The sequence below is a fragment of the Furipterus horrens genome, unplaced genomic scaffold (genome assembly GCF_987537825.1).
Source record: "Furipterus horrens unplaced genomic scaffold, mFurHor1.1.pri manual_scaffold_2, whole genome shotgun sequence".
NCBI lineage: Eukaryota > Metazoa > Chordata > Mammalia > Chiroptera > Furipteridae > Furipterus > Furipterus horrens.
In genome coordinates, this window is record NW_028327172.1 from 99,247,766 (window position 1) to 99,369,248 (window position 121,483).

The 121,483-nt window shown below is 38.2% G+C and overlaps 1 protein-coding gene and 1 pseudogene across 20 annotated transcripts; one reads left to right on the forward strand and one right to left on the reverse strand.

The window, feature by feature from the left end:
• Positions 1-16,306: 16,306 nt before the first annotated feature.
• SEC31A (SEC31 homolog A, COPII component) lies at positions 16,307-112,876 on the reverse strand. 20 transcript variants are annotated; one of them, XM_090266212.1, is made up of 30 exons: positions 112,744-112,876; positions 100,525-100,579; positions 97,540-97,619; positions 96,759-96,882; positions 94,764-94,962; positions 93,193-93,288; positions 91,033-91,173; positions 89,317-89,459; positions 75,224-75,323; positions 72,693-72,854; positions 72,337-72,489; positions 66,360-66,593; positions 64,858-64,932; positions 63,103-63,141; positions 60,574-60,651; positions 57,491-57,566; positions 56,885-57,063; positions 55,097-55,223; positions 51,713-51,858; positions 50,270-50,443; positions 47,727-47,900; positions 45,341-45,433; positions 44,520-44,646; positions 42,458-42,796; positions 35,301-35,339; positions 33,554-33,612; positions 32,260-32,526; positions 20,671-20,790; positions 18,210-18,281; positions 16,307-16,879 (listed from the first exon to the last, which is right to left on the reverse strand). In XM_090266212.1, exons 3-30 carry the CDS (start codon positions 97,616-97,618, stop codon positions 16,700-16,702), a joined length of 3,795 nt encoding a protein of 1,264 aa, XP_090122338.1. In that variant the 5' UTR covers position 97,619; positions 100,525-100,579; positions 112,744-112,876; the 3' UTR covers positions 16,307-16,699. The 20 variants fall into 20 exon arrangements, with proteins under 20 accessions (XP_090122338.1, XP_090122351.1, XP_090122341.1 ...); XM_090266225.1 differs by having other exon boundaries at positions 42,458-42,502; positions 97,540-97,622; XM_090266215.1 differs by having other exon boundaries at positions 42,503-42,796; positions 97,540-97,622.
• On the forward strand, positions 97,929-107,009 carry LOC150019166 (keratin, type I cytoskeletal 18 pseudogene; annotated as a pseudogene).
• Positions 112,877-121,483: the final 8,607 nt, after the last annotated feature.

Sequence of the window (121,483 nt, forward strand, 5' to 3'; positions counted from 1 at the left end):
TAAACAAAATGAAAGACAAAAATCACATGATCATATCAATAGATGCAGAAAAAGCATTTGATAAAGTAAAACACCCATTTATGATGTAAACACTCAGGAAAATGGGAATAGAGGGAGCATACCTTAACATAATTAAGGGTATAGATGAGAAACCTGAAGCCAACATCATACTCAATGGACAAAAACTGAAAGCATTTCCCCTGAAATCAGGAACAAGACAAGGCTGCCCACACTCTCCACTCCTGTTCCATAGTGTTGGAACTCCTAGCCACAGCAATCAGACAAGAAAAAGAAATAAAAGGCATCCAAATTGGGAAAGAAGAAGTAAAACTATCATTATATGAAGATGACATGATAGTATACATAGAAAACTCTATAAACTCCACTAAAAGATTATTCAATATAATAGGTGAATTTGGCAAAATAGCAGGGTACAAAATAAATATACAGAAATCTAAGGCATTTCTGTACACCAACAATAAAATGTCAGAGACAGAGTCAAAAAGAAAATACCATTTACTATAGCAACAAGAAGAATAAAGTACCTAGGAATAAACTTAACCAAAGAGATAAAAGACCTGTGCTCTGAAAATTACATACCATTGAAGAAAGAAATTAAGGAAGATACAAATAAATGGAAGCAAATACCATGTTCTTGGATGGGAAAAATCAACATCATCAAAATGACCATACTACGCAAAGCAATTTACAGATTCAATGCAATCCCTATTAAAACACCAATGACATATTTCACAGACCTAGAACAAATACTCCAAAAATTCCTATGGAACCAAAAAAGACCCCGAATAGCCAAAGCAATCTTGAAACAGAAGAACAGCAGGATGAATCACAATACCAGACATCAAACAATACTACAAAGCCACTGTGATCAAAACAGTCTGTACTGGCATAAGAACAGACATATAGATCAATGGAACAGAACAGAGAGCCTGGAAATAAACCCAGGAATCTATGGTCAACTAATATTTGATAAAGGAGAAAGGAACATAAAATGGAGTGAGAAGAGCCTCTTTAACAAATGGTGCTGGGAGAACTGGACAGGGACGTGCAAAAAAAAAATGAAACTAGACCACCAACTTACACCACACACGAGAATAAACTCAAGGTGGATCAAAGACTTAAATGTAAGCCGTTACACTGTAAAAGTCCTAGAGGAAAACACAGGCAGGAAAATTTCATATATCCCATGTAACAATATTTTCACTGATACATCTCCTAAGGCAAGAGAAATAAAGGAAAAAATAAACAAATGGGACTACATCAAACTAAAGAGTTTCTGCTCAGCAAAAGAAAACATCAGCAAGATGAAAAGGAAACCAACCATATGGGAAAACATATTTGTCAATGATATTTCAGACAGGGGACTGATCTCCAAAATATACAAAGAGCTTATATGACTCAACTTCAAGGAAACAAACAACCCAATTAAAAAATGGGCAAAGGACCTGAACAAACACTTCTCCGGAGGACATACAGAAGGTCCATAGACACATGAAAAAATGCTCCACATCACTAGCCATCAGAGAGATGCAAATAAAAACCACAATGAGATACCACTTTACACCAGTCAGAATGCCTTCATCAACAAATCAACAAACAACAAATGCTGGCAAGGATGTGCAGAAATGGGAACCCTACTGCATTGTTGGTGGGAATGCAGATTGGTGCAGCCACTATGGAAAACAGTATGGAATTACCTCAGAAAACTAAAAATGGAACTGCCTTTTGAACCAGCGATTCCACTGCTAGGATTATACCCGAAAAATCCTAAAACCCGAATTTAAAAGAACTTATGCACCCCTATGTTCATAGCAGCAATGTTTACAATAGCTAAGTGCTGGAAACAGCCTAAGTGCCCACCTGTAGATGAGTGGATCAAAAAACTGTGGTACATTTACACAATGGAATACTATGTAGCAGAGAGAAAGAAGGAACTCCTTCCATTTGCGACAACATGGATGGAACTAGAGAGAATTATGCTGAGTGAAATAAGCCAGGCAAAGAAAGAAAAATACCATATGATATCACCTAATACATGAAACTAATTAATGACATAAACAAACGAGCTAAAAAGGACAAGGAGCAGAATAGCAGTCAATAGGGGGGAGGGGGGAGGGAGAGAAGGGCGATAAGTAAGGGAAGGTTTTAGTCAAGGAACGTGTATAAATGACTCATGTACATGGACAACGGGGATGGATATGATTGTGGGAGAAGGGGTGGGCTTGGTAGGGGAGAGCAATGGGGGAAAAATAGGACAACTGTAATTGAAAAACAAAAAAATAAAATTAAATAATAATAATAATATAAAATAAAGCAGCCACGAGAAGCCAAAAGAAAATAAATAAATAAGAAAAGAAAAAGATTTATTCATGTTATAGCATATATCAGAATTTCCTTCCTTTTCAAGGTCAAATAATGTTCCACTGTATGTATATACCTCATTTTCTTTATCCATTCATCTGACAATGGACACTGGGTTACTACCACCTTTTGGCTATTATGAATAATGCTGCTATGAACATAGGTACACAACTATCTCTTTGAGGCTCTGCTTTCAATTCTTTAGGATATGTATCCCAAAGTGGTATTGCTGGAGTCTATAGTAATTCTAGTCTTAATTTTTTTCAAACTTCCATATTGCTGCCCATTGCAGCTGCACCATTTACATCCCCACCAATAGTGTACAAGGATTCTAACTTCTCCACATCCTCACTAACACGTGTCATTTTTTTGTCTTTTTTTAAATTTTTTATTGTAGCCATCCTAATGGATATAAGATGATATGTCATTGTGGTTTTGACTTACACTTCCCTAATGGTTAGTGATATTGAGCACTTTTTCATATGTTTGTCGACCATTTGTATGTCATCTTTGGAAAAATGACTATTGTAGTCCTCTGTCCATTTTTAAATGTTTGTTTGTTTTGTTGTTGTTGTTGAGTTACAGGAGTTCTTTATATACTCTGGAAATTAGTGCTCTATTTGATAAGTGATTTGCAAATATTTTCTCTAATTCCATACATTGCCTTTTCATTGTTGTGTCTTAATACATAGCTTTTAATTTTGATATTGCCCAATTTATTTTTATTTATTTATTTATTTTTAGAGAGAGGGGGAGGGAGAAAGAGGGATAGAAACCTGGGACATGGCCCACACCTGGGCATGCACCTTGATCAGGAATCAAACAAGCAACCTTTTGCTTTGCGAAATGATGTCCAACCCACTGAGCCACACCATTCAGGGAGATGTAGTCTATTTTATCTATTTTTACTTTTGTTACCTTTCTTTTGGTGTCTTATCCAAGAAATCATTGCCAAATCCAATGTCCTGAAGCTTTTCCCTTCTGTGTTCTTCTAACAGTTTTATAGTTTCAGCAATTACGTTTAGGTCTTTGATCCATTTTGAGTTAACGTTTGTATACCATGTAAGGTAAGGGTCGAACTTTATCCTTTTGCAAACACCATTTTTAAATAAAACTCTCCCTTCCCCATTGAATGGTCTTGAACTCCTTGATGAAGAGCGTTTGACCATATATTTGCATGGGTTTATTTCTAAACTCTCTTCCATTCTTCGGTATCTCTATCTTTATGCTAGTGTCACATGTTTGAGTACTGTAGCTTTATAATAAGTTTTGAAATCAAGAAGATCTCCAATTTTGTTTTTCAAGATTGCTTTGGCCATTTGGACCCATTGAGACTCCATAAGAATTCTAGAATGGATTTTTTCTATTTCTGCAAAAAATGCCCCTGGGGTTTTGATAGAGATTCCATTAAATATCTGGTTATTACTTTGGTTAGTATTGACATATTAACAATATTAAGTCTCCAATTCATGCACATTATTTTTTTATTTCTTTGTGTCTTCTTCAATTTCTCTCAGCAACACTTTGTAATTTTCAGTGTGCAAGTCTTTTGCCTCCTTGGTTAATTTTACCAAGTAAGGCTTGGTATGAGATATACTAACAGAAAATCATGTTAGCTAGAATTCCTAGATTCTGGCCAGCAGTATATGCCTTAGAGAAGAAGCTGCTTCCCTTAGAGAGGACAGAACAAAAACAGAAGACAGAAAGTGTTCGATGGTAACATCACTATTGTGTGTGTGAGAGATGCTTGGTGAGGCATGTGGTCTGGCATGGTCAGGAGGGCTTTATGGAGGAGGTGGCAGCAAACAAGTCCCTGAAAGAATGATTTGGCAGAGACTCCTGGGTGATAATTGTGTAAGTAAAGGCTCAAAGATGTGAGTGAGTCTGACAAAGTATCTGGCTAAGGTTGTACTCCTTCAAAGGCTGAATACCAAGATTTTAAAAAATTGTTCAAAATATTTGTGGAGAAAAATACAGACTTTAGGTAGAAAGAAAAGATCTATTCTTGAAGTTAGAGACTTACAAGCATTCTCATATCTGTGCTTAAGGAAATTTAGATTTTGGCATCAAGAGCCAAATGACCCATATTTGGCATCCAAAAACCTGGATTTGAATGTGGTCCCCTTCCTCTGATTTAAAGTCTCTGCGATTTGGAGATATTAACAGTCTCTTAGATATTCAGTTTTATACTATGTAATCTAAGAATTAAGACAGACTTATGCTTAGAATTCCTATCTGTGCAATTTACCTAATAATCTAAGTTTAGTTTCTTCATGTGCAAAATGCAGATGATATTGCCTGTTTCACAGGAATAGAGCTTAGTACAGTATTTGGTACCTAGTAACTACTGAATAATGTGGGTACTTCAGTTTTTTAAATTATCCTAGGGAGGACTCAATGCAGTTATGAAACCTGTCTGGCCAGGAAGTTAGGGTACATCTGGAGGTCCCAGATTGGAAAACCAAGCATAACTGGGTGGGCTGGAGGGATTCAGACCTTGAAAGAATGAATTCTAGCAGCACCAGGGAACTGGGAAATAAAATCACGTGCTCTGCTTTATGAGAGGCAACTCCTTTGGCAAAGGAAGGGATGTGCTCTGTGGCTCTTAGGTATTTTAGTGGGGAGAGGGGAGATTGCCTCAATGGATGATGTGCACAGATACGATTTCAAATGTAAACAATCTGGAAGGGAGGCGGTATATAAGGGGATTAAGTGGTAATAGAAAAAAATACAATAAAAACATTTTAAAAATGTAAACAATCTTTGTACCCCTAGGGTGAGAAAACCGCTCATAGGCTTTAGATTAGAATGATTGCAGGGGAGCGTATAGTTGGGAAGTTAACCTCTACAATTACGAGAAAATTGGGTTTGAGATACAACACCATGAGTTAGTAGAAAATTAGTCTTCTCACCTTCCTCCAGTTACAGGAGGGTTGGCCTCCCCTTTCCTGTACTAAACAGATTGGAAAATTTTCCCATTGAGATTTTATAACAGTGGATGAGGAGTGACCTGTTCCTCTAAAATGGATGCTTCTATTGCTTTGGATGTGAAGAGAGGGGTTTTCTTTTAACACAAACCCCAGTCTTGTTGCTTAAGACCCTCCCCACATTTCCTGACCACTCTTAACAGAGTGCTGCAATTTGGTAGCAGGACACTGGGCATGGGAGATGGCCAGATTTGCAGGCTGTTACTTCCTAATTCATAGATAATAGGGTCTACTTAACAAAAAACCCACTGAAGTTCTGAAGCCAACCCAAGCCTGTCTCTTCTGTCAGTGATATGCTGCCCTTTGCAAGTTTCCTAGTTATCTTCAGTTTGAATCAATTAATTATCAATTAATCATCTCATGCAATATCTATTTATTGAGCATCCTCTAGAAGCCAAGCATGAACTCAGGTCCATGCACAGCAGTATATGACTGTGCTCATGGGACTCATGGTTCAGTAGGGGAGGCAGATCATAATCAAATAATCTCTAAAGGAAGTGTATAACACAAATGCTGACAAATGCTGTGGGAAATCACTGATCATCCTTTTTAAGACCCAGTCATGGCATGTTAACCTTTGTTAATACCTACACCACATCCCCCTTTGACCAACATCTGCCTAGAACAAGGTACACAAATGAAATTCCTTCCCACTTTCTCTCTCCCTACTCCTAACTCCCAGCTCTCTGGAATAAATTAACAATCCCTATTATTGTGACAGAAGAAAAGAGTATTGACAAGGTTTCCACCCATATCTCTTCCAGCTCTCCAGTTCCCTTCTCTCCACTGACACCCACCCATTTTCTTTTAAGATAGTTATTTTGGTTTCCAAGGGCAGATAAATGTAGAAAAGCTATTTATTTCTCAGCATTAGCGGCAGTCGTTGTTTCTGTTTCAATGACCTCTTTCTTTTCCTGCTGCACCAATTACCGTGGGCTGTTCTTAAGGCAAAGACCCTGTTACTTTCTAGCACAGAGGGAGCATTTGTAAATAGAGTTCAGAAATGTCAAAGGAGTGACCTAGATTTTCAGCACCAGAGGAAAAACTAGTCTATTTGAGTACCCAAAAAACCAAATGTAGCCTATTCTTGATGTGGAGAACAGGTGTATAGAAAGATTAATATCACAAAACTATGTATTACTACTGAGGGGACTCACAACTTAAGGACCTCAAGACCAAGCAAATATATTGGTTCTAAGTCCTTGAATTACAAACTATTTCTTTGATGCCTGCCTATTCATTTTCAATCAAGGAAAGTGCTTCATTGATTTTTTTTCCAGATTAGAAATGAATTTAACTCTACAAGAGGAAAAAAGTTACCCAAATGTCAATAGGCCTCAATTCTTTCATCTTTCTTCAAAGCTTTGTTGCTTATCCAAATTTGTTTTCAATTCATTTTGAAGACATGTAGGTAATACACAAAGATGCTGTGGAAAAGGTACATGGGTCACAGACTTCCAGAGACGGAAATGAAATTAGAGCTATCATCTAGTCCTAGCCTCTCATTTTATTTTTACCATCTCGTTTTACAGATGGGGAAATGGAAGCAGAAAGAGGGAATATGATTTGACAATAAAGGGCAGTGAAGATATTAAAATCCAGTTCCTTGACTGATAGGTGCTCTTCAACACTGTCTCTCATGATGACACAATTTATTGTCGCTGGGATAAAGTGGGATTCGTAGTAAGCTTTCCCTGTCACCACCCAAGACTTCCCTCCAGTCTGGAACCCTGCCTGGTATTGTAACTTTCCTGTTGTGATCTATAGGAGGTATTGAGTTGTTTTGGCTCTCTTCTCCCTTCTCTGAAGGGCACTCTCTCTTTTCGAGAACCACTCTGCATCGTTTTAGTGGGGCTTAAAATCATTGCGCTCACACCAGGGAGTGTAGGCAGACTAGCTGGGCCAGCCAGCCAGTTCTGGTACCCTACCTCTCTGGGCACAGAACTCGATTAGGTGGTGGGCATGAGACCCAAAAGGAGACAATCGGAGTTGTCTTTATGAGCAGTATTTGGGTATTGTGAAAGGTTTTCTCTCTTTCCTTTGTGTACCACAAGCCGTGGAGATGGTGGCTTAGGGCTGCCAGGGCTACGTTTCTCACCATGTAGAGAATCTGTCTGAAAAGAAGTGAACACACAGTACTCAATAAGTATACCTATTTATAATAAATGCATTCCTCTTTTATGGGAAATGACAGCCAGGTCTCTGCAGGCTAGTAGGAAGGGGGAAGAAAAGCAAAGTCTGAAAGCAAAACTCGGGTTTTTGCTACAGTAGCAAAAATATGCGTTTGTGAAAAAACGATGTGCTCACTAGGTTGCGAAGTGAGTTTGAATCCAGATGCTACCACTTTCCAGCTGTGCCAAGCAACCAGAATCAATCGCTTAGCTCCTTGGGCTGATGGGAGGGCTCAGTGAGAGAGCTAAGTACCTAACTCAATACCCAGCTCACGGAAACAGTGTGTCCATGCAGTACGTCTTTGTGGACTTGACTTCAGTCTGTTAGAACTGATTTATTCTCTTCCAAAGACTCCTTAAAACAAAAAAGATGGTCAGAGAAGGTCATCTGCTATTTGGAGATATAACCAAAGGGAAAGAAAATTACTTTTAGTTCACTTTTGGGAGATGGTTGCTTTCCTTCTTTACTACTGAAATGTTTTTATATCCAATTCCACCACACATTCTAGTCTTCCCAGTGTGGAAAATTCCCTTATTGGACAAAGTACAAGATGCAATGTTTTTTTAATTTTATTTTATCATTAATCAAATCATAGTTATTGGTCATTCTTAGAGGTTCCCTTAAATTATATATTATACACACTGCCCTTTTACTATTCAGAAAAAAAGTCCGAAGCCTTCCTCTTCTAATCAGATTTGAATCCATTCTATGATAAGCTCCCTACGGATTCATTTTACATTGACTGTCTGGAAACATATCTGTTTAGACATGAAGTCTTTACTGAACTGCATAAAGCACTTTATATTTACTGAGGTAAAAAAACCAAGTTAGTAACAACTCTGGGATGATACTCCCTAAAGCTGGGAAATGTGATAGCCTTTAAAGGTATAAAAGAGATAATGGCAGATATATTTGAGACATGGGTTTTGGTAGGTTTAATTCGCACGGAAGACCCCAAAAGCCCACAAGCTCATGTATCTTATTGAAATAGGAAGGCTTCCTCTATTTCACAAGGCTTCCGAAACTAACACCCTCTCCTATTTGCACAGTGAGGCCAAGGACGCACAAAAGGTGGTTTTAGAAACGTCATGAATTGGGAAACTGTAAGGTGCCAGGAATTAAAGCAGAGACAGGACTGCCTGGTGAACAAAAACCTTCTAGGCTTATGGAATGTCAGCCAAAAGTCAAATGCAAGTTCAACAGGGAGTGCAGCTCCATTAAAGAATTCAGACATTACTGAATAATGATGTTTGTACAAAGTCGTTCTAGGTGTTTCAGAAGTAACATTAACATTGTTTGCTAAATAAATACATCAGCAGATCTCTGGAAACATAAATCTAGAGTGCAAAAAATATACACCTGTTAAACCAAAGTCTGTTTCTTTTTGTTTCATTTTATTAGCTTTTTCAAGATCTACTCCAACTACTTAAAATCCACACATCCCATACCTCCCAGAATGGAGGCAGGGGCAAATAGCTGGATACTAGAGAATGGCAGTGTGACCCCAATCTGGCTTATATGCACACTATGCAACCTGAGCCTAAGAGACTTATATGGTTACCAAAGCTCTGAGCCCAACAGATGCTACAGAAATATAAACAAATAGTGTGGCAGAAAAAGTGGAAATATAAAGCTGATACGTTTTTCCTTTGTAATCTAGTTTGGTTGAAAGATTTAGGGCATTTATCCCTAAGATCAAATAGTTAAGATTTTCTGTGCACAGTCCGTTATTCATTGAAGAATTTGAGATTCTATCTGTGACACCTTCCACATTTGATGAGCACCCCCATCTGTAGATCAGGGTTTTGTTTTGTTTTTTTTTTAAGGTTTTATTTATTTTTAGAAAGAGAGAGGGAGTGGGAGAGAAACATTGATATGAGAAACATCAATCAGCTGTCTCTCACATACCACCAAGCAAGGACTTGGCCTGCAACCCAGGCATACACTCTGGGAATTGAACCAGCGACCTTTTCGACTGTGGGATAACGCCCAACTCACTGAGCCACACCAGTCAGGGCAGAGGTTCAATTTGGGATTGCTGGGGAGCATGTGTATATATGTATGCGTGCACACACAGATGTGAGCACACTATTTGCTGAATCTTCATAATTCCAAATGAAGTCTCCACCACGGCAGAGGAGTCAACAGATGGCCTTGCAATCATTCTTACACAAACCCAACTCTGCTTCAGGGAAAAGTGGTTATCCGAAAAGTGTAACTGAGTCACCACCCCTGTCCTGGCTGGTTTGGCTCAGTGGGTTGAGCGTCGGCCTGCGAGCTAAGTGTCGCTGGTTCGATCTTCCAGTCAGGGCACATCAGAGAAGGAAAACTCTGACTCCAAAAAACCTCCGCTGCCTTGTGGCATACCTCTTCAGGGGAAAGGCTAAGGGAGTAAACCCCAACAGAAAATCCGGAGCCGGAGTCCCTAAGGCGGTTTGACGTTGTAGTCAACACCGGCAACTCCTGCGGCGCACCTGAAGCCAAGCTGTATTGACTCCGTCTTTCCCTTGGACCCTTCAGCTGCGAAGAGAGGGGGGATCTGCTGCATGGGCAACAGCAGACCCTCCATATCACCCTGCCCAGGCTCTGTAGCTTCAGCTTCACTGGAGAGGACACTCTTAAGAAGCTACACCATCGTCTCTCGAGACGGACGGCTGCCGACGATAGTCACCACCCCTCCCTTTATCTTTCAGGCAGGTGTTAATAAGGGCACATGTGGATACCAGGAATCCCACTGCATCTTTCCTCTTCCCTGGGATAATAAATAGAAATTTTCTAAATTCAAGGAAATCTATAGGCTCACTGGACTTTTTTTTTTTTTAAATCTTTTATTGATTATACTGTTACAGTTGTCCCAATTTTTTTCCCTCTGCTCCCCTCCACCCAGTGACCCCCCTCCCTCCAGTTGTCCCCTCCTTTTAGTCCATGTCCATTGGTTGTGCATAAAGTTCTTCTCAACCTCTTCCTGTCTACTCCATTCCCTCCTACTATGCTTCTTAATTCCTGTACCAGCTCCCTCCCTTTCCCCCTTCCCCATCCCTGCTGACCTCCCCCCAATATGTTCTCCATACTTATCATTCTTTTTCCATTCTCGTTGCCTACTTAGTCTTTGTTTCGATTCCCTAGCTTCTGTTGGTTGTTGTGATGCAGTTCTCATTTTGATGTTCATAATTTTGACCCTCCTTCTTCTAAACCAGTCCCTTTAACATCTCATATAATAGTGGTTTGGATCTAATGAACTCCTTCAGTTTTACTTTGTTCTGGAAGCACTTTCTCTGCCCTTCTATTCTGAATGACAGTTTCGCTGGATAGAGTAATCATGGTTGTAGGTTTTTGCTTTTCATTCCTTTGAATATTTGTTGCCAGTCCGTTCTTGTCTGCAGAGTCTCCTTTGAGAAATCAACTGATAGTCTAATTGGGACCCCTTTGTACCTAATTTTTTTCTTCTCTCTTGCTGCTTTTAAGATTCTCTTTATCTTTAATTTTTGACAATTTGATTATAATGTGTCTTGGAGTGGTTCTTTCTGGGTCCAGTTTATTCGGAACTCTCTGTGCTTCCTGGACCTGTAAGTCTATTTCCTTCCCCAAGTTCGGGAAGTTCTGTTCATTATTTTCTCACATAACTTTTCAATTTCTAATTCTTCTTCTTTGCCCTCTGGCAATCCTATTATTCGAATGTTCATTCGCTTATAGCTGTCCCAGAGGTTTCTGAGCCTCTCCTTGTGTTCCTCCCTTTTTGTTTCCTCTTTCTGCCCTGGTTAACTGTTTGTTCCTTCCCTATGTTCTGATTTGTGGATTTGATCTCTTGGTTTTCCTTCCTCACCACTTGTCTTGTATGTGTTTTCATTCGTATCAGTGTGACTGGCTTTCATTCCTTCCCCGTCTTGTTCCAAATCTTTTAATTCTGTAAGCCACCTTATGACTATAGCTCTGAACTGAACCTCAGAAAGGTTTCTTATTTGCTCATCGGTTAAGTCCCTCATCTGCTGCCTGGTGAGCTGCGTCACTGGGATTTTAATCATGGTCTGTTTCATCCTCTCAGTTTTCTGTTTACCTTTGTTTCCTGGGTGGGCTGTAGGGGGCGGCGCCCCGTGTACTTGTCACTACCCCGTGACCGGTGACCCTTTTCACCGCTCTGTGGTGCTTTGTGTGGGGGCAGGGGTCCAAGATGGATTCCTCCCGTTACTCTCCGCTGAGAGACCAGGAGGCTCCTTCCCCATGGCCTCACCGTCCAAGGCAATGGGGGGTCTGCCTTCCCCAGCGTTGGAATCACAAGCAGCCGGTTCTCGACTGCAGCTGGGATTGCTCCCCTGGCGTTTCTCACAGTCCCGCTGCTATCCCCACTGCTAACGCCGACAGCACAGCCCGACCTTTCCGTCCCGATTCCGATTTCGCCCCTCCTACCTGTCCAGACGAGTTTATAACTTCATACGTTGGGCTTCCATGTAATGTTTTATTTTCTGGAATTTCTGGTTATCTTTGGTTTTGAGGTAATTGTATTCCTACTTAGTTGTAGAGGGAGACAGAGCGTGTCAGTCTAAGCCTCCATCTTGGCTGGAAGTCCTCACTGGACTCTTAATAGTCAGGTGTAGAGCAGTTATTTTCAATTTTTTTTCCTGATGCCACACTAATCAAATGAAGTACCTCCATCAGCCATGTATCACATTGAACATAAAGATTTTCAAATGGGGCCTATGGATGCATCCATCCTACCCAGCCCAAAGGGTTGTTTGAAGAACAGAGGAGAGGTACAATATAAAAACAGCACCACCCTCGCTGGTGTGATAAAGCTTCTGGCCAATACTCAGCCCCACCTATCAGTTCCCCTCACACCCCTTTCTTTGTTTTTAAATTAAGTAGGTTAAAACAATAAAAAGCACAAAACATAAGCACAACTCAACAGACTTGGGATTCAGAAAGAATGACAACATGAAGTAAAGGCAAGAGTACAGTTGAAAACAGACTCATTGACAAAATCAAACTGGATTCTTTTCTCTACTTAAAAAACACTTTTGGAAAGTTGTTTTACTTTTCTTTAGGATAGGAAACTACTCTTTCCATAAGCTATTATCTTCATCCTTCAGAGACAAAACAACACTTGGTGTAACTCTTCTTACCTCCATCCATTTATATGAAACTTGTCCAAAGTTATAAGCCACGTGGAGAAATGTCTCCACAGTGGAAAAAAAATCACATTGCTATATTGAAAAAGGAGAGTTAGCTGCTCAGATGCTAGTAGCAACCTTTTTCACACTCATACTTATAAAATTTTTTGGATTAGCCAGGGCTCCACTGCCCCCTACTCATGTCTCACCTTTTGGTAATTTTTTTTGTTTGTTTGGTAAAATGCTGCCAATTATGCCACTGTCATGTCAGGGTAAACATGCAGCCATCACATAAATCCTAACTATAAAGGAAATACAGTTATACATTGGTTCTCGTTGGCTTCAGAACTCATCAAACTGTACTCAGCACGTTTTGACGAGAAAAAAATATTTCAGCATTTGGCACTTGCTCAGGACTTGCTGCACTTGCTACAACTTGTATACGAGTCACAACGTTGCCCTGCAAGAGAAAATGCTTCATCACTCTTCGCTTGCTCAGTACTCATTTATTTTGACACTGGTCACAAGTTCCAGAGTGAATTAACGAGTATTATACCAAGGTACCACTGTAAATAAAATTAGTAGAGGCCAGCCTGCTGTTTAGAAGGGTCTTAGGATGACACCACACTCAAGGGTCAGGTACAAAAGATCAAGATGCCACTTGAATGAGTCACAGAAGTAATTCAGACTACCAAACTCCCAGGAGACTGCAGGGCACGGTGTTGATATAGCACCCATTCATAAGGCCCCAATGTTCATATATGCTATCAAGGTCCTCCTTTTCTGAGTTCTAAAACTATTCTGAGGTAAAAAAAAAAAAAAAAAAAAAAAAAGAGTTGGTTAATTTTTTTTAAAGAGTTTTATTTGGAGAGTAGGGAATCTTAGAAAAGGAAATTGAAAGGTTCTTGCAAACTTTTTCCCTCAGACTGCAAAAACTGACAAACTACTCTTACTTCTTGAAATAGCACCTTTATCTCCACAATAGTCATAGTGTTTATTTTCTAGTTTTCCAACTCACTCAGGTAAAATTGCATACACATTGAGAAATTATTAGGTCCTAAAAGGGTAGCTGAGTTCCAATACTCCAAGGTTGAAGTTCTATCCCCAGTCTGGGCACATACAAGAATCAACCAGACTCACCTCCTTGCACAACTGCAGCAAAAATTACGAATCAATTACAAAACAACTATCACCCAGAATCATCTGAAAATCAAGCTGTATGGCAGTCCAACAACCAAGGAACTAAAGAAGTCACATTCATTCAGACAGGTAGGAGGGGCAGAGACACAAAGACGTGGAACAGGTGGCCCCACACCTATGTGTTGGAGATAAAAATCAGGACGAATACTTTGGGAGGAAGACAAGTCCCCATAACTTCTGGCTGTAAAAACCAGTGGGGGTTAGGGTGTCGGAAGAAACTGTGGGATTCTCAGGCACTTCCTCTTAAAGGGCCCCCAAAGAACTTAGGACTTATGCAGACTCACTCCCTCTGGGCTCCAGCTGGGGCAGCAGCTGTAAGAAGACTAGTGGCATAAGTGGAGAAACTGAATTATCTGGCATGAGAACAAGTGCCAGGGGACACCTTCCACCTGGAGAAAACTCCAGAGGCCAGGCAGCAGCTATTGTTCCTTTTCTGAGCCCTCTTACAGAGAGCAACAGAGTGGCCACACCATATCTGAGGCTCCATCAACCTGGTTCACATGGGTTGTCCCACTCTGGTGATTACCTAAGGCTCCACCCCATCCAACTTATCGGTGTGCTTTTCCACAATAGGGCATATCACTAAGACAGGGAGTCAAAGTAGCTCTACCTAATACATAGGAACAAACACAGGGAGGCTGCCAAAATGAGGTGACAAAGAAATATGGCCCAGATGAAAGCACAGAACAAGACCCCAGAAAAATAACTAAATGAAATAGAGATAGCCAACCTACCAGACATAGAGCTCAAAACACTGGTTACTAGGATGCTCAAGGAATTAATTTGGTACTTCAACAGCATAAAAAAGACCCAGGAAGAAATGAAGGTTATCTTAAGTGAAATAAAGAAAAATTTACAAGGAATCAACAGTGGAGTGGATGAAGCTGAGAATCAAATCAACGATTTGGAACATAAGGAAGAAAAAAATCATTCAATGAGAACAGCAAAAAGAAAAAAGAATCCAAAAAAATAAGGAGATGGTAAGGAGTCTCTCTGACAACTTCAAATGTACCAACACCCAAATCATAGAGGTGCCGCAAGGAGAAGAGGAAGAGCAAGAAATTAAACTTATGTGAAAAAATAATGAAAGAAAACTTCTCTAATTTGGCAAAGGAAATAGACATACAAGTCCAGGAAGCATAGAGACCCAAACAAGACAGACCCAAAGAGGACCACAGCAAGACACATCATCATTAAAATGCCAAAGGTTAAAGATAAAGAGAATCTTTAAAGCCACAAGAGAAAAGCAGAATTATCTACAAAGGAATTCCCATAAGATTGTCAGCTGATTTCTCAAAAAAAAAGTTTGCAGGCAGGAAAGGGCTGGCAAGAAGTATTCAGTGACGAAAAGCGAGGACCTATAACCAAGATTACTCTATCCAGCAAAGCTATCCTTTAGAATGGAAGGGTAGATAAAAGTGCTTCCCAGACAAGGTAAAGCTAAAGGAGTTCATCATCACCACGCCATTACTACATGAAATGTTAAAGGGACTTATTTAAGACAAAGAAAATCAAAACTGTGAACATTAAAATAGCAATAAATTCACAACTATCAACAACTGAATCTTAAAAAACAAAGCGAACAAAAAGAACAGAAACAGAATCATAGATATAGAGCTCATTTTGATGGTTATCAGCTGGGAGGGGGATGGGAGAGGGAGAATGGGGGAAAAGGTGTAGGAATTAAGAAGTATGAATGGGTAGATACAGAACAGACAAGGGGCTGTTAAGAACGGTATAGAAAATGGAATAGCCAAAGAACTTATACATGGACATGCACTAAGGATAGGGGATTGCAGGAGGGAATGCAGGCACATGACGGAGGCACACAAAGGGGGACAACTGTAATAGCATAATCAATAAAAAATACTTTTAAAAATATAAATAAATAAATAAGAATCAACCATGAATGCATAAATAAGTGGAATAACAAACTGACGTTTCTCTGTCTGTAAAAATAAACAAATACAAATTTTAAAAAGTATTAGTATCCTGATTCTCCAAGATTCTAGGGGCACATTATCTTTTGTTATATCTTACGACAGGTTATATTAAAATCACTTGACAGAATAGTGGCTGAAAAATGTCTATCTGGTTCAGAAGGCTGACAGAATTAAAGTTTTCTTTTTGAACTTACACCTCAGAGCAATAGGTGCTTCTTAAAAATTGGATGAACAAATTTCTAAATATAAGAGAGAATTCAATCTTAAAATTCAAACAATATTAAAAACATCTATTAATAAAGTTCAATGCCTTCTACAGAATGAAAATGCTCAGTCTTTTCCTTATAGATACTTAAAGCCAGTGATCCTACTTTTCATTAATAGCTGCTAAAATCTATGCAGCAGGTTCTACATTTAATTATTTGTTCAGGACCAGAGTGAAGCCAAAGACACAAAAAAAGAAAGATTAAAGTAAACTGTGAACAGCTGTTTAATAAAAGACTACATACACTTAAAATAATATCACACACTTTAATCTGATTGACACAGAGGAAGTAGGGAGGACATGAAAGAAACTTCATTTTAGTTCTGCTTTGTGGATAACCAGATACTCTATTTCAAAAAGTACACCAGGTTTTAAAAACCACATTTTACCAGAAAACTTCAGAAAAACACACAGTGTGTAATCCAGGAAATAACTATTTGCATAATAATAAAATCATCACAAGCAATAAAAGATTAAAACAAAAGAAAGCACCAGGGTTTGGAGCAGTTCTAAGGTGAGTATCTTTGCAGAAATAGTGTAAACGCTATGGAAACATGCTAATGAGGATTGGTCCATATCTTATCACTTTTAAAAACATGTTTCTTTGGAAAAATGGCAATATTGGCTGAAAGTGAAGCTGTCCCTTTAGACACCCAGCTTATTGGCCTGGGTGAGAACAACCTTAAGAACTGGCATGAAAGCAGAGGTCTCGCTGAAGTTGCTGGTGCTGACTATGTGGGTATGGATGGTCAAGCCTTCAGAGTAGTTTCGCATTTCAATGCTCCTTGCAATGTTATGTAAACCACTGATGATTGTGGGTGAAAGCTGAAATAAAGGTGGAACCAAGAGAAAGAATTAAATTAAGGGGGAATTTCCCATAAGACCCTCTATAGACATTAAAGCACAATATTTAAAAGGAGCTTGATATAAACATTATAAAAAAATATATAAATAATTTAGCATGTCTAGAAATACTTTTTTAGACCAAGCAACACTTGTTATAAACCAGAACCATGATAAAATTACATGTAAGGACATTATTTATAAATTAAATATGTATAAACCAGGACATTCTTATTGAAAAGTCATATTTCCTCCCCTAAGCTGAAATGCTAATATGCCTCTCCACTTAAGAACTTTAATTCTTGCCTTGACTGGAGAGCTCAGTTGGTTAGAACACCACCCCAATACACTAAGGCTGCAGGTTCAACCCCTGGTCACGGCACATACAAGAAGCAAACAATGAATAAATAAAATAAGTAGGACAACAAAACTGATGTTTCTCCCTCTCTCTAAAATCAATCAATAAAAATTTTTTTAAAAGAGCTTTCATTCTTCAATTATTTTAGATATAGTCTCACACCTTTAAAAAAGATTCTTAATCATGACCTCAAAGTAAGGATCCCATTTATTCTTAACTCTTGTCTACAATAGAGATCCTGAACCTCTGATCTACTTCCCTTGGTAGGGGAACAGCCTTTATCATGTACTCAATGTATCTATTCTTAATTGTTTTTTATAATCCTGTCATTGCTTACAACCATAAAACTGACAGTTTATTTTTTTCCATTACTTGGAAAGTAATGGAAGACTTTATTTTGGATCACTCCATGGACACACCACTTCCACAGCTGTATCAACTAACTTTCTTTGGTTTGGTTCTCATGAAATAAATGGTTATTTTTATCTGATAGGAAAGAGAAATGCTGAAATGCAAAAATATAAGAAGTTCCAGTTCTTTTCTTCCTATCCTAGTGCTTCTATTAATAAAGCAAAAGTATTCTAGAAAGGAATGGAGAGGTGGAGACAAGGGAACAGAAGTCAATCAATTCTTTGCTTTTGTTGGCTTTCTTCATAGTCACAGCACATTAAGTTGCTCATCTTTTGGCTACATTTGCCTTTGCCTTTGTGTAATAGGGTATGCTAGAAGAAAAGAGATCAAGAGTATTGACTGTGAGAAAGACTATAGATTTGGTCTCTGGAAAACAAGAGTATCTTCCCACTCTGATTTCTTGATTCATGCAACACAGAAAACAAACAGAAGGCCAGTTACCTTAATGTGGCAGTTTGTCCCCAAACACACTATAGGCAAGTGCTGATGAGATGCTTATTTTAGCAACTAGGAATAAATGAATCCTTTTTCCCACAAACTTACTGTCTGTTCCCTAAGTTTATCATATAGAAACTCCAAGCGTTTGCTGGCATCATCTAGCTTCCTCTTGGTTTGCTGCAGGAGAAGAAAAATAGGTTATGTTATATTTGAACATTAACTTTAATCCAAAAAATTTGCCCTATGTCATTTCACTAAACCTTATAGTCATGATGGTGAACAGCTTCATTTTATAAAGAAAGGGAGGCAAATATAACCAAGAAACTTGAACAGATTATCAGGACAGAGGTCAGTAATCTAATGGGAGGAGAGCGAGAGAATGAGTCCCTTCCTTCCGGTGTGCAAAATCAAAAGAGTACTGGTTGGATTTCATGTGAACTACAAGCTCACTTGACAAAGTGTGAATGTACAGGTGCACTGTATCCACAAGCACCAGCAGGGCCATCTGGAGGCAGCAATGGGTTAGTGTATGTCTAACTACCTTATTATAAATTGTGGGCACTAGAAGGCAAACATATAGGTGAACTAGAATCTTTCAAAAATACTACTTATACACTTCGTCATTTGGTATGTTTAATCCTGCCTCTTTCTGAGTCTTTAAAAAACATCAAGAAAATTATCATGTGGTAACTTAAAGACTACTAAGAGGGAAGCAGTAAAATAAGTTCTTAAATTGAGAAGATTCCCACCTCACCCTAATATTATAGGTATAGTGAGAGAAAACTATTCTAAAACCAAAATGAAAGGTTTAAAATTAATTTAATGATCTACATTATGCAACAACTATAGAACTGACACTGTTCTTCAATATTTATTGAGTGCCTACTATGTGCTATGCTGGGGACAGTCTTATGCTTCATGAAGCTCATGATCTATTGGGTAGGAAAAGATACTAAACAATATGTTCTATGCCAGATGGTGATGAGTGCTATGAAGGAAAGTTAACAGCGAAAGGGGGCTAGAGATGTTGGGAGTTGAGGTGGTGGTAAAGAAAGGCCTAATGGCTACTGGGACATTGGAGCAGAAGTCTGAAACAAGTGAGGAGTGAGCAGTGCAGTTATGTGGGGGAAGAGTTCCAAACAGAAGAAGCAGCAAGCACAAGTCCCTGATGTTGAAGTGCTTTTGGTATATTTGAGGAAGGAATGTCAGCACGTCAAAAGAGGAAAGAGGAAGAGATGAAGCTTAGAATAACATTACAAACTAAGTTGTACTGCAAAATTACTGTGTTGTTTGGACATAATTAAAGTGAAAATATGAATAAAGCCATACAGTAGTCCCTTGCTATATCACGGTTTACTTATCTGTATCTGTACTTATCTGTAGCTTCACTGTATCGTGGGATTTTTAAAAATATTATATTTAATTATTTATCGCAGATTTTTCGCTATATCGCAGGATTTTGTGGTACTGTATATGTATGTTGTTAAAGTTACGTAGGCTTAAGAGTGCAGAATAAATGTAAGGTTCCTACTTCACGGGGGGGTCTGGAATGTAATGCCCGCAATAGGTGAGGGAATACTGTACTATAAAAATGGTTCCAACTATTGATTAAAATGGACTTGTGTGAAGGGGAACTGTTATAGTCCCTGTTCAAAGTTAAATCTCACATAGCCCACGGGGGATAGTATTTACCTACCAGCTTCATCTGCCTCTCTGTACTAGTTTAGTATTTCCATTACTCTCAGAATGTCAGGTGCTAAGGTTTACATTAAACCTTCCCTGCCTCTGCTTTCCCGACCATTTCAGTTCAGGGAATTGCTTTCCAAAAGACCAGCAGAAGGCTGCACATATTAATACTCAGTGTTGATGACACTACAAATTCCAGAAGCTGTTTTTAAAGCAGACAAGTGGCCCGTGGCTAAATAAGTGTATTCAATGTTTGTTGGCAGAAATCAAATTTTCATCTAAAACAAAACTGGCTTTGTAGAGTTTTTGTTGTTGCCAATACACATGCATCCTCTAAGTAAACTAGGTAAAATCATGACTATGACTCCAATTATCTATAGCATTTAACTACTTTTAAGATCTTTGCCAAGTTATTTATAAGAGTATCTACTTTTAAAAGCTTTACTGAAGCTCAGAAATAAGCCCCAAGTCTGAATTTATTGCATACCAATATTCTGTTCTTTTCATGTGTCAAACATGAGTTTTGCTCATGAGAAGCAGTACATATAGTAGCCAAGAGCATACATTTTGGAGCCAGCCTACGTTTGAATGTTGGCTTTGCCCTTGGGTGTTACTTAACTGTCTTTTGCCTTACTTTTCTCCTCTGTAAAATAAAGATGACAATCTACCTACCATGGGGTTGTTGTGGGGATTAAGTAAATTTATATATAAAAAGTACTTAACTATGTTTTTATATGTAAAGCAAACTATGTAAGTGCTAATAGCTTTCTTACTTTTGTACAAACATTTAAAATGAATCTTGTAGGACTTTAAGCAAATATTATAGAAGAATTTCATAAAGGAACATTTTAATAAGCAAAATACGAGAAAAAATACATACAGGATCTGTGGCTGAAGAGAGGCAACGCTGAATAAGATCCTCAAATGTGCTCTTTAGAATGAGGTGCTCATCTGGAATAGGTTTCTTAGTAATTTTTTCTGTTGGTAAAGACTGCACATGCTGGAAGAAATAATACCACAAAATGAATAGAAATGGCCAGAAGCTACCTATACACAAAGCCCTGAAACCCGGTGATACAGAGAAAACAAGTACCTTATAGATAGGCTATTCAAAACATATGAAATCACTGAGTTAGGTAAAAATGAAAATCAGACTTCCAGCCAAGATGGAGGCCTAGACTGACACGCTCCATCTCCCTCCACAACTAAGAAGGACTACAACTACCGCAAGACCATAAATAACCAGAAGTTCCAGAAAATAAAGTTACGTGGAAGTCCAAAGTATGAAGTTATAAACACATGGTGCTCATCCGGACGGGTAGGAGGGATGAAGCCGGGGTGGAGAGGTCAAGCTGTGCTGGTGGTGGTAGCTGCTGTGAAGGGCAGCAGGACGGCGGTAAGCACAGGCACCCGTATTTAAAGGGAGGCAAGAAGTGCCTGGGGAGCAACCCTGGCTGCAGACCAGACCCGTCAGCTCACGATTCCAATGCCGGGGAAGGCAGACCACCCCCTACTGCCTCGGACTGTGAGGGCTGGAGGATGTGGGGACGGAGGAGGAGGCTTGCAGTCTCTCAGAGGAGAGCAAACGGCAGGAATCCATCTTGGATCCCCGCCCCTACAAAAAGCGCCACAGAGTGGTAAGAAGGGTCGCCTGGTAGTGACTAGTGCACAGGGCTCTGCCCCCCTATAGCTTAGGAGGTGTGACAGCCCCGTCCAGGGAAGGAAGGTAAACAAACCTGTCAGGATGGCAGGGATCACAATAGAGATCCCAATCACGCAGCTGACCAGACAGCAAATATATGATTTATTGGACTAGCAGATAGATAATCTTTCTGAGGCTCAGTTCAGAGCTATAGTTAAAAGACACCTTAGAGACCTAATAGCTGATCTTAAACAAGATGGGGATGGAATGAAGGCTAATCCTGCTGAAATGAATGAAAACACATACGAAACAAGTGATGAGGGAAGGAAAACCAGGGATCAAATCAACAAATTGGAACATAGGGAAGGAAGAAACAGTCAACCAGTGCAGAAAGAGTAAACGAAAAGTAAGGAAAATGAGGAGAGGTTCAGAAACCTCTGGGACAGCTATAAGGGGGCCAACATCCAAATCACAGGGTTGTCAGAAGGTGAAGAAGAACTAGAAATCGAAAAATTATTTGAAAAAATAATGAAGCAGAACTTCCCTAACTTGGGGAAGGAAATGGACTTACAGGTCCAGGAAGCACAGAGAGTTCCAAAAAAACTGGACCCAGGGAGAACCACACCAAGACACATTATCATCAAAATGTCAAAAATTAAGGATAAAGAGAGAATTTTAAAAGCAGCAAGAGAGAAGAGAATTACATACAAAGGGGTCCCAATAAGACTATCAGCTGATTTCTCAAAGGAGACTCTGCAGGCAAGAAGGGACTGGCAACAAATATTCAGAGTAATGAAAAGCAAAAACCTACAACCACGATTACTCTATCCAGCGAAGCTGTCATTCAGAATAGAAGGGCAGAGAAAGTGCTTCCAGGACAAAGGAAAACTGAAGGAGTTCATCAAATCCAAACCACTGTTATATGAAATGTTAAAGGGACTTATTTAAGAATAAGAATATCAGAACTATGAACATTAAAATGAAAACTGTATCACAACAACCAACAGCAGAAGCTAGGGAATCGAAACAAAGGCAAACTAAGTAGGCAACGAAAGTGGAAAAAGAATGATAGGTATGGTGAACATACTGGGGGGAGGTCAGTAGGGAGGGGGAAGTGGGGAAAGGGAGGGAAATGATGCAGGAATTAAGAAGCATAGTAGGAAGGAGTGGAGTAGACAGGAAGAGGTTGAGAAGAACTATGTGCACAACCAATGGGCATGGACTAAGGGTGGGGACAACTGAGGGGGGTCACTGGGTGGAGGGAAACAAAGGGAAAAGATATTGGGACAACTGTAATAGCGTAATCAATAAAACATATTAAGAAAAAAAAATCAGATATCCAGTATAGCTACTCCTCCTACAGCTCTGATCCTTAAAAACAGGATTGGAGGCCTTTCAGACTCCACCTCCACCCTAGCTCCTGTGCCCAGCCCTGGTCAGCTGCACTGTTCTTTCACAGAGCTGCCAGCAGCAAGCCCTTGGGCCACATCTCCGTCTAGCTGTTTGCAGACAAAGTTCTAAACACAGCAGAAAACTTTCCTGCTCTGAGCACTGAGGAGAAAGGATTTGATTATAAAGGTTCCTGCTTTAATTGAATTATTCTAGGATTTATGTGCCAATGTGGTGATTTCACACACCTCAAAAGCACAGGCGGCAAGTCAATATACTGGGAAAAATTTGATGATGAGAATTTCATCCAGGAGCATACGGGTCATGGCATCTTGTCCAGGGCAAAAGCTGGACACAACACAAATGGTTCCCAGTTTTTCATCTGCACTGCCAAGACTGAGTGGCTGGTAGGAGAGCAGGTGGTCTTTGGCCAGGTGAAAGACGGCATGGATGTTGTGACAGCCATGGAGCACGACAGGTCCAGGAATGGCAAGATTGGCAAAAAGATCACCATTACTGACAATGGACAACTCTAATAAAATTTACTTGTGTTTTATCTTAAGCACCAGACCATTCCTTTTGTAGCTCAGGAGAGTACTCCTTCATCCCTATCTCCTTGGAATGTTCTATAATCTTTGTGCTCTCACCGCAGTTCACTGGGTTCCATATTTTCTTTACCCCTTCAAAGTCTAGCTGGATTGCAGTTAAGTTTATGATTATGAAATAAAAATTAAACAACAAAAAGAACTGGATATATAGTAATTAATTATGGAACATATGTTGATCATTATTGTGTATTAATTGATAGGAGGTAGATCTGTGCCAATCTGAAATAAAAGGAACAAGGCATTTATCACGCTGGCTGGATAAAGCAGCTGCTTGTTCTGCTTGTTGGTTCGTTTTTGTTTATCCTGGCATCCTGCTACTCTTTGGTTCACTCTTAGGGTTGTTAACTGAGCTGCTACCAAACTGCAAGATTAAGCCAAATGTTAGGATAGAAGACATCATGATGTTATGCACTATAAATATGAAAAAACAAAGAAGGAATGTTTAAGTTTTAAAATTTTGATGTATTTGTTCATTCACTCAAAAATATTAGGCAATTATAGGTCAGGCACTAGTTATGTACTGATGAGCCAATACAGGAATGATCTCAGCCCTCAGGGAGTTTATATACTAATGGAAGAGTAAGTTTTAAAATGTCATAAATCTATGTAAAATAGCAACTGTGGTAAGCCAACAGACAATATTACAGATTTAATTGAAGGGTAGGCTCTCTTCAGGATTTGGAAGGATAAGTAGAAGTTAACCAGTTAAATAGGTTTCAAAGCATTCCAGACTGAGAAAGAACATGTACAAAGGAAGGATCATGATACAAAGGGACTAAAAGAATACCAGCTGTCTAGAGTGCAGAGAGAGCAGAAGGAATACAAGCTGAGGCCTTCCTGACAATGGGAAGCTGCAATGTTTTAGGCAAAGAGGACACAAGACCAGATTGGAGTTGTATAAAATAAATGCTGGCAAATTCAAGACTCCTGCCCTGCTCAAGACTGGAGATGGCATGAACCAGGCTAAAAATATTAATAAGAGAGTTGAGAGATTTTAAAGTAATAGCAACAAGGTTCAGGGATAGATTTGAAAAAGAGGTTAAAGGAAAAGGTAGAAGCAGCTCTCCCTTTCAATGGTAACTAAGGTTCTAATCTAAGTGAGTATGACATAAGCACCCAGGTCTAAACAAAACTGAATGGCTGCATGGCTTCCCAAACTATCAGACTTGGAATCACAGAAAAAATGAACAACACTCTTTATAATTTACATTCTTGTGGAAAGAAGCAAGTCCTTCTAACTCCACCAAAACATAGGTTTTATAATGCAACTTCTAATTTTTTTAAAATTGTTGTTGTATTACAGTTGGCTCAATTTTCCCCCATTGTTCTCCACTGCCCCACCCACCCCTCTCCCACAGTCAATCCCTGCCCTATTGTCCATGTCCAAGGATCATTTATAGTAGTTCCTTGACTAACCCTTCCCCTTCTCCCACCCCCCTTCCCCTTCCCCTCTGGTCACTGTCAGTCTGTTCCTTGTTTTCATGTCTCTGTTTCTATTTTGCTCATCTGGTTGTTTTGTTCATTAGGTTCCTGTTATAGGTAAGATCATACAGTATTTGTCTTTCGCCACCTGGCTTATTTCACTTAGCATAACACTCTCCAGTTCCATCCATGCTATCGTGAAAGGTAAGAGTTCCTTCTTTCTTTCTACTGCATAGTATTCCATTGTGTAAATGTAGCAGTTTTTTGATCCACTCATCCACTGATGGGCACTTAGGCTGTTTCCAGCCCCTGGCTAATGTAAATAATGCTGCTATGAACATAGGGGTGCATGGGTTCTTTTGAATTGGTGTTTCGAGATTCTTCGGATATAATCCCAGGTGGTATCTCATTGTGGTTGAGCATCCTTTCATATGCTTATGGGCCCTCTGCATGACCTCTTTTGAGAAGTGTCTGTTCAGGTCATTTGCCCATTTTTAAATCTGATTGTTTGTTTTCCTGGTGTTGAGTTGTGTAGGTTATTTATTTTGGAGATCAAACCCTTGTCCGAGGTGCGCTTGGCAAATGCTTTCCTATATGGTTGGTTCCCTTTTCAATTTGCTGATGTTTTCTTTAGCTGAGCAGAAATTTTTTAGTTTGCTGTAGTTCCATTTGTTTACTCTTTCCTTTATATCCTGTGCCCTTGGGAGATATATTGGAGAAAATATTGCTGCATAGGATATCTAAATTTTTACTGCCTATGTTTTCCTCTAGGACTTCCATGGTGTCACAGCTTATATTTAAGTTTTTCATCCACCTTGAGTTGATTCTGGTGTATGGTGTAAGTTGGTGGTTTAGTTTCATTTTTTTGCATGTACCTGTCCAGATCTCCCAACACCATTTATTGAAGAGGCTATCTTTACTCCATTGTATGTTCATTCCCCCTTTGTAAAATAATAATTGACCATAGAGACCTGGGTTTATTCTGGGCTCTCTATTCTGTTCCATTGATCTATGTGTCTGTTCTTATGCCAGTACCAGACTGTTTTCATTACAGTGGCCTTGTAATATAGTTTGATATCAGGTATTGTGATTCCTCCTCCTTTGTTTTTCTTTCTCAAGATCGCTGAGGTTATTCAGGGTTGTTTTTGTTTCCATATAAATTTCTGAAATATTTGTTCTAAATCTGTGAAATATGTCACTGGTATTTTAATAGGGATTGCATTGAATCTATAGATTGCTTTGGGTAGTATGGACATTTTAATGATGTTAAGTCTTCCAAACCATGAATATGGTATATGCTTCCATTTATTTGTATCTTCCTTAATTTTTTTCTTCAGTGTTCTGTAGTTTTCCCAGTATAGGTCTTTCACCTCCTTGGTTAAGTTTATTCCTAGGTACTTTATTTTTCTTGTTGCTATAGTAAATGGATTTTTTCCCCCTAGTTTCTGTTTCTGATATTTCATAGTTGGTGAACAAAATTCCTTTGATTTCTGAATACTGACTTTGTGTCCCACTATTTTTCCAAATTCACTCATTAGGTCGAGTAGTTATTTGGTGGAGCCTATAGGATTTTCTATGTATACTATCATGTCATCTGCAAATAATGACAATTTTACTTTCTCTTTTCCAATTTGGATGCCTTTTATTTCTTTTTCTTGTCTGACTGCTGTGGCTAGAACTTCAAAAACTATGTTGAAGCAGAGAAAGAGGACACCCTTGTCTTGTTTTTGATTTTAGGGGGTAAACTTTTAGTTTTTTCCCTTTGAGTATAATATTGGCTGTAGGTTTCTCATATATGGCCTTTATTATGATGAGGTCAGCAGCTGTCCATCTCGAGAGACGATGGTGTAGCTTCTTAAGAGTCTATCTGCACCGCCGAGAACGGTTGTGCAGTCCGACTCGGGAGTGACACGGTATCTGTCTCCTCCCGTGTTGAATCGACATCTTGCGATGACGCTGGAGTGTCCTCTCCAGTGAAGCTGAAGCTACAGAGCCTGGGCAGGGTGATATGGAGGCTCTGCTGTTGCCCATGCAGCAGACCCCCCCTCTCTTCGCAGCTGAAGGATCCAAGGGAAAGACGGAGTCAATACAGCTTGGCTTCAGGTGCGCCGCAGGAGTTGCCGGTGTTGACTACAACGTCAAACCGCCTTAGGGACTCCGGCTCCGGATTTTCTGTCGGGGTTTACTCCCTTAGCCTTTCCCCTGAAGAGGTATGCCGCAAGGCAGCGGAGGTTTTTTGGAATCAGAGTTTTCCTTCTCTGATGTGCCCTGACTGGAAGATCGAACGAGCGACACTTAGCTCGCAGGCCGACGCTCAATCCACTGAGCCAAACCAGCCAGTACGATGAGGTATACTCCCTCTATTCCCACTTTGCTGGGCGTTTTTATCATAAATGGGTGCTGTACTTTATCAAATGCTTTTTCAGCATCTATTGATATGATCATGTGACTTGTCTTTCATTTTGTTTATGTGGTATGTTTATTAATTTGTGAATATTATACTACCCTTGCATCCTTGGGATGAATCCCACTCGATCAGGGTGTATGATCTTTCTACTGTGTTGCTGGATCCAGTTTGCCAATATTTTGTTGAGGATTTTAGCATCTATATTTATCAGTGACATTGGCCTGTAATTTTCTTTCTTTGTTATGTCTTGACCTGGTTTTGGGATTAGGATAATACTGGCCTCATAGAAAGAGTTTGGGATTTTCCCCTCTTCTTGGATTTTTTTGGAATAGTTTGAGAAGGACAGGAGTTAGGTTTTCTTTAAATGTTTGGTAAAATTTGCCTGTGAAGCCATCTGGTCCATGGTTTTTGTGTGCCAGGAGTTTCTTAACTAGTTGTTATTGGTCTTTTCTGGCTTTCTGCTTCTTCTTGATCCAGTTTTGGAAGAATATGTGTTTCCAGAAATTTGTTCATTTTACCCAGGTTGTCAAATTTCTTGGCATATAATTGTTGATAGTAATTTCACAGTCCTTGGTATATTTGTGGTATCAGTTGTGATTTCTTCTCTTTTGTTTCTGATTTATTTGGGTCCTCTCTTTTTCTTGATGAGTCTGGTTAAAGGCTGTTGATTTTGTTTATCTTTTCAAAGAACCAGCTCCTGGATTTACTGATCCTTTGAATTGTTCTTTTAGTCTCTATGTCATTTAATTCTGCTCTGATCTGGATTATTCCCTTCCTTATATTCACTCTGGGTTTTGTTTGTTGTTTCTCTAGTTTTTGTAGATGTAGAGTTAGGTTGTTCATTCAAAATTTTTCTACATTTTTTATTTAGGTCTGTATTGCTATGAATTTCCCTCTCAGGACTACCTTCGCTATGTCCCATAGGTTTTGGGTTGTTGTGTGTTCATTTTCATCTGTTTCCAGAAACTTTTTCATTTCTTCCTTGATCTCATTGTTAACCCATTCATTGTTTAATAGTATGTTATTTAGTCTCCAAGAATTTGAATCTTTATGAATTTTTTCCTTGAGGTTGGCTTCTAGTTTTAAGCTGTTGTAATCTGAGAAGATGTTTGATATGATTTCAATTTTCTTGAATTTGTTAAGGCTTGTTTTGTATCTGATCATGTGGTCTATCTTTGAAAATGTTCCATGTGCACTTGAAAAGAATGTATATTTTGCTTCTTTAGGGTAAAAGCTTCTGTATATATCAATTAAGTTCATTTGATCTAAAGTGTCATTCGATTCCACCACATCCTTGTTGTTTCTTTGCTTGGAAAATCTACCTGTTATTGACAATGGGGTGTTAAAATCCCCTGCTATGAGTATGTTGCTATCAATATTCTTCTTCAAGTTCTCCAAGTTTTTTCATATATATTTGGGTGCTCCTATGTTGGAAGCATATATGTTTATAAGGGCTTTATCTTCTTGATGGATTGTTCCCTTAAGTATTATGAAATGTCCTTCTTTATCTCTTTTTATGGCCTTTGTTTATAATGCAATTTTTAATAGTTATAAGTCTCATAAGCAGAACTGTCTCTTAACAGAAAGGCATAATTTAATGATAGAGCTACAATCGATATAAATTTGAGTTCAATAAGTCAAAGACAAAAACAGAAGAACTAGTTTTATACTTGGACAGGAATTTGTTTCATCCTATGTTGAACTTTGGCCTAAGCTCTTTAAACCGTAAAATAAAAATGTGATGAGTTATGCTCTTTTCTTATGTATAAGAGCTAATAACATATAGCCTTATCTTCAGATGAGACTATAAACTTGTACTTGCTTTTCACACACAAACTGCTAGTTGGCTGAGTTCCAGATAATGAAAAATCTATTACATTTCCATACCAATGACTTAGACATATAATAATAAACATTTTTATCTATTAATAAAAAGTAAAGAGAAAAACCTTTGAAAACAGCTTCTGCTTAGCAACGCTGGAGGCAAATATGGATTCAACTGAAATTGTAGCTACTGATTAGATATACTGCAATCACCAAGTTACTGGAAACATACACTAGCAAATATATAAGCCTCTTCCAGAAAGTTTGTATATGGCCAAACAATTGAAAACTAATATACTGTTTTTTACTCAGTTTGTCTAAGTTGAAACCAAATTCAGACAAACATTAATAAAGGTGCAACCATAAAAATTAACACATTAAAAAAAGTTTACTGAGCCCTGGCTGGTGTGGCTCAGTGGATTGAGCACTCGTCTGTGAACCAAAGGGTTGCTGGTTTGATTCCCAATCAGGGTGCATGCATGGGTTGTGGGCCAGGTCCCCAGTTGGGGGACCGCAAGAGGCAGCCACACACTGATGTTTCTCTCCCTCTTTCTCTTTCCCTTCCCCTCTAAAAATAAATTAAATTAAAAAGTTTACTGAAATAAGACTTCCGGCCAAGATGGAGGCATAGACAGACATGCTGTCTCTCCCTCCACAACTAAGAAGGAATACAACTACCTCAAAACTAAAAGCAACCAGAAGTTCCAGAAAATCAAAGTGCATGGAAGTCCAGCAAACAAAGATATAAAGAAGAAATACTCATCCAGACAGGTAGGAGGAGCAGAGCTGGGGTAGAGAGGACACAGTGTGGTGGTGACAGCAGTGGCAACAGCAGCAGCCTGGCAGAAAGTGCGTTATACGTTTTAAAAAGTCAGGAGGGACACCTGGAGAGCGTTCCCACCTCCTCACTAGACCTCGAAGCTCACAGCTCCAGCACCAGGGAAAATCAAGCCTCATTGCTTTTGACTGTGCAAACCAGTGGGGGTTGGGACGAGGCAGAAACTGCCAGTCTCTCAGCAGAGTCTGCTTGTTTAAAGGGCCCCCATTGACCTAGAACATCCGCAGACCCACCCACTCTGGGAATGACAGTCAGGGCAGCAGCTAGAGAGGCGCCAGTCTGGTGTGGAAGTGGGAGAAGTGCCTGGAAAAGGGGCGAGTGCTGGACAAGCGGCATTATTCCTTCTCAGACCCCTCCACCGCATAAAGCGCCACAACGTGGTGAAACAGGTCGCCTGTTACTGACGAATACCTAAGGTTCCGCCCCTTACAACGTAGTAGGAGCAACAGCTCTCCCTGGGACATGGAAGCAAACACAGGAGACTTCTGGCCAAGATGGAAGCCTAGACTGACATGCTCCATCTCCCTCCACAACTAAGAAGGAATACAACTACTGCAAAGCCAGAAATAACCATAAGTTCCAGAAAATAAATGGAAGTCCAATGTATGAAGTTATAAAGAAGTGGTGCTCGTCCGGACAGGCAGGAAGGGCGAAGCCGGGTAGGAGAGTTCAAGCTGTGTTGTCCATGGCAGCAGCAGCGATGGAGGCAGGACGGCGGTAAGCACAGACACCCGTATTTAGAGGGAGGCGAGAAGTGCCTGGGGAGCACCCCCGGCTGCAGACCAGACCCGTCAGCTTGCGATTCCAAAGCTGGGGAAGGCAGACCCCCAATGCCTTGGAGTGTGAGGCCCAGAGGGCGTGGGGACAGAGGAGGAGACTCCCGGTCTGTCAGCGGAGAGTGAATAGCAGGAATCCATCTTGGACTCCCACCCTTGCAGAAAACACCACAGTGTGGTGAGACGGGTCGCCCGGTTGTGATGAGTGCATGGGGCTCCGCCCCTATAGTGTAGGTGTGACAGCCCTGCCCAGGAAGCAAAGCTAAACACAAAACAGTCAGGATAGCACAGATCATGATAGAGATCCCGGTGACACAGCTGACCAGACAGCAAATATCTAATCTAATGAAGAAACAGATAGGAAATCTTTATGAGGCTCAGTTCAGAGCTTTGGTTATAAGAATGCTTACAGACCTGACAGCAGATCTTAAATAAGACAGGGAAGGAATGAAGGCTAGTCCTGCTGAAACAAACAAAAACACATATGAAACTAGTGGTGAGGGAGAGAAATCCAGGGATCAGATCAATAAATCGGAACATAAGGAAGGAACAAACAGTTAACCAGTGCAGAAAGAGGAAACGAGAAGTGAGGAAAATGAGGAGAGGCTCAGAAACTTATCAGACAGCTATAAGCAGGCCGACATCCGAATCATAGGGCTACCAGAAGGTGAAGAAGAACTATAAATTGAAAAATTATTTGAAAAAATAATGAAGCAGAACTTCCCTAACTTGGGGAAGGAAATAAGACTTACAGGTCCAGGAAGAACAGAATTCCCAAAAAACTGGACCCAGGGAGAACCACACCAAGACACATTATCATCAAAATGTCAAAAATTAAGGCTAAAGAATCTTAAAGGCAGCAAGAGAGACGAGAATTACGTACAAAGGGGTCCCAATAAGACTACCAGCTGACTTCTCAAAAGAAACTCTGCAGGCAAGAAGGGACTGGCAAGAAATATTCAGAGTAATGAAAAGCAAAAACCTACAACCATGATTACTCTATCCAGCGAAGCTGTCATTCAGAATAGAAGGGCAGAGAAAGTGCTTCCAGGACAAAGTAAAACTGAAGGAGTTCATCAGATCCAAACCATTGTTATATGAAATGTTACAGGGACTTGTTTAGGAAAAGGAAGATCAAAACTATGAACATTAAAATGAAAACTGTATCACGACAACCAACAGCAGCAGCTAGGGAATTGAAACAAAGGCAGACTGAGTAGGCAACGAAAGTGGGAAAAGAATGATAGGTATGGTGAACATATTGGGGGGAGGTCAGCAGGGAGGGGAATGGGGGGAAAGGGAGGGAGCTGGTACAGGAATTAAGAAGCATAGTAGGGAGGGAGTGGAGATAGGAAGATGTTCAGAAGAACTATATGCACAACCAGTGGGCATGGATTAAGGGATGGGACAACTGGAGGGAGGAGGAGTCACTGGGTTGAGGGGAACAAAGGGAGAAGAAATTGGGACAACTGTAATAGCATAAACAATAAAGTGTATTAAAAAACTTATGTTAACTGAAATAGATGATCCCCCCATTTCGTTTCCACAGATTTTTACTCTTACCTGGATGGTATTTCCAATAGGAGCTCCTGGGGCACCTTCGATATTGGGCTTTGAGAAAGATGGTGGCATGCCTGGTTGACCAAGAGGTTGCTGTATGCTATGGAAGGAGGGCTGGCCACCTGGAAGATGTGGCTGTGGGAATGAAGCTTGGCTTGATGGTGGTACTGGAGTTGAAGGTTGCTGCTGCAGCATCTGTGACTGGTGGTCACCCAAGAGATTCATGATCGGTGATGTGATGGGAATAGGAGGTGTAAAGTTTTCAGGCATCTTTTAAAAGATTGTAATAAAAGACAACAAGAGTAAGAAAAATAATGATAGCAACATTTCCTCAGCTTTAAATAAGGGAGTTACATTAATCCATGGTTGAAAAAGATTTTTTTAAAATAGACTACTTTTCAAATGAAATTTTATGCAGAATTATTATAGAGCAAAACAAAAACAGAACTAATCTAGCTCAAAGGGGTGGAGAGTTCGAACCTAGATCTTTTAGTTTCTTCTTTGCCTTCCATACTTAACTCCCATAATGAGGAGCCAAAACCATTGTGTTTTTGAAAGAGGATGTAAATGTCTGGAGAACTTTATCTAGCAATACTAAAATCAGATATATCAAATATCTGTATGTTTAATATGATCACAATGTAATACCCTTTTCTTAGTGAATATTGCCTGTCAATTCAATCACACAAAAAGTAGCAGACTAAGTTTCTGATTATTACTAACCTAAATTTTTGGTTTTCTTACTGATTTAGCATCTCCCAATTTTATGTTATGGACTCTCATTACTATATTTAGGGGAAGGAGATCACTAGGAGTAAAAAAAAAATGGTAGAAAATGGCTTCAGAATAAAGAAAAGTCTTATCTTCTGCTCTAACAGTTATCAACAGTTACTGACATCTAAACAATATTCTGCTATAAGAATATTTCTTCATTCATATTGTATGTGACAAACAAAATATAATTACCAAATTTATGATTACTGGTGGAACCCAAAAACCAAAGTAACTCCTAAAAAATCATTTGAGAAGCCTGAAATTTTGATTCTTATTCTCTGAAAGAGACCTGTTGGGAATTTATATTTTGCCTTCTCCAAGAGGTTTAATCCACACCATAATACGGTTTCTACTTTCTTTCCTCTCCTTCATGGATTTGAAAATGTAAACTGAAATATACTTTTAAGTATATCAATCTAGTAAGCTTTGCCTCTGAAAAGATCAGGGAAGTGTGGTGTGTCCTAGGTGGCTATATGATTAACAAAACATCTGTAGCAATTGGATAGACATCTTTTTCTAGTACCTTCTTCTTCTTGGGTACTCTGTTCAAAGCTGGAGGATCATTCCAACCATTCTGAGGACCTATAACAGATAATAGAGGGCACTTTCCTTTAGAATATCAAAAAGAAGAAACTAAATTATGTCCATTTTAGAATACCTTCAAATCTTGCCTTAACCCTGAGATAACTGTCACAAGTTTTACCAGCTGAGCTATGTAGTCCTGGATTCTCAAACTCATTACCTCTAAAAATCATAAGGCATTGGCTTAGTAAGCAAGATACCTTGCCATTAAAATGAAAAAGCTTCCCTGGCTGGTGTGGCTAAGTGCATTGAAAGCTGGCCTGTGAACTGAAAGGTTGCCGGTTCAATTTCTAGTCAGGGTACATGCCTTGGTTGTGGGCCAGGTACCTGATTTGGGGTGTGTGAGAGGTAACCAATCAATGTGTCTCTTGTACACTGCTGCTTTCTCTCCATTTCTTTCTCCCTCCTTTCCCCTCTCTCTAAAATAAATAAATAAAATCTTTAAAAAAGTAAAATAAAGTGAAAGCTGTGTTAAATTTAAGGACAGTGAATTCTTTCTGTCTATATTAGCGTATAACCTTCAAAGATCTGTTAACAATTCTCTCTTAATAAAGAAGAAATAAATCACTAGAGTTTGCTTTTAAAAAGTCTTCTGATAGTCAGCATACAAAAAAAAGGAAAAGTAGTAATCTCCTATTTCACAAGAGAGCAATTCAGCATAAGCAAACCATCTACATGGTAGAAACATTGTTTAAAAAAAGAAAGCCGAACTATATAGCACTAGAAATTTTTATCATCTTTGCCTTAGGAATTACTTATAAAGTAGAAAAGGACATTCAAATACCCATGATAATAATTTTTTTAATGCCACAAAACAAATTCCAGGCTGGCAGCAAATATAAAATTAAGCTACTGTCAACTTTAGTAAATGTCCTCTTAAAAAAAAATCTGTCATTTCAAAGTGAGAAATAGATAAAAGCAGAACTCATTAAGTACCCTAATGCCAGTATCTTTAAAGAAAAAAGGAATAAAACAAGCCAGAAATAAGATAAGTTCTAATCACAATATAATCATGGTATATTTCATTGAGTTTTATTTATGTGTATATGTAAAGACAAAAATTACTCTTGTTCCAATAAATTAAATATTCTTCCAGTATTTTACCTTTTGTTTTATTGATATCCTTGATACTAAATCATAAAATTGCTTAGCAAACCAAAGAACCTGTGATTGATAACAACATCACAGGAAGTTTTTTAAAAACAAGATCTCTTAACCAACATGTACTCATTTGCCTTGATTTTAAAGATAGAATAAATTTTCTACAAGTTTACTAAGAGACAGAATGCCAAACGAACATCAAGACACTCAAGAGATAATCACAAAATATTAAACTACATGCTGCTATCTACCTAACAAATTCTTAAAGTTCTAGTCATACATAGATTAATCATTCAAATCTCTGCCATCACCTTCTAATCTTACTCATATCTAAGACAATCTTGGTATAGTTGTTGTCTTTATGTCTATATAAAACAGACATTATGATTTAAAGCTATTTGTATCACCATGTTAATTCAATCAGTCCTGAAATCTGATTCATTAAGAAGCCAAATTTAAAAAATGATACTGATCAGATTTAGGATATCATCAGCTTTGAAGTTCACATGCATTATTGTGAATGTCCAATCATTAATTGCATTCATTGATTCAGAGATTTCCAAAAGTACATTTTATAACCAATTCACCTTCCAGCATAGGTGCTTGGTCTTGCATAAACTGATTTTCTGTAGACAAAATGTAAAAGTCACTTAAACAATATTATATTCAAAGACATTCTAAACTCTACTTTTCATTTTATAATTGTTTCTTCTCCCACTATCAACTCCCAGAAAAAAAGAAACTAATTTTATAAGGGATTAAGTGGGGTTAGGGTGGTGGATTGTGAAAAAAGTGACGGGGTTAAGAAGTACAAATTGGTAGTAACAGAACAGTCATGGGGATGTAAAGTACAGCATAGGGGATATAGTCAATAATATTGTAATAACTATGTGTGGTGTCAGATGGATGCAAGATTTATCCTGATGTAATGTCTAATCACTGGGGTGTACACCTGAAACTAATATAATAATGTATGTCATCTGTAATTGAAAATAAAAAATGAGAAAAATATATATAAGGGACTAAAACTTACTTTTTAATCAAATCATATAAAATGTCTCTTAATTAAGAAAGTAATCAGTTTTGAGGTAAAGCAAAATCATTTGTGTCAGATCCAATTAACTCATAAACAGCATTTTTTTTTGTCTTACTATACCAACTGTCTCTTTTAAGAAAAAATATTGTTCCTTCTTATTTAAAATAACTTGCCCTAATTGTCTGCATCAATTGTTTTTCTATTATTTGATCAATGAAATTCAGAAATATTACTGGGGAAGAGTTCTTTCTAACGTATTATAACTGTGTCCATTTTAGTGTTATTTAAATCTGTGACTCCAAATCAGCTGAAGATCTTGTTAAAATGCAGATTCTAATTCATGGTCATAGTGCAGGGCCTGAGATTCTATCGTTCCAGCCAATTCCCAGGTAATGCCGATGCTGCTGGTCAAAATGAGAGGATTTCTACACTGGTCTGCAGAGATCAGCACTGCACTTGTTAAAGGTAAGCATGTCAACCAATCTTACTTAACAAGGTGGTACTACTTCACTGCTGAATTTGGGAGGCCCCAAATGTCTGCATTCTGGAAAACCAGTAATTTCTGGAGTCACCCATGGAATATGAGTATACATGCGAATAGGCCCGTTAATATGTTATCCTCTCATATGGTCTTTTCTATAAGAATATAAGGATTTGCAGACTATTTAGGGAAAGTCTCCCAGAAATTGCTTTTTCTTTTAAGGGAATTGGTTTTTGGCAGCAGACAAGAGGAAAGAAGGCTGAAAACTAGCACAGCATATATTCAGGATAAGGCCAGGCCTAACCTCAAATCAAAAGCATACAATGGAGGTATGTCATATACCCATATAACGTATGGGAATACAACAATCTTTACTTGAGGAGAGAGGAACCAAGAGAATATAGCAATTTATTATGAGTTCAGTTCAGTCTGATCTCTACTTAAGAAGCACAAGCCTCAGAGAAATCATGAGGTGGGAGAGGTAATCCCATAGCTTGAAACTTCACACACAACCGTGTGGAGTTTATGGAATAGATGCTCAGCTATCCAATATGGCTCCTAAGCACACACCAACTTCTTCACCAAGGGTTTAACTGAAGAAAGAAGTGATAAAAAGTAACTGACTATAAGTGACTTCCTATTTTTGCCTTAAATAATGCCCTTATAACCAACCCCCCACCCCGAAAGATATGACCTCATAGCACTGTAGTTAATAAACCCCTGGGAGTTGTGTGTGCCCTATGAGAAAGGACTGACATGATTTGCAATTACTGATGTACTCCTCAGCACCAGATGTAAGCTTCTGGGCTAAGGGGTGGATATATTACAAAGCTAAAGGTACTGAAAATATGGTGGCCTGGACCTTTTTTTCAGGAAGTGGTCCCAACAACATGCCCTTATCCCCTGTCCAATGAGAGGCAAAAGCTTAAGATGAAAGCAGTTTTTCTTCTAACCTCTCATGGCAGTGACTTCAGCCCTGGCTCTTAAAGCCTGAGGGGGTATCCTGATTTCACAAACTGTGAGTAGCACAAAAAGGCTTAGGAAGCAATATCATATGACCCTTTGGTAGTTGACTAGCTTGCATAACCTGAGGGGGTGGGGGTAGCCCCTGTTAGATAGAACATAACAAATGTACAATAATCAAAGCCCTCCCCCAATATGCCTAACTTAAAACCATGAGATATAATAGGCATATTTTATTCCAACCCAGAAATCAAAGTCCCCACCCCACAAATCACACCTAACTGACTCTGAGTAACTTAAGATCTTGAAATATATTAGGCATGTTTTATTCCAGCTCATAAAACCCTTGCTCAAATTTCTTACCAATTTAACATTTTGTCTGTTATAATTTTAACCCCTCTCAGTCTTTCTGCTTTTATGTCTTCAAACTGTTTAAATATGACTTAAAAAACATAATGAAATTAACCTCTCCTTTATAAAGATTCACTTTAGTATCAACATCAGGTAACGCAAGCTACATGAAGAACATGAATATCTACAGAAGACAGTAGTATGGAGGTTTGTTACGAATGTGCACAATGATACTCTTAGTCAACATTTAAAAAAATCGACACAACTCTGTCTAATCTAGAACATAAACTGTAAAGAGGAGATAATCTTTTACTCTTTCAGAAAACTAAAGAATGGGAATAATCTCTTTCATACTCTTTTAAAACATGACATGACTTTAAAGGGCAAACAAACAAATGAACAAATGAAAACAACCCAATCAGAAAACAAGTGTTGCTGTGAGTATAGAGAAACTGGAACCCTTGTGCACTGCTGGTGGGAATGTAAAATGGTGCAGCCACTACTGAAAACAGTATGACAGTTCCTCAAAAAATTAAACATTTGATCCAGCAATTCCACTTCTGGGTATATGCCCAAAAGAACTGAAAGCAGGAACTTGAACAGATATTTGTATATCCATGTTCATACCAACATTATTTATAATAGCCAGAATGCATACGTACTGATAAACAAAATGTGGTATATGCATATAGTGGAATATTATTCAACATTAAAAAGGAAAGAAATTCTGATACATGTTACAACATGGATGAATCTTGAAGACAGTGAAGTAGGTCAGTCACAAAAGGACAAATACTGTATGCTTCTACTTATATGAAATACCTAGAGTAGTCGAATTCAGAGACAGAAAGTAGAACAATGGTTACCTGGGCAGAGAGGAGAGTTATAATTTCACTATGCGAAGACAAAAAAGTCTGTAGATAGATAGTGGTGATGGTTATACAACAATGTGAATGTACTTAATGTTACTGAACTACATATCCTTAAAAATGATTAAAATAGTAAGTTGTATGTTATATATATTTTAACCACATTTAAGTTTTTTATTACATGCATACTTACAAACATACACATGTGTATGTATGTATATAAAAGGAACATATAAACCTAAATTAGTGGTTACATTTGAGTGGTAGAAATACAGCTAATTTTAATTTTATTTCTTATACTATGTAGAGTCTTTCAAAATCCTATAGTGAAAACAATAAAAACAAGGGAAAGTTAATTTAAAAACTGAATATGGCATGTCACTGAATACTGGAGAACCTTATCCATGTTAGTGCTGTGATTAGTCTTCTACAGGTTTTTAGAGAAGAAAGAGAGAACTGCTTGGTCTTACATACTTGAATCCCATTTCTCACTGGGAACCTCCTTAGGTACTCTTGCAGGAACATAATGTACTGCCTATGTACTGGCAAAGATATTTTTCAGTGGATGAACAAAATATTAGCTCCAATGGTATTAGACTTTGGCTAGAAGATAATTTGAAATAAAGAGAATAGAGCATTCTTGACAATAATATGTATCTTCTTTCCCCTATAAGCCGAACATGTCACATTTAAAAAAAAAGGGGGGAAACAAAATTAAAAATTAAAATTTAGAAAGATATGAATTTTTGAGATAATTTCCAATGGCATAAAATAGGATTTTTCAAAAAAATGAAGAGTATGCTCTTCCCTTTATTTAAAAAGTTAAAAACAGGTCCTTATAATTTGACTAAGAAATATCTATGAAAATAAAAAAAATTTTTTCAGAATAGTGCTTAAAGAAAATATGCAGTATTATGTATGCCCCTTGAAGACTCTTCTGTGTGAAGAAACACAGGACTATATACCTAACTTAAATTTTCCATTGTTTAACAAAATCAGCAATGTTCACTCAGATAGTTTCATGATAGCTTGAAGTAGTTATTAACAGGTAATAATTTTTTTGAGTAAAATTCTAAGGCCTTCATATTTGAAAGTGCTCACCCACAGTAACAAACACACATTAAACGAGAGATTTAAAAAAAATGTGGCAGACATTATCCTACGTATCCTAGATAGCTAACACAGGGAAATCTTTCTGTTCCTGGTGCTGCCACCACTGAATCAATACTGCACTATCCTAACGTAGGCTGTTGCCACATTACCCCAAGAACTGGGGAAGGGCCAGTTTTCCTTGCCTCTGATTCTGCCATGCTGCCCACAATCTATTTTGTAGGACTACCTCCAGATTAGCCTTCCTCAACTACCAATTCAACCATGCCTATGACCAGTTCAAACTCCTTCACTAGAACTTTTCTTCTTACCATATTAAGTATAAAATTCTCGCCCAGGCATTTAAGGGTTTCCAAAATTTGGCCCAAGACAAATTTTATATTCCAATTTACAACAAAGCTATGTGCTATTCACTAGAATTGCACTGTTGTTTTCTGCCTGGAATAATTGTGATTATAGACTGAACAGACACTGATTAAGGCTTTACTAAATTAAAAAAAAAAAAGAATTTACTGAATAAATGTTATGATTGCAACATTAGTTTTTTGTCTATGGGTACATTACTTTGTGGTTCACTAATAGTCAGAGGGCTTGAGAAACCTAGTTTCTGTCAAGAATCATCCATTGGACCAGCAGAATTCCTAAATCCTATAGAGAACCACAAAATGAACTAAGACACATTAGAACAAAGATAAAATTTTCAGTCACAATCCTTTATATAACCTAAGCAAAAATTTTAGGAAATAAAAAAATAAAAAATGATAAAGCTATTACTGTTAATTAAAATATAGGGACTACTAACATGCAAGAGGCAACAAAGCAGCTAGCTTAGTGCATGCTGAATACTGAAAAAGTTTGTTTGGCTTCTTCTTCCTAATAGTCACTCTGTTTCTCAGCCAGATTAGAACATTCTGTTACTTTGTATATAAGCAAAGACTTTATCTCACAGCCAAATGCACTTTTGCTTAAGAAGAAAAAGACACCCATGCAAATATTTAACTTAGATAATGAAGTAACAAATACCTAAAACAGTGTTGCTAAATGATTTTTCTAATTCTAACACTGATGGCTAGTCTATCACATTAGGACTAGAATCTAATAAGTAAGAACGAATGTGGCTTTGAGGACTGAGAGACCTAGGTTTGTATCTCATCTTGGAGATTACCACAGTGCAACCATGAAAATATAACACAACTCCTAGAAAACTCATCTTTCCTCATGTCAATTAAAAAAAAAATTATTCCTATTTCTCATGGCTGTGAGGATTAAATAAGAAAATACTTGTCAAGTGCTGGTATGTGTCCAATGATCGTTCAATAAATGATAGTTGACTTCCCTACTTCCCTGCACCACCTTTTAAGTAGCGATTTACTCAAATCCATCCTTCACTCACAAACTCTAATATCCAACTATTCAACTGAAACAATGTTGATACTGTCTTCACTCACCCAGATTTTAAAAGGTAGTTTTTAAAACTCTGCAACTGAATTAGCACTCCTTGCTAAAAGATCAATTTATTGAAGTATTTGTATTGAAAATTTCAGAAATTTTATCTGTGCTGTAAAAGATGATACATATTATGTGTGAATGTGTGTGTGATTTTTGGTACTCTGGACTTTAATATTGTAAATCAAAGAAGAGAAGAAGAGATAAGTGTGCAATTCTGGATCCATAAGACTTTATTAGAAAAATATTTCCTTGATAAGTTCTATTTTTTGTTAAATGTTTTCAGTAATTAAAGCTACTGACTAGCACATAAAAGGAGAAAAAATATATACTGGACTCTTCAGGAGCAACTTCAATATTAGGAGCAAAGCAAGACTCATTCATCATTTTGCCCCTTTAGTTCAAAACCATCAGTTATAATCTGAAAGAGAAACTATTTTCAAATACCAAAATGCACAGAACTCTAATTTTAAGTGAGATTTTTTTTTGTAATTACAGCTAATTTTACAATCAGTCTCCCTCAATGGTTTTAATATAAGTAATATATTTAATTATCTTCATAAGCTTGTGAGTAGGTACTATTATTATTTTGAGGAAACTGAAGCTTAAAGAAGTTAAGTAACTTACTGAAGGTCACATAACTAGAAAGTAGTGAAGCCGGGTTACAAACCTAGGAAGTTTAATTTTGATCCCTTTTCATAGGACATGTTTTTGAGGACTTTTTACTATCCAAAAATGAAAATCAGATAACTTAACCTACTCATAAAAAATTAACATAATGCTCTAATTATAACATGAGAAAAAATTAATAAAATGTGTATTTCACTATAAAATAATTTAAAATTATAATTTTTAATTAGAAAATTTTAGGCATAACTACTAGACCAAAAAAATAATGCACCTAGAAATTTCCAAAATGTCTGAGAGGGTGTTAGGTACTGCCCTACTGGAGAATAAAGAGTACTACTGTACAATGACTATCTGCTGTGTTAGTGATTCTCTGTCACTGTGTTCTCTCACTTTTTTCCTTTAGATAAGCATATCTCCGCAGTTTTCCAAATAAACATAATTAGAAAATTTGTACTAAATCATAAGACTGTACTGTTTAACCTCCATGAATGAATTTAAGACACGAGTAATTTTAAAAATGTAAACTTTGCAGTAAGAACAAAGAGCAGTTTTGCTCTAGTAAAGATATTAATGTCTATTAAATCTGGTTCCAACCAATTAATTTTTTACCACTTACTTGAAATTCAATGTAGATTGTACACTCTTACCTTTTTGAAGCTCTAAAGCCTTCCTCATTTAGTAACTAAGTTCATTATGGGAAAATCACCCCTTTAGAAATAGTTTTAGAATTTGTTATAAAAACTTAACACCTCACATTATCCAGTATTCAAATAGCTAGAAATAATTCCCCTCTTTCCGCCCATGTATTCATGAAAAAATAAATGAGGGAGCCAAACCAAATCCCTTTCAAGCTCAGACCTGTTCTTTGGGATGCAGGCAGCTCACTGGCAGCAGGCAGTGTACCTGTTGGTCCAGAAGGCAGTGCATAAGCTGAAGATGGTGGAGCTCCTGGTCCGCCATGCTGGAAGGATGCTCCAGAGGAAGGGGGTGGGGGGAAAGAAGCAGAAGGGCTGGAGGTAGGTGGAGAGACCTGGTGCTGTGCTGCATACATCTGAGAGTGACCAGAATAGGAAGGAGCAGAAGATATATAAGGGGTGTTAGGGTAAGTATTTGAAGCAGAATGAGCAACAGGCTGCTGAGGCTGATACGTTGCTGACCCCCCTGTTCCGAAGGAATACGGCTGGGCTGGTTGATAAGCTACACCAAGGAGAAGAAACAGAAATTTTCATTAGTTACAAGTTTATTCAGACAGCAACAGAAAATCAAAGTTATCATTCTTTGGAAATTGTTTTTATCATTCTTTTAACAATAACTTACAACCAACCATAAACACTTATAATACGCCATGCTTCTGACAACTCAGATGCCCTAAATACACTAAAAGTCATCGAATCCCATATTTGAAACTTGCCATCTCCAGATTGCTGTGGGCTATGAAAATCTTTGAAACATCATGTATATAAATGTCTAATCACTATGTTGTACACTTGAAACATAATATATTGTATATCAACTGTAACTGGGAAGTAAATTTAAAAAGTAAAATCAATTTTAAAAGACTAACTCTTACTGAGACTTCCTGTTCCCAAAAGACTGCAGTGACACCTACTAGACACCAGATGGAACCTTGGAGGAATCCACATGCTTCAGTTAAGGGGAGTTTGGTGGAAGCATAAGATCTCCCCTACCACAGGAATTGTAGCATGAGCACTATTATAATGAATCAAATGTCTTCTCCAACATTTAGTAAAATCATCAGCTACTCAAATTCTGAGTTTTAGTAGTTTCAAATAAATGGTCAACTCTCTATGATCCCTGACAAAACAATAACTATATATTTTATATTATACAGTTGGTTAGTAAGTAATCAGGTAGCAAACTAATAAATGCAATGACCTGAACTCAGAGTAGAGATCTTAATACCATCATATTCTGCATGACCAGAAGTAGGTATGAACCTCTACAGAGTGAACCCAGTAGAACTGCACTTGGTTCTATTCTGAAAGGCAGCACTTTCACACTGAGCACATGAATGAAAAGTTGTATCATATTTGTATTCACGCTAAGTACAAACACACACTTTAGCACAGAACATGCTCATTAAGGTTAGTTCTTATTAGGTAATGATCTCTTGTTTTTATAATAGTTGTTTAGTCATATAATTTTCCCCTTTGAGATTTTGCTCTTCATTTAAATTTTAGAACAGTGGTAATTATTTTACTTTCCAAGTGCAAATATTTCCTGAAAAAAAACAAAGCCACTGGTGGATATATGTCATTATTACACATTTGTCAAAATTCACAGAAGGTACAACACCAAGAGTGAACTCTAAAGTAGGAACTTTGGATGATAATGATCTGTCAGTGTGGGCTCAAAACTGAGGTGCAGGATGCCGACAGTGGGGGAGGTTTGTATATGGGGCAGGTGATATAACTTTCTGTACTTTCCATTCAATTTTGCTGTAAACAATTAAAACTGCTCTAAAAAAATAAAACTTATTTCTTAAAAAATAAAATAAGTGGAAAACAACGTATGTCCCTTAGAACCATATTTTCCAAAAATGATTTGTGTCATCTTGCCTGAAATAAGAGTATGTACCAAATAATTTCTAAAATTCTATTTTTTTTTAGACCAAATCATGGACTAATTGACTCTCTTTAATAGGTCTTAGTAAAGACTCAGGAACAGGAGCCAAGTGTTCTGAATGGCTGACAGAGAAACGGTTTGCTAGCATGTTGATTCAGGATGCTTCCTAAGGAAACCATGTTTCTCTATAGCAAGGACTTGGGCCCTACACACTTTGGTTCTTTCTTTTCTTGTTAAAACTGATTTGATCATGGCTTTGGAGCCTCAAAGTAACTAGTTACCAGATTAGATAAGACATGCTGCTGTAAAAGGACTTCAGGGTCATACTACTTACGCTGTGACTGTGGATAAGGAGGAACCTGGGTGTGCATGTGACCTGGAGATGTGGAAAGCTGAGCTCCGGCAACATTTGGGTTAATATTTCCATGCATTAAGAAACCTGGAGGTGGAGGATTTTCTCCCTAGGAAATGAGATTATTGTAAAAGAAGAATTACATTTGGAACCAAGAATTTACCCAATGGATTTATAATCTCCAAAATGGAATTCTATTAAAAAATACTTTATTATGTAAGAAACATTGCATTTTGCACATCCTATCTTCTTCAGAGCACATTTTCTGAGCAACGTATTCTGAGTGATTTAAAAATCAGACAGGTTCAAAGTAATAATTGCAATAAATAACTACAAATGCTAAAAGCCTCATAAAATAATGTCAATGAATGATATTTATAAGTCACCAGTATTGCTCTACTAAATTCCATCCACAATTCCACACTTTGAAAATGTAAGTTAAATGCCACAAGGGAAGGTTGCTTCTCTTCAATTTCTGCAATGCTTAAAAAAAGTAGAAAGAAAGAAAAAAAAAAAGAAAAAAAAAAAACTTCACTGAATCAGATTTAAACCACTGTTAGAACCTTAGTTGATATTTTTCTCACTCAAGTCAATTTAGAATTGCAAAGGAGGAGAGAGGGAGGGATAAAAAAAAATTAATTAATTGTGCTAAAAATTGCTTCTTGCATTCTAAAAGCATTCAAATGCAATAAGCAGGTGGAGAGATGGAGACAGGGAACCTGAGAAAGTGGGGTAGAGAATATATATCTATATATATTTAGGTGAGCAGAATTCTGCTCAAAGAGGAATAATGAAGGATATACCTGTGTGTCAGAGGGAGAGGCTGCAGGTGGATGACTGGGAAGGGCGGTAGGAGTTTTGTTACTCCAGGTAGTGACAGTAGGGGCAATTCTAACCTGAATTGAATAAAGAAACACCAATCACAGAAAATAAAAAATGAAAATGTTAAAAGAAGAAAAAAAAAAAAAAAACCCCAAAAGGCATTAACAGCCATATGCAAAGCGAAATGTTAAAGAGCAGCAAGACAGCATATTAGTCAGGCAATAGCTTTCAAGGTAGCTGGGATTTCAAAAGAAAAACACACATTCACAATAAAATAAGGGGAGGGAGACAGTAGAAAAAAATCAGTATGAAAACCTAAATCAAAGCGCAAAGAACAATGTCATTCAAGTGTCAAGAATAAGAAAGAAAAGCTAGGTCCTGTAAGTAGGGAAGGAAAGATAACATTCTGAGAAAAAAAGGTAACTGATTTATTTTGAAGCATTACTAGTATTCAAGCTACTATTAGTTCTGTAAACATATGGCTATGAGTTCTCTTTTCTAGATTTCATTAGAGCCACGAAAAATTAGTCCTATATGAGGCTTAGGATCATACAGAGAATATTAAAGAATATTCAGTCTAATCCCCACCCTATACCAATGAGAAAACCAAGGCCCTGAGATATGGTTTACTGAGGCCCATACAACTCACTGAGGGGGATGGGAGCTAGGAATGATTCCAGGCCTCCTGACTCCCAGGTCAGTGTCTGCTACACTATACCATGTTGCTTACCCTGAAGTCCAGAGGTCTTCCATTTTTTTAAAGCCATGAAAATCTTTTTTTGTCAAGTAAATCTTCATAAAAACTCCAATACGTAAACAATAGCAAGATGTGCTGATGAAATGAGAGTAGAACTCCTACAAACCTGGTCTTTTACCCCTTTACTCCTGCCTGTAAACATTCCTTTAAAACTACAAGCCACTGTCCTCATTCAGCATAGCATAAGCTTTAATGAAGAAAATCACTGCTAATTTATGACTGAATTTGCCTTTTTCTTAAAGCGTGAGACTGGTAAATCAAAGTAAAACAAAAGTCTTTTGATGTTTTATGTTTTCCCAGAAAGACAGATAAACCCAAAGACACAAAGAGTAAATGCTCTCTTCTTCCAACGTAGGGAATGCCTACTACTTCAGTATCCTGAGAAACAGTGTGGTCCAATTCACGGTGCTTGGGAATTCTAGCCCTGAACTGTCAATTAATTAGCCACACGATGCTGAAAAATTTGACTTCTACATGTTAAAACTGGTTGGTTGCTTGACCCTCTCCACCTCTTAGTTTTCCCAGCCATCACCTGATTTGCCCTACCTATGTCATACGCTTTTCAAGTGTAGTTTAATCTCCACAAGAGTTGGGAATTTAATCTGTTGTGCTTACCCATATACTCCTAAATGTAGAATAAAGACAGGCAGTCACAGTAGGCTCTCAATAAACATTTGTCAAATGAAAAAACAAAACTGTTAAAACAGAGAGTACTGTAGATAGTTCTATTCCAAAGTAATCTATCCTGATTAAGTACTAACCAAAAGTACAATAATCCAAAAAGCATGATTTGATTTTTTTCTTTTTAGTTTTCATTTTATATTTACTTTGCTACAATGAAATGTAAGAAAGACAATGTCAATTTGTTCTATTTTAAAATGGGGACAGTATCTGTTAACTTTGTTTTCAATCAAGACTATTTATTACTTAGAAAAAATACAGTATACTTTTCCTTTAAGGACATGAATGTTATCTGATGGTCTAGAAATATGTCTCTACATGAAATAGTAAAACACAACAAGGGCCACATTTTTTGACACTAACGCTTGGTGATTTTAATTTAATAAATAAATGAAACATATTAATCATATTCATATCCCTGTGACTTACAACTTCATAAATTGCTGGTCACTCACCTTCCTCCAAAAAGTGTGTATTCTCAATATTTTTATATTGTGCTGATACAGAAGACACAGTAAACCTACACTAATGATTTAGAAAAGAATACTCAAAAAAAAACTTTTATAAAAATATTTCATATGATTAACTAAAAAAATTATTGCCACCACTTTACTTACAGTTTGTCAGATGAATCAAATTGTAGACTTTTCAAGAACAGATGTACATGTGTAAGAAAAGTTTGAGTGATGGAGAAATAAGAAATCTCCCTGGAGAGCTTAATTTGTATCTAAAATATGATCTATTAGATTAGATTAAAGGGATAATTTTTAAAAACATCTTAAATAACACTTAGAAGAATATAAAGAATATAACTACTGAAACAATACCTTGTCTAGTTTTATCATAGCAGATAAGGTTTCTTACCCAACAAACTAAAATCACCAGTTTGAACAGAAATACATAAAACTACTCTGGACCATATCACTCACATGAGGATAGTATTGTTGAGCTGGAACTCTTGGCATCTGTATGTGGCCAGCAATTGGCCCAGGCCTGCCCTTGGGCAGCTGCTGCCTCTCATAAGGTACTTTAGGTGATTCCTGTCCTGGTACAGACTCTCCTTGTGCTCTACAAAGTCTGTCACGAAGCTGCACAATATTTGGCTATAAGAAGCAATGGAAGAAAACAATGCAAATTGTTAAGAGTTCACCCAAGTATATGACAGCATGTTAATTTTCTTATAGTAAGCTTGATCATTCATATATTTTTGTTCATATGCTACATATTCTACAATAGACCTTAGCACATCGGGTTCTGACATCATGGTTTTTAATACTCAAGACTGATACCAAAGGTCCATAATCTACAGTGTAACTTGTAATTTAACTGAGGCAGTGATTTGAACTATGCCTACCACATGGTAGCATGCAAGATCAACCTCACTTCTAATCACTCACTGCTCCTTTGTTGTTTTCTTGCAGTTGAGTAATGCTCACAAATCACAAAAGTAGTTAAAAAATATAACTTTGTTTCTTTGTAGGGAATAAAAGGTCCCCAAAGAGAATCAACTGCTAAAGATGGTGATGAAAGAAAATAGTGATCTGAGAAAGAGGCAAAAATTAATTTAAAAAGATATCTGAAATAAGAGAGTAAGATGTAAAACTCAGAAGCTTATACAGATTATATCTATACAGTATGAGCTGACTATATACATGCTCTATATTAACAACAAAAAAAGCAATGCTGAAATGTTTCAGCAAAAATTCATTTTAATACCTTTAAAAATAATATATTTCTATAAATTCATATCATTTAAACATCAGAGGTATTCATTATTGTCTTTTATGGAGGATAATTGTATACTATAATGATATCACAAAGTCTCAGAAAATATTAAGGGTCTACTGAGACACATAAGAGGAAGTAACATCAAAATGATGATATTTAATAAAAACAATTTTTTTTAAATGATTATATTTGCGCCCTGACCAGCATGGCTCAGTTGATTGCTCCCATGGAGCAAAGGGTCGCCAGTTCAATTCCTAGTCAGGGCACATGCCTGCGTTGCAGGTTAGTCCCCAGTTAGGGCACAAGAGGCAACCGACTGATGTTTCTCTCATATGTTGATGTTTCTCTCCCTTTTTCCCTTCCTTCCCCTCTCTCTAAAAATAAATAAGTAAAAAAATTTTTTATTATGATATTTGCATAAGGAATGTTATTTAAAAATCCAAAGAAAATCATAAAGAATAATGTGTAGAAAAAGTATGTAGTTATAAATGGTATTGAAAAGAGAGTTTAATTTTAAGGCTAGGAGATCTAAAGATCTTAGATTAAGTTAGTCTTAAAATTTTAAAAAGAGTCTTATATATCAATAAAAATGAGACTTTATTAAGTAAAAAGTCATATAAAACTATTAAGCCAAAGTCATTGTAAAGTCTAAGTTTCTATTCTACACAATATTCTTATTAATAATTTAGAAAGATATGAGTTGTCTCCTCATATATACATGTAAGTATATATAAAACCAACTGAAGAGTTATACTTCCACAGTCCTGGAACACAAATGTGTTTTTATTCAATGAAATTAATAATTCACAAGAACAGACAAAATACTGAAAACAATTTTAACTAAAAAAAATCCATAAGAACAGAATAAAGTTCACAATAAAAAGTATAGAAATAAAATACCTGCAAGGCTCTAAAAAAGCTCTATCAGACACACAGCACAGATATAAATACCCTGCTTGTGGAAAACTTTCTTCAAACCCCACCTTGACTCCCACCTGTGCCCCATTATGGGTTTTAGGTTTCCATCTTCTGTGGTCCCACAGCACTACAACCTCTATCACAGCACTCTGCTCTTGTGGAATCCTATCTTTATTCATCTATGGTCATTCTGTGTTTGGAAACGCCCTCAAGGAAAGAGTCTAGGCATTCTTGCCTATCACTGTATACTCAGTCATTGAACTGAATTAAAACCAATAACATGAAAAACTCTGCGTTTTACTGCACACAAAATAAGAAACTAAATTAGGAATACAGTGTAGTTCTCTCTGCCTTGATTACTCTAAAAATAAACGTGTCCATAGATTGTATCAGACTGAAATGGTATACAGAATGAACTTCTTCCCAAATATTTGAGATGGAACTTGTGGGAATTTTGAAATTGCAACCCACCAGTCTGATTAGAACTTTTCAACATAGAAGATTCCTACAAAGGCCCTTGTACACAGAAGTAGCATCTGGCTTAAGAAACAAAGTTAGTCCTTTTCCCATTTATTTCCTCAAATACTATGACCCTCTGCACAAAGTACTCTTATCATATTACAACAGCAGACTATCTCTTTGGCACAGCTTGGGTGCTCCTAAAATGATCCTTGAAGAATTGTCAGACTTATGTAGTCAGGTGACAGAAGTTCAACCGCTTCAAAACATTCCACCTACTAGTATGTTCACATTTAATACCGAGTGCTATCTACTAGACTCACCTTACTCATATATTAAAAGAAGAAAAATGACCAATTCTAATTACCTGGTTGGTGCTTTCCGGAAGAAAAGCCAAGGCTGCAGCAATACTGCCCTGAGCTGCCAACAAATTGGCATATTGACTCATCTTCTCAGCCAAGAGAACTCCTACAGTATTACTGTCCATGGTTTGGGTGAGTTGTACAGCTTTTCGTAGGATGACAACTTTCTCAATCAGATCCTAAGTGAGAAAAAGAAAGAAGAGTCAAGGAGAAAGACAAAGATATCAAGATGTGTATGAGAGGAAACAGGAGAAGATGAAGAATTACTAAGATTTCCAAACCTACGAAAAGAACAGTATCTATTATCAACTTTCTTAGAAAGGTCTGGAAGGGTTTACCACCATTTAGGTAACTGAAAAAGTAAGAAGGAAGAAGTTCTCTCACTCATGAATAGGCACAGGTTACCACATTCTTCTAAACATCCTTAAACTGCCAGATATTTGTGAGCTAAAATAGGCAAAAATCCAAAGTACAAGTGATAGGCTGATGTCCGAAGGCAGAAAATTGGGTTCCAGCAAGTATAGGAGAAACTATCAGTGAAAACATCATACTACCTATATTATAAAAATAGTACTATCACAAGGTGACCTACAAAGAGAATTACTATTTCAACCCAAAGTTTCTCATATTGTTCTTCAACACCAATTCTTTCAACAATGAGGAGCTATGCTTCATGTACAAAGCACAGGAACGTCCTACCTACTGTCCTTTATAAATATACAACACCAGAACAGTGAAACAAGTGTATTTTCTCTGAGAAGCACATAGAAAAAAAACCTGGATTTTCTACCAGATTTTCAGTTTCAACAGAGTAATCTTTAAAGCAACAAACCTCCTGAGAAAAACCTCTTTTTCCAGAAAAAAAAGAAAAAAGAAAAGAAATATCAGACTGAAATATCATGAGACTTTGCTGATTAAATGCTTAGGGTAAAAAATTTAAACTTATAAATTACTCAGTGCCTGAGAATAATTTTTTACTTCCTCACTGGTCCATGTATTAGTGCTACATGGGAATACACTGACCTCCTACTTTCATTCCCCATGAAGATTCTCTATTGGTACTAGGAATGCCTCCCATTTGTTACCCCACATTGCTTATTTCTTTGCCCAAAGCAGACAGGATCACTGGAGGAAGAGAGAAGATCATGGGGAAAAAGAGGTAAAGCAAGGGCTGTTTTCATGCTCTTGCCACCTACTTCTCCCACTAAAGTACTATATCACAACCTTGCTTTTACAAACAATTGTGACCCCATTAAATTATTCCACCATCTCAAACTTTGTCCATCCAAATGCAGCAATAAATATACATAATTATCCAGCAAAAGAACTTCTAAACTGTAAATAACTAAGGGTGAAAGCAAGAAACTAGAAAAAAAATCAATGTCCAGACTATAAGTAGAGTAAAAGACAACTAAAAAGGAAGTACCCTTTGTTTCAAAGATACTAACCTGAAGTGACAAAGGGTTGCTTCCATCTTGAGCTTTAGTCCAACATGCAACTAACTTCTCTACATTCCCTGCACAAATATAGCAGAGACATGCTTGAGTCTGCAGGAGGCTATCACCTTCACTTTCAAGCCTGGTTCCCAAAAGATCTACAGATCAAACGAAAAATGAAATAAGATTATATCCAATGCAATTTGTATATGAGATTATGAGCAGCCCAATAACATTTTCAGAAATACGTATAAACTTCACAACCAGTGAGAAGGTAGAAACAAAATCACTGTGCCATGTAAATGCTCAGTAAATATTTATTTGTCAAATGAATGAAAGTGTGACAAACTGAATATAATAAATGACTTCAAAGATTCTATGCCTAGCTATAGAATGGATTTATATTAATTATGTTAGAAAAATAATAAATGGAAACAATATTTGTACACAAAAATCCTAATCATTTAACTCCATTTTATCACATCAGATGCTTTTGTAAGCAGTGGTCTAAAATATGGCACAACTGAAATAAACACCAATGATAGCTACAATTACTATAACTTATTTATAATAATAAAGTTAATATCTTAATTTTCATATCCTCATAACATTTCAAGCTGGCAAATTACTGTTCCTTTTATATTAAGCAACTGAAGTTTCCGTTCTTACAAATAAATATTATTTCTTAGTCACCAGTTTAGTCATGGCCTTCAATGTAATTTCTACTGAAATGTTCTAATTATTAAACTTATTTTGAAGATTTTATTTATTTATTTTTAGAATGAGGGGAAGGGAGTGAGAAAGAGAGGGAGAGAAACATTCATGTGTGAGAGAAACATCAATCAGTTGCCTCTTGCACGCCCCCAGCTGGGAACCTGGCCCACAATCCAGGCATGTGCCCTGACCTAGTTTCAAACCAGGAACCTTTCAGTTTACGGGATGACATGAAACCCACTAAGCCACCCCAGTCAGGGCTATAATTATTGATTTTTTGAAGCTAACATTTATTAAATGAGAGCTTATTATGTGCCATTTTACATAAGAATAGACCAAGGCTTAGAAAGCGGTTTTGACTAAGTTGTACAGCTAGTAAGTGGCAGAGACAAGATTCCAAGTCCCGCCTGTATGAAATCAAAATCATTAAACAGTATTATTAAAAATAATAACTAGATATGGAGAAGTAATGTAGCTAATAATTCTGGAAAAAACATTCAAACGAGAACTTTTTCTTATTTGTGACTGGTAGGTTTATGAAAAATTTTTTTCCTCCAAGATCACATAATTTTTAAAAATCATACATAAATATAGTTTCAAGAGGCTAAACTAAACACACGTTTGTGATTTAGGAATTTCTATTTTTTTAAAAATATATTTTATTGATCATGCTGTTACAGTCGTCCCAGTTTTCCCCTTTTGTCTCCCTTCACCCAGTTCTTCGGCTTCTCCATTTCCTATACTGTTCTTAACATCCCCCCGTCTATTTTGTATCTACCAATTATGCTTCTTAATCCCTGTACTTTTGTCCTCCATTCTCCCTCATCCCCCTCCCAACTGATAACCCTCCAAGTGATCTCTATATCTATGATTCTGTTCCTGGTCTGCTTGTTTGTTTAGTTTGTTTTTTTATATTCAATTGTTGATAGTGAATTTATTGCGATTTTAATGTTCACAGTTTTAATCTTCCTTTTCTTATATAATTCCCTTTAGCATTTCATGTAATAATGGCTTGGTGATGATGAACTCCTTTAGCTTTACCTTGTCTGGGAAGCATTTCATCTGTCTTTCCATTCTAAATGATAGCTTTGCTGGATGGAGTAATCTTGGTTGTAAGTCCTTGCTTTTCATCACTTTGAATACTTCTTGCCATCCCCTTCTTGCCTGCAAACTTTTTCTTTTGATAAATCAGCTGACACTCTTATGGGAATTCCTTTGTAGGTAACTCTCTTTTCTCTTGCTTTTAAGATTCTCTCTTTACCTTTAACCTCTGACATTTTAATTATGATGTGTCTTGGTGTGATCCTCTTTGGGTCCATCTTGTTTGGGACTCTCAGGGCTTTCTAGACTTGCATGTCTATTTCCTTCACCAAATTAAGGAATTTTTCTTTTATTATTTTCTCACATAAGTTTTCAATTTCCTGCTCTTCCACCTCTCCTTCTGGCATGCCTATGATTCGGATGTTGGTACGTTTGGAGATATTCCAGAGGCTCATTAACCTATCCTCATTTAAAAAAATATTTTCTTCTTGCTGTTCTGACTGAATGCATTTTTCTTCCTTTTGTTCCAAATCACTGATTTGATTCTTGGCTTCATCCCCCCTGCTGTTGGTTCCCTGATGATTTTTCTTTATTTCATTTAATGTAACCTTCACTTCTGCCTGGGTCTTCTTTATGCTGTTGAAGTATCCAACGAGTTCCTTGAGCATCCTAATAACCAGTGTTTTAAACTCTTCATCTGCTTATCTCCATTTCATTTAGTTATTTTTCTGAAGTTTTGATCTGTTCTTTCATATGGGCCATGTTTCTTTGTCTCATTTTAGCAGCGTCCCTGTGTTTATTTCTGTGTATTAGGTAGAGCTGCTTTGACTCCCTGTCTTAGCTGCATGGTTTATTGTAGAAAACGGCACCTGTATATTGTATCGTATGGAGCCTTAGGTAATTGCTGCAGGGTGGGACAACCTGTGTCTTCACTCTGTGGCGCTGTGTAGGAGAGGGCTCAGAGAAGGGACAATGCTGCTGCCTCACCTCTGGAGTTTTGCCGAGGCAGAAGCTGTTTCCCTACACTTGCCCTGTTGCCAGTCACTTCAGTTTCTTCCCATATGCCATTGGTGCCCTTCCAGCTGTTGCCCTGGTTCTGAATCTCAGAGGGGATGAGTCTGCATAAGACCTAGGTTGGTTGCAGGACCTTTAAGAGGAGTCTCCTGAGAATCCAACAGTTTCTTCGGCTGTCCCCATCTCCATTGGTTTTTACAGCCAGAGTAATGGGGACTTATCTTCCTGGCATTGGAACCCAGGGCTGAGTGGTCTTGTATGGGGCTGGTGTCGCTCACTCCCAAGGTATGCCTCCCAATTTTTAACTATCACATGTGGATGTGGGACCTCCTGTTCCACATCTCCGCACCATTCCACCTGTATCTGTGATTCCGTCCTTCCTATCCTTCTGGATGAATGTGGCTTCTTTAAATCCTTGGTTGTCAGACTTCCATACAGCTCAATTTTCTGACAATTCCGGATATTTGTGTTGTAGTCTAGCTGTAATTTTTGCTCTAGTTGTGCACAGAGATGAGGTGTGTTTACCTACACCTCCATCTTGACCAGATCGAAAATTTCTAATAATACATGTCAATTTTATTTACAACATAGCATACCACATACATGATATAAAGTTCATTTTCTTACCACAAAGGGCTGAAAATTCATCAGGCTTAGCGTAAGTCAATACTGCAGCTAAAGCCTCTCTCCAATTTTTAAGGTCACAAGACTCAACAATCTCTTTCCAGTTCTTCATCACCACTGCAGTAATTAGCTTAGGAAAGGAAAAGAAAAGGAAAATTAAAAACCTTTGGTATATTAATAAAAATTAACTCTAGCTAATCAACCATATATTTCAAAAACTAGTATTATTCATAGTATTTCATGTAGAATAAAGCAGAAGCAAAGTGAAATATATCCTTCAACCAACTGACATAGAGTATGGTATTATTTTTCCTTAAAAAATAAAAAAGATCACACAAACATACTTTATAGAATTCTGAAAAGAAAAAGTATATAGTGTTATCAAAATGTTTAACAGGAAGTCATAACCTGGTCTGATGGATCAAGAAAAACTTTCTGAGCATACAGACAGTTGATATGAAGTCAGAATTAACTTTGTCAAGAAGGAGAAAAAAAAAAAAAATTCCAGGCCAAGGGAACACTAAGTGCAAGTCCCAAGAGAGAAAGGCACATGGAACATGTGATGAACTGAAAGGTAGCCAGTGTGGCTAAAAGATAACAGGGGAGAAAGTGACAAGAGACAAGGCTGAGGAGACTGATGGCAACCAGTGCTAAAAGGACTGAACCCTGGGACAACTTTTATTAAAAGAATTTTAATACCATCAAGCAGTGGCTTAAAAATGTTTAGACCCTCTTAACCAGAAATTCCTTTCCTAGGACTATCATCTCATTAAATAATTAGAAATTCTCACTGATCTTTAGGCATAACAAGGATATTTATCACTAACTTGCCAGTAGTAGAAGAATATCAGAAACTACCTAAACACCCCAAATAAGGGAAAAATATATCCTTGCTATATAATACTATAGACCAATTAAAAATTTTTGTAAGAATCTTTAATAATATGGGAAAGTGTTTGTGACAATATCTATAAGCAAAATCACACACATATACATATATATGGTCCTGACTCTGTTTTCAAAAGTTCTACAAATACATAGAAAGAGATATGAAAAATTAGAATCAATCTGAGATTGAAAGATACCAATCTGATAGGAGAATTAGAGGGTGTTAAATTTTTATCTTTAAAATGGTCTAGTCCTGCCCAGTGTGGTTCATTTGGTTGGAACACTGTACAGTACACTAATAGACTGTGGGTTTGATTCCTAATCAGGGCACATACTAGGCTGTGGGTTTGATTTCCAGTTGAGGAGCCTATGAGGTAGCCAACTTATATTATTCTCTACTACTTCCTCTTTCTAAAAGCAGTGAAAAGATGTCCTTGGGTAAGGATAAGAAAAAATTTCTATATTGTATCTTTTCTACAATAAAAGAACGTGTAAAGTATTATTCATTTTAAAAATTCTATATGCAAAAAACAATTGCCTGGCCAGATAACTCATTTTGTCAGAGCATTGTCCCTATATGCCATGGTTTATCACCGGTTTGATCACCAGTCAGGCACATACAGGAATGAACTAATAAATGCATCAATAAGCAGAACATCAAATTGATGTTTCTCTTCCTTCTTCTCTCTCTCTCTCTAAAGTCAATAAATAAATAAAAAATTTTTAAAGAACAAAAATTGGAATAATCATGCCAAACTATCGACAATAACTATTTCTGGGTCAAGAAATTATGGATGGGTTTTGTTGTTTACTGTTTTCTGCATTTCAATCATCTTTAATAAGACTGTATTGCTTTTATAATCAGATAAAAGTTATTGTTTATCTATTTTTAAAATAACATACCCTGGTAATTTTGCTTTGGGATTTTGCAAAGTATTTTTTCTGAGTTCGAGCCAAGAGTTCTTGTCCACCTGCTATGGCCAATATTATGGCATCAGCCATGCGGTTATCATGTAAACAAAGGTCAACAGCACTCTCAAAGTTACCCGTCAACAAAGCCTGAGTAATTAAACCATCGATATCTGCAATGAAGAAATAAAACACCCAAGTTAAATAATTTTTTGTTACAAGAAAAAAATACTACACATATCAATTTTTACATGCAAACACAAAGGAGAAAAAAATTCTAATTTCTGAATATTACTGGTGATTAATTTTTAACACAAGTTGTTGAGATCTGTGGAAATATACCAACAGCATGTAAGTAAAATCAGGTATGATAATTTTCCAGAGTGCTTAAACTGGAATAATAAAGATCATACAGTTTCTACCACATAAGTGCGAGAATATTGCACCATTCCTAAGGCACTAATTACATATACTAAATGATAACTGAATTCTTCTTAACCCTCTACCACCTTCGGCAAAATATTTCTAACTTAAACTTAAGAACTATATGCTTTCAAATGGTTTAAAAAAATCAGAAGTAAAAAACCAACAGGTTCTTACCTCCACTGATGGAGATATTAAATGGTCCTCCAGTTGAAGGTAAAAATTCAAATTCTTGTTTTTCCTCTTTGATGTGCTAAAGAGATGAAAGGGCAACAATTTAGTAGAATGACACTGTGGAATAATTTACTAGCAAAACAAAATTTATATATGATTTTTCACCTACTGAAGGGATAAAATGTCAAGTTATTCTAGAAAGTGCTCAGATCCAAGTATACACTTAAGATCTACAACTTCCCTAAGGATTAACTCCTATTATACAATCATAAATAAAAGCCAAGATTATCAGAAGTAAGGTTAAATAAACTGAAGTATACATATGCATTATTGGTAGCTCACAGGTTATTGAAACTGAACAATCGTAGTTTTCTTAGATACCTCAAGTAAGAGTAGCTTGAAACATGCAATATGAAAAAAAAATCCTTAGTGTCCTTATGTAAATGCAATATAAACAGATTGTTTATGAATATACCACAATTTTAGATTTTGTGTCCTCTTGAATTAGTCATACCCAGAACAGATTATCTGGTAAAAATATATACAGTTCTGATATATATTTCTGAGACTATGTTTTAACACTGAGTAAATATAAATTCAGTATTTTTTTAGGAGAAAAGAAGTATAATGGAGGCATATATGCCTTCTCTTTTATGCATAAAAATTCAAAAGAAAACAAAAGATAAAATATATCAGTCCTGACCAGTGTGGCTCAGTTGGTTGGACATCCTTCCGCAGAGCAAGAAGTTACCAGTTCGATTCTCCTCAGGGCATGTGCCTGGATTGCAGTTTGATCCCCAGCTGGGGCACATATGAGAGGCAGATGATTGATGTTTCTCTTTCACATTGATGTTTTTCTCCTTTTCCTTCTCCCTCCCTTCCCCTCTCTCTAAAAATAAATAAAACCTTTAAAATTTTAAAAAATATATATGAAAGAGATTACCAAGAAAATTTTAAAGAAAAGCATGGCTGTCTTGTGTGAGATAAAAGACCTATCTTCTGCACTTTTGTTATCTACACATCTGAATGTAAAGTAGGGGCATTTTTGGACTCCACAATTTTAGTGTAGAGCACAGCATAATATGATATGTAAATAATGCTTAATTATAGTTAATATGGACTATTACAGGAAAATACCTACATCCTTAAATCTTTTCCCAACTAAAAAGCATTTAGAATTTAAAAACTCAAAATATCAAAACTTAAGTAATTTACATTTTAAGAAATAAATCAGATACTGATCTGATTATACTCACTAACAAACTTACCAAAAGAATCTCTTCTTTCTTTAAACTCAACTTTTCAGATTTGCTTTCTAAAAACAATTGATAAACCTTTATTTATGAACTTCTGAAATACACATAAGGCCAAGAAATGCACATTACATGATGAGTATTTTTAATGTATAATGGACTATGTTTGATAAACAAATAGCATCATTAAAGTAAAGGGGGAGATTTTATCTCCTTAAACAAAATTTTTCCAAATACTCTGAAATTACACACTGGTGACTCATCGTCGTCGGCAGCCGTCCGTCTCGAGAGACGATGGTGTAGCTTCTTAAGAGTCTATCTGCACCGCCGAGAATGGCTGTGCAGTCCGACTCGGGAGTGACATGGTATCTGTCTCCTCCCGTGTTGAATCGACATCTTGCGATGACGCTGAAGCTACAGAGCCTGGGCAGGGTAATATGGAGGGTCTGCTGTTGCCCATGCAGCAGACCCCCCCCTCTCTTCGCAGCTGAAGGATCCAAGGGAAAGACGGAGTCGATACAGCTTGGGTTCAGGTGCGCCGCAGGAGTTGCCGGTGTTGACTACAACGTCAAACCGCCTTAGGGACTCCGGCTCCGGATTTTCTGTCGGGGTTTACTCCCTTAGCCTTTCCCCTAAAGAGGTATGCCGCAAGGCAGCGGAGGTTTTTTGGAGTCAGAGTTTTCCTTCTCTGATGTCCCCTGACTTTGTTAAATATGTATTATTTCCAAATGACTTTCTATCTGATAATACATAGTTAATCTAGTTGTACATACATGAAGGAACATTTCTTTAAAAAAAAATTTTTTACTTATTTATTTTTAGAGAAAGGGGAAGGGAGGGAGGAAAAGGAGAGAAACATCGATCTGTTGCCTCCCACAGGAGCCCAACCAAAAATAGAACCTGCAACCCAGGCATGTACCCTGACTGGGAATCAAACCGGCAACCCTTCACTTTACAGGACAACATCCAACCAACTGGGCCACACTGGTCAGGGCTGAAAGTATATTTTTTTAATGTATCCTACTATTTTGTCTTGGTATTCTCAAAATTAGTTCAAATTTTTTGTTTAGATTTTACCCATATCCTTTATTCTCAAGTTAAATAAATGCTAGAAGACCGACTTCCAAGAAAGATGTTAATGATGATGATATTCCCGTATCACAAAGAACAATGAAAAAGTCAAAGGTGAGATGAGAAAAAGGACTTGTTGATTAATTTTCCAAGATAATATATAATTAAAAAGCAAGAAAAGTAATTACAGAATTTTGTTAGTGGTTAAAAAAAAGAAAAAAAATTAAAAGCAAAGAAATTAATGGTGCAACCTGTGTTCAAGGACTCATTTAGTTGTAAAAATTTTCAAATACAACTCAGAATATGTTTATAATAATCGTGACAGTTTATTTAGTGAAATATTCTTTACTTGAACTCCAAAATTCAAGAGACTAATTCAGAAGCCTATTCCAGTGAGAGTGGGCCCTAAGTATTAATGTGCGAAGAAAAAACATTAACTTTACATACATTGAAGTGTGGATTTCTGAATAAAATCTCTTTTCAGTTTGACATCATAATGTCCATCTGGCCAAATTAAGTACATCCCACATCAGCTGTTAACTTTAAATCATATAATCTAGAAGCTAGGTCAGAAAACTAAAGATTTCAGAGATGATACTTCTGTCAAACTAGTGAACAGACTCATACCCTAAACAGCTCTAAGAAAACAATACATTCCATCTTTATTTTGAAACAAATAGGAAAACTTTTTATATTTCAATGGTGATTAAAAAAAATAGCACGTATTTTTCCAATGTAATTAAAAATGAAAACTATAAGTACCTCTCCCGAGAGCTGCTCTTCAGCAGCAGGGCTCTCCTCCCCATCACTCTGTGCTACTTGATCAGAATCTTTAAGAGCCTTTGGTACACAAAATAATTGCAGAAGAAGTTGAAGTATGTAGCATTAAAAGGTTATTAGTGAAAAAGACCCAATAAACAACATTCAGAGCTAGTTTAATCATAAGCAACACTAAGTAAGTTTCTTTGAGACACACCATTAGAAGAAAAGCAAAGAGCCATTACAGCTGAGACCTTTCCTTTCTTTCCTACTAAATGTCCCCTCAGTAACAAAGGTCCTAACTTTAAGTACCTGAGCAGTCGTTGAATTAGTTTTTCCTCTTTTGTGAAAGTCATATACCATTAAGAGTAACGAATGCTCTACCAGTATATTTAGACTACTTTAAAATGAGAATTTATTCACTTGTTAAAATATCTACAATCTGCATTTATTTTCATACCATAAAGCAATAAAACAAATTTTTTATAGAAATTACTACATTTTTTATCTAAATATATTATTGACAATATAGTTACAGCCCTGTATATTTCTTTTTTTTTTTTTTTTGGTATGTTTTATTGATTATGCTGTTATAGTTGTCCCAATTTCTTTTCTTTGCTCCCCTCCACCCAGCAACCCCCCTCCCTCCAGCAACCCCCCACCCTTAGTCCATGTCCATGGGTTGTGCATAATGCTCTTCTCAACATCCCCCTGTCCATTCCCCAACCCTCCTACCATGTTTCTTAATTCCTGCACCATTTCCCTCCCTCTCCCCCTTCCTCCTCCCAGGTGCTCTCCCCACACATGCTCCCCATACCTGATTCTGTTCCCACTCTAGTTGTCTGCTTAGTTTACCTTTGTTCCATTCCCTAGCTTCTGTTGTTGATAGTTGATACTGTTTTCATTTTAATGTTCATAGTTTTGATATCCTTTTTCTTAAATAAGTTCAACATTTCATATAATAATGGCTTGGTGATGATGAACTTCTTCAGCTTTACCTTGTCTGGGAAGCACTTCATCTGCCCTTCCATTCTGAATGACAGCTTTGCTGGATAGAGTAATCTTGGTTGTAGGTCCTTGCTTTTCATCACTTTGAATATTTCCTTCCAGTCCCTTCTTGCCTGCAAAGTTTCTCTTGAGAAATCAGCTGACAATCTTATAGGTACCCCTTTGTAAGTAATTCTCCTCTTCTCTCTTGCTGCTTTTAAGATTCTTTCTTATCCTTAACCTTTGGCATTTTGATTATGATGTGTCTTGGTGTGGACCTCCCTGGGTCTAGTTTGTTTGGGACTTTCTGTGCTTCCTGGACCTGTACGTCCATTTCCTTCCCCAAATTAGGGAAGTTTTCTTCATTATTTTTTCACATAATTTTTCAATTTCTTGCTCTCCCTCTTCATTCACCTTCTGGCAACCCTATGATTTGGATGTTGGCATGTTTATAGCTGTCCCAGAGATTTCTAAGCCTCTCCTCATTTTTTTAAATTCTCATTTCCTCCTTCTGTACTGGTTGACTGTTTGTTTCTTCATTATGTTCCAATTTGCTGATTTGAACCCTGGTTTCCTTTCCTTCACCACTTGTTTCATACGGATTTTCCTTCATTTCAGCCAGGATAGCCTTCATTCTTTCCCTGTCCTGTTTAATCTTTGTTGTTAGATTTGTGAGCACCCTAATCACCAATGCCTTAAACAGTGCTTCTGCTAAGTTGTCTATCTCCTCATCCGTTAGGCATACTATCTGCTCATTGCTTAGTTGTGCCACTGGGACCTTGATCTGCCCCCGCTTCTGGGTCATACTTCTCTGTCTCATCTTTCTATGTTTGCCTCTGTGATTTGGGCAAGGGCTATCGTACCTCTTACGTTATAGGGGGTGGAGCCTTAGGTATTCCTTAGTGCTGGTGACCTGGTTCACCGTGTTTTGGTGCTGTATGTCCGGGAGGGGTCTGAGAGGGAAAAGTGTTGGTTGCCACAGCTTTTCCAGGCACCTCTTCCCCTTTCTGTAATAAGCAAGCTGCCTCCTTTTTGAGACTCAGTTTCTTCCTGCGCCCCCGCCCCCACTTGCTTTCACAGTCAGAAGTAATGCGGCTCTATTTTCCCAGTCTCTGGACCTGCAAGCTGTGTGGTCTAGTTTGGGGCTTGAATCATTTCTTAGGTTTAATCAGTATGACTGTTTTTTTGTCAGGGTTGCTGCTAGCCACACCCGCCCGCCGCTCTCCCACAAGCTGTGCGGCCTCTAACGGTGCTGCCGAGAAGCACCGCTCCCCCTGCAGCCACAGCTCTGCCTTCCTACCTTTCTGGTTATTTCTTTATTTCTTGCTGAACTTCCCTGTAGTTTTGATTTTTTTGATTTTCTGCATTTTTTTTTTTTTTTTTTTTAGTTTTGAAGTGGTTGTAAATTTCTTCTTAGTTGTGAGGAGAAGCAGCGCATGTATTTATGCCTCCAACTTGGCCCCGAATTTCTTAAATTACATTTCTTTCTTTGTTATCATCTAAACCAAAATTTTAGAAGGGAGCTATTTTTAAAGGCATTCTTACCACATCAGATCCATCCACTTTGTTCAAGGCCAAAGCAATCTGAAACAAACAAACAACTCACCTACTAAATGGAATTCTATTTCAATATATATTGCAAATGTTCACCTTTTATTCCATTCTCATTGGCAAAAATACACAGAAGTTCAAATCAAAGGTAGTATTTTTAAGAAAAGAATAAAATCTGCACAAAACTGATTCTCAGTGGTCCTAGTTTCTATTACGAGGTGTTCCATTGTTCACATGTCATCTCACTCTCATGTTCAATGTCAAAACTTCAAGACAAGCATGTTTTCTTCTTGTTTTAAATAAAATAACTATAATTATTTTTTTAAAAATATTTCTTCAGGTACTCACTATGGAGAGAACTGCTATTAAGAAGTATTTTGAAGCCCTTGCTGGACAGCTCAGTTGGTTAGAGCATCATCCCAATATGCCAAGGTTGTAGGTTAGAACCCCAGTCAGGGCACATAAAAGAATCAACCAATGAATGCATAAATGAGTGGAAAAACAAATCGATGTTTTTTTTCTTCCTTCCTTCCTTCCTTTTCTTCCTTCCTTCCTTCCTTCCTTCTTTCCTTTCCTTCCTTCCTTCCTTCCTTCCTTCTTCCTTCCTTCCTTCCTTCCTTCCTTTCTCCCTCTCTCTCACCCCGCACCCCCTTCCCCTCTCTTTCTAAAATCAATTAAAAAAAAAATGTTCTGACAATTAAATTCTATATCCTCAATTTTTGCTATCTGGTATGCAGTAGAGTTTTCATATTAATCTCTTAAAAACCTAAAGAAGTTATAGCATCAAGAAATGTAAACTACAGTTAAATATTTAAAAATCTAAAGAAGTGATCACAGACACATAGCCAATAAGCAGTGGAGCTATGCATGATGTGACTCCAAGACTGTCTGACATCAAAGGGTGTGCTCGGCATGCCTAGATATGCAGTATACAACCTGTACTGTGTATGTGACAACCATGCAATGTTACAGACTTCAGTCATTTTCAAAGAATGACAAGGGCTAATATTAATTACACAAAGAATCTACAATATTTCCTTCAAAGTTTCCAAAGTCAGTGCTTTTACCACTGTTCACGTCAACACTGCAGAATAATTAAGCCCCCTTAGAGAAGAAAACTATAAAACTGGAATATAACTTCCTCTTTTTATAAGGGAATCTTTTTTTAAATTAAAATGTTAAACAAATCACTTGGACTTTTTGTTTATTCAGGTTCAGTGTAATAAATCTCCCTTGTTCCAAAATATTTATTAGTTACTTGTTAGCTGAAACAGTATACAATTTGGTAATTGTGGGCTAAAGCATTAACAGCTAGGTTGGAAATTTTTGATAGCTTAAAATAGTACCATTTTTCATTACTTAAGCTCTACTGAATGTGGGATGATCTCAAACAGTTTCTCTCTCTCTCTATTCCCCCCAAGCCATTGGTTACACACCCTCTTAAAATCTGTGTTATTTCCAGTATTTGAGGTTCACAGCCTCTCATCATTCAAAGCCCAATCCTCCCTGACACAGCTCTTTAAGTCAAGTTTGAATTGAAGGTGATTCTGGGAGCTTCAAATTCCAAGTATAAGTGGAATTTTATATTTAACAATATGTATTCAAAACTTTGGCAATCACAGACAAATTCTTATTACATATTTCTTGAATGATTAAGATAATTTGTGTAGAATTTTATTTTAAGAAATCTATTCTACATAAATATTTTACTTGTATAAGCACAACCTTTTCACTTTTCCAAAAGTTTACCTTTTTTCCTAGGTCTTCTTTTCTGTATCCCAGAAGTTCAAGGTATTTTCCACGAGAATCATCCTCAAAGTTTACCTTTAAAAAGACATATTCTTGAAACAAGGACCAGTATATAAAGGCCTAACTTTTAATTAACTGATCAAATTTCAAATAGAATTTTAAAGTATCTAAAGTCTACTCTATCAACTAGAAGGTTCACTGTAAGAAAAAAATCCAAAGAATAGTTTTCCTTTAAATAAGTAATTTTTAAAATAAGTATACTAGTAATTATCCTAGTTGAATAAAGCTTACTCATAAACTATAATTTGTGGGGGGGAAAAAAGCAACTCATGTCTAAAGGCTATGTGAATGCAAAACTCACACTATGTGAAACAGTCAATACCCTAAAACTCTTCCCTAAAATTAATACTTAAAAAAATAAATAAATAAAATGTAGCCCTGGCTGGTGTGGCTCAGTGGATTGAGTGCTGGCCTGAGATTTGAAAGGTTGCTGATTCGATTACCAATCAGGGCACAATCCTGGGTTGCAGGTCAGGTCCCCAGTTGGGGGTGTACAAGAGGCAACCGATTAATGTTTCTCTTGCACACCATTTCTCTCACACACTGATGTTTCTCTCCCTCTTTCCCTCCTTTCCTATCTCTCTAAAATAAATAAAAATAAACTGTTAAAAAAATAAACTATAATTTTAGAATTTAACCTTATTGTATTCAAGATCTCTCTTCTTTGGAAAATTCATTATCAAGAAATAAGACATTCCAGCCCTGGCTGGTGTGGTTCAATGGACTGAGTGCCGGCCTGTAAACCAAAGGGTTGCTGGTTTGATTCCCAGTCAGGACACATGCCTGGATTTCGGGCCAGGTCCCCAGTTTGGGGTACATGACAGGCAACTGATTGATGTGTCTCTCACACATCATTGTTTCTCTCCATCTCTTTCTCCCTCCCTTCCCCTTCTCTAAAAATAAATTTAAAAATTAAAAATTTATAAAAAAATTTTTTAATGCAAAAATATTTTTAAAAAGAAATATATTCCAGTGGAGGCAAATGACTAACCAAAAATTCTGTTATTTTACTGTCATAAATGCAATTCAGTAAAAGGAATGAGGAATGCCTCCAATCTCTCTTCCCTATACCTCTTCCATATTTTCCCATTTTCTTTAACTGGATCTACTATAAAAAATATATATTCTATTTTTTATTATACTTTTGTTTTTAGTATACTAAGCTCTATGTTCCAATTTAAAATAGGCTTGGTGAATATTATGTCTTTCTCTTATATTGTTTTTTACCTATTAAAAAAAGTACTTCACATTAGGCTTTTCGAAGAAGACAAAGAACTCTTGACATAAAAAGTTAGGTTCATAAGGTTTTCTTAATTTCATCCTGAGATTCCTAACATCACATTCTTCCAACTGTTTCTTTAATAGGAAGACAGATTTAGACTATAATGGGAACAGTTAAACTTGCAGATAATGAAATAAAATTGTTTTAATACCAACTTTACCTTCAAAAAGGACCACACGTTTTTTTCAAACTCCGACTGAGAAGTATCAATTTTTTTCTGACAATAATTGACAAAGCCTTGTGACTGCATGACCTGCTGAAGTTGGTCTGATCGGCTGAGGAATTCCTTTTCTGTTACAACCTGGCTGATGAACACGTGCTGCTGCTGTTGCTGCTCAGCTCCCTGCTGAGACTGCATTTTGACATTCTCAAAGGTAACCAATTTGCCTCCAAACTATAAAAGAACAAATGAGCAAAGTAGTCAGTTTGAACATAAGGATGTGATCAGAAAACATGTTCATTATAAACATGCTTACAGAAAGGTCTGTGACCTAAATGTATAACCTTTGGATAAAATTAGTGGACACACTCTCCCATACTCCACTATCTGACCCCAGTCTTCAATATTTATTCTCTTCACAAAACCCATCTTCTAGATAAAATGTGTCCTACAATTTCTAATCTACTTGATTTTACTAACTTCCACATACTCAATGCTACTTCTTTCCAAGGCCCAGGCAAACGTCTCCTCTTCCACCCCACATGCCTTCAGTGTATTATATATCTTTTTTGATTCAACTATTAAGTTAGTTATATGTATTTGCCTCATGTTCTGGTCTAGGCCTAAAGTTTTAGAGGATGGCTAAATATGCCACTCTTCCAAAGTATGCCATTTGGCATAATGATTATTTTGAGCTAAAGACTTGAAAATGAGCAGGAACAGAAAGGCACTCTGACCTCTTCTTTCCTTTCTGAAAGTAGGAGCTGAAACTCCCATGAGTGCTGCTCTCCCTATACCAAGAGTAAAGCAACATTCTTATCACCAGTGATGAGAATTAAGGCCAAGAGAAATCTGTACAAAAAAACTTGTTAAATAACAATTATCTCCCTCGAGTCTCTCTCTATTTTTACTTTCCTACAATTGCCATTTGTTCAGCCTAGGTCTTACTACTTCTTTGAGTTATCATTTTCCTCTGGAGCTTCCATGTACATGTAAAAATCTGTATACTTTTCTCCTGTTAATCTGTCTTATGTCAACTTCATTCTCAGACCAGGTTGAAAAACCTAGAAAGGGAGATGCAAAGTTGTGCCTCCTCTACACTTACAAGGAAGGTTCTGTGTCTGCTTTATTCTTATATGGCCTAAAGTACCCAATATCTGCCTTGTATATAGCAAGTAGACAGTTAATATCTAATTAACGTATTCATAAAAATATAGGTAAAGAAGAAAATACAGGAACAAATTAGGTTCTTTATACTCAGTAATTTTTATACAAAGATTATGGACTTTACACAAACTTGTCTTATTAAATATCTAATATATTCAAAGGGTTTGTTATATGAGACATTACAGAAAATGCTAAGACATAAAATACAAATCACTATCCTTCAGAAACTTAACATGAAAATATAACTGGATAAAATGAGCACATATAAGTGCTAAATGAGGTGCAGATAATACCACACATGATATAGAACTTCACAGAAGGGCAAAAGCACAAGTTCTAGGAAAGTTTGAGAAAACTGAACCCAAAAGCAAGACCTAAACTGAGTTTTATATGATGATTAGGTTTACTCATTTATTTAGTTCTATGTAATATTAATGTTATAATGTTACATAATTATAATAATGTAAATGCTGTTTGCTAGTCATCAGTTTTTTATTTTTATTTTTTTAATAATTTATTTATTTGTTTGTTTGTTTATTTATTTTTAGAGGGGGAAAAGGAGAAAGAGAAGGAGAGAAACATTACTGTGTGATTGCCTCTCACTCACGCCCCCAACTGGGGACCTGACGTCCAACCTAGTCATGTGCCCTGACTGGGAATCCAACCAGCTACACCTGGCCGAAGGGCGATCCTCAATCCACTGAGCCACAGCAGCCAGTGCTTAGTTGTCAGTTTTTTAAATCATCCAAAACAAATAAAGAAAACTTAAATATTGCTACTGAACATAATAAAAATATTTTTAAATCTTGATTATGTCATTTACAAAAATTGAAAGATATAATATTGGAAAGATAAAAATTAAAAATATAAATGTATAATTTAAGATTGCATAAAAGTTTCAATTAATACTATATTAAGAATAGTACAGGAGAGTGAGAAGCCAAAGAACTTACACATACGACCCATGGACATGAACTAAGCAGTGTGGGATTGCTGGAGGGTACCAGTACCAGTGGGTACTGGGTAGAGGGCGGCAAAGGGAAAGAAATTGGGACAACTGTAACAGCATAATCAATAAAATATACTAAAAAAAGTTAAGTTGATATATCAAGACTTGGACATTTAGGTAAATAATTCACATTTCTAAAGACAATCACAAAAATAACAAAATTCTATAGCGTCAATGATGGTAACCCAAAGACATTTGAGGATGACACTGACTTCTACCAATTACGGCCAAAGAGAGGGCATTTTCATTGCATTCTGTAAGAGGGAAGAGCAAAGGAAGAACACTTCCAGTCTCTCCATCCCTCACACTCTCCTGGGAGAAGACTGATTAACACTGTTTTTCAGGGATTTTGGGGAAGAAATGTAGAATGCTTGCAATAGCTCAAGCTTTTTTTTTTTTTTTTTGCATCTGTCTTCTTACATAGAGCAATAGTACATGTAGATCAAAGTTGCCTGCACCTTCAAGGAAAGCCAGGATCTCAAAAGACATTTTTGCACATAAATATTTATTGCAGCATTATTCACAACAACCAAGAGGTGAAAGCAATCTATGTCCACTGATAGATGAATGGCTGAAGAAAATGTGGTGTGTATATATACGATGAAACATTATTCAGCCTGTCATATACTACAACATACGGACATTATACTAAGTGAAAAATACCCCATCACAAAAAGAAAAAAACTGTGTGATTCCATATTTGAGATATCTAAAGTAATAAAAGTCAGAGGCTCTCTCCACAAAGCATACCTGTACCTTTCCCCACTCCTTTCTATCCCCAGGGCTCACATTCATGTTCCCACCCCACCTCCCTCTCCTGACCCCCCTACACACCTGAACTCCGCACTCCTGAATCTCTCCCACCATCTCTCTAAAGGTGCACATCTCACTTTCTCCTAACCTCCAAGGGTGTGTTTTTGCTGTAACTTGTTTCCTGAGCCCATTTCTTCTACGACTCACTTTTTCTTCCTCTGACTTTCTAAGTAAACTTTCTCTTATAATTTGTAAAAATACAAAAAGTGAAAAAATAAAGTAGTCAAAGTCAAAGAAACAGGAAGTAGAATATGATCACCAGGGGTTAGGAGAGAAAAACAGGTAGTTGTTCAATAGTTTCAGTTTTACAAGATAAAAACGTTTGAGAAATCTGGTGCACAACAATATGCATGTAGTTAACACACTGTACTGCTCACTTAAAATGGTTAAGATGGTAAAGTTTATGTTATGTATTTTTTACATTCAAAAAATGGCAAATAAAAAAAGCTAGAAGGAAGGGAAGAAGAGAAGAAAGGACATAATCTCCTCCAGAAAAAATAAAAAGAAAAGGATCCTGCCTGGTATAGCTCGGTAGACTGAGTACAGACCTGCAAACCAAAAGGTCACTGGTTCAATTCCCAGTAAGGGCACATGCCTGTGATGTGGACCAGGTCCCCAGTTGGGGGCATGAGAGAGGCAACCGATCAATGTGTCTAACACATTGATGTTTCTCTCATTCTCTTTCTCCCTCCCTTCCCATCTTTCTAAAAGTAAATAAATAAAATCTTTTAAAAAAGTTTTTTAAATTAAAAAAGAAAAGAAAAGAAATGAAGGAAGGAGAGATAGAGATGGAAGATAAGTTTAATAAGGTGATGGGAGGAGATGGATAATGTGAACGTTGTACAACAATGTGAATATACTTTTGCCACTGAAATATATGTTTAAAATAGTCAAAATATTGTTATGTATGAAAGGGGAACACAAAACTCCCAGAATTATTTTCTGGAGGACTGGCCCCTGGTAGTAGAGGTTCTAGGAACCCATCTGTATCAGTGTACCAGCAGGTATTGTTGTGAGAGGTGCATGCGGCTTCAGTGAATTTTTGTAAAGACGCTTTGAAAGCGTTTGCCCATTTCATCATGGGTGATTTATGAGCGCACCTGCACACACTTGCTGAGTATTCAGCAGTTTTTAACCGAAATGGCATGGCCCCATGCCCTACCCTCCCTATTCACCTGATTTTGCCCTGAGTGACTTTTTTTTTGTTTCCCTGGATGAAAAAAAGTCCTCAAAGAGAAGCATTTGGCCAATGTGGAAGAGGTGAAACAAAAAATAGCACTGGCACTAACTGGCATCAAATTCAATGAGCTCAAAAACTGTTTTGAGCAGTGGGAAAAAATGTCTCAATAGGTATTATTGCATCAAATGGTGGGTACTTTGAAAATGACTGAAGTTTAAATATATAAGAATAAATACACAATTTTTAATAAAGAAATTCCTGATTTTTTTGGCTTCCCCCTCCCCTGGTACATTTTACAATTAAAAAGGTAGAAAGTCCCACTTTTCCTAAAAAGACATTTTAAATAAAGAAAAAGTAGCAATAAACTCAAAATGGACAAAAGACTTAATTATAAGTCGTGACACCATGGAAGTCCTAGAGAAAAACATAGGCAGTAAAATTTCAGTTACCCTACGTAGTAGCAGTGTTTTTGCTGATATATCTCCTAAGGCAAGGGAAATAAAGAATGAACAAATGGGACTACAATAAATTTAAAAGCTTCTGCACAGCTAAAGAAATCATTATCAAAATGAGAAGGGAACCAACTGTATGGCAGAACATACTTGTCAATGATACCTTGGAGGGTTTGATCTCCAAATATATAATGAACTTATACAATTCAACATCACAAAGACTGACAATCCAATTAAAAAATGGGCAAAGGACCTGAACAGACACTTCACCAAGGAGGACATACAGAGGGCCCACAGACATATGAAAGTATGCTCAACATCACTAGCCATCAGAGAGATGCAAATTAAAACCACAATGAGATACCACCTCACACCAGTCAGAATTGCCATCATTAACAAATCAACAAACAACAAGTGCTGGCGAGGACGTGGGGAAAAGGGAACCCTGGTACACTACTGGTGGGCATGCAGACTGGTATAACCACTGTGGAAAACAGTATGGAATTTCCTCAAAAAACTATAAATGGAACTGTCTTTTGAACAGGCGATTCCACTGCTGGGATTTATAGCCAAAGAATCCTGAAACACCAATTCAAAAGAACCTATACACCCCTATGTTCATAGCAGTGCTATTTACAATAGCCAAGCGCTAGAAACAGCCTAAGTACCCATCAGTAAATGAATGGATCAAAAAACTGTCATACATTTATACAATGGAATACTGCACAGCAGAAAGAAAGAAGGAACTCCTACCTTTCACAACAGCACAGATGGAACTGGACAATATCATACTAAAGGAACTAAGACAGCTGGTGAAAGACAAATACCATATGATCTCACTTATAAGAGGAACCTAATGAACAAAATAAACTAACAAGCAAAACAGAACCAGAAGCATGGAAACAAGAATAGACTGACAGTGATCAGAGGGCTGGGGGGAGGGGAGTAAGAATAGAATGAAGGGGAAGGGACTAGTCAAGAAACATGCATGAATGACCCATGGAAACCGACAACAGGGCAGGGAATAACTTTGGGAATTGGGGAGGGCTGGTGGGCTGGGTGGAGGAGGGCAAAGGGGGAAAAATTGGGACAACTGTAATAGAATAATAATAAATGCTTTAAAAAAATAGATGTGTAACTTAAGTGACCCTACAATAAGAACATATCATTCTCTTACTCAGGTTGGGTAAAATCCTGAAATAAAGAAATCGAAGTTTGTTTGAAAAGAAAAAGAAATAAAGAAAAAGCCATAGACACATCTCAATCTCAATCTTCTTCCATGAAAGTGATCCTATCATAATACTTTACTATGTTAAGTCCTTTCTGATTGTGGACCATAAAAACAAATCCACCTACTGAAAAGGAAGCCCCAGTAGGCCTTCGGATCCACTTGGGTGGCTTCTTCAGAGGCAACACTATATTATGCTGAGCAGCCTGCTGAGGAATTTGTAATGGTGGAAGAGGCTGTCCCGTGCCAAAAGGATCCAGATTTCCAAAAGATGATGAAAGCTAAAAAAAAATTAAAATGTGAGAATTTCTAACTCATATAAGACTACATTACATGTTTTTAAGTCCTATCCAAGAAAGTCTTTTATCACAATTATCTAATTAATCAGTTTTATTGATCAGTAACATCATTTTCAAAATAATTAACACGATAAGATGATTTTTTTTCAGTTGCTATAATGAAAAACCTCAACATTTCCTATTACCTTATGAACTTGTTTCTGCCTTAAACCATCTGCATTCCCTCCCATGATAGAATAAACACTGATACGCCCATCAAAGGAAGCAGCTGACAAGACAGCAGGATTTCTGGGACACCACTGAATATCAAAGCACCACTGTGTATTGGTGGGAAGTTCATATAAGACCTGGGCAAAAAAAAAAAAAAAAAAAAAAAAAGGGCAGAAAACAATATAGTCACTTTATCGCCAAAACACCTGAATTAATATGATCAACAAGTACATTTTCTTTTAGAAAGTGTCTTTAGACAGGAAAAACAAGTATAAAAATTTAAGTACAAGACAGTCCATTATGATGGTCTGGTATTATAAAAAAGAATGCTACTCAAAATTATGACCAAATTTGGAATAAGCACATCTTAAAAACTGAGATATTTCTGTTTTTATTGAAATGTTATTAGCAGATGCATGTTAAAGACCAGGACACGCTATCAGAGTTAGCTTATTAAACTACTCTAAAAGATCACTGGCATGCTGTCCAACGGTTTTTGCTTGCCAAGATCCAAACAACTATATTTAGACTATTTGAAAACCAAATTTTAAAAATAATCTTAAAAGAATTCACTGAGAAATTTGGTTTTGGGTCAAAGCAAGAAAACAGGTACACATCATTTTTATTATTGCAGAATCAAAACAGAATTTGGCATAAACAGTTTTTTTAGAAGGAAAAGAATATTGAAGAACTATAAAAATGACTGATATAAAACTTTTACAATATAATAATTGTTGTTAACTTAAAATTAGTGTAATAATAAAATGCTCATAAAGCTCAGGTTTTGCAGCTTTAGGAAATGGAATGGGAAGTTACCATTAAATGGGTACAGACTTTCGATCATAGAAAATGAAAAAGTTCTGGAGATGGACAGTGGTGATGGCTGCACAACAATGTGAATATACTAATGTTACTGAACTGTACACTAAAAAATGGCTGAAATAGTAAGTGTTACATGTATTTTAACCACAATAAAAAAACAGGTACACTATGCGACTTTAAAAAGAAAATAAGTCAAATTAGCTTAACTTTGGCTTATATAACATTTAAAATAATGTTTTATTTTATAAGAAAACAGAATTAAGTGAAAAGATATTTGGCCTGCTTGTCTTTGATGCTTAAATTGGTTGATAAGATTCAAAACTTCATGATATTTGAATCATTTGTGTATTTTTAATTTGCATTTGAATAAAAAATTACTATGTATTTTTTAGTTGCAGCAGGCATGAAAAGTTTGTCACTTCAAAGTCTAAGCACACAAAACTAATCATATGCAAAAATTCATGTCATCAATTTACATAACTGAGAAAATGGGAACAGTAATTTTCATGAATTTTGAACTCACCTGGGAAGGCACAGTATAAAATGCAAGATTTTTATTATTTGGTCTACAAATCATATGAGGCAAAACTTACTATTTTAATTTTTTCTTGTCTCTCCTAACTTAAGTGTTTCTACATTCTTATAAACGACAGTCCATTCGAAAACTTTAAACCACCGATCAAGAATAAAAAGAAGTACTTGTTTTTATTTTAACAATATAGATTAAAATCTACTGAAGATACTCTTATTTTTACCAGTATTCCTTTAGGGTAACTAGCAAAGAACTTGCAATAATCTAGCCTAACTTAGAAAAAGTAGTTTAAAAGCTATAATTAAAATCTGTAGTCTCTTGTCCAGTACTGAGAGGAAAACCAACTATTAAGAATAATAAAATAATAATTAAAAAATTTTTAGTATAAAACCCAAAGCAAGTGAAATTATTTTATATAACTTTTACATTTAAATTGGTAATATTTCCTATATCTAAATTCCTTTTTTTTTAGGGAGTTTCTATTCTCTCTCTCTTTATTTTCATCCTCACCTGAGGATATATAGTCACTGACATGAGAGAGGAAGAAAGAGAAACATCAATCAGTTGCCTCCTGCATGCAACCCAACAGGGAATTGAACCTGAAGCCAGATATGTGCCCTGACCGGGAATCAAACCTATAACCTTTTGGTGTATGGGGACTAACCTTCAACTAACTGAGCTACCCAGCCAGGGTATTCCTACATCTAAATTTCTTTTGGTAAAACATTTGACAAATTTATATTACAAAATATTATATTCTTTCTGAATAATTCATAACAAATTTAAAACCTATTTTTACTGATTTCCAGAAGTCAAAGAGGAACTTCAGGAATGATAAAGCAGGAAAAAGACCCAAACCTTGAACACGCCTAATTTGAAGGCACCAGTTTTCAAAACCCACATGTTAAAGAAATCAAATTAAGTATCTCTGAATCTAGGTAAACAATTTTTATTGGAAATGGGAGGTGGGGGGTGATTACTAGTTTCAAATATACTAATTTAATGACTAATTTTCCCACACATACCTCCATTTACTTTCACATGTCCTGAATTGTAATAGTGTGTTAAAGAATCCATATGAAAAACTTCTAATTCAGCTAGAGAAAAAATATTATGATAGCTGTAAGTCTGAGAAACGTTTCCTCTCCATACCTCTCCTGTGTTTGGGTTGGAGCAGAGAATCTTAGCATCTTTTCCACAGCTCAGCAACAATTCAGGATCTGCCATGCTCCAAGCAATTGCCAAAATCCCCCTTATAAAATAAGAAATAGAAAGAGATGAAGAAATTTTAATCTTGGAAAAAACCAAATCTGCAAATTATCTGTCTAAGCTTTAAAGACACACAGCTAACAGAAGTATAATTTCATATTTCTGGAAAGCAATTTAGTAGTGTATATGCATTTTGATCATTACAAAAATATTCAACACCGTGTGCAGTGTATAATAGCAAACTATAAAAACAAATGCCCAACAACATGAATTGTTTAATAAGTTACAGATCAGCTTTTGTAAGAAAGTGTAGTTGAAACTTCTGTTGTAGAAATCTAGTTATTACTATTAAGTGCTGTTCATAATTAATAAAAAAGGTTAATTCTGCACACAAATTTGTATAAAATGCATAATTAAATGTTTACACAACTTATGTACATATAAATAAAATATGCACAATAAAATGTCTTACCTATGGATGAGTAGATTATGTAACTACTTCACATTTTCTTTTTTTTGTTTACATTTTCTAGCTTTTGTTATCAGAGAAATTCTAGTATATAAATTTTTTTAATTAAAAGAAAAATTTTTAAATTTGCCAAAGATCTGATTTTATAGTCATTTTTGCATTTTGATTTTTACCCTAAGTATAACAAAAGTAATACTTTTGATAACTTCTAGAAATTCAGATTAGGTTAAAGAAAATAAAAATCCTGTTACTTCACCATCACACACACACAAAAATACTATCAACAGCGTGCTTTTTCTATATTCATGCCTTCGTTGTTTAGAGATGGAAGCAAGAAAGTAAACATCATCATACCATAAGAAAAATACTAGAAACTACAATTTAAATACCAGATACCAGAAATACTAGGCTAGAAAAATACTACACTAGAAGTATATTTTCATATATTTTTAAAATCTTCACTTGAGGATATGTTTTTATTGCTTTTAGAGAGAGAGGGGGAGAGAGAGAGAGAGACAGAGACAGAGAGACAGAGAGAGACAGAGACAGAAAGAGAGAGAGAGAGAAACACCAATAAATTGCCTCCTATTGCACCCCAACCAGGGATAAAATCTGAAACCTAGGTATGTGCCCTGACCAGGGATAGAATCTGAAACCTTTTGGTGTATGAGATGACATTCCAGCTAACTGCACCACCCAGCAGGACTTATTTGCATATTTCTTAAAATAAAAACATGCAAATTAATATCTCTCGATTCTCCTAAAAACATCAGTGTTTCTAAGATACATAGCTTTTAAAAAATTCAAAAAACAAAGATAAGTCTCATTTTCGATGTGTATATTTAGGTGTTTTTCTTTCCCCCCAAAGTTAAAATTTTATTTATTTTTATTAAGAGGGGAAGGGAAGAAGAGAAGGAGAGAAACATCAATGTGAAAGAGAAACATCGACTGGTTGCCTGAAGCACGCCCCCAACTGGGCACCTGGTCAGCAACCCAGGCATGTGTCCTACCAAATATCAAACTGGCAACCTTTCTGGTTTGCAGGACAACACCCAACCCACTGAGCCACACCAGTAAGGGAGCTCAAGAAACTTGTTTTTAATTTGATATTTCTTATAATCTAAGTCATCTCAGAATCAGGAAACTATGAAACTATGGTACAGGAAAAGGACTCAAATAATTTAAGGCTTTTGTTTCCAATAGTTTATTTTTTTAAAGATTTTATTTATTTTTAGAGAGAGGGAAAGGGAGGGAGAGAGAGGGAGAGAAACATCAATGAGTAGTTGGTTGCCTCTCGGTCACCCACAACTGCAGGGAGCAGGCGTGGGGAAGTACCTGGCTCACAACACAGGCATGTGCCCTGAGTGAGAATCAAACCAGTGATCTTTTGGTTCACAGGCCAGTGATCAATCCACTGAGCAACACCAGGCAGGGCTCCAACAGTTTATCTTTTTTGTTAAAATCTTTATAAAAACTATAAGCACAGTGTATACCCTAATAATCCTCACCTAGATTCATAATTGTGGCCACATTTACTTAATGTTTTTCCTTTCTCTGATTATTTGAGAGTTAAGTGCCAATATCATAACATGGCACCCCTATACTTATCTCTGGGGATAAGAACATTCTCCTATATGACAATACAATTACACACTTAAAATACTTATTACTTATATGCAATAATTCAAAATATAATAGCCCATATTCAAATTTCCTCAATAATGTACTTTCTGCCTCCTTCTTCAGAATCCAATCATACATGTCAAGAATCTCAAGGCATGTCAAGAATGTCTTTTAAAGAAATCCATATCATAATTAGTATCACATTTTAAAGACCATTTAGGTTTTAAATTTTTTTTAAAATCACAAAATTATAGATCTGGGAATACCCCTAAAGATCATATAATTCAACTGTAACAGATATTAGAGGAAGAAAATTGAGTATTAGAGAGGTTGATTTGCTCCAGGTACTCAGTATAGATATCTGTCTTGCTAAATTATGACCATTCCTAAAATTGACAGTATAATGAGACATTAAAAGCATGGACTCTGAGATTACAACATTTGGATTAGAAGTCACTACTTATGTTGTAATGGGTTATTTTTTTTACTCTTTGCCATCTTTTGCGTTTTACCTCAGTGGCAGGTTATTTTTTGCTCACATATCCTAGCAACCTTGAGCCCCCTTTTGCTAGCTGACTCTAGCTGTTATCTGGCTACCCCAAGGACATGAGAATAGTGTCCGGCCAAGTATTTATCAGCTGAAGTTCCTTCTAAATGAGAAAGTATGTATATATGTAGTTTCTCACGCCTGTGTAGTTTTTTTTCTCTTTTGTTGTTATCTAGTTACCCCAAGGACATAGGAATAGTTCTGTTGCCTTTAAAAACCTTTTAGTCTGTAAGGCGGGGCGGCTCTCCCATCTTCTGCTTCTGAAAGTGGGAAGACCCGTCCCTGGCCAGGCAAATAAAAGCCATAAATTTACTTCTAAATTGCCTCGTGTCCTCTTTGCTCGCTAATGCTCCATAACATTTGGAGGCCCCAGCGAGATCCCCAACGTTTGTTGGGAAAGGAGGTCGAGGCTGGACGGCCACCGGACGAGAGTAAGGGGGAGATCTCCGAGAAATTTTTCTCGGCCCCGACTCTGCAGTCCGAGCCGTACCACTGCTATATCCTTGATTGGCTGTTTGGCGTTCAGGTATTGCCAAGTACACCGAGGGAAAGGTGTATTTGGACAGGTCTGGAATTGGTGCACCCAGGGGGTCCGGTGGAGGACTGGACGCAGTCTTACTCCCCGGACTAGGTCGAACCGCACGACGGTGGGTTCGAACCTCAGGTTTTCTGGTTACTGTTCTGTTTGCTGTTCTGTTTGCTGTCTGTCTCGGTCTTGGTCTGTTTTTTGCTGAAATAGGTCAGTCCTCTTCGTGTTCGTCTTGTTCTCCTTTAGAATGTTTTCTCAAGAATTTTCCTGATTTTAAATGAAGGGCTTATAGCCTCTTTAGGGGGAAGGTGTCCCCCAGACGACTACGGACTCGTTGTGAATTTTATGAATTGGAATGGCCTACATTCTCAGAGGCCTCCTGGCCATCTGAGGGGTCTTTTGACCTTCAAATGGCCTACGGGGTCTGTCAGGTCTGTGCCGGGAAGCCTAGCCACCCCAACCAAATTCCTTATATTCAAATTTGGATTGAAATTTTGGAAGAACAACCCAAATGGTTACAAAAATGTCAGAAGAGAAATGCAACTATTTTGCTTACATCTAAACCGAAGGGTAGCCCTTCTAAGGGTCCCCCTCCGGTCCTCCCGGCCTCACAGGAAAGTCCCCTTCCTGTGAGACCCCCTCCCTACATACGACCAGTCTCGGAGCCTACTGATGAGGGGGATGCGGCAGGCCGCAATCCTCCTTTTAGTCCTTCCCACACCCGTTCAGGCCGGGATTGCATTCCCCCTGACTCGACAGTAGAGCCAGCTCCCCTTCTCCCGCTGCGAGAGGCCTCAGCCCCCGCTGAGCCCTCAGGTCGGCCCTTTATGGTATATGTCCCTTTCTCTACCAGTGACTTATATAACTGGAAGAATCAGAACCCGTCTTTTTCACAGAATCCCACTGGACTTATCTCCCTTTTAGAGTCTGTTTCCTTTACTCGCCAGCCAACCTGGGATGACTGTCAGCAGTTGCTCCATACCCTCTTCACTTTGGAGGAGCGAGAGTGCGTAAGAGAGGAAGGGCGGAAGCTCATCCTTGGGCCGGACAGGCAACCGTCTGAGGACCCGGTGAGACTAGAGCACGTCTTCCCCTTAACGCGCCCAACTTGGGACCCAGTGAATGAGGTAAGGGGGCATTAAATCAATATCGCCAGATTCTCCTCTGCGCCCTCCGCGCTGCGGCTTTCTGGCTGACTAATCTGTCTAAGGTCACAGAGGTAAGTCAGGGCTCTGATGAGTTGCCAGCCGCGTTTCTTGGAGGGCTCTAAATATAGCTTTTGCATCCCAGTCGGCCCCTAATATTAGGAAGAAGTTGCAGAAATTAGAAGGCTTTGAGGGAAAGCCCCTGGCCGAGTTGGTAGAGATTGCCCAGCGTGTCTTTAACAACCAAGAGGATCCTAGGGACTTGAATAAGAAAATGGCTCGTGTTCTCCTAACTATGACAGGAGATCCCCCACAGAGGGACAAATGACTGTTTAAAGGACCAAGGCATATAGGACAGGAAAAGACTCCCCCCCTTGGCAGAAACCAGTGCGCTTACTGCACACAGGAAGGACATTGGAAACATGAGTGCCCCAGGCGCGAGGCTCATATGCCCAGTCAGCCAGTCTTGGCACAGGAAGCTCAGGAATGATGGGGCCGGGGCTCTCTACTTTATGCGCCCAAAGGGCCCAGGGTCTGTCTCAAAGTAGGGGGCCAACCTATCAACTTCTTAGTGGACACAGGCGGGACTTTCTCAGTTCTTCAGGAAGCATGGGGGCCAATCAGCCAGAAAAAGACTCTTATACAAGGGGCTGCAGGCAAGGCTAAGTCGTACTCCTGGACTGAGGCCAGAATCACAGACCTCGGTGGCCGCACAGTCATGCACTCCTTTTTAGTCATGCCTGACTGCCCGTTTCCTCTCCTGGGTCGAGATCTTCTCTAAAATGGACTGAAACAGAGGAGGAGGCATTCCAGGCGCTTAAGGAGGCTTTAGCAACTGCCCCCGCCTTAGCCCTACCCAAACTTGACAGGCCCTTTCAACTTTATGCAGCAGAAAACAAAGGAATCGCCAAGGGGGTGCTCACACAACTAAGTCCCTGGAGGAGGCCCGTAGCATATCTATCAAACTGATTAGACCCCATTGCTGCGGGATGGCCGAACTGCTTGCGAGCTATAGCGGCTACTGCACAACTAGTGAAGGAAGCCACGAAGTTAACTTTCGGGCAAGAACTACAAGTTATCACTGCCCATGCAGTAGAGACTCTGCTAAAAAGCCCCCCTGATAGATGGCTCTCCAATGCTCGTATTGTACAGTATCAAGCTTTACTTCTAGATCCAGACCGTGTCAAGTTTTTCCAGTCTGCAGCCCTCAATCCAGCTACTCTCCTCCCGGATGATGATCCCAGCCAGCCACTTCATGACTGTCTTGATGTGCTCACTGCCCTCACCAATTACCGGGAAGACCTAACAGATATTCCCCTGACAGATCCTGATGCCATCCTGTACACCGATGGCAGCAGCTTTGTCAAGGAAGGGATCCGGTATACAGGAGCAGCTGTTGTAACCATAGATACTGTCATCTGGGCGCAGGTTTTAGGACCTGGGGCATCTACCCAGAAGGCGGAACTGATAGCCTTGACACAAGCGCTGCGCTGGTCAAAGGGGAAGTAGGTAAACATCTATACAGATAGCCAGTATGCTTTCGCTACTGTACATGTTCATGGTAGCATCTATCAGGAAAGGGGACTCTTAACATCAGAAGGAAAGCATATAAAAAATGCTCAGGAAATCCTGAACCTCCTCGCTGCTATCTGGCTCCCAAAGCAGGTTGCTGTAATTCACTGTAAAGGGCACCAGGTTATCCGGACGCCAGAGGCCCGGGGAAAAGCCTTTGCTGATCAGGAGGCCCGGAAGGTTGCCCTGCAGCCAGTGGAACTGCTCACTCTTTTGCCACTTATCCCGCCTCCAGTTCTCCAAGAGCCTCCTGTATACTCAGAGAAAGATCAGGTGCTGGCTATCAGACTAAAAGCCCCGGAGACCCAGGACGGATAGAAGTGCCTCAAGGACAGCCGCCTCTTAGTTTCAGAGGCTTTAGGGAGGGAGCTCATCAGGCAAGTACATCAAAGCACACACTTAGGGGGAACAAGATTAGCAGAACTCCTGCAGACAGCCTATTATATCCCGGGACTATACCAAGAGGCAAAGAGTGTCAGTCCCCTGTGCCCCCAGTGTGCTGCTGTCAACCCAGCTCCAGTCTCCAAGGACCCATTAGCACCTCATCACTGTAAGTGTGGACTCACTCGGGGAGAACTATAGGAAGTTGACTTCACAGAGATGCCTGCAGCTCGAGGTGGTTTCAAATATCTTCTAGTTCTTATAGATGCCTTCTCGGGCTGGGTTGAGGCTTTCCCCACTCGGTCAGAGACGGCCCTAGTAGTAGCTAAAAAGTTATTACAAGATATCATTCCTCGATTTGGCCTCCCCCTAGCTATGGGGTCCGACAATAGCCCGGCTTTCATTAGCCAAATAACCCAACAATTAAGCAAAGTTTTAGGCATCAAGTGGAAACTCCACTGCACATATAGACCCCAGAGTTCAGGTCAGGTAGAAAGAATGACTAGAACCCTAAAAGAGACTTTGACTAAATCAAAGCTAGAAACTGGCGATGACTGGCTAGGCCTCCTTCCCTTTGCCCTGTTAAGAGCCCGCTGTACTCCCTATTTTCAGAAGTATACTCCTTTTGAAGTTTTGTTCGGATGGCCACCGCCCTTGCTCCCCAAGCTCAGGGCCGATTTTACAGCTGTTATAACTAACCAAGAACTTCTTAAGGCCCTACAGGCTTTTTCAGCAAACACCCGAGGACTGCACGCCTATATCCGAGAGTGCCGGCCCGCCCCAGTTAACAACAACTCCGGACAACCACTGGCAGAACCGGGAGACCTTGTGTGGCTAAAGAAGTGGAATCCGGACAAGCTCGGACCGAGGTGGACTGGACCACACCAGGTGACCTTCAGTACCCCCACTGCAGTTAAAGTCGCCGGGAAAGGTACCGGATCCACCGCTCCCAGGTCAAGCCGGCAGAACTATAGGACAAGGACCTTGAGAAATGGACAGTCGAGCGAACAGAGCACCCCCTGTGGGTGTGGCTGCGGCGGCACTCTTCCTCTTCCTCTTCCCCTTCCCCCTCCTAACTATAGTTGCAGAAAACCCCCACCGCTTAATTAATTACACCTGGCATCTCTCCCGAACTGGAGACGGAAAAATCGTCAGCCAGGTTAGCACTCCTGGAGCCCCAGTGTTTACTTTTGACCTTTGTGCCCTTCTCAGTAATCAGTTTTACCCTAGAGAATGGGGGCAAGAGTGGACCCCCAGACTCCCTCCAGGGCTGTTAGGTGCCCAGTTAGGTACTGGGGCCTTTAATAAAGCTTTAACCGGGCCTGGGTGCGGTACCCTATCAGGAGAAAAACAGTTACAATCTATTCAATATTATATGTGCCCCCTATCAGAATCCCCACCGTGTAACAAACCCATAGAGTTTTACTGTCCCCAATGGTCTTGTGTCACTATAAGCCAGCAAGCCAGCTCTGATATATCCCTCTCCCAGAGCCGGCCTAAAGGTCCGATGACCTGTGAAACCTTGCGCACCTGTAATCCTGTCTCAATGTGGCCTCTCGAACCCTGGGACAAACAGTGGGAAAGTGGAAAAACCCGGGGGTTAAGACTTGTCGCAGTTGGTCGGGATCCTGGAATTCTCCTTACCATCCAGAAGCGTTGTATCTCCCAGCCTAGCCTCCCAATCAGTCCCCTTACAGGTTTCGGGTTACCCGAGAAGCCCAAGGCACCCCCGCCCCTGCCCAGAGCTTCACCGTCCCCTTCTAGGAAGCCAGGCCCCCGAAGCACTAGGGCGGTCACCCTCAGACCAGTATCACTTACTACCCAGGAGCCGGAGACCCAGCCCATATTCAGGACCCTGAGCACTGTCTTTCAATATCTAAACAAGACGCAGCCTAACATGACTAAAGACTGCTGGCTGTGCCTTAACCCAGAGCCTCCATATTATGTTGGCATAGGTGCCAACCGCAGTTTTGGTAACCAAAATGAGAATATACAGAACTTAACTCTATCCCAGTTAGCCAAAAGACCCCAAGACTGCCAGTGGGGCCATGCTCCTAAACTAACTTTAGGGTCTTTTGAAGGCCAGGGAGCTTGTGTTCTCTCCTCCAGTTTTGCCCTCACCACTTCCCCGTATAGTAGCTCCTGCTCCCATATGACTACCCTACCTCCCAGAGGTACAGCGGAATTTGTCTTAGTTGCTCCTTCAGGTACCTAGTTTGCATGTACAAGTGGATTAACTCCCTGTATTTCTTCCTCTGCACTAGATCCCAGTTTTCCTGAATTGTGTATTTTAGCTCATATCCTCCCCCAAGTATACTATTATTCTGGCAGTCAAGGTCGAGAGCACCTAAGGTTAGAAGGTTTATACCGGTATAAGAGAGCTCCAGTACTGGTCCCGGCGCTCATTGGCCTTAGAATAGCAGGATCTGCTGCCATAGGAACCTCGGCCTTACTAGTTGAAGACAAGAACTTTAAGGATTTAAGTGCTCAAATAGATCAGAATTTAGGAACGTTAGAAGAAAAGTATCAGTAAATTAGAAAATTCACTCAGTTCTCTAAGCAGAAGTAGTGTACAGAATAGAAGAGGTCTAAACTTGCTTCTTAAACAGGGAGGATTATGCTTAGCTCTTAAAGAAACCTGCTGTTTTTATACTAACCACTCTGGAGTTATAAAAGACAGCCTTAACTGGGCCGCTTGCCCTTCTCCTTTTTACGTTAACAGTAGGACCTTACATTATTAACTGCCTAGTAAAGTATATCAAACGTAGAATTCAAGCAGTAAAGCTACTAGTTCTCCATAGCCAGAATAATAGATTAAATACTCAGGATTCAAGGATTTGAATCAGTCACAAAAATCAGTGGGGAATGTAATGGGTTATTTTTTTTACTCTTTGCCATCTTTTGCGTTTTACCTCAGTGGCAGGTTATTTTTTGCTCACATATCCTAGCAACCTTGAGCCCCCTTTTGCTAGCTGACTCTAGCTGTTATCTGGCTACCCCAAGGACATGAGAATAGTGTCCGGCCAAGTATTTATCAGCTGAAGTTCCTTCTAAATGAGAAAGTATGTATATATGTAGTTTCTCACGCCTGTGTAGTTTTTTTTCTCTTTTGTTGTTATCTAGTTACCCCAAGGACATAGGAATAGTTCTGTTGCCTTTAAAAACCTTTTAGTCTGTAAGGCGGGGCGGCTCTCCCATCTTCTGCTTCTGAAAGTGGGAAGACCCGTCCCTGGCCTGGTAAATAAACGCCATAAATTTACTTCTAAATTGCCTCGTGTCCTCTTTGCTCGCTAATGCTCCATAACAATGTGACCCAGGCCAAATTTAACCTTGCTGAGCTTCAATTTCTAATCTGTAAAAGGGGATAACAGTGTGTACACCATAGGTTTGTTTTAAGGATTAATGAAGCTAACATTTAAAGTGCTTGCATACTTTACATGTTATATATGTGTTAGTTGTCCTCCCACTACACTGTAAGCTCCCTGAGGGCATAAATTTTTGTCTATAATATTACTGAATTATTGTACGGTACTTGGTACACAGTATGTGTTCAATGAAATGTGGTAAATGAATCTTTAAAAAACACCTTATCTACCATGAGAAAAATATTAAAATTTCTCAGTCAATTGTGGGTGGGACCAGAGGTTTCTGGAAAGGCCTTGGGCTATGGACTGTGTCCCGGAGATGAATGATGCAGAATTTGGTGGTGCCACTGTCTTTCCAGATTTGGGGGCTGTGATTTCACCCAAGAAGGTACACCCAAGATGGCGGCTTAGGTAAACACAGCTCGCCTCCTTCACGACCACATCAAAATTACTACTAAACTATAGATAACCATCACTCAGAAGCAGCAGAAATCAAGCTGAATGCAGGTCCTGCAACCACAGAATTAAAAAAGAAACCACATCCACCCAGATTGGTAGGAGGGGCAGAAATGCAGAGATGCAAAATGGGTGGTCCCATATCCACGTGTGGTGGATAAAAAGCAGAAGGGATATCTTCGGAGCAAGGGGTTCCAGCCCTACAGCAGGCCCCCCAGTTCAGGGTTCCAGTGCCAGGAAGGTAAGTGCCTGAGGCTTCAGGCTGTAAAAACCAGTAGAAATTGAATCGGTGGAAGAAACTGCTGGATTCCCAGGCAGTTCCTCTTAAAAGGCTCACACATGGACTTATTCGGACTCTCTTCCGCTGAGCTCTATCACCAGGGCAGCAGCTTAAAAGGCATCAGTGGCATATGGGGAGGAACTGAAGTGCCTGGCATCAAGGCGAGAGCTGGGGGACAGCTTTCTCCAAGACAAAAGGTGGGCAGAGGCCACTGCTTCTCTTCTGAGCCCTTCCCCCACAGAGCCACAGAGCATGGCAGGCACCATATCTGAGACTCCATCAACGTGGCAAACACTGTTTGCCTAGCTCCAGTGATTCCCTGAGATCCTACCCCACCCAACTATGGGCCCACCCAAGTGATTAACAGTGGCTTTCCATACAAATGACTTGACTTGGCACATGTTTCTGATCTTCCTAAATCCTCTCAAACAAGCAGAAGCTGCCTACAGCAAGCTCCCAAAACTTGCTAAGTAGCCCCGGGCCCAGCACTAGCAGTAGCTAGCCGTGGTTCACAGCCTGGACTCACTAGGGCACCTCCAAGTCCAGTGGAAGCAGCAGCCAGCTGAAGATAGCTTTATAGCTTATGCCTAGTGGCCCCAGACAGAACACAAGTGGGCACCAGAGCCCTGCTGAAGTAAGCCTTGCTCTGTGAAATGGGCCCCTGCACAGCTGATCCTCCACAGAGAACAGAGATTGGTGGTCAATGGTCATAGCCAGTCCTTGCAGCTGACTGGCTTGGGTAAATCCCTCCCATTGATCTGCCAACAGCAATCCAGGCTCAACAATAAGAGGAGGCTGTACTCAGCCAACACAAAGAGCGCACCCTGAGTACCCAGCTTGGGTGACAGTGGAGGCTGTGTCACTGAACCCTACTGGACACCTACTACATTAGGCCGTGATACCAAGACACGAAGTCAAAGCAGCTCTACCTAATACACAGAAATAAACACAGGGAGGCTGCCAAAATGAAGAGACAAAGAAACATGGCTCAACTGAAAGAACAGATCAAAACTCCAGAAAAAAGAGCTAAACAAGATGGAAATAAAAAAAAAAAAAAAAAAAAGATGGAAATAAGCAATCTATCAGATGCGGAGTTCAAAACACTATTTTTAAGGATGCTCAAGGAACTTAATGAGGACCTCAACAGCATAAAAATGATCCATTAAGAAATGAAGGATACACTAATTAAAATAAAGAAAAATTTACAGGAAACAACAGTAGAGTGGATGAAGACAAGAATCAAATCAATGATTTGGAACATAAGGAACCAAATAACAATCAATCAGAACAACAACAAGAAGAAAAAATCTAAAAAGACCAAGGATAGTGTAAGCAGCCTCCGGGACAACTTCAAGCATTTCAACATTTGCATCATAAGGGTGCCAGGAAAACAAGAGAAAGATCAAGAAATTGGAAATCTATTTAAAAAAATGAAAGAAAACTTTCCTAATTTAGCGAAGGAAATAGACACACAAGTCCAAGCACCACAGAGTGTCCTAAACAAGAAGGATGCAAAAACCCACACCAAGACACATCATAATCAAAATGCCAAAGGTTAAAGATAAAGAGAGATTCTTAAAAGCAGCAAGAGAAAAAAGCAAGTAGGTAGTTACCTATAAGAGTTTCTGTAAAACTATCAGCTAATTTCTCAAGAGAAATTTGGCAGGCTAGAAGTGTTTGTCAAGGAATATTGAAAGTGATGAAAAGCAAGGACCTACAACCAAAATTACTCTATCTAGCAAAGCTATAATTTAGAATGGAAAGGCAGAAAAGAGCTTCCCAGACAAGAAAAAGCTAACGGAGTTCATCATCCCCAAACTAATATGATATGAAATGTTCAAAGGACTTATAAGAAAAAGATCAAAACTACGAACAATAAAATGGCAATAAATACATAATTATCTACAATTGAATCTAAAAGACTAAGCAATCAAGGAGAACAGGTTAATAGCAGCCAGATGGGATAGCAGACAGGGGGAAGAGGTGAAAAGGTGACGGGATTAAAAAGCACATATTGGTAGTTACAGAATAGTCATTGCAATGTAAAGTACAATACGAAATCTAGAAGTCAAAGAACCTATATGCATGCCCAAGGGAGTGGGGGTTGCTGGGTGAGGGGAGAAAGAGGGAAATATTGGGACAACTGTTATAGCATAATCAATAAAATGCAATTAAAAACAAAAAAAGTTCTCAGAATCATTCCTTCTTTACTTAAAGCTGAATGGAGTGTAAGAGCTGAATAAGGATTACATTTTGAGTGGACTCTTTTCTCCTTTCTGAGAAGCTCAAGGAGAGGTCATAAACTTTAAGACTTTTTAGTATGCAAATAGACTACAAAGTGGAGGGGGTGGAATTTAAAGCTTTAGTTTAGGTCCTGGCTGGGTAGCTCAGTTAGTTAAGTGTTGTCCTGATATGCCAAGGTTGCCAGTTCAATCCACTGTCATGGCATATACAAGAATCAAGCAATGAATGCACAGATAAGTGGGATAAGAAATCTACGTCTGTCCATCTGTCTGTCTCCCCCTTCCTCTCTCTTTAAAAAGCAGTTAATTAAAAAAAATAATTATTTGAACTAATATGCATTAACTCCCTGGATAACTGAACATCAATGACAGAGAATTTGCCAAATTACTAATTAAATTTAATGTTACTAAAACTAACATGAGAAAATTCTCATATCTTTTTAGAGCATCCACATATTTATTAAAACTGAAAGCAAGGCTGACTGTGCAGATTTAACTAAGGCTGAGGCTGACTGTGCGGATTTTACTGAGGCTGAGGCTGATTATGTGAATTTAACTGGGACTGACGATGCAGTTTTAAGGAAGGGACATACCTTGCTGCTTTGAAAAGGTACAGACTGACCATGTGGATTACAAAAGGACTAACTATACAGTTTACAAGGAGGCTGAGAGTCCATGAGGTTCTGGATTAAAAACTGGTGGACCCCATAACACAGACGGGGTCTCCCCCATCAGGATTGAATGATAGGCAGCTACTGGTAAAGCTGAACTGTGTTTGGAAAGTAGGGAAACGGTTTCTCTAACTTTTCTAAAACTAGCCTGGTTTGGTAGAGGGGAGGCAAGAATATGTGTTTATGGGTGTTTTAAAGAACATAAGACTTAACAACAGAAATCTGCAAATAACTAAATCTATATAACTGTTAATAAACAATTCTTTTTCTTTTCACTAAAAAAAAAAAAAAAAAAAACTGAAAGCAGAACAAACCACTGACTTTTCTAAAAAATTGTTGCTTTTAAATCTTAATAAAAACTCAGAAATAAAATAAACTTTTCAATTTTTGCTTGACATTGGATGTTAGGCAAGATTCTTCATAAATATGATGACCCTAAGAAGGAGCAAATTGTACAAAAGTTGTCCCAAAGTATGAGATGTACTTGAATTTTGCTCTATTAATTATTATTTGAAATAAGTAGTGGAAAATCCTCTATGAATTTTTGTGTTGTTATGATATGATTTAGCTACCATTTTGGGGTACAGAAAAATCAGATGACTACTGCTTAAAATAAAAAACCATTTACACTAACTTTTGCAAGACAGAGACAAAGTAGATTCCATAATTTAATAAAAATTATCTGATAATTCAAAGTAGTAAGTAAATATTTTTTTAAATAAAAAATTAAGTTCTTTGGAAGAGAAGCATGATACCTGGCATGGTTTTCCAGGACACGAAGTGGAGAGGAGGCAAAGCGAAGATCCCACACCTGGACCACTGGTAACCTATCATCTTCAGATGCGAGGACCATTTGGGTAGCAACATCAGGATGCCACGCCAATCCAGAGCAATGCATCTGCAGATAGTTAAGGCTCACATTTTATCAATCATATTATTTTATGAAAAGCCAAAATGAACTTAAGAAATATGCTTTGTTGAAACAAAAAATAGAAAACATCAGCTCAGGCTTAGTTTATTTAAAAAATAAAATCAAGGGGCAGGTAGAAGAGGATAACGGGAGATAAGTGGTGACAGAAGGAGACTTGATCTGGGGCAGTGAACACACAATACAATATACAGATCATGAGTTATAGAATTGTACACCTGAAACCTATATAATTTTATTAACCAATGTCATGCCAAAAAGAATTCAATAAAAAAGAGAAATCTGAAAAGTATTATATTTTATTAAACAGTAGTCTTAAAGTAAAAATTTAAATGTTTACAATTCATCCAGCTATTTGACACATAAAACCATTCTGGGATAGAATAATTCTATATCAAAAATATGTTTTCCTGCCAAAATTGTAACTAAAAGGAAGTTTTATATTAAATTTAAAATTTCACACTTCCAAAAATAAAAATAAAAAAGATTTTAATAACAAAAATCCACACCTTTCTTCTGCTTTATCAGAAGAATCAAGATAGTTTGTCCTAGCAACAACTACCATTAAATGTTTACATGGGGATAAATTAACATTATTATTGAGAATTACTTGTAAGTTCAAATCCTATTAAGTATTCTAGAAGATGACTGAAATGCTTGTTGTATGCTTTATCTCATTGAAATCTCTTTTAAATCTCCTGATTCACTGAAAAACAACACCCTGAAGAAATATTCTTCTAAATAGTATTTTGTTGTTGGAAAACCATACATGTATTATCTGATTTAAGCAAACTTATTTTTGAAAATGTCAAACTATACAATGTAATTAAAAACAAACTAACAAAACAAGGCCATAATGGTTTCTGAATTATCTTACAGGACATGATGACATAATATTAAGGAATTTAAGGTAAAAAATTTGATGTGTCTACTGGGCAAATAGGAGAATATTAGCTCACTTTAGCAGTACCTAATAGAAGAGATGAAGCCAGGAGTTTGGAAACAGAAAGTTCACTGTTATAAAATTACTTTCAGGGAAAATCTGTACATTTTAGAGAAAAGTAAAGACAAATTAAAAAGTTGCTACAGTCCTGACCAACATAGCTCAGTTGGGTGTTGTTTTGCAAAGGGAAAGGTCACCGGTTTGATCCCTGGTCAGAGCAATGCCTGGACTGCAGGCTGGTCCCGGGTCGGGGCAACTGATCAATGTTTCTCTCCCTCTCTTTCTTCCTCCCCTCCCTTCCCTCCAAGAATAAATTTAAAAAAATTTTTAAGTTGCTGTAATGCTTTGAAACAGATAGCAGAACAACCAGAATACCATGGAATAAGGCAGCAATCTCTCTCTTCATCATTAATAACACCCAACTTGGTTTACAGAGAACTTCATTTTCCCTAAGGAAAAATGCTATCAGTCCAATGACTGGTCCATGAAAACAGACTTTGACTTTACAGAAATTTGATTTGTAGCCAACTCTAACAAATGATATAGGATTACCTACAGAAGAAATACAACATATTCATCACAAATCAATCCTATACTTACCCTGTTATTATGATCACTAACTTTGATGATAGGTTCATTTTTTCTAAGATCCCATACAGTGGCCCGGCCACTGGGACTGGCTGATGCTAAAATATGCTGGACTTGTCTATTCCATGCAATGCAGCTGATATCTTCTGGGGGCTATAAAGAATAAACTTATTAAAAACCATTTCTCAATTATAATCAAATTTAACTACAAAATCTGATCCTTCTTGTTAAAAAATAATTACTTAAAAATCTAATCTGTTCATCCCACAAATTTGCTTTCCATTCCTAAAGTCTCGACATTTACAACAGTTTAATATTGTTTCATCCACTAGGCATTTATTAAGCTCCTATTATAATGAAGCATTGTTTCTTTATTTTGCAAGTGCCACGAGATAGATGATGGACCAGAAAGCATCTGTGGGTCAATATAACAACTAGGGAGAGCAAAAGTTACAGCCTAGACAACTAGCAAAGTATCTGTATAAATGGTAGACCATACGCTATCATTATGCTACCATCAGACTGCCAAATGTTAGGTCTCATTAAAATGGCTACTCAAATTGAGTAGTCTATACAACATAAAGAAACTCAGGCAGCAGGAGGACTATTCTTTCTCAACTTATCAAAAATACATAGTACAGCCCTGAGAAGTAAAGCTCAGCTGGTTGGGCATCATTCCTCAAAGTGAAGGGTAATCAGTTCAATTCCTGCTTGGGGCACATGCCTGGGTTGCGGGTTCAGTCCCCAGCTGGGGCACATACAGACGACAACTGACTGATGTTTCTCTTTCTCCCTCCCTTCCCTTCTCCCTAAAAATCAATAATAAATCAAATTTTAAAAAAAATACATAGTACATGGAATAATGCCTTGGAGCCATCACACCAGAGTAAAACAGATGACTGGCTTAGAACCTGAGGTTCTCCAGAATTCAATACTCCTGTGATCCTTTATCAGACCTGAAGCTACTATACAGTACCAACACCAAACAAGATATGTAACACCCTCATGTCTAGTTTCTTTTGTTTCTAAAAGATTTCAATCAATCAAGCTTTAGATGATAGTTACCCAAGGATATGAATGGTTAGAACTACAGCCAGGAGACTGACTTATTTAAGATTAGCCAGGGAAGGATTTTCCTATCTAATGAGCCCCATTACAAAACTCTGATTTAGCTTGAAGCAGTTACAGAAGGTGGACCTTTGTCCCTCAACACCCTTCACAAATGAGTGAAAATAAGAAAGGGGGGATTTGTTATCTACCCCACAGTACACCTATATGACCTGGCTAAACCCCTACCCTAACTGTTTATCCTTGAGAACAGGAAGGCCTGCAGATAGTTCTTTCTCAAGAAAGAACCAGTTAAAACCAGCTAAGACTAAAATAGCTTCCTAAGTGACCTCCAACTTCATTATAACCTAATCTCCATACTAAATGCCACACCCACAAGCAACATGACAGTTGACAGTCACCATGGCAATGACCTTAAAGGATAAAAAGACTGTAGAATCCAGATCCCAAGGAAATCGCCACCCCTTTCCCAGAAAACCCATGAATATGCCGCCATTAATAAACCTCCCCCTTATCTGCCTAGACAGTTCTTTCATTTCTACCTTCCAATATCTATCTGAAACTTCTCGACTCCAAGTAGACAGGAAGCTGACCTGTGAGCTATGCTGCCACTTCTCCATTCTCTGGTTATTGAATCATTAAAGCTTGCAATGAAGGAAGGAGGGGGTGGGAAGGAGGAAGGAAGGAAGGAAGGAATAGGAAAGAGGTTGAGTTGCTTTTTTTAAAAATAAGTTTCCTTTTGAGTCTATGTTTTCTTTTATTCTAAGGCTGGAGAGTGTTAAAATACTATACAATATAAAATACTACACTATATAAAATACTCTATCTAAAATATTATTAAATACATCTGTTTTACTGATTACTTATGTCTAGTATATTGAACAGTCTGGCAGATAGCAAGCACTGAATAAATATTTGCTGTTGAAAGACTCTGATATTTTGAAAAAACACTAATTGATACTTGACTTCACTGCACTGAAGAAAAGTCAATGATGTCTAAACATTGATTTTAAACAAATATATTTTGTGTGGGGAAAAAATGGAAGTAAGTTGAATGTAGAAATGATTTTGGGTCTTCTGGTTATATCAAAATCAATGTAATACCTGTGTTTTGGCTCCTGGTGTCATTGGAGTTGCAAAATTGTTTAGATCCCAAATGTAAATTTCAGATTCATTAGCACCAGAGGCTACCAGATTAGTCTGCAATAAGAAATAATAACTAAATAGCAATTATAAATAATTAAGAAAACTCAGATTAACTCAGTTCATACCTGGAAGGATCTGTCTGTTTTAGCTCATACAATGTTTCTATCTAATTAAAAGAAGCAAAACATAAGAATTTCTAACTACTATGAATAATAATCTAAAATTTAAATAGTATTTTAGAGAAACACATAAAATTCTATTTAACTTAAAAAGATAATGTATTGACATTTTAATATGACATTAAAAAATAATTACATGGATAAATTTTTAAACAATCATGCAAACATATGGGGGCTATCATTTGTGGTTTTGCATCTCTGGAAAGAGATCCAATTGTGGAAAACAAAAACAGGTCACCAATTATGGCTTTCAGGCAAATAACTGAATCCTAAAATAATGGTATCTATCTCAGGATATCACAAAGCCAGCTTCTGGAGCCAGACAAAGATTGGGCTACTACAATCTCTTGTCTTAAATTCCTCATGTAATTCTACTTCATTTACACTCAATCTTTTTCCAGATGGCAGTATTTCTAGGTTATCTCTGCTGCATCCCTTTATGGTCAAAAAGACCCTAAAACTGTGATATGAAGTACAGCAAGATAATGAGTTTCATCCTTTATTGTTCACTCTCATAAAGTCTCCTCTGACCAAGAGACATATAACTGAAAATAGAGGAATTCTACGGTAATAGCTACCTATAATACAAGGCATTAACCAAAAATCAGAAGCTGTTTAATCCAATTAACAAAGGGACTAGCTTTCTAATCTAAAGAGTAAACACCATAAATGGCAGAAATTAAGAAGTTTGGGCTTTAAGTTCTGTATCTTAAGTATCTATTTATAATACAAGAAAAACAACTAATTTAAACTTCAATATTCATTTTTTTTTGGTTGTTAAGACTCTAGTATTCTATTAACTCAAGATCTTTATTAACCTATGCATTTATATAATTAATATTCAGTAATGTTTATAATGGCAACAGTAGAAAAACTCTTAATTGTCTATTAATTAAATGTGCATTATATTTCTAATTGTGTATATTTCTAATTATGTCATAGAGTAGTAACTTTTTGTCATAAATACCAAATTTCTCAATTAATAAAACAGTGGATTAACCCAGACATCAAATGCACCAACCCAATGTTGCAGAGCACAGATGTTTAAAAGGCAAGGTTTCCAACCTATGAGGCTCCTAATGTTTAAAAAATGTCCAATCAGATATATGACATCTCCAGACTTCTCTGAAATAAACCCATCAGACAGATGCCTTTCATGGAGTTAATATTATTTATCCTGAACTCCACTCTGAACTCTTCATTCCTCAAGTAAATACACTCACCCACCAACCTGCACAGGCACACATTTTTAGCTTTGGATTCTAAGATTGAGGCAGAATAGATTCATATACTTATTTCAAATAAGCAGCACATATCTCAAGGATTATAAATAAATGTCAAAAGTCTAACCTGGAAAATGTTCACATCCAAGGCTCTCACTGGACCAGTATGCTTGTCATTTTGGGCAATTACAACTTCCTTGTCTCCAGCTATAATTTTAGAAGGATCATAAAGAATAATATTTCCATTTTCACCACCTGCAATCAGAACTCCAGAGATATTTCCTTTGGAATCCATCTTATGAGGTCCCCAAATCAACTTGTGGTACCTTTAAGAGAAAATGAGTAAAGCAACTAATTTTTGAAGTCAAATAAATGTAGAAAGTAATTTGAAAGTACACATTTAATTCTTCATATATTCATAAATACTCCAAAACACAGTTTCTCCTCCAGTACTGGTAACTGTGAATGACTTGGTGCAATGGGATTTTAGTTATTTATACTTGTTTGTTCATATTTGATTTTGTAACTTAAAAGAGTAAAAATATGCTTTTGTAGAGGTAATACAGTGTGACAAAGTGTACTTGATTTGTGTGTCAAAGATATGGGCTTACGAATGGTTTTACCATGCAGAAACTGTGAAGCCTGGATAAGTTACTTGATCTTCATAGGTTACTTTTGGTTTATCTGAAAAATAGAGCTAATCAACCACTTCCCTTGACTCTATTTGACTATGGAAGTATTCACCAACAAGTGGTCTGTTAAATAGTAAAGGTGAAGGGAATCATCTAAAATTTTCTAAGAAAGCCCTGGTCAGCATGGCTCGGTTGGTTGAGCAGTGTCCCGCAAAGCCAAAGGTTGCTGTCAGTGCACATGCCTGAGTTGCGAGCCTGGTCCCTGGCTGGGGTGCGTCCAAGAGGCAACCAATGGATGTTTCTCTCCCTCTCTTTCTCCCTACCATCTCCTCTCTCTAAAATAATTAAATAAAAGTTTTTAAAAACTTTTTTCCTAAGGATAAATTAAATTTTCCAAGAAAAATAATGTATCCTGAAAATAAAAAAGTGACGTCAAAATTATGTCAATTATGACAAGTACCCCTACTTGTGGAGAATAAAAGATTATGGTTTGGCATGGAGATGAATCATGGAGATACACAATGAGACACGATAAGATGGTGGTAAGTAGAAAAACTTCGAGACAAAAAGTAGTATCTGGTTCCCATCACAGTGGGAGGGCTCTAAAGAATATGAGGGGGTCCCATGAGACTCCATGAGCTGTGTTCTGTTAGCTAAGGTACAATCTCTTCACCAAAATCTGCCAAAAGCTATTGAGGTAATAAAGCAATTTTACTACTTAAATAAAGTATATTTTCTCTGCATTTCAATAGGGGTAAGCACTTGGAAAAGCGATAGAAATACCTACTGTATTAGAAATCATGTCAATAAAATTCTCTGTGAAGTATATTTTCAAATATAGATAAATACAAGGAAAAACATTAAATAAGCTAACATGCAGAGGTAATCACTATTAAAATCTTAATATTCATCCAACTTTTTTTTTTCTAATCACACCTACCTTTTCATTGTAAACAGGTGAGAAAAAGGAGATAAAAGAAAGTAACTCTAGCCCTGATTGGTGTGACTCATTGGGTTGGGTGCTGTTTCACTGGTGAACCAGAAAGGTTGCTGGTTAGATTCCCCGTCAGGGCACATGCCTGGGTTGTGGGCCAGGTCCCCAGTTGGGAGCATGTGAGTGGCAACCAATGGATGATTCTCTCACACATCGATGTTCTCTCCTTCTCTTTACCCTCCCTTCCCTTTTCTCTAAAAATAAAATCTCTATTTAAAAAAAAAGTAACTCTACTATATCATGAAGGGGAAAATACTAGAAATTGGATCCTCTTCTTCCTATCATACACATAACAGTCAACATTAAAAGTCAATAGACATCGACTCTTATTTACTTCCACAGAAATTCACTGATACATTTTTCACAAAATATTGCATGTCATTGTTGATAATATTCTTTGCAGTTTCTAATAATGATACATTTATTTTAAAAACTAGGCATCAATCACAACATATAATTAAATATAACCATGTGAATTTAAGGTTGCATTTCATACCTGTGAGAAGAGGAGAAAATGGCACAAGATTTCATATCCAAGGATGGATCAGAAAGGTCTAATTCAAATATCTCAAGGGAAGCATTAGTACTAAATGTTGCATCCAATTGCTGAGCAGATGTTCCTGTAGGAAATACACTTATATAACTATGCATGCAAAAATAAAAGACTCAGAAAACTATATAAAATAGAAATTAAGTGCATGTTTTTCAATTATCTCACCAATGAGTGCTATGATAGTGGCTGAAATCTCAGCATATATACTGTCGAGCAGATGTTTAAATCACTTCAGCAATGAGCTCCTAACACAGGGCTCAGAGATGATGTTTGTAAGAGGGAACAGTGCAGACAATTTTTTAAGCCTATAGATAGTTTAAAAGATCTCTGCAAAAACGTACCGTGATTTACTTTATCTACTTACAGTCACAAATGATATAACTCAAACTCTTTTTGTATTAAAAAAAAAGCTAACATCAAAATTATTCTTCATTCAAATTGATATTTAATAATTTTTTTACATGTTATCTGTTGTGCTTAATACTGGAGGAATAAAGATAAAACACGGTTTTCATAAAGTGGGGAAGATACTATATCATGCTTAATACTAAGATGTATAAGATGCTACGGGAACACAGAGGAAGGTCACTGAATCCAACTGACAGGAAGGAGGCAGGAATCTTGCCAGGGCATACGAGCCTTTCTAGAGATGAAGCTTGACCTGAATCTTTTTAAAAAACAGGTATGAATAAGTCAGATATACTATCTTCTCTGTTGAACTTACCTGTAGCTAGGTAAATGGGATGATTCTGGGCAGGGCTCCATGCCTGCATAGCTGTACGATCTACTTCCTTTAACTTCATCCTGCTAAAGAGAATATATTATATAGAAATATACTGAACATGTAACATAGAACATAGAAATATACTGGACAAATCATTACATCTTCAGTAATGCCCAAACGCCAATAAATCAAATTAGGTACTGTTTGTTTGGAATGTGCAATATTAGAAAGAAGAGATGCCTGTTCAATTATTTTGAGACACTTATTCAATTATTTTGAGATAAATACGGGGCTATTCTAATGTTTACAGAATACAGCCCTTCAGCTAGAAAATCAGTGTGGAAAAAAATGTGCTACACTATATGCTTCTCAGACAAAGACAGATAGCAATGTATCAGGGGTAAGAGAAGGCACATAAAACACAAGGTGCATCTTCCTGAAGCAGAATTATTCAATAAGAGTGGTTTTTAAAATTAATTTTAAATTAAAACAGACTAACTACAAAGAAGAATATAGTAAGCCCATAGATTTTTAAAGATAAAACAGAAATTTTTAAAGACATGGTCACTCCAAGCTACAATCCCCATACCACTAGTTTATATATTCTCTCTGTTAAAGTTATTTTGGTAGAAAAATTCAGGAAGTACTGTGCTATCACTAAAAAAAAAAACTTTGTTATTCTACATAAATGCATTCACATGACACAGTATTCCACTGTAAAGATGTACCATAATTTAATTACCTTAGTCCACTAATGATGAACACCTGAGTTGTTTCTAATCTTTTGCTATTTTTGCAAAAAAAAATGCTGAAATAAATGGCCATTGTAGGTATCATTTCATTAATGGGCAAGGATAGTTATAAATTTCCAGAAGTAAAACTGCTGAGTTAAAAGACAAAGGAAATTTAAATTCTGATGGATATTGCCATGTTGCCCTCCATGGTAACTATACATTTTCACATTCCCAAGAGTAATACATGAGTAGCTGCTACCCTACACACAGCCTTACTAGAACAATTTGGGGGGGGGGGGGGTAACACTTTTAGATTTTTAACAGGACCAATCAGTGAAATGTTAGCTCTGTAAAGTTACAATTTGTATTTCTCATACTCTAAATAATGCTGAACATTGTTTTGTATATGGTTATGGGTCATCTATATTTTTTCTCTGTCATTTTCTGTTTAAAAAAATTTTTTTAAATATGTTTATTGATTTTAGAGTGAGAAACGTTGATGTGAGAAACATCAATTGGTTGCCTCCCATACATGCCCAACTGGGGATCAAGCACACAACCTAGGTATGTGCCCTGACCGGGAATTGAACCCGCAGCCTCTTGTGTGCGGGATGACACTCCAACCACTTGAGCCACAATGGCAAGGACTCTCTGTCTTTGTCACCTTTTCTATCTATTCTTATATATATCATTTGTCTATTTTTGCATTAAGTTTTCAGACTTTATCTGTTGATTTTGCTTACATATTTTTCTTACCTTTCACAAGATTTTATTTTTTTTAACAGATTTTATTAGAATAGTTTTAGGTTCACAGAAAAATTGAGCCAAAGTATAGAAAGTTTCCACATACCTCTTCCCCATCTCCCCAACCACAGACTCTCCCACCATCAAAATCCTGTACTACAGTATATCCCAAAGACCATAATTTACATTAGGGCTCATTCTTTGTGTTATACATTCTATGGGTTTTGACAAATATATAATGACCCACAATTATAGTATCATTTAAAAGTTTCCCTGCCCTAAAAATTCTCAGTGTTCCACCTATTCATCCCCCTCTAACTCCCTCCCTCCTGGCAACCACTGATCTTTTTACTGTCTACATAGTTTTGCCCTTTCCAAAATGTCATTTAGCTATAATCATAGAATATTTAGCTTTTTCGGACTAGCTTCTTTCACCCAGCAATAATAGCATTTAAGATCCTCCATCTCTTTTTGTGACTTGATAGCACAATTCTTTTCAGCACGGAAAAATATACTGTTGTATTAATGCACCATAATTTTTATTTTTTTATAAAATAAAATGTCACTTAAACAGTTTCGGAATTTTGATTAGTTAGCAAGGACTCCTGCATGCCAAGATTATGAATAAATTCACCCATATTTTTCTTCTAGCAAATCCATTTATGCCTTATGCTTTACATTAAAATTTTGACTCACTTGGAGCATATCCTGGTATACAATGGATGTTCAAAGTTTTTTTGTTGTTGTTTGTACTCCAAAACTGTTTACTGAAGTCTTTTTCCTACTAATTTTAGAAATCACCTTTATCATGTACTAAATTCTTTTTATTAGGTTTATTTCAGAATTTACTACTTAGGTTTATACTCCTTGTAGGTATTAGGATGTAGGTTAGGATTTCCACTCCTCTATATGCTTAGGTTTATTTCCAGATTTCCATTCCATAGGTCCATTTGTTTATTTACAGGTTAGGCAGCCCACTGTTTTAAACAGTGAGACTTTATATGAGTAGGATTTCAAAAAGCCTGACCCACTGCTTTCCCCTACCCTGTTTTCCTTGTTATTTCTCTATATTTTACTACATAAATTTTGGAATAGTCTTTGTCAATACCAGAGAAAAAGAATGTTAGTAATTTTACAGAATCTGCATCAAATCAATAAATTTAGTGAGAATTAACACAATGTTTGAATCTTCCTATCAACCATATGGTATTTTGATTCAAGTCTTCTTTTTGAATCTTTCAGTATTATTATTATTATTTACTTATTTTTGACATACTGGGTTTGCTTATTCCTATTTCATCTTTTGGTTTCATTTGTAGTAAATGTGGCTTTTTCCCCCCTCTTTCATTATACTGTCTATCTTCTTGTTATTGTTATAAAGGCCAATTATTTCTTTGATTTTACATTCTGCTATCTTATTGAATTATCTTTTTGCAGTAGTTTTTCAGCAGATTCTATTGGGTTTTCCACATATATACTCCTATCATGTGCCAATAGTGACACTTACCTCTTTGTTTCAAACTGTTATTCCTCTAATTTCTCTTGTCCAAGTTGGCTAGTATCTGTAATAACATATTAAACGGTAGTGATAACAGTGAGATTTCTTGTCTTGTTCTTTTTGTTTAGTGGGAAAGCCTACTTACTATATCACCGCAACATGATTTTGGGATTTGAGGTATACATACATATTAACTATATATAATATAAAGAAATAGCCATTGAGCCCTGGCTGGTGTGGCTCAATGGATTGTGCACTGGCCTGCAAACCAAAGGATCGCTGGTTCAATTCCCAGTCAGGGCACATGCCTGGGTTAAAGGCCAAGTCCCCGATGAGGGCATGTAAGAGACAACCATACACTGATGTTTCTCTCCCTCTCTTTCTCCCTCCGTTCCCCTCTTCTTAAAAGTAAAATAAGTATTTTAAAATAAATAAATAAATAATGTAGAAGGCTTAGACTTTTTAAAAAAACAGCCATTGATTACTGTTTTATTGAATGCTATTTTTAAAGACTGGGTGTTGAATTTTGTCAAATGCTTTTCATTAGGTAATTAGAGATAACCATATGATTTTTCTCCTTAGGTCTATCAATAAAACAAATTGTACTAATAAATTTCTTAACACTGAATCATCTTCTCATACCCTGAATAAACTTCTTTCTCTTTTTTAAAGATTTTATTTATTTATTTTTAGAGAGAGGAGAAGGGAGAAAGAGAGGAAGTGAGCATCAACGTGTGGTTGCCTCTCCTGCGCTCCCAACTGGGGACCTGGCCTGCAACGCAGGAATGTGCCCTGACTGGAAATCAAACTGGTGACCCTTTGGTTTGCAGACAAGTGCTCAATCCACTGAGCCACACCAGCCAGGGTTCACTTGCACAAATTATGATATAAGATTATCACCTGTGAGGACTTCTGGCCAAGATGGACAAAACTAAGAAGAAATACAACTACCTCAAAACTAGAGACAATCAGAAATTCCAGAAAATCAAGCTGCACGGAAGTCCAACAAACAAAGATATAGAGAAGTAATACTCATCCAGACAGGTAGGAGGGGCAGAGTCGGGGTGGAGAGGACGCGGTGTGGTGGCGGCAGCACTAGCGGCAGCAGCACCAGGCCAGCAAAAAGCGCAGTCACACCTTTTAAAAACTAGGGAGGGACCCCTGGGGAATGCTCCCAGCACTAGACCAGACTGCGCAGCACATGGTCCCAAAACCGGGGAAATAAAGACTCACTGCTTTTCACTGTGCAAACCAGTGGGACTGGGGCGGAGGAAGAAACTGCCAGTCTCTCAGCAGAGTCTGCTTGTTTAAAGGGCTCCCACGATCTTAGAACATCCACAGACCCACCCACTCTGGGAACAACGGTCAGGGCAACAGCTAGAGAGGCTCCAGTCCCATACAAAGTGGGAGAAGTGCCTGGAAAAGGGGAGAGTGCTGAGCAAGCGGCATTGTTCCCTCTCAGACCCATACCCCACAAACAGTGCCACAATGGGGTGAAACGGGTCACCCTCTAGTGATGAATACCTAAGGCTCTGCCCCTTAAAACGTAACAGGAGAGACAGCTCTACCTATGACACAGAGGCAAACACACACAGGAGTCTGTCAAGATGAGAAGACAGAGAAGTACAGCCCAAAAGAGGGAACAGATCAAAGTTCCAGTGGGAGAACTAATCAACAAGGAGATAGCCAACCTAAGAAATGAGGAGACAGCAAATCTAACACACGGAGTCCAAAACACTGGTGATAAAGATGCTCATAGGCTTGACAGAAATGCTTAAGAATGGCAGATGCATAAGGGAAGAAGTGAAGGCTATGCTAAATGAAACGAAGGAAAATCCACATAAAACCAATGGTGAAAGGACGAAACCGGGGTTCAAATCAATGATTTAGAACATAAGGAATAAAAAAAGTCAACCAGTACAGAATGAGGAAACAAGAACTGAAAAAAAATGAGGAGAGGCATAGGAACCTCTGGGACAATTTTAAACCTGCCAACATCTGAATCATAGGGGTGCCAGAACGAGAAGAGAAAGAGGAAGAAATTGAAAACTTATGTGAGAAAATAATAAAGGAAAACTCCAAATTTGGGGAAGGAAATAGACATACAAGTCCACGAAGCACAGAGAGTCCCAAACAAGCTAGATTCAAAAAGGATGACACCAACACATATCATAATTAAAATGCCAAAGGTGAAAGATTAAGAGAGAATCTTAAAAGCAGCAAGAGAAAAGCAGAGTTACGTACAAAGGGGTGCCCATAGACTATCAGCTGATTTCTCAAAAGGAACTTTGCAGGGAAGAAGGGACTGGCAAGAAGTATTCAAGGTGATGAAAAGCAAGGACTTACAACCAAGATTACTCTATCCAGCAAAGCTATCATTTAGAATGGAAGGGCAGATAAAGTGCTTCCAAGACAAGGTAAAGCTAAAGGAGTTCATCGTCACCAAGCTATTATTATATGAAATGTCAAAGGGACTTATTTAAGAAAAAGATAAAAATTATGAACATTAAAATGACAACAGAACTTCCAGCTAAGATGGAGGCGTAGACAGACATGCTGCATCTCCCTCCACAACTAAGAAGAAATATAACTACCTCAAAACTAGAAAACACCAGAAGTTCCTGAAAATCAAACTGCATGGAAATCCAGCAAATAAAGATATAAAGAAGAAATACTCATCCACACAGGTAGGAGGGGCGGAGAGGTCGCAGTGTGGTGGCGGCCACAGCAGCAGGCCAGCAGAAAACAAGTCACATGTTTTAAAAAGTCAGGAGGGAAACCTGGGGAGTGTTCCCAGCTCCTCATCTAACCTAGAAGCTCACAGTCCCAGCACCAGGGAAAATTAAGCCTCTTTGCTTCTGACTGTGCAGAGCAGTGGGGGTGAGGGCAGAGGCAGAAACTGCCAATCTCTCAGCAGAGTCTGCTTGTTTAAAGGGCCCCACGGTCCTAGATTATCCAAAGACCCATCCACTCTGGGAACGATAGCCAGGGCAACAGCTAGAGAGGCGCCAGTCCCATACGGAAGTGGGAGAAATGCCTGGAAAAGGGGCAAGTGCTGGGTAGGCAGCACTGTTCCCTCTCAGACCCCTCCCCCAACATACAGCACCACAATGTGGTAAAACAGGTCACCCTGTACTGACGAATCCCTAAGGCTCCGCCCCTTAAACATAAGAGGAGCGACAGCTCTACCTGGGACATGGATGCAAACAAACACAGGAGCCTGTCAGAATGAGGAGACCGAGAAGTATGGCCCAAAAGGGAGAACAGATTAAGGTTCCAGTGGGAGAACAAGTGACGAGAAGACAGCCAACCTAGCAGATGAGGAGACAACCTAACAGACACAGAATTCAAAACAAAGGTGATAAAGATGCTCACAGGCTTGACAGAGATGCCTGAGTATGGCAAATGCATAAGAGAAGAAGTGAAGGCTATGCTAAGTGAAACAAAGGAAAATCCACACACAGCCAATGGTGAAGGGAAGGAAACCGGGGTTCAAATCAATGATTTGGAACTTAAGGAAGAAAAAAAGTCAACCAGTGCAGAATGAGGAAGCAAGAATTGAAAAAAATGAGGAAAACTTCCCAAATTTTGCAAAGGAGATAGACATACAGGTCTGGGAAGCATGGAGGGTCCCAGGCGAGCTGGACCCAGAGGGGACCACACCAGGACACATCATAACTGAGATGCCAAAGGTGAAAGATAAAGACAGAGTCCTAGGGGAAGCAAGAGAGAGGCGGAGAGTTGCCTACTGGGGGGTGCCTATAGGACTATCAGCTGATTTCTCAGGGGACACTTTCCAAGCAGGAAGGGACTGGCAAGCAGTATTCAATGTGATGAAAGGCAACCTGCAACCAGGATTACTCTATCCAGCAAGGCTATCATTTGGAATGGAAGGGCAGATGAAGTGCCTCCCAGACAAGGTAAAGCTAAAGGAGTATTATCATCACCAAGCCATTATTATATGAAATGTCAAAGGAACTACTTAAGAAAAAGAAGATCAAAGCTATGAACTCTAAAATGACAACAAACTCACAACTATCCACAAGTGACTGTAAAAAATTAAAACAAAATCCAACTAAGCAAACCAGAATAGGAACAGCATCATAGGTATGGGGATCATTTGGAAGATTATCAGCTGGGAGGGGGAAGGGAGATAAATGGGGAAATGGTACAGGGATTAAGAAGCATAATTGTTTCATACAAAATAGACAGAGGGAAGTTAAGAATAATATAGGAAAGGGTGAAGGAAGCCAAAGAACTTATATGCACAGCCCATGGACATGTACTGAGTGGGGTGGGATTGCTGGAGGGAAGCGGGGTAGTAGGCAGAGGGGAGCAAAGGGAAAAAAATTGGGACTACTGTAACAAAATAATAAAATATACTTTTAAAAAAATTACCACCTGCCACATTCTGTAACGGCTCCAACTTCACATAATGTTCCATGTCAATGTACTAGTCAAAATCCATACTGGTAATGATATTTTATGCATTATCATCTGAGTATTCAAAATTAAGCTGTTAATCTAATAACTACAGTACATTACCAATCCAAATCATTGCATATGTAGATGTTAAAGCAGATAAATAATACAGCAGGGAAAGTATTTCTAACTGAAAAACTTCCCTTGATCATGCTGCATTGTTTTACTATTGTGCTGCTGGATTCCATTTGTTTAAAAGTTTTGCATCTAGAGTTACAAAAGTGATATTGAGTCTATAGTTTTCCTCTTTTGTGCAATCTTTGTCAGGTTTTGATATCAATGTTATACCTGTTTCACAAAAACATGAAAGTTTTCTTTCTTTTTCTATGCTCTTGAGCAGTTTCAAAAGCAGCACTAGAATTACTGTTTCTTTAAGGATTTAGTAGAAATCTCCTGTGAAATATCTGGGCCTGCAACTATTGGGGGGGGGGGTTGTTTCTTTGGTAATTGTCTCTATTTCTTCAATGGAATTGATCTATTTGAATTTTCTTTATTGAAGGTCATTTTTGGTAAACCATATTTCCCTAGTGTTTTCATTACTATCGTTATCTATATTCTACAATTTCTATTTGTATTCTCCATTGATCCAAGAATTGTTTGAGTTTAATATCCAAGTGGAGGAGCCTTAATTTGTACTGCATTGTGATTTTTTTGATACTATTTCTCCTTTATGAAACTTATTGAAATTTTCTTTGGGACCTACATAGGTGTTTTAGTGACTGTTCCATGAGACCTAAAAAAAGGGGTGCTCTGGCTGCCTGAACCTGAGTCTTAGCCTCTTGCCCTCTTCCCTGAACAACAACGAGCTTCAGCACTCTCTCCAGCTTCCCCACAAATAACCAGACCCTGGATTCTGTGCAGTCACCCAGCCATCAGGCCTGGCTGGCCAACAGCATGGCCAGAGTCTATGCAGATGCTGAGGCCTTGGGCTCCAGGACCTCTGTGACCCACTCCATCAGGATGAAAAGTATCTGGGGGTTCTGGGGACCTGGCTATTGGGATGGCCCGGGGTCTAGAGGGCATTGCGGCATCCAGAGCAAGAAGGAGACTATGGAATACCTGAATGACTGCCTGGCCTCCTACCTGAAGAGTGAGAAGCCTGGAGGCTGATAATTGAAAACTGGAAAGCAAAATCCAGGAACACCTAGAGAGGAAGGGACCCCACGTCATAGACTGGGGGCATTATGTCAAGACCATTGAGGACCTGAGAGCTGAGATCTTTGCAAGTTCTGTGGACAATGCCTATCTTGCTGCTGATGACTTCAGTCAAATATGAGATGGAGCTGGCCATCCACCAGTCTGTGGACAGTGACATCAATGGACTCCAAAAGGTCATTAATGACACCAATATCACTCAGCTGCAGCTGGAGACAAAGATCAAGGCTCTCAAGGAGGAGCTGATCTTCAAGAAGAACTACAAGGAGGGAGTAAATGGTCTACAAAATCAGATTAGCAACTCTGGGTTGACCATGGGAGTTGAATCTCAGGACCTCAGGAAGATCATGGCAGATATCCAGACAAGTTGGCTCAGAAGAAGTAAGAGGACCTAGACTAGTACTGATCCCAGCAGATGAGAAGAGCACCACAGTGGTCACTTCACAGACTGCTGAGATAGGAGCTGCTGAGATGACACTCACAAGACTGACTACAGTCCTGTCCTTGGAGGTCTACCTGGACCAAATTAGAAATCTGAAGGCCAGTTTAGAGAGCAGCCTGAGGGAGGTGGAAATGCACCCTGCAGATGGAGCAGCTCAACAAGATCCTGCTGCACCTGGAGTCAGAGCTGGCCATGATGCAAGCAGAGGGGGGAGGACCTGCTGAACATCAAGGTCAAACCAGAGGCTGAGATCACCACCTATCACCACCTGCTAGAACAAGGGGAAGACTTCAATCTTGTTGACACCCTGAACAACAGCAACTCCATGGAATCCATCCAAAAGACCATTACCCACAAGACTGTGGACAGCAAAGTGGTCTCTGAGGTCAACACCACCAAAGTTCTAAGGCATTAAGGCAATAGAAGTGGGGCATGCCATGGTGGGGAGAAGGCCAATTAAAAGTTCAGAGATCACTATACATTAGAAAATAAGGGTGTTCTGTTTTCAGGGTCAAGTTCAATATTTATTAATCAAATCAACCCTATTATGTTTAGGTCTTCTGTATACTAATTTTTTCCCATTTGATCTACCTTGGACCAACAGTGCATTAAAAGTCTCCTACCACTAATGTATTTGTGCCAATTTCTCCTGGTATCTCCTGAAATGTGCTTTATAAAAGTTACTTTGTTATTTAATATATAGTTATTTGGTAGATATTCATAATGTTTAATACTGCCAAATAAACATTTTAGCTTTATAAATTATTCTTCTTAGTTTTAAATAATGCCTTGGTGCTTGAATACCACTCTGTCTCATATTAAGATCAATACCCTTTTTCCTTTTTATTTGCCTTTATGAGCATACTTTTGTCCTTTTCAACTTTTGATCTACTTTGTTTTCACTGGCTGTCTTAAATTAAAAAAAAAACAAAAATCAAATTTTGCTTAGTGATTACCAAAAAAAGCTTTGCTTAGTCATTCAACTGGAAAATCTTTCCAACAGATTAACTAATAAGGTCACTTAAAACTTATTGATACGACAGATATGGCTGCTCTTAGTTTATCTCATTTTGCTGTTTGGTTTTATAATTTAAAAAATACTTTTATTGTAGTCTATTTTATTTTTGTGTATTTATAATTTTTATGACAATTAGGATGACATATTATACTTTTGTTCTAATAGTATTTCTGGTTTTATCTTTAGAACTATGATTTTAAATTTTATTTAATACCATTAATAGTCTACAAAGTAACTATGAGCAATAAAGAAATTAGCTTGTATAAAATTATTGTCTCTCTTGCACTACACAATTATAGTCAATAGTATTATCTTTCTCAGTGTTTACCTTTGTACTGTTAAATATACTTCTACTTCTATTAACTGATTTGTCAGCTTTAAATGATGCCCTTTGACTCCTGACCATTAAAGATGAGGCAATCCACAAACTTATTCTACCTCTAATTTTCTCCCTATTTCCCCATTCTTTTAATTTTTAAAAAAGATTTTATTTATAGGGGGGAATAAGGGAGAGAAATGGTAACTGAAAAATTACAGTAAAAAAGAAAACTTTTTATTTATTTTTAGAGAAAAGGAAAGGAAGAGAGAAAAAGAGGGAGAAAAACATCGATGTGTGAGAGAATCATCCATCGGTTGTCTCTCTCACAGCCCCAATCAGGGACCTGGACTGCAACCCAGGCATGTGCCCTGACTAGGAATTGAACCAGCAACCTAACGATGTGCAGGGTGATGCCCAACCCACTGTGCCACACCAGTCACAGCCAGTTCTCTTAATATTTTAAAGTTTTATAACAAATTCTTACATTGTCCAATATTTAATATGTATCTTTTATTCTTTCTTACTTATTCCCACTTTTTAGTTTCAAGTCTTTAGTTAAATACACTCAATGCTCTCCAACAGTACTTATGCCAGTTTTCTTACTCATCTCTAGAGGATGAAGTTCATCCTCTACTGAAGTTTCCTTAAGATGACCTTAGACTAACAATATGCCTTGTGTCTTACAGGTTCAAATTGTTTACACATTATAAAATTAAGGCACAGGAGGATTAAATAATTTGTACATGCTAGCAAGAGGCAGAGCCAAGATTTAAACTCTGAAGTTTAGCTCCAGAGTCCAAGCCCTTATTTGTCGCTTCAACAAGTTCAGATATTCAATTTTAATCATAGATAAAATATTAACATTTGGAATACATGATTAATGGCAAAGCAAATATGACACATGATGAAATTATGAAAAATGTATTTTTAGAAACTGTGCTGGATTAGGCATAAGTGGATTAGGAGGCTGAATTACTTTGGTTAAAAGTCAAGGCCTCTAAACTCAATCTTCAATTTGAATATTAGCTCTGCTATTTATGATACCTTGGACACAATATTTAAACCTCTTGGAGCTCCAGTTTTTACATTTGTAAAATGGAGGTAAGAGTGACTACCTCATGGGATATTGTGAGTTTTAAATTAAATAATTTATTTTATAGAGGGCCAAACACAGTGCCTTGTACACAGGTTAATAAGTGTTTTTAACATGCAACTACTTTTTAAAATCATTACTATCATGAGATTAATCAAGAAAATTATGCATGTAGTTTCCTAAGATTATTATGAAAAAAGGGAAAAAATCCCAATATTCTGAGAAGTGAAAGAGAAGCCTATTTTCCTTATAGGAAATGCCCTCTTCTTTCTCTCAGCCAACTGTAAAGTTCAAGTTACAGCTCCTTCATGAAAACTGCCCTAACAATCCAATCCGCACTGATCTAAATAACCTCTTAACTGTTTTATATTTGTCTGTACCATACTTAAAGCATTTGATAATAGTGTCTTATTCTATCTTAACAAAACTTTGTAACATTCTATCAGTACATATTGTTTACATATTTTCCCACTGCCTTTTTACCAGTACTTTTATACGTCATCTTATCTCACTAAATAGACAAATAATTTATTTTCTCAGTTAAGTGTTACAACTTTTACCCTTCTGGGATCAAAATTACTCAGCACAAGGGGGTAGGTACTCAGAATTTTTTCTTGTTCTGAATGTTGATATTTAGAGAAATTCAAATAGACTGATGAGCTAGAAAGGACAATTTCAGGTCAACATTTAATTTTTTAATTCTTAACTATTTAAAAGATATTTTCTTATTTTAAAAAATAGAGGAAAGTATTGTTAGGGGGAAGAGGTTTTATAAAATGCCTTTAGAATAATTTACAAAAGTGAAAACAAAATAGCTATATATATATATATATATATATATATATACATATATTTTAAAAACACAACTGAAGCCCTGGCCAGGTAGTTCAGTTGGTTAGAGCATCATCCCAATATGCCAAGGTTGTGGGTTCAATCCTTGGTCAGGGCACATACAAGAATCAACCAATGAATGCTTGAATAGGTGGAACAACAAATGGATGTCTCGATGTTTCTCTCTCTCGCCCTCTCCTACCCTTTCCTCTCTCTCTAAAATCAATAAAAAAACAAAAACAAAACAAAAAAACCTCAACTGAATAGAATTACAGTATCTCTGCAGAGCAAAGGTACAACAAGGGCGACCTAATTCATGAACACTTAGTTAATGTGTAACATTTACAGAAAGAGAAAGACAAATTCACAAGAACATAACATGGTTAGGTGGGGATTCAAAGCATTTATAAAAGTCTATTTTTGTTTTAGTCCTTTATGTTCCACCAGAAGTAGTTCCACTGATTAATCTGTACTGAACAGTGGCTTGTTCACAGAGGTCATCTACAAGATAATATCTATAGCACAGCAGTTAAGAGCATGGAGCCTGGAGCCAACACCCTCAGTTTAAATCCCAGCTCCACCATGTCCTACCTCTGACTTTGGGCATGTAACTTTACCTATGTGTGTCTTGCCTACCCACTTGGTAAAATAAGTGTAACAGAAGTATTGATACCATAGGGTTGTTGAGAGAATTAAATGAGATACTACACAGAAATGCTGAAAAGTGTGTGTGGCAGGTAGTAAATAAATGCTTTTAATTGTGAGCTATTATAAAAGTAACAATTTAAAATGTTTACCCTGCCCTAGCCAGGTGACTCAGTTGGTTAGAGAGTCACCTGTACACCAAAAGGTTGTGTGTTTGATCCCTGGTCAGAGCACATACCTACACTGAGGGTTCTGTCCCCAGTTGGGGTGCATGTGGGAGGCAACCAATTGATGTTTCTCTCTCACATTGATTTTTTTCCCTCTCTCACTCTCAAACCAATAAACACATCCTCAGGTGAGGATTAAAAATAAGATAAAATAAAGTGTTTATCCTAGTGATCTTCATGAATACATCTACTGAAGGAAATTTATGTTCCAGACTAGAACTCTTATTTTTCTCATCTGACATTCCACAGTAACTGTATGCAGTCAAGTGGAAATATTTTTCTTTCTACTCATTTTTTTTCTTTATATTTTTAAATATTTTTAGAGAAAGAGAGAAACATCAGTTTGTTGTTCCACTTGTTTATGCATTCATTGGTTGATTCTTGCATGTGCCCTGAGCAGGCATCAAACACACAATCTTGGTGTACAGAGATGATGCTCTAACCACCTGAGCTACTCAGCAGGGTTCTGCTCATTTTCTAAATGATAATTTTGTGAAGTAACACTAAAACAAAAACAGTACTATTCTCTAAAAAATACCAATCTTACAGTGCTATTGAGAGAGAACCTACATCTCAGAAAGTAAAAAGTGAAGAGGTAACAGAATTGGAAACTTTGACTCCCAAAACAGAAATACAATACTTAGCTCACACTGCTCTTAGTAAAATCATCCATCTTGTGTGGGCAAACTATCTCATTATGGATGGCCATATTTGTTCTAGAGAATTTATTAAATATTATCAATGTTCTAGGCTCATCTCACTCAACCAAAACCAAAGAAGCAACTGTGTACTGATTACTGAACTAAATAGTGTCATACTTATCTAGAGGCTAACAAATAAAACTTTTTGAGCTGAAATTAACCTATTTAAGAATGAAAACATTTCTAAAAACAATAGATAAAAATAATTTAATAATATCACTTGGCATGAGTTTTTAACTTGGGATTGGTAAACCTCATGAAATTATATAGAAAAACTTATATGTGTGCATATTTTCTAGGACAATGACCCAGTATTTTCATCAGATCCTCAAGAGACAAAATACCAAAATGTTAAGAATCATTGCTCTCTACACTTTAAAATTTACTTTCTATTCTTATGTTATTAGTTTCAGAAAAGAAACTAATAAAAAAGAGCAGAGAAGAACTACTAGCAAAAGATGAGTAAACTTTTTTGGCTAGCTCTAGAAGAGTTGGTATGTACAGAAGACGCTGGACAGTATAATGCAAGGAGGAGTATCTATCAATTAAATACAGTTACAGTTGTCTACAAAGACAATCACATTTCAGTTTTCTATACTTAGATAAGGCATTTTAGGGGGAAAAAGTTACCACAGACCATCAGAGAGACCTACGTAAAATTAGTTCCTTGAGCAAACAGAAGTTTATAATGCCCACAAGCCCAGGCAATATTTTGATTTATTTTACACCTGCCCCGTATTTTAACATCTTATGATTTATTAGCAAAAACGTACAAGATTGAGTGAGACTTCTTCCGAGGTGCAGGTTGCGATTGGCGACCACTGTCCATAAAATAAACCAATACAGGTTAAATGACAGTAGTCTTCAGTTAAAACCTACCAACCTTTCAATCTGGCAACAGCTAAAATATAAACAAACAAAAAAGTCTAACCAAATCAAAGCAATCCTGAGTTTTGTTTCGTTCCCTCGCCCTCGGGGACCGCACCTCTTTGTGCACTAGGGTGTGACGGTCTCCGAACCTCGGACCCCAGTGACCCGCCTCGGTAGGTCACCCCGTTGCAAACCTCGGGGAAACTCCTGCTCAGCCGTGAAAATGACGTCGGATGTGAACCGGCATGATCTCCAAAACAGCTGTGATGCCAGGCGTCGTTCCGCCGGGCCCGAAACCAGGACCAGGGGCGCGCAGCCACCGCAGACCGGGCCGCAGGCTGGCGGGGACCAGCGGAGACCGAGGCTGGGGTCACAGTTTGGGGCCGTACTCTACCTCAAGGCCCGAGGGCTTGCTAAGAGGAAAGGAGGGAAAGGGTAGACATACCTGGTAAGGACCCTAGGTGACCGGTTCTGCGTTAATGCGGCTCCAGTCAGACGCTTCCAACATTCGCCGCAGCTCCTCCTCCCGGTTCAGGGACACCTCCACGTTCCGCTGCAACGTGGCAGCCGCAACCCCGCCCAACCTGCCAGCGAGCTTCCGGGTGCGACTCCCCGCCCCGCCCACTCCAGTGCCTGACTCGCGACGGCATTTCCGGGAGCGGGAGCTTCAGCGGGAGCAGGCAAATCCCGAGCGCGTTGAAGCGGGCGGGGCACTCGCTTCAGTGCCTTGTGCGCGATCGTGAGACTCGAGACCCGTTATGACTGGGAGTGCGCACGGAGTAGAGGCGGTGGCCCGGACTGTGCGGTAATGAAGTCCTACTGAATTTAGATGTCTGGCCGAAGAACCGCTGGTGCTTGCAGGAATGCCACGTAGCACTAGTCCTGAGAGGTCAACAGCTCCGGTGACACTGCCCACACCAGACAAACCACATGAAAATCGGGCAACAAGGGCCTTAATTTCAGTGACAGTAACGTGTGACTGGGTTCTTAAAATTGCTTAGTTGGTTCTGCAGTATTCAATTTTAAGATCTTTAAAACCATACGATATGGGCACACCCAAAGACCCTTGTGGACATACTTGATGTGTAACTCCAAAGAGGCATTGTGGGTAAGGTATTCCATTAGTATCCTGTGGTACGATTTGAGATCTATTAGCATTTGTCCCCAGTTACTGGAATCTTATTAGTTTAATGAGAGCCTGGCATCTAATTAGTTAGTGTCTTGCCTGGATGCCATTTCTACATTAGGGAGAAATTATTTCCAGTACAGAAAGTAAAGCCAGAGGAAAATCACTTGCTAAAGTACCAGAACCTAAATTCAACCGGGTCTCCCAACTTCTAGACTAGTTCTCTTCCTATTCGTCGTCGTCGTCGTTGGCAGCCGTCCGTCTCGAGAGACGATGGTGTAGCTTAAGAGTCTATCTGCACCGCCGAGAATGGCTGTGCAGTCCGACTCGGGAGTGACACGGTATCTGTCTCCTCCCGTGTTGAATCGACATCTTGCGATGACGCTGAAGCTACAGAGCCTGGGCAGGGTAATATGGAGGGTCTGCTGTTGCCCATGCAGCAGACCCCCCCTCTCTTCGCAGCTGAAGGGTCCAAGGGAAAGACGGAGTCGATACAGCTTGGGTTCAGGTGCGCCGCAGGAGTTGCCGGTGTTGACTACAACGTCAAACCGCCTTAGGGACTCCGGCTCCGGATTTTCTGTCGGGGTTTACTCCCTTAGCCTTTCCCCTGAAGAGGTATGCCGCAAGGCAGCGGAGGTTTTTTGGAGTCAGGGTTTTCCTTCTCTGATGTACCCTGACTGGAAGATCGAACCAGCGACACTTAGCTCGCAGGCAGACGCTCAATCCACTGAGCTAAACCAGCCAGGGCATCTTCCTATTACGGATTAGTCAAAGGTCTCTTTCCTAAAGCCCTCAGTGCTTTATTGAAAGAAATCTTTCTCTTTCTTGTACACAAAAAGTAAAATATGGCTCCTGATTTCAGAAATGTCCAAAGGTGTAGAGAATTTTTATGACTTTGAGCCAAACTGATGATATATGTCTGGGGACAAGATCTCAAATGCTCCAGAGAATAACAGTTTTGCAACTTTTTAAAAATGTATTTGAAAATAAGAAGGGAACAGAAGAAAACAAGCAAGGTTGGGGGTGGATTACAGGATAGTTAAGATTATGTGCTTTCTTAAAGGTGGTTAAGGTTTTTTGTTTTTTTTTAATCCTCCCATGCTTATTGAATTTAGAGAGGAGAAAGGAGGGAGAGATGGAGAGAAACATCCATGTCGAGAGTTGCCAGGGAGAGAATCCATTTATGGGACGTTGCTCCAACAAGCTTATTTTAAAGGTATGTTAACCAGGATCTGACCAGTGTGGCTCAGTTGGTTGGGCGTCATCCCGCAGAGCAAAAAGTCTTGGGTTCAATTCCCAGTCAGGGCACATTCCTGAGTTGTGCAGGCTTGGTTCATAGTCAGGGTAGCACGTAGGAGAGACAAACAATAGGTGTTTCTCACCTTCTCTTTCTCCCTCCCTTTTCCTCACTCTAAAAGTAAATAAATAAAATCTTTTGAAAAACTATTCATGAAAAAGGATGTTAACCTAGAACCAAAATAATGGACAGGGCTTGCATAAGGCAAAATATAAACCTTTTACTAAAGAAATACATAGCTGGGATGTGACTACCCACCATGACCTGCCCAGATAGGAAGTTATAATCAGATCACCCTGTGAGATTACTTACCACAGAACTTCTTTCTTTCTTTCTTCCTTTCTTTCTTTTTTTGGTCCACATGGCAAACACTCCTATTTAAGTACTAGAAACCAGGCACATTTTTGTAATCTCACTGTGCTCCTTCTAACTCCTTTTTAGCATCTTGTACGTATGGTTCAACTTAAAAAGCAAGTTTATTTCTGTGGGACTGAAATAGACCATTCCAAGCAGATTACCTAGGCTACATTATCTAATATCCAGTGTTCTAAAAAGCCTTCTGTTTTTATTTCTTGCTGCAAGGACTAGTCTATCTAAAGAGGTGCCAATAATAACCTCTGACTTAAAAACAGGACCATCATTTGAGTCAACAGAAAACAATGACCTCTCTATACTACCTGAAAGTGTGCATTGGTGTAAAAAGAGGTTCATTAGAACAACTCTTCCAAAATTCAATGATTCAAGCAGTGGGTACAATCTTTGGTGTCAGATTAATACAATCCTGACAGATGGACTTCCAGTGGTAGCCTCGTGGCACCCCTGTGGAGGTGTGTGAAGAGGGAGCCAGGCTCAGTGAACAGTGGGCATGCAGTGCGCTGAGGCCAGGGTAGTTGACACACGTCAAGGCTGGGTCCAGGCACCTCCATGTCCACCTGCTCACCTGCCGCGACCAAGGACCCATCCCTGGGACTGCTGCACATGGTGTAGGTTGCTTCAACCAACTCACTCCGGTCAGGACTGGTTAAGGCTTATTTTAAAGGTATGTTAACCAGGCTCTGACCTGTGTGGCTCAGTTGGTTGGGCATTGTCCTGCAGAGCAAGAGGTTGCCAGATCAGTCAGTGAAATGGCTGAGCTCAAATTCCTATGCCACGGTCACACGGGCAATAAGAAGTTGGAATGCGGGCAGAAACAGCCTCAACCTCTCCTCATGGCTGCTCAAGCTAAACAAGATGGATCCTGAGCACACCAAACTGCTGGAGTCTCTGTGAAGCCAAAACCTGTCTGTGGTTCCTGAATGACTTTGAAGCTGACACAGCCAGCCAAGTCACACAGGAAGAGCAACACTTGAATGCTGCATTTGACATCACATATAATCTATGATCACATGGGGAAGGGCTGGAGAAGACTGACTTTTCAACTTGAAGTGTCTGATACCAAGATCGATGCCATCAAGGCAGAGTATTCCAGGTAATCTGGACAAACAGCTGAGATAGTTGAAGAATGCCCAGGACTGGTGACTGAACCTGGTGGCAGACCTCATGGCAGGCCCAGCCCCTCCAGGACAAAAGTGAAAATTGTTAGCTGCACTGTGTGCCTAATATCATGGAACTATGAAGCACCCACCTCTGGAGCCTCCTCATGATCTAGCTGCTCTTCTCTGGAGGACTGAGGATCTCTGGACAGTGTGAACTTTGGTTACCACCACTGAGGTTGACCAAGTGTCTCCCATGTACCAGCGCTATTAAAACCTAGCAGTGAGGACTTCCAGCCAAGATGGAGGCATAGTTGACAGGTTTTGCCTCCTTGCACAACCATAAAGCAGGAGGGTCACACTAATCTCAAAAGAAAAACAAACAAACAAACAAACAAACAAAAAAAAAAAAAACCAGAACTGCCAGGAAATCAAACTGTATGGAAATCCGGTAACCAAGGATTTAAAGAAGAAATATTCATCCAGTTGGGTAGAAGGGGCAGAGCCAGGGTGGAGAGGACAAAGTGCAGCAGTGGCAAGGCAGCAGAACAGGTGGTCCCACATTCACGTGTGGCGGATAAAAGCCAGGAGGGACACCTGGGGAGCGATCCCAGCCCCAGGCCAGACCACGAAGCCCAGGGTTCCAGCACCGGGAAAATTAAGCCTCATAACTTCTGACTGTGAAAACCAGTAGGAGTTGGGGCAGCAGATGAAACTGCCCATCTCTCAGCAGAGTCTGTTTAGAGGGCCCCCATGATCCTAGAACATATGCAAGCCTGTCCACTCTGGGAAACACCACTGGGGCAGCAACTAGAGGGGCACCAGTCACATTCAGGAAGTAGGTAAAGTGACTAGAAAGGGAGTGAGTGCCGAGCGAGCAGCATTGTTCCCTCTCTGACCCCTACCCCACATAAGCACCACAAAGTAGTGAAACAGGTCACCTCACACTGACAAATACCTAAGGCTCTGCCCCTTACAATATAACTGGTGCCCCAAGACAGGGAGTCAAAGCAGCTCTACCTAATATAAAGAAACAAACACAGGGAGGCTGCAAAATTGAGGATACAAAGAAGTATGGCCTAAATGAAAGAACAGATCAATACTTCAGAAAAAGAACTAAGGGAAATTGAGAGAGCCAACCTATCAGATGCAGAGTGTAAAACACTGGTGATCAGGATGCTGAGAACTCACTGAGTACAGCAAACTCATAAGGGAATAAATGAAGGCTACACTAAGTGAAATAAAGAAAAATCCACAGGGAACCAACAGTGAAGGGAAGGAAGCTGGGTTTCAAATCAATGAAATGGAACATAAGGAAGAAATAAGCAGTCAACCAGTACAGAATGAAGACACAAAAATTTAAAAAAATGGGAGTTAAGGAAGATTCTGGGACATCTCCAAAAGTGCCAACATCCAAATCATAGGGATGCCAGGAGAAGAGGAAGAGCAAGAAACTGAAAACTTATTTGAAAAAAATAATGAAAGAAAACTTCATCAATTTGGCAAAGGAAAGACATACTAGTCCAGGAAGCACAGAGTCCCAAACAAGTTGGACCCAAAGAGGACCACACCAAGACACATCATAATGAAAATGCCAAAGGTTAAAGATAAAGAGAGAATCTTAAAAGCAGCAAGAGAAAAGCAGATTTACCTACAAATGAGTTCCCCTAAGATGGTCAGCTGATTTCTCAAAAGAAACTTTGTAGGCAAGAAGGGACTGGCAAGTATTCAAAGTGATGAAAAGTGAGGACCTACAACCTAGATTACTCTATCCAGCAAAGCTATCATTTAGAATGGAAGGGCAGATAAAGTGCTTCCCAGACAAGGTAAAGCTAAAGGAGTTCATTCGTCACCAAGCCATTATTATATGAAATGTTAAAGGGACTTATTTAAGAAACAGATCAAAACTCTGAACACTAAAATGACAACAAACAACTATCAAGAACTGAATCTAAAAAACAAAAACAAAATTCAACTAACCAAACCAGAATAGGAACAGAATCACAGGTATGGGGATCATTGGAGGATTATCAGCGGGGAGAGGGGAGTGGGAGGATGTGGGAAAAGGTACAGGGATTAAAAAGCATAATTGGTAGGTGCAAAATAGACAGGGGAATATGAAGAATAGTAAAGGAAATGGAGAAGCCACAGAACTTATATGCATGATCCATGGACATGAACTAAGTGGGGGGGGGGGTGATTGCTGGAGCATGCTGGAGGGAAGGTGGGTACCAGGCAGCGGGGACAAAGGGAAAAAATACTGGGATAACTGTAATAGCATAATCAATAAAATATACTTTTTAAAAAATTGGGTTCTGTGTGGCTCAGACCCGTGACAAATCTCAGCGGCAGAATGTATTAGCAGGCAAACCTGTCAGTCAGTCTTAGCATTGTCTGGAGCAGAGAATAAAGGGGACAGACTAAAAAAAAGACCTAACAATGAGTCAAGATAAGGGACCCCAGTACTGACAGAGATACAGACTGGCTTCTCAATTAAAACTAGCATTTATAGAGCTCTTAGTCTGTGCCAGGCAGGGCTTTGGGCACTATACAGATATTTCCATGTAAGGGAGACTGATGTTCCCATTAAATGGGGTCCTTCAGAAGGAAGTTTTGGAACCATGTCCAACGCATAGAAAAAATCTGAAGTTAGTGGTTATTACTGTTATGATTCTACAGGTGAGGAAACAAGCAGAGCTAAGGAACTGAAGGAAAACTGGGATAGCAACAGAAGAGTTGTCTGGCTCCAGAGCCCACACTTGCAACCACTGGGTCATTCTGCCACCCTTAGCTAGGCATTGAGGCCATCAGTGTATATCTGTATACCAGGGCAGGTCGTGTAGATGAGAGGCACCATGACCTGGGCTTTAGGAAGCCTGCTGCGCCCATTCTCCAGCCCTTGCCCCTTAAGTGAATGGAGTCTCCTCTGAGGTTTGTAAAGTAGGGATAGTAGGTTTGTGTGGACCCACTGAAGTAATACCTGCTAAGTGCTCAGAAGTGACTGGCACAGTCACTGCTCTTGAAATGTTACTTATTGGAAGTATGATTCCTGTGATCCCAGTTTGTTATTCTTTGTATTAAAATCACCATCTTTCTGATAACAGAATTGGCAAGGTAGCTGCATCCTGTAATTTTAAAAAGTAATCTTTCTTCCTGTTTCTATGGTAATCCTATTAAAGCAGATGGCTTTACAGTTGAAAAATAATCATATGGTACAATTAACTACATGTTCCTCTTATATGTCAAACTACAAATTTCCCCATCCCTACCCACTTTTGTAAGGCAATATGAGCTAAGGAAAATATCATAAAGACAAAAATTTCTCTGAGGAAAAGAAAAATATTTCATCCGAGAAAATTATATGAAACTCAAATTTCAGTGTCCATAAAGTTTTAGGTACCTCTTTAACATAAACTTCATTTAAGATTTAGTTGACAGCATGTAGGGGGAGCTCTTGATCCCTACCACTTGTCAATCCCACACAGAAAGAAGCACTTTCTACCTCTAACAGCAAGATGTCTTACTGGCAGGAAGAAGGCTGTCTTCCTCAGCAAACAGCCAATAAAAACCCACTACATTGCAAACTCCGTTTTTTCCAATGAACTGTTTGGTTACAACAGCCCCTCTGAATTCCTCCCCTTTGTTCCCTGGACTTCAGCTTTGTTCACTATTAGACCAAATGTCCCAAACTGAAATTCTTTATTGCAGAGTAAACACACTTTGCTGGAGAGATATCTTATTCTTTAAGGTCAATAGAACACAACCATGCCCAATGGTCTACGGCCGGTTCTATGCTATAAGGGCAAAGTTGAACAGTTCCTAGAGACTATAATGGCCTGCAAAACCTGAAGTACTTACTATATGGCCCAGTACACAAAGTTTGCCAAACCCTGTTCTATTAGACAGGATTCAGCCTACAAATGGGTTAATATCCAAAATAAAAAATGAGATATTTAAGTATTATAAATTATTTCAAAGCCTTGATATAGTAGGATAAAAAGGCAATATGAAAAATGTCAGCTATAACTGGTGCTGGTAAGGCTCAATCAAATACAGCCATTTCTAGGCTTGATGTATTTATATTTGGTGAAATATAGACTTCATAGCTTGCTTTAAATGCAGGTTGTTCTAACTCTGACTATGCAAGCTAAAATTATGCAAAGCAATCTTAATCTAGGATTACTCTGTGACCTTATAATTTGTCAAAACATTAAGCTCTCTTGATTTAGTTATAAATGTAAAAAAAATTTTAAACATGAGAAATATTGAAAACCAGTTTTATTTATGAGCATTATTTCTACGCCTTGACAAATCCTCATAGTTTGAACAAGCTTCTGAATTTTAATTTGTGCTTTCAATGGCAGAAAAATGAGGTTGTTTTTATTAGACACATTCTTTTTACTGTTGTTCTATTAGTTGTCCCAACTTTTCCGTTGCTCTCCACAGGCCCGCCCACACCCTGCTCTCACACTCAATCCCCACCCTGTTGTCCATGTCCATGGGTCATTTATACCTGTTCCTTGACTAGTCCTTTCCCCTTCTTCGCCCCCTCCTCTCCCTCGCCCCTCCCCTCTGGTCACAATCAGTCTCTTCCTTGCTTCCATGCCTTTGGTTCTACTTGCTTGTTTGTTTTGTTCATTAGGTTCCTCTTATAGATGAGATCATACAGTAGTTGTCTTTCTATGCCTGGCTTATTTCACTTAGCATAATACTCTCCAGTTCCATCCATGCTGTTGCAAAAGGTAGTCCATTCTGTAAATGTACCACGGTTTTTTGATCCACTCATTTACTGATGGGCACTTAGGCTATTTCCAGAACTTATTGTAAATAATGCTGCTATGAACATAGGGGTGTATTAGGTTCTTCTGAATTGGTGTTCCAGGATTCTTAAGTGTATAATCCCAGCAGTTCCATTTTTAGTTTTCAAAAGGCAGTTCCATTTTTATTTTTGAGGAAATTCCATACTGCTTTCCACAGAGGCTATACCAACCTGCATTCCCACCAACAGTGCACTAGGGTTCTCTTCTCTTCATATCCTTGTCAGCACTTGTTTTTTTAAAGTATATTTTATTTATTATGTTGTTACAATAGTTCCAACATTTTCCCCCTTTGCTCCCCTCTGCCCAGTACCCTCTTCCCCCAGTAATCCCACCCCCCTTAGTTCATGTCCATGGGTCGTGCATATAAATTCTTTGGCTTCACCCTTTCCTATGTTCTTTTTTTTAAATTAATTTTTATAACAATAAAAAATAACAATTCCTCCCTCTCAGACTTAAGACCCTTTATAATC

Excerpts from the sequence above, each read along its gene's own strand:
- SEC31A (XM_090266213.1), bottom strand. The coding sequence starts at position 97,618 with ATGAAGTTAAAGGAAGTAGATCGTACAGCTATGCAGGCATGGAGCCCT. Across the intron at positions 72,490-72,692 it reads GGCAGAAACAAGTTCATAAG|CTTTCATCATCTTTTGGAAA; the intron begins GTAATAGGAAAT and ends ATTTTTTTTTAG. Across the intron at positions 51,859-55,096 it reads TGAATTTTCAGCCCTTTGTG|ATCTTTTGGGAACCAGGCTT; the intron begins GTAAGAAAATGA and ends TTTGATCTGTAG.